This window comes from Ptychodera flava, chromosome 22 (genome assembly GCF_041260155.1).
Source record: "Ptychodera flava strain L36383 chromosome 22, AS_Pfla_20210202, whole genome shotgun sequence".
Taxonomy (NCBI): domain Eukaryota; kingdom Metazoa; phylum Hemichordata; class Enteropneusta; family Ptychoderidae; genus Ptychodera; species Ptychodera flava.
The window spans coordinates 9,384,332-9,528,510 of NC_091949.1; the positions used below are offsets into that span (position 1 = coordinate 9,384,332).

General features: G+C 36.9%; 2 protein-coding genes and 1 long non-coding RNA gene across 3 annotated transcripts; 1 reads left to right on the top strand and 2 right to left on the bottom strand.

Annotated features, from left to right (window-relative positions):
• The first annotated feature begins 36,024 nt into the window (after positions 1 to 36,024).
• LOC139123341 (RYamide receptor-like) lies at positions 36,025 to 68,104 on the top strand. The gene is made up of 3 exons (XM_070689495.1): positions 36,025 to 36,363; positions 37,042 to 37,257; positions 68,078 to 68,104. Exons 1-3 carry the CDS (start codon positions 36,025 to 36,027, stop codon positions 68,102 to 68,104), a joined length of 582 nt encoding a protein of 193 aa, XP_070545596.1.
• A 2,802-nt stretch (positions 68,105 to 70,906) lies between these two features.
• Positions 70,907 to 101,896, bottom strand: LOC139123342 (polycystin-1-like protein 2). The gene is made up of 8 exons (XM_070689496.1): positions 101,876 to 101,896; positions 100,601 to 100,691; positions 100,167 to 100,498; positions 99,008 to 99,119; positions 96,956 to 97,083; positions 96,279 to 96,507; positions 71,969 to 72,060; positions 70,907 to 71,507 (listed from the first exon to the last, which is right to left on the bottom strand). The coding sequence occupies exons 1-8, from the start codon at positions 101,894 to 101,896 to the stop codon at positions 71,433 to 71,435; spliced, it is 1,080 nt and encodes a 359-aa protein (XP_070545597.1). The 3' UTR covers positions 70,907 to 71,432.
• LOC139122628 (uncharacterized) lies at positions 94,241 to 95,392 on the bottom strand. The gene is made up of 2 exons (XR_011549506.1): positions 95,307 to 95,392; positions 94,241 to 94,844 (listed from the first exon to the last, which is right to left on the bottom strand). It is a non-coding gene; the product is annotated as an uncharacterized lncRNA (long non-coding RNA).
• Positions 101,897 to 144,179: the final 42,283 nt, after the last annotated feature.

A 144,179-nucleotide genomic window follows, 5' to 3' on the forward strand; every position in this document is an offset into this window, starting at 1 on the left:
TTTGTAATTAGCGATATAACTCCAAATAACTGCACCAAATGTGATGAAATCTGCTGCAGATACTGATCCGACAACTTATTGTAGGTGTAGAGCATTTAGTTGTGTGAAGTTAATTAAGGGTTCATTTGCATATTTAATGAATTTTGTAATTAGTGATATTACTTCAAAATTACAGCGTTAAATTGATGAAACTTGCTACAGATGTTGATCTGATAAATATCCAATTGTACTGAGAAGTATTGAGCAGTGTCAAGTTAATAAATAGCTCATTTGCATATTTCATGAAGTCTTATAATTAGTCATATAATTACGAAATAACTGCATCAGATGTGATGAAAACTGCCGCACATACCGATACGACAGATATCTATCTGTGTTGTAAAGCATTAGTAGTGTAAAGTTAATTAAGGGTTCATTTGCATATTTAATAAACTTTGTAATTAGGTATATAACACTGAAATTTCGGCACCAAAATTTTGTGAAACGTGCTACAGATATTGATTTGATAAATATTTAATTGTGCTATGAATCATTGAACAGTGTCAAGTTAATTTAGGGTTTATTTGCATATTTAATGAAATTGTAATTAGTGACATTACTCTAAAATTACAGCATTAAATTAAATAAAACGTGTTACAAATGTTGATCTGATGGATATCTAATTGTCCCATAAAGCATTGAGCAGTGTCAAGTTAATGCATATTAAATAAAGTTTTGTAATTAGTGATTAAACTCTGAGAGTACTGTGCGAAGTTGAAAAAACCTGCTACATATAGTGATAACATATATCTCATTGTTCTGTGAAGCGCACTACTATTAATGAACCTGTTGTAAAACACGTGAGCATATTCAGTTCATATCTGGTTTCTTTTGTCTTAACGGCCCGGATTACCGATCACGAATCTTGATAAACATTCAGAGGTAATGTAGGGCTTTGCGGTATAGTGCGTATTCGTTGTCAGGTACGCAATTCTGAGCGTTCTCAACTCGGCAATCACTGTGACCATGGATGTCTTGTTGTACGTCCATGCTGTGACTGTGGCCGGTACGATGCATTGGCAAACATTTCTGACAACCAGCAGACCATTTTAAGGGAGCCTTCAGTAATTACAGGGGGGTGGGCCGGGGAATTTCGCGCACACCTGTACCGTAAAATGTGACCCTCTCCCCAATCCTCCTGTCTAAAATGACCCTCTCCCTTGTCCGATATTCTAAAACTTGACCCTCCCTCAACCACTGCGGTAATCTCCCCAGGAACAACTAAACAGTATCAGCTAATTTACATAAAAATTGGATCAATTGTTATGTTAGGACAAATTACAGAGGGGAGGGCTGGTGTTTTTTGAGGGACAGTCGCAATTTATCACGCAAGAATTTTTGAAGAGATATGGTATTTCATACATTTGAGGAAGGGTCACCATATTTTGTGCAACTATAAGAAGCCAAGGTGTGGATGATTAAGTGCTTCCACCAAAAATATCAAATCATAATACATGAAGTCTATCAGGCAAATTATTGATAATTTACCCTCACAGGACATGCTATATCTGTATATTTTGTATGTTTGATAATGTATTTAAATGTGCTTTGCTTGAATAGGAAAGAAAAATGTGCATTTGTGTACGAGAAATTAATATCTGAATTTCATCTAAAACGTTGGTTCACTATCCATTGTGTATATGATGAAATCATAAATAGTTTTTTCCTATACAAAAATAGGTAAATCTTTGCATTTATGTATGCTTGATTATTCAAATTATTGTTCTTGATTAGACTAGAGTGGTTACAAGTCCATGGTTGTGCACGAAATTTGATTTTGGAATTTCACAGAAATGTCCATTTCCTATGCATGGCGGTCTTTAATGTGTACATATTTTGTTGGTGATTTCCTATTCAGGAAATATCACATGGACAATCAAAGTTTTGGCCATAAAATCAGCTTCTGTCAAAAGTGACCCTCTCCCAAAGATAGGTTTATAAAAAGTGACCCTCCCCCTTGAACTGTTTTCTAAAAAAGTGACCCTCCCCCAATTCCCCCGGCCCACCCCTTGTAATTACTGAAGGCTCCCTTAATTCATATGCAGACTAAGCTGGAAATCATGCTCAGTATTCCAGGAAAATGCAAGCGAGGGCCACGAAAGACACCCAGAATAAACCCCGAAACGTATCGACGTACTACGTCCGTGAAATAAAAAAGTCCGACCGTGGCTCACGTTGCAACAACAATCAAGAACTACGGTCAGATTTGTTGAGTGACCGTGCAAGAAACGCACTGAAGAGTCTGATTTGGTCGAGAACATATAGCCGCTAACGTCGTGCAGCTTTCGTCACGGTGTCTGCTTATATTAGCAACGACTACACAAACTTCGAGCTACACTGTATTTGGCATGACGCGACATTTTAATCATATAACAAGTTTTCCGAGGCGAGAGCGAGTGCTTGAGCTCATTCCCACATTAATCCGTAACGCAGATTCACAAGAGCAAGCTCGCAAATCTCTTAATTTTCAAAACCAAATGGAAATAAAGTTTTCATTTCTTGCCTTTTCTTTCTGTGAATGTACTCCAAGAATTAAATTACGTCAAAGCAAAGTGGATTGCGAGAGTTCAGAAATGACTACTATGGAAAGCTTTGTCATCTGAACTTGTCAATTACACCCGCACACTTTGCAGACTCCAGCTGAACCTTAAACCGCAACAAACCGGAACTTCGATAAGTGCCGAAATTAGAAATTTGGCTATATGAGGTTGATTTCACGCATGCCAAATGTATACTCAGAAAATATTAGCAAGCTTTTCAGGGCTCGAAATTAGCGCCCGCGTCCACAGACTACCAACTTTTCTCTGGGGCTACCAAAGTCCATGAAATGGCAGCCCACACGGACTAACAAACTAAAACTAGAAACTTACCATTTGCAAAAACGTAATTGTGAGCAATATACGCCGTGTTTCGTGCAAATCCCCTTAAGTTTCAGACTAAGAATTCTACTGATGTGCAGCGTGCTCGGAATGTTATATCTTACTGGTCGATTGTGACTATTCGAAGCAACTCAGGAAGTCTATTTGCAGTATACAATTATAACCGTAAGATTCAGCCAACCAGTTTGATAACAGTTTGATAAAATTGACCGACCTTTCCTTCAACTTGCTTCTAAGTAATTTGCATGAATTTGCCGATATTTTTATCGTCAAATAGAATACTTACCATGCCCAACCATGTTGGTGATATCGACTCGAGATATCTGATACACATCACCTAGATCCACTTTCCACCAAGGTTCTTCTTCAACTTCCGTGCCACTACACAAATAGTTAGAGGGATCTCTGTCTCTGTTGCGATCAATGGCCCGCGAAGCCAGCGCATCGCCTTGATAATCGGAACTTTGTGAAGCTTCTTTTCCGAGAGCAACATTTTCTCCTCCAAGTAAATAGAATCATCATCATCATTAGCATCATCATCATCATAATCATCATCAAGGATGAATATTGTAATGGTGTGCATATCGAGGAAATGCATTGACATACATACTCATACAAGCAGAACAATTCCACGAAAAGGCTAGTCTTGTGCTAAGATTTTTTTTAGCCTTGGGTAAAGCAACACAGATTCCTGTTATTATCCAGTTAGGACTTTCGTAAAATTTAGATAATTGCACTCTAGTGTTGATGGTAGTGCTCCTTTGGAGAAACTGAGATGGTAATATGCTCTCACTATTGGTCCGAGGACATTGCCTCACATAATGTGGGTAAGCCTTTGGCAAACCAGTAATGAGTTGTCCTATCACAGTCACGGTATAGGGAACGTTTGGATAGTGCGATGTTTTTGATACACACTAACCAGAACCGTAAAGACTAATGTACAGACATTTGTACTACATGCATATCCATACAAACTGTTACATGCACAGGTTATAGGTAATTTGCAAAGCAATCTGACAATTAGTAATTTAGTTTGCAATTATTTATATTAACTTCTTCATATCCTTGCATTCATTAAGTTCCCTTATGTTAGATTTACATCTTGAAATCCTGGTACGTCGGAGTTCGATTAGCTTTTGCATACATATATGTACACGATGATGTACACATGACACACATACTGACAAACGTGCAGACAGACACCTTAACTTTGATATTTATCAGATCAATATCTGTACCAGATTTCACTGACTTTGATGCCGTAATTTCAGAGTTATATACTTCGCACAGTACTCTCAGAGTTTAATCACTAATTACATAACTTAATTTAATTTGCAAATGAACTGTTAATTACTTGACTCTGCTAAATGCTTTATGAAACAATTAGATATCAATCAGATCAACATTTGTAGCACGTTTTATTTAATTTAGTGCTGTAATTTTAGAGTAATGTCACTAATTACAAAGTTCATTAAATATGCAAATAAACCCTAAATTAACTTGATACTGTTCAATGATTCATAGCAAAATTAAATATTTATCAAATCAATATCTGTAGCACGTTTCACAAAATTTTGGTGCCGAAATTTTAGAGTTATATACCTTATTACAAAGTTAATATGCAAATGAACTCTTAATTAACTTTACACTACTACATGCTTTACAACACAGTTAGATATCTATCGTATCAGTATGTGCAGCAGTTTCATCACATTTGATGCAGTTATTTTGAAGTTATATGAATAATCATAAGACTTCATGAAATATGCAAATGAGCTAATTATTAACTTGACACTGCTCAATGCTTCTCAGTACAATTGGATATATATCAGATCAACATCTGTAGCAAGTTTCATCAAATTTAACGCTGTAATTTGGAGTAATATCACTGATTACAAATTCATTAAATATACAAATGAACCCTTAATTAACTTCACACAACTAAATGCTCTACACCACTCTTAGATATCTGTCGGATCAGTATCTGCGGCAGATTTCATTACATTTGGTGCGGTATTTTGGAGCTATATCACTTATTACTAAACTTAATAAAATATGAAAATGACCTATTTGTTAACTTGACACTGCCAAATGCCTTTCAGTACAATTAGATATTTATCAAAGCAATATCTGTACCCAATTTCACTGACTTGGGTGCCATAATTTCAGAGTATATACCTAATTACAAAGTTCATTAAATATGCAAATGAACCCTTAATTAATTTCACACTACTGAATGCTTTACACTACAGTTAGATATCAGTCGGATCAGTATCTGCAGCAGATCTCATCACATTTGATGAAGTTATATTGGAGTTATATAACTAATTACAAACCTTCATAAATGTGCAAATGAGCTATTTATTAACTTGACACTGTCTAATGCTTCTGAGTATAATTAGATATATATCAGATCAATATTTGTTGCAAGTATCATCAAGTTTGGTGCAGGAATTTCAGAGTTTGGACACTAATAACAAAAGTTCATTAAATATGCAAATGAGTAGATAATTGATATGACACTCACAGTATCATCATAATGTTTTTAGATTGTCATCTTTGAAAAGTTTCATGAAATTTGTGCAGTATTTCTTGATATATGTCTACACTGTCATTACCGTCTCCATAGGGAAACCATTGTAAGGAAAAACGATATTGCATAACTTCATTAATATGCAATCCATACAAACCAAAATCTAATCAGTTCTTGCAAGTAGCATATGGTACCTGTCTACCAAATCTATCTTGAATCCGTTCAAGCGTTTTTGAGTTATCGTGTAAACAGATAGACAGACAGACAGACACACACACACCTACACACACCCTACACACACGCAACACACACACACACACACACACGGACAGACAGACAGACATCACTATAACATTAGCCCACGTGTTTACACACGTGAGCTAAAAACACAGAAACATACCGAATACAGAAACCCTATCAAATCGATCAGTTTTATGTGTAATTGATTTAATTTACACAGATAACACCAATAGCGCGCAGTTGTATACAATAAAGCTTACGTTTTCATCTATAACGTCCTTGCCGATTTCCTACATTTTTCTACACAGACTAGATATTTTAATATCAGAGTTGGCTAACTGTTTAGTAGCAATAACCAGTGCACTTTTTTGAATAACATTAATTTTGCAATCATCTTATTCCATGCAGATGTCATAAGTCTATCCCCTCTTGAAATCACTCTGGATCGTGGTGAACACAATCGACAGATTAAAAGAATTTTGGAGATTTTGTCAGATATGATTATTTCGCAACGATTTATTTACGTTTTCCTGTATTACTCTACATATCGAGTTTCCTCGTACACTGAAGCATTATTAAATCACTGTCCCTGCATCAACCTTAAAAATTGTTGTTCCTGTTGTTCAAACTACGAGCAGAGAAAACACAACAAATATACGACTCAAGATACTTTCAAATGATTAATTTTTTCCTCGGTGACAGTTCTTTGTCAATATTTCAGCTGTTCGGCATTACGTGGTACAAAGTACGTCATTATTTTACCCGATCCCACAACGGTTTTTCAATGCCCCATAATGGCTTTAACGACAGCTACGCTGCTAAAACTACAACGAACGCTTGTCATATTTCTAAATCGGTAAGACGGCTCCAATCTGTTAATAATTTCATATTGAACTTCGATTAAATTCTTCATCGGAAAATAATACATACAACGTGACCTTCAGAGATAAGCTGACCCCTATTCAAGTAGCGGACCATAACTTCATAATCGTTACCGCTGAAACATCGTGATATATGAGACCTTCAAGTCTTGGCTATCACGCATGATGCTACATACGGGCAAACCTCGGTATTTAGGGATGGTTTGTGTAGAAATGATGAGATAAAATGTTTACTTTGCGGTTTTGCTACGTTATCACTTCGAATGAACGACCTAGATTGTTTTCTTGTGATGTCGAATGAATATTGCATACCTTCTCGTGGGGCATTCTTTGCCATTTCTGTAATAATAATCTGCCTGTACCTATTTCACTTCTTTCCACAAGTTATATTAACTATTTTGTTATGTTTTATGTATTATGTCTTTTGGAATGACATTTTAAAATTTGATTGAAAGGACCAGTCCTTGATCAGAAATTTCTGTTCTCACCTCCGCCCGAGACAGGTGACTATGCTGTTTGGCTAAGAAAGTTTCAAACTTCCTTGCACGTTTGTGGGATAACTCTAATACCTCAGCCAAACTAAATAGTCTACACATAAGCTTACAGTCTGCTGCATGTCCGATATTTTCGATTGTTCGACAGTTAGAATAATTTTCGTATAAGAACATATTGCTTGCTGGCCAGTGTTTCAGCTTACGTTCCCTTTCAAGCTTGGACAATAGCTCCCACATGTCTGAAACCGAATGACCATTGCTGATGTGGTTTAAAATTCCTTCTTAGGGAATTAGAGCACCCACAAAAGAAGACAAGAACAGACTCCGGGGAAAGGATGCCGAGAAGAAATGTGGTAACACATGACAAAACAAAAAGGAAATGCTTATCTCATTTTGGAAAATGGAGTTCAACTGGTTGATTATTCAAAACACTGCTGTAAGTTTTGCTTAGCGTTTATACGGACCTTTGTTTAAAAGTAAAACTTCAGATAAAAATCTTGGTTGTAGCTGTGGGCTTTCAAACACCGAACGGACATAATACGTCTGGATCTACCAACGCTGTTATAACCCCGTTACCATAGGCTCACTTAGAGATAGAGTATCTTACTTAGGCTTAACGATGAAAGCATTTTAATTCATTGCATTCGCGATTAATACCGTCGCATCATTTTTATAATATTCGCCCCTACTTCGGCAGCTAAATAAACATGATTAAGGCGATAACAATTACCCATTAAAACGATGAATTATCAACTATTCAGTGGTCTGTTTGTTTGGTGTATGTACGAAACTTCTCTAATGTACTGTGATGGCAGTGATGATTCCATTCATCACGGTTACTTGATACATAGAGTGACAACTTGTAATTTAAAAAATGAAATGTTGTACAACTGAGAAAACGTTTTTTACAAAGGCAATTTAATAAATAGTGCATGATATACCTTAGAGAACTAATCGGCATTTGACGGTTGTTGTCAGATTCTTGAATATGCTGACAAATAAGCAGAAGAGTAAAGTTGTTCTCTTCCGGCAAAACGCTTCGGAACGGACATTGTATTCTTGTAGCTTCCAACGATTCAGGTGTTTGAATCTTGTAGAAATCAACATCGGTGACAGGAGCTTTATTTTTTATTTCATGTGTAAATATTGGAATTAGTGCTGGTGATAAAGGTATTAGAAATATCTAACGAAATAGAGAATCAAATATCAAGGAAATCGCCATCCACATTATACTAAATGCTTTTTATGTCAAGATTTGTAGATGTGCCGTCGACAACATTTTATTATATTTTCATGGCGATTTTGGTTTCACGACCTGGAACACATGCTTACATATTCCGAAAACAAGTCTTTTAAAACAGTAAACCAGCAATTTTTGGTGACGAAAGGTAACTTAACGAACAAAAAACTATTTTAGGATAATTACAGGAGGGAGACTGTAATGAGTTTTGTGGAAAAATGCGCACTTCACTGAAAAAAAGAATCGAATAATATGACCTTTATGCAATTTTTCCTGCTTTTATACAGCACAAGAAAGCCAGCTGTACAGAATCTATTAAAATGACGCCTGTGATTGTTTCAGACTAGTGTGCCTTGTTGTATTTTATTCCGGTAATAGGCGGACTATTTTATATTTGGGGAGGGCGGGCTTGGAAGATTTTGGGAGAAGCTACCTGAGAAAATTAAACTCCAGCCAAGCATGACGGAAAAAAATCGAACAAAGATGAAGTAAACATAAAATACTAACAGTTACATAACATCTTCACTTTTCATATTCAGTGTCCCCATCAGGTACCCTATGTCCTACCATCTTTAATTTTCGGCGTGCCCGTTGGTTGCACCATTTTTATAATATCAATACCGCTATGTCTTTCAGGTGCCCTTTATTATTATAAATAGTATCTTTCATTTTCGGCACACAAATAGATCACCACGTTTTCATGACATCTACATTGATTAGAAGCCTATCGTTCAATGTGAACTTTGTTCTGCTGTATATTTCTTTCGTTCGTCAGTATTGTCATGTCATATGAAGGAAATCGTCTTTACAAAAATAACATAGAATATTGGCATTCAGCGCGTGTATACGCGCGCAAAAAGAGTCCTCTGAGAGGGTAAGTGAAAACAGATGCCAGTATTCATGCAGTTAAATAAACAAATTCGGAGTGAAGCAGGGAGTAAAAAAACAATTCAGAATCAATCTTGTAAGACCCCCAGAATATCAAATAGTCCACTACTACACCTTACTTTACAGAAACATGACAGGGGCTCTGGCCTTGGCAGGAACAGAACATCATCACAGGAACTAAGTCGGTGTCTGTTCTATAAGTGAAGGCATAAACAATTCACTTAACTCGTAGAGGATTAGGACGCAGGCATATTCGACACACCAAATTAGCTAACTAGCAACTTAGCTGAGCAGTTTGACAGTATGCTTTAGCGTTTGTTTAAAAGGATGTGTTTAATTATGTGAAGACTGATAAGGAATCAGCCAAATCCAGCTCCTCCAATGAGTAGACTGATATGCCTATACTGGCATCCTATTCTTTTGAAAGCACCCCTTTCATTGAAGAGGTTTTTCAAGGGGAGGGGGAATAAAATATTGTAGAACGTAAATAAGATCTGTTGTAGTCATTTTGTATCCTGCCCCCCTTTTTTATTTGAGTCACAACTATAACAAATTGTGTTGTACACTCTTCAATATTTTATCTCTCCCCCTCCCACAAAAAAACTTCCCTGAAAAGGGTGCGTGTCGAAATTGGTTTGTTCAAGCACGAACTTCAAGGTAATAGTTAAAGTATAGGCAAATGAATTTACTCACTGGAGCTGCTGATGATTTTGATAGACTCCTTATCAGTCTTTTGACTCCAAAACATTCTTGTTTAGATAAAACGCTAGGGCATAAAAATGTTCCATGTAGTTGCTATGTAATTACATTATTTGGTGTCCCTAATATACTCGCGTCAGCTGTAACAGGCACTCCCTGAATTCTTTAAGAGTCACCTGTCTCTGCCAAGATCAGAGCCTTTGTTGTGTTTGTAACAACAAATTTAGCGTACACTGGATCGCCCATAAGAACGCATGACATATTATCGCAAAGTAGTTCCAACCTTATTGTTTAAAGTTTTATGTTATCTTTCTTTTTTATATTTTGCGATGTTTTATTCGGTTTGAATGAATTATTTACATTACATCAATTAGATTTTTCCCATACAATAACTAAATAAGTATACAGAAAGTATTAATACGGTGTAAAGTTGGTATATAATTGGCATTTTGCAGGCTACTATAAATTATATAATGGGTCGCCACTTTTTTCAAATGAAATGCAATTTGTTATTTTTCTTTGCAATCAAATACTCAATATGATATATTATCTTAATTGAACATAATCAATAAAGTTGACCAGCAACGTTTCATTTAGATCAGATAAAAATTTGGCAGAGTCTACTGTGCCTACGAGTAGGGTTCAATGCTTGTCCCCACACAAAAATTTCTCTCCATAAAACTACAGTATATATAGTTACACTGGTGAAATAAGATTTTCCAAAGTTTCTAGGGCGACACCACAAACAGTAAGTAACTCGGATGGAAATTTCTTGGTTTAAATTTGTGAAGTTTGTCATTTTCAACAAAGCGTTCTGGAGAATTTTGAACTGAAGTTTTCTAATTTACAACCAACTGACGTTTTAGCAAATTAACTGATATAATGTGTCCCCCTGTACTTTGTTGCCATTGAGGACCTCTTCTCTTTTCTTTAATTGATAGGTACACTGCAAATCCTCTGTACTAACTCATGTTTTATTTCAGATTTAGAAGGTGAATGTAACCGTTTGGATAACCAGAAAAAGAAGAACTAACGTCACAAATCACTCAATCAACAAAGCGGTTTACCGGGGACCCAGATCACACGACTAGGGTCAAAGCACTATCGATTCACCGGTGTCTCGCCATGTATTCCACATAAAATAATGCAATGACCCTTTTATTCACCATATCGTAATATTAAACAATCTTGGTAGAGCCGATGTGTGGAGTTGCCCTCATTTTCCTTTATATAAAGTCCATGAAAAATTAACACAAAAGCAAATGTTCGGATAATCGATTTTAGCGCCTAAAACAAGCTAATTGTTGTCAGATTAGTACAACATTTACTGTTAACATAACGAGCACTAGCAACGCTCTAAATATGCCCTAAAACAACACTCCTTAAAAGCGTCCAGAAACTCCGGTCTATGCTGGGTCATGTTAATTATAATATGACACCACACACCGGATCGCTCACTATAGAGTCAGTCAATAGTGGCTAACTCTCTCAATAACGAATCTGCCTTCCCTCATCGAGGACGAAGATGACTTCATCACACAACCAAGCGGAGGGGATACAAAACAAGAGAGCGACTGATGAAGGAACCCCACTTTTGGTTCCGAAACACCGTTAAGACGAATCACTCAATCAACAAACCGGTTTACCGGGGACCCAGATCATATTACTAGGGTCAAAGCACAGTTGATTCACCGGTGTCTCTCCATGTATTCCACACAAAAGAAATGCAATGATCCTTTTATTCACCATATCGTAATATTAAACAATCTCGGTAGAGCCGATGTGTGGAGTTGCCCTCATTTTCCTTTACATAGAGTATGAATACGGTGTTAAGTTTGCATAAAATTGACATTTTGCAGGTTAATATATATATAATGTAAAGGAGTTGGAAATTTCTGAGGATTAAGTTTATGAAGTTTGGCATTGTGAAGAAAATGCCGTCAGAGTTTCCCTCGCGACTTTCTCTTTACTTCCGAAAGGAAATCATGCAGAATCCTGTGAACGTTTGAGGTTATGTTGGTTTTATGTTATCTTTCTGCACTCTCAGTATCTAGTTGCGATAGGTGTACTGGTACGCGGCAAGATAAAAGTCTGTTATAGACACTATGTCTGACAAATGAAAATGACATACCAAAAAAGTCATTTCAGACAAAATACCGCGACCCAAGAAAATTAACATAATAATGTGTCCCCCATACATTGTTTACATTGCGCACCTTTTCTAATTTTCTTTCACTGATAGGCACAGTAACGATCCTCTCTGCTAACTCGAACTATATTTCAGATTTAGAAATTGAACGTAATTTTATATTTTTCAATAATTTATTTGGCGTGCATGAATAATTCACACTGAATCGATTGGAGTATTTCCTACACAATTACCGAATAATTACATAAAGTATTAATACGGTGTAAAGTTTGCACATAATTGACATTTTGCAGGTAAATATAAGTAATATAAGGAATTTGCCACTTTTCAAACGAAAATGCAATTTGTTATTTTTCTTTGCAATCAAATATTCAATATAATAGATTCTCTTAACAAAGGATAGAACACCTCCATAGTTCTGTATGGCATTCCCTCCAACTTACAATAAAATGTTTTCTCATAAGTAAACCAATAAAATTGACTTACAACGTTTCATTTGGCTCAGATAAAAATTGACACAGTCTAGTTTGCCTATAGGAGTAAGGTTCAGAGGTTCCCTCGCAAAATTATCTTACTCCTTAACGCTACAGTATAGTGACACTGGTGAAATAGATTATCCAAAGTTACTAGGGCGACACCACAAAAAGTACATAACTCGGATGGAAATTTTTGGGTTTAAATTTGTGAAGTTTGTCATTATAAACAAAATGTTCTGAAGAATTTTGAACTGAAGTTTTCTAATTTACAATCGACTGACGTTTTAGCAAATTAACTGAATAACGTGTTCTCTATACTTTGTTGATATTAAGGACCTCTTCCAGTTTTCTTTGATTGATAGGTACACTGCAAATCCTCTGTACTAACTCGTGTTTTATTTCAGATTTAGAAGGTGAATATAACCGTTTTGGATAACTAGAAAGAGAAGAACTAACTTCATAAATTGTATTGTCCTTATTCTTTAACTACGCGGGGATGGCCGTTAAAATGCCCATCCATTATTGCAATTGAATTGAGTGAAAAATGTTATTGAGCAAGGGTTGTTTAGGGCATCGCTCCAATATCATCAATGAGTCTCAAAATATTCATAATACCATACTATATTTGCAAAGTCTTTATAATACACTGGTTTGCCATCAGTAACTATATTTTCCTTATTCCTAATAGTTTGATCTATACTACTCTTGCCTTTCACAGTTTTCTCAGACCAAGTATCAAAACATTCTGTGACAAAATCTATAAACTCGACAGGTAAAATTTAGTTTTAGAATTAAAAATGAAGGTGATGAAATCCCCTATAGACTTGGGTTTATGTTCTAGAAAGTATATTAATGGATGTAAAAATTCCGAGTTTAACAAACGTTTAACCAACAAGATTCTCTCTTTGTACTTGTTTCATAATATGTAAACTGCGTATGATTGATCCGCGTGGCCCCATCTGCTGCCATAGATTTCCCCGCGACTTTCTCTTTTCCATTCCCAAAGGAAATCATACAAAATTCTATGAACGTCTGAGATCATGTTTATGTTATCTTTCTGCATACTCAATATCTAGTTGCAATTCGTGTAGCGGTACGCGGCTAGATAAAATTCCGTTATACACACCATGTCTGACAAATAGAATGACATACCAGCAAGTCCTTTCAGACAAAATAACGCGACCCAAACCAAGACAAAACAAGCCTCGTGGATCTTTCCGTGACGATCAATTTAGAGAACGAAGAACCGACATTTCGTCCAGGACGATACATCACAACATGGGCATGTTTTCTCTGTTACATTATTGTTCTTTTACGTTTTGCAATGTTTTATTGGATGTGCATTATTATGTACATTACTTCAATTGGATTTCCCCCTCGTACAATGACTAAATAGACGTGTACATAAAATATAAATACAGTGTAAAGTTTGCATATAATTGACATTTTTCAGGTTAATAGAAATAATATAAGGGGTTAATTTGCCACTTTTTCAAATGAAAATGCAATTGGTTATTTTTCTTTGCAATCAAATATTCAACATGATAGATTCTCTTAACAAAGGATGGAACACCTCAATAGTTCTGTATGTTTCCCTGCAAGTTACACTAAAATGTTTTCTAATACGTAAACCAATAAAATTGACTAACAACGTTTCATTTGGCACAGATAAAATTTGGTAGAGTCTACTTTGCCTAGGATTAAAGTTCAATGGTTGTCCCCTGACAAAAAACTATCTCTCTCCATAAAGTTACAGTATAGTAGGCCTAACACCCGTGAAATAAAAATTTCAAAAGTTCCTAGGGCGACACCACAAAAGTACATAACTCAGATTGAAAATTTATGAGGATGAAGTTTGTGAAGTTTGTCATTGTAAACAAAATATTGTAGAGAATTTTGAATGAGGGTCTTTTAATTTACAAGCATCCCGACATTTTAGAAAATTAACTTATATAATGTGTCCCCCTGTACATTGTTGACATTGAGGACCTCTTGTAGTTTTCTGTGACTGATAGGTACAGTAAAATCGTCTCTACTAACTCATGTTTTATTTCAGACGTAGAAGTTGAAAGTAGCGGTGTTGGACAACAAGGACCAGAAAGAGAAAAAGCTCACCACTTGTATTTTCGCTATTCTTAAAATCCTCGGGGATGGCCAAGAAACTGCCAAGTCACTGCAATTTATGAAATGATGAAAATTTTCTTGAGCAATTGTTGTTCGCTGAATCACTCCATTATAATCAAATAAATCTACAGTATTCATAACACCATTATCTGCAAAGTCTTTACAATACTGTACCATTGATCTGCCATCACAGATTATATTTTCATTATTCCAAATAATTCGATCTATATTACTCTAGCTCTTTTTGGTTTCCTCAGATCGGGTATCAAAACATTCTCAAACAAAATCTATAAACTGGACAGGTAAAAGCTTTGTTTTAAAATTAAAATGAAGGTGATGTAGCCTCCAATAGACTTGAGTTTATGTTCTAGATAGCTTTTTCTTCGATGTAAAAATTCTGCGTTTAACAAACTTTTAACTAAAAAAATTCTCTGTTGTTTTTTCATAATATGTAAATTGGGCGTGATTAAGCCGCCTTCGCTAACATCTACTGTCATAGTTTTCCTCACGACTTTCTCTTTCCCTTCCCGAAGGAAATCATACAGAATTATGTGAACGTCTTGGATGATGTTGGTTTTATGTTATATTTCTGCACACTCAATATCTAGTTGCAATTGGTGTACTCGTACCCGACAAGATAAAAATCTGTTATAGATACTGTCTCTGACAAATAGAAGTTGACATACCTGCAAGTCCCTTCGGACAAAATAACGCGATCCAAACCAAGACAACTGATATCATCGTTGAACTTTCTGTGACGATCAATATAGAGAACAAAGAACAGACATTTCGTCCAGGATGATGCACCTCAACATTGGCATGCTTTCTCTGTTACATCGTTGCCCCTTTGTCGCCGGTTGCCATGTGTGTGGGAGGAAATGATAACGAAATATCATGACGCTCATAAATTTTCATATGGCCGACGACACCGAAAATGATAAACTCAGGCTATGTGAATGTCTTCAGGGTGGTTTCATTGCATATATGTACAAAACTTTATAGGAGCTGGCTGAAAAAATTGCGCAGATATTTTTAACAATTCTGTAAAATTAGTGTTTGATCTAATTGGAATTAAATGATAAGTTGGCGAAGTGTCCGCCCTCATCTGTCCCTCGATGGTTAGGTTTGCTGTTTGTCTTATTTCTACACCTGATCAACTGCCATTGAATGTCCCGCTAAAATCTTGCACACCCAGAAAATGGGATCAATGTGATAGTGTCGTAACTGGCAGTGTACGCTGTGGTACCTTGTTGATTCCAAGCTAATGCAGCAGTACGGTGACTGTTTTTGCGCGATAATGGGCGTTTTGATTTGTCCTGTTGCATGTCTGTGAATGTTTCGTTAACTTTTCCGCCTGCTTTTTTATTTGCTTTGGTGTTTCAGTGTTCCTCTGATCAAATTGTCGTCCTCGTTGCATATTGTTCTGAAGAGTAAACAGGTTTTTACAATATAGTGAGTCGTTTTTCCGTCACAATGCATGTGCACCCTTAAACTTTTTCTCAATGCCACTAACAACAACAACAACAACAACAACAACAACAACAACAACAACAACAAACTCAGACCATGCAAGCGTCTCCCGGTGATTGGAGTGAAGCTCGACTCTTTGAACCTGTCAAACAAAAGTTTTACTACGTGTTAGCCAGGCAAGCTCTTCGAGCCTAGCTTTCTTGGAAGACCGTTGAGGGCCTGTCATCGTATGTTGGAAAATACAAGCTTCGAAGCGAATCAAGTGGATAAAAATTCTTTATAATAATACTACATGCAAAATTAAGTGTAATGGCTTTCTTTCTCGCAGTATTCATCTTCATAAGGGTGTGAGACAAGGGTGCCCCTTATCACCGTTACTGTATATTAGGGCAGCAGAAGTGCTAGCTGAAAATATTCGTAAAGATGACAGCATATCAGGATTCATTCTACCAGACAAACAAGAGGAAAAAATTAAGAGTTTTGCAGATGATACGAATCTTTACTTGAGAAATTTGAAAAGCATTACTCAGTCGTTGAAAATATTCAACAAATATGAAAAGCAACAGGTGCAAAACTGAACAAAAAGAAATCCAAAGGTTTATTGGCCGGGAGTTTTAAAAACTGGAAGGGATCGATTTTTCAAACAGGGTTTTACAGATCTTGGGAGTTGGGTTTGGAAACAGTAACACATCTAGAGAAACTGGAAAACAGTAATGGAAAAAATTCACGAATTGTCTTAAGATCTGGAATACTAGAAATCTGTCTTTTAAAGGCAGCGCTATAGTAGCTAATATGCTGGCTGCATCAAAATTATGGTACCTGGCATCATTTGATCACGTACCTAAAGAAATTATTAATCAAGCAAATAGTAAATTATGGAATTTTATTTGGAGAGGCAAACGAGAAGTTATAAAAAGGGGCATTTTCATTTAAAGATATGATGACTGTGGCAAAAAAGTTTTCGACATTGAAGAAAAAATTAATGCATTCCACTTAAAGTGGCTTATGAAATATTTGAGAAAAATCCAGATAAAGGGACCCCTAAATGGGCCAGCTTATCAAAACATTTCATAGCGAATTATGACGATAAACTGAATAGTGATTATCACTACCTCCATCTCAATTTCAAAGTCAACAACAAACGAACCCCAATGGTGTATGGGGATATGTTAAATACCTGGAAGTCACTTAGACTTACAAGAGCGAATATACTAACATCAATTCAGAATCTTCTTAGGGAAGTTCTGTGGTATGATGACAATATTAAGGTGAAGGGCGACGAATTCGGACGCGCACACGCTTCAGAACGTTTCTGCGCAGATTTAACTCCAGCCTGCCGCCAATGGGTTAATTTGTAGCGCATGTATTTACAACATCACCTGTCATTGTTGAAATTGCGCTTTTACCTAAATTTTTGACCCAGTGTCTTAGAAATACATGTGACCTATAACCTTGTCATATTTTGACCCCTAGGAAGCTGGTTTTTATTCAATATGAGCGAAAAATTAACATTTCTCTCCCATCTATATGGCGCAAATTACCCATTCACCTGGAGATATTGTAAAAAGTAGCGTGGTGACACCCTTTTATTAAAAGTGTAAACTAAATGGTATTATGTCAGGAGTTTATTCGCCAAGTTTGGTCAAAATGACACCATTCAAAGCGACAGGAAGAAAAGTTCGAAAATTATATAGTGACATAATTTCGATATTGTCATTTTGTAATCGATACTTATGTTAAAATTTCTTCACAAACATCATGAAAACTATACATTCAATAAATATGGATCTTAAGTCTTGGTATTTATTAAAATTAACTCATTCGCTAAGCGTTTTATGATTGCTTTCTTTAGTTTAAGTGATTTTTATCATTTTTATTTATTTCTAACGACGCCATTGTAAACGTCCGTTTCCATGGAAACAAGCGTGGTGACCCCCATTTTTTATTTCATTTTTGCACTTGCACAACTTCCAAGAATATTTGTGCAAAGTTTCAAGAAAATGACACCGCAACTTAATTTTGACGTAATTTGTAGTACTTCACCTTAAGAATGAAGGAAGTGTCCTCTTTTATGAAATATGGTAAAAATGGTCGAAGACTGGCTTCAACCATGGGAAATAATTGCAAAAATTAGAGGAGGTACAAATAAACATATGCAAGAGGAAATCAAGACAGAGTATGAATCACTCCTCAATGCTATTCCAGATTCCTGAAAACAAATCATCACTTCGAACATCCTAAACGAAGAAAACTATGATATTTTAGACATAGAGAATTATGGTCTGACAAAAAGCGATGTCAAAACCAAGTCACTTTATTGGAAATTAGTTGATAAGAAATGGCATGCAGTCAAGGTCAAATTGGTCAAAAATGGGCTGAGAATCTAAGTCTTACTGACAGTTACAAAGCTACTTTATTCAGTCGTCTTAATTCAACAGGAATTGTTAGCAATTCAGTAAATGATTTAAATTGGAAGATTTTCCATAGAGGCCTAGTCACAGGAAGCTTGGCCAAAACTTTCAATTTAAGTGATGGGAAATGCCATATTTGTGGCCACGAAGAACCACTGGAACACATCTTATTTGAATGTAAACATGTTAAAGAAATCTGGCAGAATAAAGTTTCCCTTCAATCCTATGTCATGCAATTGAAATGTTATCTCTCCTCATGGATGAATACATTGTATTTCACTTATAAGATGATGAACAAAACTGAGGTGTTTATCACAAAGTTTCCAAGCCTTGTAAGACTTGAAGGAGAAGAATGCATCCTGAATGCATTCATATGATGATCTTTGTAATTAAACAGCTAATTATTTGGTTTTTGGTTTAAGACAAGACGCATTGTAATTTTAATGCATTCACAGTTATGTAGATTTGTTTTTATTTGTGACTATGTGGAAATAAATTTATCTTTTCAAAAAAAAAGCTTCGAAGCGAACGAGGCTGTGAGAGCGTCTTTTTTAGCCTTTTCCATCTTTCAAAGTTTTAGACATTTTAGTCATATTTGTCATGGAATATTTGCACTTCCTTGCCTGTCGCTGTTGATGATCAGTCCGCATTAATTGTCGGCATGGTGTGCTTTATTTTCACAATGAAATGTACTGCTGCAATACGCGAAATTTGTCAACGAGCAGAATCTTCAACGGCAGTTTGTCGTAGAGTAGAGTGACTGTGGAGTCACTGGCAAGGATAGACACGTTGTCTTTTCTACATATCTTATTTTAATACAATTGACTGGTGATCTGAAACTACCACAAAGTTCTATGCGATGTAATGACAAAGTACAAGTTTTTCTTAGTTACCATATCAAGTGAAACGGACAACAGTTGTATTTAACGTAAGCTTTCCTAATTGTCAAGATCTAACACTAACGTGCTGAGTTTTTAGAACGACTATAATCCATAAGTCAGGATAGATCCAGAGCAGTAACACATTTGATCATGCTGAATGAAAAAAAAGATTCAGCGGCCTATCATTATATTTAACCATCTAAAACAATCAATAAAAAGTTAGGACATTCACAAATAACATTTCTGGAACTCATATTGAACCTGATGGGCGCTGCAGTGCCCTCCCTTCACTACATAGCTTTTCTCTTAGCCACCCTGTCAACACACAACATTAGACAGGTTTGGCTACACGTTTTACGTGAACGTAGAATCCACGTTGGCGTTGGCGTGCACGTTCGCGTGCAAAAATCCTGGCTACGCGTTACGCCAACCGTTCTTGTGGCACGCGCAAGAAATTATTCGGTTCGGCTTGGGTCCGCGTAGTCAGTTCCCGCATAACAGGGATAACTCAATGGATACCAGGTATGCCGCGAATCGACGAAGAAATTTCACATAAAAATAACGAAAATACATGAATATCTTTGAGGATGTCACTATCATATATCCAACTAACAATGTGCATGAATGATTCACAGTTTATATCATGTTTTGATACCTAAAGATGAGAATAAATTTACACGTTTACAAATTACGTGAAAACAGCTGTCTCCACGTAAATACGCGACGCCGGCTCCGTGTACGTGGAGAACGTACGCACAAGTCGATGACATCATCGCAGAAATTCGTGACGTTACGCGTTCACGTTCACGTAAAACGTGTAGCCAAACCTGTCTATTGTTTTCAGCCAAGAGTCTTGACATCAGTGTCTGTTCAGCATTGTACTCGACAATCTCGCAATAGCAGTGTCCTCACGAAATTTGTCCGACGATGATTCGGGCTGTACTCACTGATAAAGTGTCTGGTAGAAGTTGTGCTGCACTTTCATGATTCTTCCGACGTCTTTGACACATTTTTCATCGTCTGTTACGAACTCTTTGATTTCTGTTTTAGCACTGTTGCGTCTTTAAAGACTCAAAAAATATTTTGCGTTTCTTTTTTCAGCACGTGATCGTATTTGCGCTCCCTCGCTCAAGGGAGTGTACATTTAGTCGTGTTTCTCTTTGTATCGCTATATTTTCGTTTTCGTCTCAGTGATTGCAAACTATCCTATCCGCATTTTCTTTGAGCTGCTCTTCAAGAATATGTATTGTCTTTTTATTGTGTTTAGTCTTGTTCCTTATCAGCGTCTTGAATTCTCTTTTAGGTGATCCCATTTAACTTGATAGTTTTCGGTTTTCTGTCACAGACCTGTATCAGTTCTCTTACATTGGTCACTAATTTCTCATTCTTTAGCAGCTTCCATACAACTCGACCTCGTTTTTCAAAGTAAGTGTGAATTTCTAAATAAATCGCAATGTCATCTGTTCGAACCGATGGCCTGATGTCTGCCCTCTTCACTCTGTTCAGTAAATGTTCCGAAAGTCAAAAGAAAAATCTAGCCGACTATGAACTTGAGCCGGGTGAATTCTGCACCCACGTGAACTGACTTATTTCCAGTTGCAATATTCTCCAGACGTCAACAATATTAAATTGCTGCATAAATTTTGCGAAGTGTCTTTAAAAAGCTATCTTACATTTGGTTGTCACATTAGAAGATCAATGTGTTTATCCCCGCTAGAACTATGTTTTCATGCAAATAATGATGATCAACATAATCCTTGAATTTCACCGGGAAAATCTCCCCGCTGCCTCATGTAGTTTGGCGCGTACACGCGACAAATTGACACTTTGAAATTTTTGTGACTACCATTTGTTATGATAATTCTTCCGTTGTCTTTCCACACGCGTCAATGTCAAAGTCAAAGTTCTGGTTGACCAATATTGCAGTTCCTCTACTGTAATTACCTTTAGAGTGCAAAATTCTACCATCCATTCTTTTTTTCCACATCTTCGCTATCTCCATGGACATCTTGTAAAATGCAATGTTGCCTTTTGAAATCTGAGCAAATTGAAGATACATAGTCTTTTGCCTTTTTTCCATGAAAACCCTGACATTCATAATAATAATAATTTTATTTCTTAAAGCGCACTACAACATACGTCTCAGTGCGCTTTACAAATTAAATATTGATAAAATACTAGCAAAGCATGACAAACTAAAATGTAAAAACAATCAAATTAGGCTAAAAACATAAATGGTTAAAAATGATGAAAATTTCTGCAGAGTAAAAACAGTCAAAATACAAAAAAAAAAAAAAAAAAAAAAACATTATTAAAATTATACAGAGTAAGTAGCAGAAAACGTTAAAATAAATCAAGCATCAGCGGTTCCGGTAAAATGGTGACCTTCCAAAACATTAGTAATAGTGCTTTGCAAAAAGGTGAGTCTTTAAAACGCGCTTAAAACAGTCAACGGAGCTGGCATTACGAATATCTGGAGGCAATTTAATGAGTTCCATAGAGAAGCTGCGCAGACAGAGAAAGCTCTCTGCCCATATGCCTTGTTGAACATTCCACGCGGTGGCACTAAGAGTAACGAATTACTCGATCTGAGATCTCTGGCAGGGATGTATATCTCGATCAGATCCATGAGATAAAGTGGAGCAGCACGATGAACTATTTTAAAGGTCGTCAACAAGATTTTGAATTTAATTCTAGCTTCTACGAGCAGCCAGTGTAGATCAATGAAAACAGGTGTGATATTATCAAATTTTCGAGTACGCGAGACAAGGCGAGCTGCAGCATTCTGAAGTGATTGAAGGCGTCCGAGCTGAAATTTCCCAACACCATACAAAAGGCTGTTGCAGTAATCCAGCTGAGAAGTTACAAATGTATGGACCATTTTTTCTGTGGTGGGTCTGTCCAACAATTGACGGATCTTGCCAATTCTTCGCAATGCATAAAATCCATTCTTACAGATGTGGCTGATATGGTCTGACATCGAGCCGTCATGGGTAAGTTTCACACCGAGATTGCGAACTGTAGCAGAAGGGGCAATATCTGACTCGCCAATCCTTAGACTTGAGAGTTTCACTGCATCAGATCTGAGACGAGACGAAAACTGAACAACCTCTGTCTTCTCATCATTAAGTATAAGCATATTGGATTTCATCCAGCAGCGGATTTCGTTGGCGCATACCTCGACAGAAACTCGAACTTCATCAGGTCTGCTACACACAACATAAATCTGTGTATCATCCGCATACATCATATGATTAAAACCATGCTGGACGATGATGTCTTCAAGTGGTGATGTGTACAGAGTAAAAAGAATCGGACCCAGAACTGAGCCTTGAGGAACACCATACTTCATATGTGTACTAGCTGATACTGCAGAGCCAACTTTGACGCACTGATTGCGATGGCTGAGATAAGACTTGAACCACGATAGGGCTGTACCTGTGACACCAAAACGGAATTGAAGTCTATGTAGAAGTATCTCATGGTCAACTGTGTCGAACGTCGCCGACAAGTCCAGCATGATGAGGAGAATGTCTTTTTTTTTTCGTTGAGAGCAAGCATGACGTCATTATGGACACGCAGAAGGGCAGTCTCTGTACTGTGATGAGCGCGATATGCGCTCTGGAACTTGGAAAACAGAGAGTGATCACTGAGGTAACTGCTCAACTGCGATGCAACAATGCGCTCAAGAACTTTAGATAAGAATGGTAGATTTGATATCGGTCGATAACTCTTCAGGATGTTTGGGTTGAGGTCAGGTTTTTTGAGCAGTGGTCGGATGACGGCAGATTTAAAGTGACTGGGCACACTTCCAGATGACAGCGATTCATTGAAGAGATGAGCCAGGAATGGCGATAGAACACTGGCAAATTTCTTGATATAGTTCCCTGGCAGTACATCAAGATCACATGATTTCGGCACTGTTCGTTGAATTAGGGTATTAACTTGGTCTGCAGACACATCACTGAAAGCTTGAAATGTATAGGATGGTAAAACGCACATTCACACACATTCATGCAAATATAATTAATCCCTTTCATAACTTACTGTTCTACTTATTTGAGTTTCTATGATTGCGCCTTTTCCTTTTCTTGTTATTTTCCGCTGAGTTCCATTTCCTTGCCCGGTTGTGGTGATCGAACCGATAACTCGAAAAAGTTTACTCTCGAACTATCACATTTTTCATCAATTACCACATTTTTCATCACAACTATCACATTTTTCATCACAGCTAGTGATTTGTCCCCCCATAAAAGCAGTCAATGAAGTAGACCTTGGATGCTTTCCCCGAGAAAGTGTACAAGTCCATCAGGACCAATGTTTTCATAAAATTATTTCACAAATTTTCAGATATACAAGACCCACAATTATAGTGCTATTCAGGGACCATCATAAGTGTTGTTCACAATACAAAACCGTGCCTGTGCGACTCATAGTCATCAGTATATACCAGTACACCACCCGGTAAACACTGTAAATATGGAACAACAAATCGAAATGGTGCCTTGCTTAGTCTCTGAGTAATTTTTGTAATTATGCGAGGACTGCATTCAAAATGTCTAACCGTGAAAAGATATCACAGAATCACGGTCCCTACAGCGTGGAGGGACCGTGACAGAATTAATGTATGTATAATATATGGTACAATATACCTTGTGTAAACTATGATGCAGGTTCCGTTTGAACACAGAGAGGGCGACATAATAATGCATCCAAACTTCTGGTGTCCATAGTTCATGGTGGACAAACGTAATCCTTTCACCGTTAAGCAAAGAGTGAAAAGTCTTTCACTGGTTTGCAGTGTGTCTTTGCTTGAACTAAATGTTGACACTTGCCATTTTAATGGCCAAATCATATAGCCAAGATGATAGTATACAAGTGAACAAGTCGACTCACTGCTCAGCTTACGTTTGACGTTGTTCTTGAATGTCTTATTGTGCAAACTACATATTTTTAATGCTTAAGTCATCATCCCTAAGTCTCTTATACTTCTTTTCTACATTTTGAAGAAAAGTTGAAATTTTGAAGCAAATGACTAAACAACGTGAAACCACATTAAATATCAAAGTGTAGCTGGCAGCCTATAGGTTGCAAGCCACATACACGTCCAATTAGATCCACAATCAGTCGGTCGTTAAACTATTCTCTTTTTAGGGGTGGAGATTTGGCGGTTTTCAGTCTAATTTCTTCGCTAGGTGATTGGGTGCTGCACGTTGTTAGTTCGAATCCGACCGAAAATCTATTGAATTTTCTATCCTGGGTTGATAGCTCTGTTGGTAGACTGTACAGTAAAGCGACGTATTCATTGCTCTGATAAAGTTTGTGTGCTATGTGTGATAGCGAGTATGTTAGTGCGAGTGCTTCATGAACTCTACAGCATGTGGAGGGGGTCGCAGATAGAAAAATTGTAAAAGTTAGCTCGCTTATTGAACCGCTCTTTTTAAAGGTGGGCATTTGGCCGAGCGGTTTTGACTGTGGTGTTTTCTGTAGGTGATTGGGTGCCGTGCATTGGAGCTCAAATCCGATCGAAAATCTACTGAATACTCACTCTAATAGATAATGGCAGTTCCAACTACATTTATTCAGATATTTTGAAATTCACTGTAAGCTATTAATCTAGACACTCATTTTCATCAAAACTAAGCGCGTTTTCATAAAAGAACTGTCGAAGTTTGCGAATGTACGAGAGTCCAGCCGAGCATGTGGCTGATTTCATGGGCACTCAATCAATAACGCATGCTCATATCAGCAGACTTGATGTACTATGAGGCAGCTGGCAAAGTCAGCGTAGTGAGAACTCAACGCAGGGAAATGCAGAGTGGTCTCCATGTTCCATACGCATAACATTTGCACAGATTGGGATTTAGACGTGTCAACTTACGCTACAAACTCAAAACTCACACAGTCGCATCGACTGAGAATTTTATTATTAAGAACAGTGATTAAAACTTGAGATACCTTTATTTGTGTTTGAATAACTATGAAGCCAATGTGGTAAAACAAACGACTATAATTTGATATCAGAAGCCTGTAGCGCATGTGCAACGTGTACCGTAGTCTGCTGTCGCCCGTGATTTCACTGTCGGGAACATTTGCTCTGTTCAGCGCATCTTGTTACCTAAAATATCTCAAAATCAGATAGCAATCGATAAAAACAATTATAGTAAAATTACAAACGTAAGAAAATCAGTATTGAACATCACGTCCAAAATGAAGCGAGAGTAAAAATCGCTCTCTGAAAAGACAGTATGCAAGGCGCAGTTTCACATAGAAATCCATCGCTATACAACAAGAGAACGTGCAACATAATCAGAATATTGTACCAGCGCACAGAAAGTGTTGACTCATCCCTTCTGTTCTCATATGCAATCGTCATCTATATAGCTGCAGCAGAAAATTGCGCAAGAAGTAATGGATTAGAATCCTTCAATTGCAAGGCGTATTTTGCACTGTTATGGAAAAATCAAAAAGCTATTTTTGGTCGAAACAAAAGTAATGTCCGTTTATATTGATGGCTGTGTTTCCATGGCAACCATATTTTCAGTTTAAACTGTTAGTTTGTTAAATGCAATTGACAATTGCCTGGAATACCAAAAAAGCATTGAAACAGTTTTTCTGATAGGTTACAATATTCAAATGTCGCCTTTATACTGACGCAGCGTGTTTCCACAGGAACCATTTGGCACCCAGATATATGTTTTTTTTTGAACCCCCATCAAAAACAACTTTATTGCTATAAAAATAAAAGAACAAGAGCATCTTTGCTTTCAATCAAATCTAATGTTCACTGTTATGCCACTTGTTTCCATAAAATCAATTAAGGGTTCAAATGCCATTGGATATGGCTTCGAAAGCAACAAAACTTTCAGGAATTAGGGTTTGATAAGTTTGGTTTTGATTTGTTGCAATAAACAAGACTGGTTCATGCAGTTTGTTTCAATGGTAACCATTTGGTTGCCAGATATATTAGTTATCTAAACTTCACAAAAAAAGGATTAAAACATTTCATAACAATAAGAGAATGTAGAATTGAAATAATGCCCGCGACAACGCCATTGGTTTCCATGGCGACCATGACAATCTTCAGCACGGTTAAAATGGAAAGAAATTGCATTGCGGTGGATATTGTATTTGATTTGTGAACCCTAGATGCTATTATTGTTGATTTTTAGAGCTCCTTGTTATCTGTCACTGATTCGTAGAGGTCATGAAATATGCAAATTAGTAATACACTACTGTAGACATGCAAAATAGCTGAAATGGCTATCAGAAATCGCATTTAGGATAGCGTTCTATAGTGTACTATAAAGACGAAGAAAAACTGCTGACATTGCAAGAAATTTAGCACTATTATAAAGTTTATAATATGCACATAGTTAATGATGTTCATTACACATTTGAGAAATAATTTCCACAAAGTGTTTGATGCCACTTACTACCGAAAGTTTACTTCTGTCACTTCAAGAAATATCTAAAAGTTAGGACGGGGAAATGTTTTGCCGTACTAGTCGATATCAAAACATTTTTTAGTTCAATTGCTGTAACATCCTTCTAACTTTATCATTATAATTATGATACAGGTACACAATCCTACTGCGAGCCAATTTCAATGAATAATTTCTTTTGGCTTGCACGACAAGGTTTGTGTATCGAAACATGGACTTTCCTACTTGAGCACTGCTGTTGTCGTTATGCCTTCACATCTTTGCCTCAGTAGTGAAATGCCTTTCACGGGTATATCGTATGAGTGGAGGGACAAAGTATACATAATTGATTCCGAGTACACAGGCGACTTTCAATAATGTTGATAAAACGTATGTCTTGGCAGTACGGGTCAACTAGTGACATCGATGGATTGCGTTAGGAGCTCTGTTTGCCGCCTCTACTGAGATGTCTTAGCTACGTCAGATCTTTCATTAATAATCGTGTTATTCATCATAGACACATCAAAACTTTGCAGTGAAGTCATGCGAGATTAAATTGAGGAGTAGTGGTCCAGGAGCAGTCTGTTGAATACAACACTTTTACATGAAAATCAAGTACGAAAAATGTTATTCGTTGTTATTGGGTGGCCTAAGCGTAGATAAAATTACTTCACACAACTACCACTGAATCAGACGTATCTTACGTTGATTTGCTTGCAGGCATTGTTTCGGTGACGACATGATGCGCAGTGCCGAGTTATAGTTGTGTTGAATGCCTGTATTGATTCTGTTAACTCCGAGACGGCAGAGTTGCATATCTAACCGCTGACATTTACCTTCTAAGGTTTCATAGACGCCGCAAAATAAGCTATGGCCAGTGAAATTTATCGAAATTCATCAGATTTCTTGATCGATTTTGAAGCTTGGCTGCGAGATTATATACGAAATAAGACCCTACGTAAAGAGCAAGAGCAAGAGGAATACCAATCAGGTCTACCAGATCAAAACCTTGAGAACACCCAATACGAAGAAATGGCTCTTTCCTTTGAATGGAGAACGACCTTAATTTGTGCATTCAGTGTTAATATCGCACTGTCTATCATAGGAAACATCGGAGTCATCATTGTACTACTCTTGGGTCGATCTAAAACGGTTTTAAACAGGTTTCTGATAAACCTTGCTTTGGCTGATTTGACGATGGCCATATTCTGTATGCCGTTTACTTTTCCTACTATTATGTACGGTCATTGGATATTCAGCGCTGGTATGTGCCCGACAGTCATATTCCTACAACACGTAAGTAAAATTCCCCATTTGTTGCTTTATAACGTTAAGTTTATATCACATATGATAAAGGCGTCTAACGCTAATACATATTATAAGCAACCTGTCTTAGATCTATGCCATAACAAAAATGTTGATTATTCAGGGTTTTTTTTTTTTGCGATTTGCCAGTTCCTCTGACAAACCAGTTTTCGTACTGCAATTATATGGCACAATTCTCATGGTATGTAAAATGATTTACCGATTTCATACAATTGAGCATTCGCTTTACCATTTCCGAACAAATGGACTTCTCGAGTGAACACGATTGAATTACAGAGGGATAGAGATCGATGATACGTGAATCAGTAGTCTGTTGTAGCGTCACGTTGTGTAATTAATGAATTACCGGGCTGGTCGCTATATCATAAGATTTTCATATTAGTTTCATGCATTATTAAACTTGCTTTTCATTGTCTGCGTTTGGTGTTTTGTGTAAATGCAGACGAAATACGATTTCGAGCATATAAGTGAAGCCATCGTTCGGAGGCTAACTGAACTGTTATGTCGTGAATCTTGCTACGTTAGGCTTGAATTGACTGTGAAAGATCATTTGCATTACGAATGCTAGCATGCTGGATTTACATTCATAAGTCACGTTGGTCTACATCGACATGTCTAGTCTAGACGGAGTATTTTACAAATGGTGTTTTCCTTCAAATGTTTTCATCGATGGCGAGCACGTCATTTTTCCTTTGCTATGTCTGGCAGGTTAATGAACATTACTCGCTTGAGATTATTGAACTTTCATTTCGCCTTTGTCTCATTTAACATGGTTGGGTCATACCGTACCATTGTCCAATAGTCTTAGGGTACATTTTAAGTTTTGAAAAATAAAATTTGCTCATATTTTGATGACGGCATTATGAACTCGGCTTAGAACGTTCATTTAACACCAAAGATTTTATCAGCGTTACTTCTAGCTTTCATGACAGGTCAATTCTGCTATGACATGTATAATTTCAGAGTTAGACTCGATGCTCCCGCAATAATCAACCATGTCAGATCAGTTTGGTCCTTGTTCTTAAACGACTAAATAATTTTTTTATAATTTAATACCATTTTCATATGTCTTGTTATAGAAATATTGCGTATAATTAGCAAAGAGAATCTTGGAGGCGTTATCAGTGAAACCTGTGTAAACCAAATTCGTACCTGATTCTTGCTGAACCACTGGCCACGTAAATGACTCGTCTAGACTGAAAGTCAACGTTCAACATTTATGTATACTTATCCTGGCAGTAATATACAGCGATCATCGATCCCAATGCCTGTTCCCTGCTATCATTCTCCTGTTATGCAATCTAAATCGTATTTCCAATACAGCTGTAGCTCACCTTTTTTTGATAGGTGATAAAATTGATGAAATTGAAAAATCCCATTCAATGAGAAATATAGATTAGCTCTGTCTGTTACGGTGAATCACCCTTGCCTTCAAGTCAGTTGTCGTCATAAGAAAAAAGGATGAGACAATTTCTTCTTCAAGTTTTAGTGATATGGCATTAGAATTCTACACGACTGGAGTATGTCAGACTTTGAAGGGGAAGAAAGGTAAATAGTATGAAAAGGAGATGCCATTAAATTGACAAAAATTGCGTGAACGTAAACTCTTCCATCACTTTGAAAACTTTACAGACATTAAACTTGCAGGCAATCGCAATATAGAAGAGTTTAATTAACTATCCAATCATGACAAACTGACTGGATAAAAGACCCTGATCTTTAGAGTCTTTAGAGGATATGGCAAACGGTGATGATCAACAGATTGCTGAGATTTCACCTAGACATTTGCAGCGTAACGTTAAATGCATTATCATACACACCATGAGCAATGCCAAAGCCAAAAATATGCAAAACATGTCCTGATTATGTCAACTAATCTCCAAAGATGTAACTATTGCCGTTTCTTTCGATAAGGGAAAATGCTCATAAATATATTGCAGGTCATGCTAAGAGTTATCTAATATGTAAATCTTAACGCATACATTCAGTTCTAAGTTAAAATGAATTGTACGGTTGCAATTCAATTGTTGATTACAAAGATGACGCTTGGTTGTGGATTTCTAAGACTGCAAGACGCGATGATCTCTACAAATACATTTTACAGCAAAGAAATGTTTCATCTGATGTCAAATCAGAGTCACCAGTCTAGTATATTAAGTTCCCACGGTTTTCGAAGTAAAGTCGTGTTTATGGAACACAGGTAGTGGATTTGTCTTTCATTTTATGTGGGTATTGTATTTTGCATTTCGCAGTCAAAACTCAACTTAAAGCAAAGCGTTTCCTATCAGACTAATGAATTCTTTACCAATACTTTGGAACATTTAATTCCTGCCGTAAAATTTATCTTCAACACAGAGAGTAATTATGCTTCAGTTAATGAAGTAGCATTTGCTTATTGTCAGACTAAAGACACTTGAGAAATAGATATAGTAGGATTACAGTTTATCCTTAGGTATGGCCCGCCGGTTTTTTTCAAAGCTACTGGGCTCTGAAGGAAACAAGTGGCATCTTCTCTAATAAAATATTGAACAAACCCAAAAATATTTCAGTGTCAGAACAATAGAGATAAACAAAACTTCAAAAGCCTACGTGTCTCTTTAAAATAACAAGAAGGGCATCCTTTAAAACTTCGAGGTAATTGCAAAAAGCGAGAGAAAGGAAGGTTACAGTAGTAGTTTTTGCTTTGACGGGAAGTAGAGAGAAAATGAATAACCTCTCTAAAGAGAAAGAAAACAATATGATAAAAGCTTTCCTAGTAATCCAAGAAAACAAAATGGCAAGTCGTTGCAAAATATATATGTGATAGTGACCTTAAGATAGATATAACAGTCTGTGCACGGATTGTTAGATGCTGATTGGTGATTCTCTAACTGATAAGACTCTTTTGATTTTTTTTTTGAAATGTCAATTATTCTTTTTACTCTTACGCAAAAACTGTGCTAAATGCAGGATAGTAGAGCATTGTAACGATATAAATGAGAAAATTTAAAGTATTTTAGGTGTCCGTGTAGTCGAAAAGGGTTGTCGTCGACGATGTAACAGCAATGAACTAAAGACTGAGTTGAAATGAAAATTCCAGTCACGTCGTAAGACGGCAAAGCTGAAGAATATGGCCGTGTAAAATCAAATCTGAAACCACGCGGGATTTTAAATATATCAGGAGTCAATTCAAATGCTCAGTGTTCGAATATTAAAATTTGAATTTGTGCTCGGAGAGATAAACAAATCAAAAGGGGTAGCATGAAATAATACATTAAAGTGAAATGCGCGGTTTGTGAGAACGGCTGGTACATCTGCGTTATACAATTTAAATGGGCAGCAAGCTCCTTCAGAGTAAATCTAATTCCCATGGTGGCAAAATCCGCCCGACTCAGTCTTCATTCGATCAATTTATACTTCTTTAGCTGCATGCAGCATTTGAATTTTAAGGACGTTGCTTTGCTCTAAGAATATATGCACAATAACGTATGCGGTATACGACGGCGAGTTATCATTGTACAGACATCATAGAGACACTTGCAGTCGCATATTTTTCTGTTGGAATTACAATTTCAATGATATTGCCATACAGCTATATCCTAACGTTGACATCCTCTTTCTAGAAAGTTGCAGATCATAGTATGCTAAATCTAGTAAAATAAGGCTGCGTTCACAAACATCACTGAAGGGGGGCGGGAGATTTCACGGGGGACTTGAAAAAAATTACAACATGCCAGGGAGAATCTTAAAAAAATTGACGTTGCAAAGGGCGACTTGAAAATTTATTGAATATTAAATTCCTTTTCAATACCTTCTGGCACTTTCATTTCCTGCCTTTTCCATTTTCGGCGCGCCCTTTGGGCGCATGTTTTAGTGTATAATAAACAATTTATTGATGATCTAAGCAGTCACATTGAGGTAAAAGATTTAGGTTGTCATGATTTCTACTTACCCACCCCTCTGTTGTGCAAAACTGTTCCCTATAATGATTAAAAGTTTCAACTCAACCTTTCAATAACAGTTTGGGAGATAACTTATTTGATAACATTCTCCCATTGACAATACATTGGGTCTAGGTCAGTGCGAAACATTCATGTCGCCATATGTACATTTTCATCTTTTGAGGACTTTGACAAATTACAGACTATTGAGAATAGTGCATGGTGTCAACAATGACAATTAATAGCTTCAGGTCAAACAACCTTTGAAAAACAATTTCGAAGCTGATAACCTTTGCGTTATTTGTAGTTTCCTCATAGCCTACAATGTATATAGTGAATCAACATTTTCAGTGAAATTCCAAAATAAAATTTCTTTCACATACATGCACCTGTATCTACCTTAGTCTAATCAAGTACATTATTATTAATAATCAAGAATACATAAATGCACAGATTTTGCTAGTTTTTTGTTTTAAAAAATATTATTCATAGTTTCCTAATAGACTACAATGTATAGTGGATCAACATTTTCGGCGAAATTCCAAATCAAATTTCTTTTACAGATATGCTCATGTAACCACCCTCTTCTAATCAAGTACAATTTTGTCAATTATTCAGGATCCATATATGCACAATAGTTGTGGGTTTTTAATTGGGAAAAAATTATTCACAGTTCATAGTGGATCAACATTGTCGGTGAAATTCCAAAATAAAATTTCTTTTACACATGTGCATTTATAAACAGCCCCCCTGCTAATCAAGCTCATTTCTATCACTTTATCAAACGTTTATAGATGAACATATATTGCTAGTTTTTTATTGGAAAAAAACGTGTTCATAGTTTTCTTATAGACGACAATGTATAGTGAATCGACATTATCGATGAAATCTAAAAATTATGGGTTTTTTGTACACACATACACTTTTTTACCTGCCATTTCAAGCAAAATACATTAACATGAATTATCAAGCACATATAAAAGTAAGGATTTAGTTTGTTTGTATGAGAAAATTGTTAACAGTTTACCCAATAGACTCCCGTGTACTTTGATTTGATATTATTGGACGAAGAACTATATCGGCCACATTTTGTCATCCTTTGAGGGGGGGGACTTCAAAATTATAGCACGTCAGCAGGAGGGAGGGGGGACTTGAACACATCGCGAGTTTGTTAGGGGGTATTTGAAAAAAAAATGAGAACTTTAATGGAATCTCCTACCCCCTCCAGAGATGTTTGTGAATGCAGCCTAAGCATTAAAAATGGCGAGATCGTTAACCATAGCTTTAGTTGCCCGAGCATTTAAAGATTTTGTTATTTCATTGATCCGTCATGATATGCAGCTGCTTTTGCTTTCAACATTCCTGTATTTGCCGCCAGCTTATTAGAATATAGATGAGGAAAACTATCTTTACAAACGAAATTGACTTTTCAAGTGATGCAGGTGTTCTTTACGACAAGAGAATTTTGGATACGTGTGCTTTATTTTCCTGCATTCATTGCTCAAAGTGAAAACTTATAAGCCCGATCTTCTTATGATTATTCCCGATAGTCGTAATATTTTTTTTGAGAAATTATTTAAATTAGCGGAAATTTGTAAGACATATCATGATGTTATTGTCTAAGTTAAACTTACACAAATGTCCAACACCAGCTGCACAACCAGCACCAGCACAACCAACACCAGCATCCATCACCACAACCACAACCACCACCACCACCACCACCATCATCATCATCATCATCATCATCATCATCATCATCATCATCATCATTCAACTGTCTGACAGAGTCGATTATCAAATCAAAATAATGTTTAAGAAGATTATATTTGCCCAAACCTGTTACGAGAACATTCCTGTCGGCCGATAAGTAGAGATAAGGTTCAAAGTAAAGTTGCTTGCTCGAGTACACCTGATATTTCAAAATTGTTAGATATCGTGATTAGTAGTAATATACATGTACATTTTTTCTCGGCTATACGAGCAAAATTAAAAAGGAGATATATCAAATCATAATGTGTTGAAGTATCTGTATAAAGAGCAAGGCGTCAGTAGGGAAGTATATATAAAATTACAACGACAACCGTGAAAGGATTTATATTTATAAGATTATCTTATCATTACCAATTCATACATAATCTTTATAAACACAGAAGTAGTATACAAACAGCTGTTATGTCTTTGGTATCCAGTTGTAATTCGTTTTCTTTTAATAAAAGTTTTCATTTCATCTTGAATTAAATAATTTTCATTACAAGTTTCCTATTTCTTGTTGGTGTTAGGCACGCACGTTTTTTCAGCTGTTTTATTTCTCCTTTCTCATTAATTAATCAGTTAATTCATTCCAATAATGTACTTGATGAAAGATCCTACTGATTATCGAAACTTACCCTTAATATTGCAAATTTATCTAAATTGCCATCAAATTTCCTAGATTATTTACCCGCATACCATCAAATGCCTCATAAATGAATGATCGCATGCGTATCATCTACGTCGAACTTGCGTATGTATGTAACTGCAAGGATGCTGTAGTAGCCATAGTTACCAGTATATCCACCGCGAATCGATAGAAACGATATGACAAGCCCAAGATATCACAGTCTCATATGTAATGAGTTGCTATTTTTATGGCTTGTTAAACTTTCACCCTATTACGAATTGAAGTAATTGTTTTCATTACTTAGCATATATCATTTTGCGACTATGTGTATGTTATATTTATCTATCTATCTATCTATCTATCTATCTATCTATCTATCTATCTATCTATCTATATATATACGGCTAGTTTTCAATCGGGTTCGAACCCACAATATATATATATATAATATATATATATATATATATATATATATATATAATTTTAAGTAACTGATGCGGGTGAGTATTTGTATGTGTATTTTATACGTCTACATGTATTTCTCCCTGAGTCGAACAAAAGTTTTTCGAATGCGGTTTCCAAAGAAAATGTAGCATTTGAGATATATAACTCCTGATGACAAAATTCGTGTTTTTGATATTCAGAAAAAAAATACAAAATGTCTTTAAAAGTATGAATGATCTTTTGATGGAAATCGTTGTGCACACGCGTTACGACAAGGACACTTTAAATTTGGGAAACAGAATGTAATTGTAATTTTGAGACATTATGAAAAAACAACATATCTCTTTATTTCATACCTGGCATGTGCCATAGTCACACATGTAAAGAGTTGCGACTTAATGGTTTGTTAATTCTCACTCAATTAAGTACGGAAGTAATTGTTTGATATTAATGGTGTGTAGATAACAGTATAAATATTCTCAAAATGTTATCTGTTATATTTTGATGGAAAAGTTCTGAAAATGACAAGAACACTTTCAATATGGTTAATCATGGAGGTATAGGATGTAAAGACTGTAAAGCAACAAGAGTAAATGAAAATATGTTGAAAAAATCATTTTTGAAAAACGATACTGAGTTTTAAACTATGGCTGAATTTCAAAATTTTGTAGGAATTGAAATAATATTAAAAATAGGTGAATTAATAAATTTCATTATTTTAATTGAAAAATTGGCGATATTTAATGCAACATTTGAAATTTAAATACTCCATTCCGTCCACAATAGCTATAGAATGTGAGCTTTTATTGAGATCTAAAGCAAAAAATATAAAGTTTAAAGTGATGTGTTACATTAAATCTTCAATGTTGCAAATTGTAACTGCCATTTTTGTCCTATAAAAGAACTGTTACTGAAGACATTTAAATTAAACAAAGAACGAAATGCTATCCATACACGTGATTAACTGCATGTTTTGAATGACAGGTCTGGAATTAGTCAACTTAATTCAATGGTATAGGTTGATCAAAATTTATACTTTTGCAATTTTTCTACCCCGAAGGTATCTGTTTTTGTGAGTGTCTACACATTGGCCGTCATTGGCATCGATCGATACTTGGCCATAATGTGGCCCCTGAAGGCAAGAGTGACCAAAAACAGAGTGAAACTCCTGGTAGCATCCATATGGCTAGCTTCAGTACCCATGGCATCAGTACAAGCCGCTTTTGCTAAAGCAAAACCATTCAGCTACGGAGAGGAAGTGGTCTACCTGTGTACCGAATGGTGGCCTTCAGTTGTCGCTGAAACAGCACATGAAATATGCATGGTTTTGATAATATACTGCTTGCCACTGTCAGCTCTGCTTTCTGCATACTTCAGTATTGGGAGGAAGTTGTGGGGAAGGAAACCTCCTGGTAATCCAGACAAACAAAGGGACAAGATATATTCGCATAAGAAGAAGAAGGTAGGGAAACGCAGGTATTTTTCTTACCTTAAAACATTACATGATCATCAACCTACCTGCCCCCTACCTGCCTTTGTATATACGACTATACAACTATACATCTATCTATACACTCATCTATCTGTACACCTATATGCATACATCTATACTGCATCCGTCAATCAATCCATCGATCCATCCATCCGTAAATAGATAGATAGATAGATAGATAGATAGATAGATAGATAGATAGATAGATAGATAGATAGATACTATAGATAGATAGATAGATAGAAAGAAAGATAGATAGATAGATAGATAGATAGATAGATAGATAGATAGATAGATAGATACATACGCACATACATACATACATACATACATACATACATACATACATACATACATACATACATACATACATACATACATACATACATACATGCTAATACATATGTTTTTGTCATTGGCATGACTTATTGATATAGCATTACGGAGATCTAGATTGATAGAAAGTTAATTAAATGAGGGCAAATGTTTTGTTCTGTCGATCGTTTCGAGATTTGTAGGCTTTGCATTTATAGGATATGTGTCAGTCCCATGGCGACAGGATATCTATTCACGTGGTACTTCGAACGTTCATAAACGATTAATTGAAAGATATTCACGAACGGTAATTTCTATTGAATCGACTAACAGGTGATCAAGATGTTGATCGTAGTTGTTCTAATGTTCACTGTGTGCTGGCTGCCTCTTCAAGTGTTCAACTTAATTGAGACGTTCTCACCATACATGTTTGATGACCCAGATCGGCAGAATACGCTGAGGAAAGTCAATGCCTGTGTCCTATGGCTTGCGATGTCGAACAGTTTTATGAATCCCATCATCTATACGTTTTTAAACGACACTTTTAGGGTAGGTACATTTCTTTGTTATTTCATCGTACCATAGACCATCTTGTAGAGGGGGAAAAGTACAAAGTTAGGTTGCTCAGGGTTACTATTGAAATATTTGAATACTAGTATCCATTTTTAAAATCTGTTCAATCTTGCACTTTTTGGTTACATAAACGCACATCGTACATATTCGTAGTATTCGGCTTACGGGCAACTTGCACTCGCAGATCAACGCTATGTAGAAACTTCGAATTACAGCATAGCACTCGGTTTTGACGAGTTGAAGGATATACACACTCACTGTCGCGTGTTCGTATATGTGTTGAACTTAAAAGGCGTAAAGCCCGTTTTACCTCGTTTTAATCCTATCGCTAGCTCAGGTTCATTGCCAAAGCGAGGTATGATTATACGTTAATTTTTGAATACGTCTTTCACCTAATTGCTTGTTGTCCCAAGTGTTTTGTGAGGTTTCAAGAAAATATTAATATAAACATGAAATATGCCTTGTATTTCGATTCAAATCAGTGAAATTGGCTGACACTGCACTACCAAAGTGTGATTATCTACCCTTGCATGCAGGGATAGGTAAAACACGTACTCCAGTTGACGATGTAAGTGAAGCGGCCGATAAAAGTCACAACACTGATACGGCAAAGCGCCAGGGAAAGGTCGTTAAATTACAAGTATGCTCCGATAACAAGATTTCAAAACGGCCGATACATGATTGAGTAAAGATACCTCAACGGATTACTAATCGAAAGATTTGTCGGAGGTTACATGTTTATTGTTAATTCAGGTTAAACTCGAGTGGCCAGATAAGATCTGTGGGGTTTATGCGTGTACAAAGCTAATTCCCTCCTAATACCTACATCTGAAACTTGCAAGCTTCATCAATGGAAGCGACCGATAACGACCGTATTAACTCCTCATGGTTGAGACGATATAATTTCATAAGATCGCAATCTTGTCTGGAAATGATCATTTAGTAATTCCCATGTGCGCTTTAGTCGAGACATTATCTAATTCCTTTCATCGAGTCATACGGTTATCAAGCTTTCAGTACATCCTGTACGCTCTAATCATGTTGCAATATCATATGCAGCGTGCACTTCATCTTTAAGTCTCTTTTGATATTGCCGAGGTTGTTCATCAGAAAGGGATGGAACCGTCGCGATGATCGCTTTTGATCAGCGAAAGTGTATAATTAGGGAAACGGCCTTCACATTTGTGCAAAAAGGATTGTTGCCATTACACAATATCGCAAGTCCAGGCAAAGAGTAAGACGGACTATTTTTCAAAAGAAGGGAATGATATTAAAGAAAGTGATCATATGCCAATTCGAATCGACAAACCATGCTTTCCAATTTTGAGACTAGTCTTTTGAGACCATGCATCTATTTAGATAACTATTTACGTAAAGGGTAATGTGAAAAGGTTGCTGATTGAATGCCAAAGGTGGTAAAAAGTTTTGAAATTTATACACTATTGAGTACAGCAGTCAAACTGTTATCATTGAGATATGATTTGTAAATCCACTCAGGGATATTATTTCTATGAAAAGTTTCAAGTGCAAAATGCAGGAATACGAACACAGCTATAAAGGTGTTGACACTACTTCAATTATCTTCGAGGCGTGAGACTTGAATCAACTCAGAGATGTTATTTTTATCAAGAATTTCAAGTGGAATATGCACGAACGCGAACACGTTACTATATGTATGTCCTTACACGAAACATCTTACCCATAAGATACAATTATCCGATAAAGTTGCAACAAAAAGTCAAGATCATTGTGTTTACTTCGAAGTATGCATTAAAAATAGAAAATTTCATTCTTTTACACATTATCAAAAAATACTCACGCCACTCACCGTTTTTAGCTCACGTGTTCACACGTGGGCTAATGTCATAGCGATGTCTGTCTATCTGTCCGTGTGTGTGTTTGTGTTAGTGTGTGTGTGTATGTGTGTCTGTCTCTCTGTCTGTTTTCACGATAACTCAAAAACGCCTGGACAGATTCAAGTCAGATTTAATACAAAGGTAACATATGCTACTTGCAAGAACTGATTAGATTTTGGTTAGTGTGGCTTGCATATTAATGAAGTTATGACATATTATTTTTTTTCCGTACAATGGTTTCCCTTAGGAGACGGTAATGACAGTGTAGACATATATCAAGAAATACTGCACCAAATTTCATGAAACTTTTCACAGATGACAATCTCAGAACATTATAATGATACTGTGAGTGTCATGTCAATTATCTGCTCATTTGCATATTTAATGAATTTTTGTTATTAGTGACATAACTCTGAAATTCCTGCACCAAACTTAATGATATGTGCAACAAAGATTGATCTGATATATATCTAATTATACTTAGAAGCATCGGGCAGTTTCAGGTTAATAAATAGCTCATTTGCATGTTTTATGATGTTTTATAATTAGTCATATAACTCTGATATAACTGCACCAAATTTGATGAATTCTGCTGCAGATACTGACCTGATTGACATCTAACGGTGGTGTGAAGCACTTAGTAGTATCAAGTTAATTAAGGGTTCATTTGCATATTTAATGAACTTTGTAATTAGGTATATAACTCTGAAATTACGGCACCCAAGTCAGTGTAATTTGGTACAGATATTGATCTGATAAATATCTTACTGTACTGACAAGCTTTTGGCAGTGTCAAGTTAACAAATAGCTCATTTGCATATTTTATTAAGTTATATAATTAGTAAATGCACCAAATATGATGAAATGTGCTGCAGATACTGATCCGACAGATATCTAATTGTGGTATAAAGCATTTAGATGTGTGGAGTTAATTAAGGGCTAATTTGCATATTTAATGAACTTTTTAATTAGTTTTATTACTCAAAAATTACAGCATTACATTTGATGAAACTTGCTACAGATATTGATCTGATAAATATTGAATTGTACTGAGAAGCATTGGGCGTGTCAAGTTAATAATTAGCTCATTTACATATTCAATAAAGTTTTGTAATTAGTGATTTAACTCTGAGAGTACTGTGCGAAAGTTGATGAAACCTGCTACATATAATGTTATAACAGATATCTGATTGTTCTTATTACCGCCTTACACGAGTGTCGATTTTATTGGTATGAATTTGGTTTATTGACAGGAATATTGAAAAACATAATACAATAAATCCTCGTCAGAGATGCTTACTCTCGCAGTGTACCGTTTACACGTCTAGTCTTATCAGAAGTCTGTCTTCTACTCCGCGTCGTGTGTTCAATTGAACTGCTGTCAGAATGTCTGTCTTTGTTCTTTTGTTTTGGAGAAAGACAAATGCACGTACACCTACACACACACTCACTCTGTCTGTCTGTCTGCCTGTCTCTGTCTCTTTTTCTCTGTCTCTGTCTCTCCCCAAACAAACGATAAAACTATATCTTTTTCCAGGTTGGTATCAAGGATATAGTTATGCGCAGTGGGTTTTGTCGTGGTCCCGAAAAATCACCATGTGCTTGCAAGCGATCACGGAAGCGTTTGTCTTCACTCTCCACTCCGTATTCTAATGGGAATGGCATATCGACTGACACAACGCGAAAGGTCTTAGACTAGCGTCGGCTGAGGCTGCCACTGGTTACCAGAGCAAAGTCGGACACTTTAGCTGCATAACAACGCACTGGCACCTTTAAAGGGATTCAGCTGCTTATTTACTGAATAAAACAAGAAGTCAGATGTGCCTCGAACTGTGCAGCAAGTGTTTCCAAAGATAGCTCTGCGCTCCATGTGTTCGATATATACTACGTCTGTCTTTCAGCTTTGACTGTCAAAATACCTGGGTCTTAGTTTGAGCTACACCTTGTAGGGCTGTTAATGTAAGGTGCAACTGCTTCTCTGGTTTGTTTAATTTAATAGCTTACATCGAAAAATGCAAGTCATCCCAAGCAGAATCGTCAATTATCAGTAACTAGATTGCAGACAAAAAAATACAATGATTCTACCATTGAATGTCCGGGATGATGATCTCTTTGTACCTTGAAGTCCATTTCTGTCGTTCAACGGCCATGTTATATCTTTGATAGCAGGAGGTATTAAACTAGTCTCGTCGCTTTTGAAACCGTCTGTAGTCGTTTTTTGCATCACGAGGTAGAGTCGAATTTATAGTAAAACCGGATTGCCCATAAGAATATTGCAATCGCTAAGAAAATATGCCCACCAAAACGACATGATCATGTTATCAGTCATGTAGTAATCGCAACGTGGTGTCACTTCAACTACCAAATTTCTCATGGTTAGTTTTGAAAACATAAAAAATAAAGATGTTACCCCGTGTACTGCGGTATTTTGTAATACGACGCATTATGTAACAACTTACGCAAAATGTAATAAGGGTATCAGCATTTTGTAATAAAATGGTCTACGCATTTTGTAATAAGGGTATCAGCATTTTGTAATAAAATATTGTTTACGCGATTTGTAATAAGGGTATCAGCGTTTTGTAATAAAACGCGTTTTGTAACATAAGTTAACGCATTTTGTAATAATTATAAACATCCGCTGATATTGTATGTATTTCAAAATGCTTTGTGGTTTCTGAATACGTAAAAATGTAATAGCATATAATGATGTCGATATTATATTTCACTACCGAGGCTAGGTTATCATAATAACGCCATATATGGGGGTCTGAGTTGATACTCAAAATGCAATTGAAGACAGAATGAGATTTCTTGCATGCGATTTATAATTGAGAAAACAAACCGAGAAAGTTTTAGTAGGTTTTACATACAGTACTGTACTTTGAAAAGACAATATACTGCGAACCGTTCTGCATTTTTTTCTCTTCAATGTTACTGTTGGTGGATGGAAAGAGAAAGGCTTGGAGATGACATGCAGAGCTCAGAATATGATAAAAGACAGCGACATCATCAATATTGACAGTGTTGTTTTCTAAGACCTAATTTTATTATACTAATGATGGACATGCCACAAAACCCACTTTATCCAGAAATGGTTCCCTTGAGACATTTTGAGGGTTTTGGTCTGGTTTTTAGGGCGTTGCTACATTATTTTTACTTTTTTTACTAAAGATAAACAATAAATATTGTTTTTTGGGTACAATAAAATTGTGTATTCTTATGTTTTTGCATGTATATTGGATAAAGTTTGCAAAACTCGAATAATCAAATTCTGAGTTTTGCAAAATGATTGTATTGTTAGTGTACACTGTGATTTGAACGAGGCTTTTATTGAGTTCATAAAAATGATGTTACAAACATTTCCTGGAACCATCAGTTGTAGACAACAGAATCTAGTGTACATTTAGACATAATTGAGAAATTGGAAGTGATAACTTCTTTAGAATGTCGTCAGAAAGAGAAGCAATATGTGAAATTGTAAATTTAGAATACTGGTGGCAATTCTTATATTTAATGAGGTCATGTGACCAGTATTCGCATATTTTGGGGGCTATTGTAATACTACAATTCAAAAAATATCTTGTAATTGTGGACAAAGTTTGATAAATTCAATAGTCAGAAGGTATAAAATAGGATACCTTGACCTGTCTGACCCCTATTCAAGGGCGCTGTGTGTAATTCTTGACTTATGAGTGAAGACAAGAAAATCTGTGCACGGTTTATCAAATCTGTGTAAAGTTTATCATAATGTATAAAGTTTACATCAAAGTCCATGGTAATGGGACTACAAAATGTGATTTAGCATTGGGATATGATAAAATATCGATTATCTTTTACTGGAAAACTGGAAAACATGTAAAGATAATGATAAATTTATATTGTTTGCGGCCATTTTGAATACCTAATTAGGTCACATGACCAGTATTAGCATATTTTGGGACAAGTGTGTCATTGTCATTCAAAATATACATACTTACTGTGGGAAATATTTCATAATATTAGGTGCTGGATGTTATGTTACATTATGCTTTGACAGACCTAACACTTATACAGAGCCTTTGTTTACATTACACTTAGCAGGTCAAAATGATACAAAATATCAGTGTTTTTTCAAAATTTTTGTCACAATTTCATTTCAGTCCATGCTGACGTGATAGAAAACAGGTTTGGTGATGAAAAATGATGAATTAATGAGGAATTCCCATGAAAATAAAGAAATATGTTAGAAAAATACAAGATTTTATATATTGGCGGCCATTTTGAATACTTAATGAGGTCACGTGACCATAATTTGCATATTTTTGGGACAAAATATTTTTTGGTGATTCCAAAAATATAATGGTGTGGTGTACAGTCTTTGTTAATTTAAGAAGTCAGACGTCATGCTAGACGGTATTCCAAATGTCAACTCCACCCCAGGGCCTTAGGGTGCAAAGGGTTAAAGTGCAAAATAAATGTACGAAAGGTTGCAGTATTCTAAGCAACTTCTATACGTATGATATGTGTTTCTCTAAAGTTGATTGTCGATAATTTACGGTAATAAGAAGGGAGGGGCACGTTAATATGTCAATGCTGACAGCTGATATTTATCAAAATATACTGATAAACACTGACGTTATGCAGTCAATTAAAATACTGAATGATAATTTATTTTAATCATCCCATAGACAAGGACAAAATAAAGCTCTATCGACAGACCAGCCACTTTTCCTTGTATATAAAAGGTGACAATTCATATCTACTGAGCCATGGTTTTGTTTTCTCAAATTTATTTCTTTCCTGTTGTGTTGCTCCTTTAAATCTACGCTATCGCCCAATGGTGACATTTGTCTAGCCAGCGAGCTAGGATAAGCTGCCCTGCAATACTATGATTCAGGTACATTTGATTCGCTATCCTACTGGTTATACCTGCCAAATATCTGCTATTATCATTAAATGATAACAGCCATAGAAAGATAGACAGACAGACAGACAGACAGACAGACAGATAGATAGATAGATAGATAGATAGATAGATAGATAGATAGATACATAGAGACATACATACATACATACATACATACATACATACATACATACATACATACATACATACTCAACAGGTCAGATATACTTCCGTTTTAGTAGCTAAATAAGTCAAATCACTAAAACATCAGATTATTCTGACTATTTTAGTTTCGTTTAGTTTAGTTTAGTTTAGTTTAGTTTAGTTTTAGTTTTGCTTACGTTAGATTACTTCAGTATAGTTAAGGTTATTACGAAAATAACGCAAAGGATGTATAAAGACACATACATGTAGTCATTAGCGCGTCGGGCGATGCGTTGCACTAATGTCTAAGTGCTTACTTTGCGATATTTTCGTAATAAATATTATCATACATCTCCCTTTTTATGAAGAATATATGCACCCGTCGTTTCCGATGCATTAGTCCATACACTTTAGAGGCATATTCTGCATCGCCCTCTTAACTGCGAGCGGGTTAAGGGTAAGCGTCATCTTTGTTTACATCGCGCGCTCATCCAACATTCGATGTACGAGCCGAGCAGCGATGTCGTGCCATATTTGTACAGTGCGGTCTTGGTGAAATTTCGTTATTACCTCATAATATTTTTCACCTTCAAACAGTCGTAATACATTTACTTCTGTTTCTTTTATCAGAAGTTATTTTTTAAGTACAGTATGGAGTTTCAGTATGAAGCCATTCAATGACGTAATGTTTATCATCAAATATAAAAGTAAAGGGGTTATTGCATGCCCGTTACGTGCCCGTTTTTACGGAAGCTCGATTGTATTGTTTGCGAAGGCAGATGTATAATAATTTATTTTATGTTATTATAGTTCATTCTATCTGTGTATCTACCTGTTGATTGCTGGTTGTCTGCAATACATCAGAAAGAATGTCGTTATCCTCTATTTAATAAATCAACTGACTGTGTATATCAATGATTCTCTCAAATATATGATAATAAACTAGTCAAGTTACCTGCCTCAATGATCAGTTGGTAAAAATACTGATTGACAGCTATCTAAAATTAAGTCTTTCTAATTTGAAATTGAAGTCAGGGAGCGATCAATTTTTGTACTTACTTAACGAGTAAACACACACTTTGTAATACCATTCCAAAGTCAATAACATATCTATTAATACTTTAAAACTGGGAAAAGTTTTTAAAATTATTACAAAATGCGTTAACTGTTATTACAAAGTGCGAATTATTACAAAATGCTGATACCCTTGTTACATTTTGTGTAGACAATTTTTTATTACAAAATGCTGATACCCTTGTTACAAAACGCGTAGACTGGTTTATTACAAAATACTGCAGACGTTATTACAAAATGCGTCAGTTATTACAAAATGCTGATACCCCTTATTACATTTTGCGTAATTTATTACAAAACACGTCAGTATTACAAAATGCCGCAGCACACCCCGCGAAGATTTGAATACACAAGAAAATGTTATTTCGGTATTAAAATTGAATTAAATATTTTCAGTGCCCATACACTCAAGTAAAGACCCTAAAAGAACATGTATGAGGAAACCTTGAAAGCAAAACAGCCTAATTTGCTATCATTAAATGTGAATAGTCGTGAAAATGTTTACGACACTAATGTCCCATAGGACGTAATGGGGAGGAGACGCCATATTTTTCATGTGTTTCCTGAAGTGGGTTTTCACCGAACAATGGGACAATTATTTTCTTCTTATCAAATAGTGTTGGCTGACTTACCATAATGTCCGCTGTTGTATGTCCATGATTGTACAGTGTAGCATGGATGTGAACTTTTTAATGAACTGTAAGTATCGTTGGTGCCCAATGGTATCTAGTCCCGTTCACTGGTTGAAGAACATAGGGAGTCCAGGATGATAGAAACAAGCCGTCTCGGAACCTTCAGAGGAACACACATGCCCAAATACCAACTTGATTTGTATTATTACTCGCTTCCTTGACGTCAGATCAGAAAAATGTATGGCCGACCCAATCATATACCTACAGAAATTTATGATGTATGGAAAGGGATTTTGTACCCGTTATCTTCACACATAGAAAGTCACCACACGTTTTAAAATTTTCGAAAATGATTTGTATCATCATAGACCCTAACAGTGTGGTATGATAAAGGCATGCTGACATAAGTTCTCAAACTAAAGCAGTCCTTCGTTATTCTAAAGAACGTTGTGCATCAAAATAAATGAAGAAAGACGTCATAAAAATTATGCTTTTAAATACCCAAGCCCTAGAATTAGACCTTATTTTATTATCAATCCTACCAAAGTTGGAGTTTATCTGGTCGTTTCTCCTTGGAAAGTCATCCATTGATATAACACACAGTGCGTGGAAGTTGGGATAAAAGTTTTGTCTATAATGATATGACTTAAGTTCCTATTTTAAAACAAGGGATACTCTTGCGGTTGGATGTATATTTAAGGTGTGTCATGTATATTTCGGTTGTAACCATACAATCATTTGTAGAATGTGGTATTTTTGACCTCAAATAGTGCTGTAGCTTTTCTGAAAAAGTCCTTTGAGTGTGTTTGAATTTTCAGTGACTTTGAGTACATTGTACGTCGTCAAATATTTCAAAATACCTATCATTAAAGTAAAAATTGTCAAGTATTCTCTCAAATACAATTCGGATAAAAGAATGCCAAAAAATCAGCCAGAAAAGTAGTTTTTCTTCCCAAATTATATTGTTGAAATTTATAATTGAATGTTTCATCTAAAATATACTTTGATTTAAAATATTCGGGAGTATTATGTAGTAAAGAAATGTAAAGTTGACATAATTATAACTATTTTTGAAGCATTTGGCGCTCTGTAGTAGAGACAATATGTTATGTTATAATACAATATTTATACTATAAACTGATTTAGTATGTGCCTTTTAAGCGGCCTGTTGTCAATATGATGAGTGCCTGAGATATCAACAGTGTGATATCCGTCTGACCTTTATGGATTCACCCACATTCACCAGATTAGGGGGATGTCAACTGTAGTACTAAATACAGATTTGAAGGAAAACGAGATGCATTTTTTTATTTCTCTTGTACTTTTCTCATTCAGCTTGTACACACGCTATTTCTAATTTAATAAAATGTGCACAATAAGTGTGAAATGTTTGCCGAAATCAAACGAAGAATCCAATCAAAGTAAATCCATGTTCGTTTTGTCACTGTACTTGCTGTACCAATTTGAATACGCATTCCGCCGAACAGAAATTAGTCTGAGAGTAACTACAAATCTTACTCAAAAGGTTCAGTGGCTATGTGTTTTGGTAATATTAGCTATTTTCGAATCGTATGTAAACATTTATTTCTCGTATGACTGGACAAAACCCATTGGAATATATATAACTCGGCTCGTTAGCATTGTGTGAAATCGTAAAATAGTACAGTAACTGTTAAAAATTGAACTGCACTCCGGTCTAGAATTCACATGTCAACTATAACAGTGGACCCTATACATTAAGTGGCTTAGTTGACAAGCTATACAGTGAGTATATCTTTACATACCGTAATAGAGGACAAGTAAAGTCGCAATTGCCATGTAAAAAATAGTGAAAACTCAATTTACAGCTCCTTGCCTTCTATTTTCACTCTGACTTGGGACGGAACTGACATTGCACTGATCTCCTTATCTTTTGTATGTTCTGGTTTTTTTTATCTTTCGTGTGACATGTAATATAACAGTCATGCAATCATATTGTAATATCCACCGCGAGAACATGTTGACCGGATGATTTCACATGTTTTTTGCCTCAATATAATGATGATATGCTAGTTTTTCAACTTACAAGATAATCAAATTTCCACCAGTTATAGGGAAAACTTTCAACGTTGCTTGTCTATTGAATAAACGATATAGTACGAATATGCCGTCAGCTTCGGATAACCAGGGTTTGACTCGATAATTACTGGCGTAGCATATTTCTTTTGCGGCTTTCAGGTTTAAACTTTTGTATGGAAATTCTAGGTTTCACAGTAATTATGTTTCTTACAAATAGTTCTTGTAAAATTTTCAACCTTAGATAGCTGAATTTTACGTAGTGAGGGATAAATGCCAGCCTAACATAATAGTGCCATTACTTTAAGAGCCTACATGTCATTTGAAAAGAAACGCTTCGACAGCTCCATTGCATGCTTCAGGCGAACAGATATACCAGTAACTTATGCTGTAGGAATGAAAAAAACTGTTTTTACAATCACAGTCCTGAATGTAAACCTTCACATTTGTCACGTAAGCAAATATATGAAACGTCATGTGTTTTTAAGCCTGGATTGTTATCAAAATGAAAATAGAACTGTTTGCACAATGGGTGACCTCACTATATAGTAACAGTTTGAACATCAGCACACAATTTTTTGTCTTTATTCAAGCTGAAGCAGACATGTGATATACAATGATTATCAGGGGCACGCAGACCCTGGATGATCTAAAACTTTCATGACTGTCACGTCGACAATTTCAATTCAAAGCTTAACGAGGTGTTGGAAATTTTCGCGATATTTGATAACCCTAGTAAAAGCTACAAAGTATCTAGGTATTTTCCTATGTTTTGCCATGCCTCCGGGCAGGTTGATTTGATGCACTTATATTACCCTCGCTGTTGAAGGATAATTGGTAAAAATAAGTTTCCATACAATATTATTCCTTCACTTCTTATTCGTTGCCGCGCTCTGGGATATTCCGTTGCAACTGAGTGACTGAAGATTCACTGCAGGATAATTTCATGAGTGCCGGGAAACATGCTGTCACATAGACCAGATCACCTTGGAAGCATCGAACTTAGCTATACGTTCAAGAAGTAGCCGAGACACCAACCTGGGCCACAGGCGCACGACGTCTTTTGAAATCACTTGTCTGTAATTTTAATGTTGAAACATGCATTTTATTAAAATCTGTGCAAACGGAAATCGTGCGGGCAGCTATTGAGACATACAGTGAACGGTGGCCGTGCACGGCTGTGGCCGCTCAGCTCTACTGTTAACGTCACTAACTTTATAGAAACGGCGAATTTTAAAATCACTTGTCTACAATTTTAATGTTGAAACATGCATTTTATTGATAACTGTACGAACGGAAATCATGCAGGCAGCTTTTGAGACATACAGTGAGCAGCGCCCAAAACACGGCTGTGGCCGCTCGGCTGTCTTGTACACATTACTCTGAAGGTACGAAGTATTTGAAAAATAAATTTGGAAAATAATATTTAAATTAGACGAAATTATTGGTTATTGGCCATCCTCGAGATTCAAACTTCAATTTAATCAAGGGAATACTTACAAAAATCGATCGATCGGCTTCCTAACTTGTAAAGTCAACATCGGTCCTATCTACGGCTGATAATTAGCGCAATGTTTTTTTACGGACAAGTCCCATGCCAGCGCCATTTTCAAAGTGTGCAGCTTGAAGTTGACGCATGCGCATACTTTCCTTTTAAACCAATACGTCATTGTTATTCGTACTGATACATGTGATATGGGAGCCTTCAAAATGGCGGTGTCACGGGAGTTGTCCGGAGGTAAAATTTAGCGACTTACCAGCAATTACATGGCCCGGTGCAGTTTTTGTGTTTCAAGAACCCAGTCGATCGATTTAGTACCACGCATGCGACAACACAGAGAAGTTTGAATCCCCAGGGTTGCCAACAACGTTTTATAAATTATTTTCCTAATAGTTTCGTTCCTTTAGAGTAATGTGTACAAGATAGCCGAGCGGCCACAGCCGTGTAGTGGGCGCCGCTCACAGTATGTCTCAAAAGCTGTCCGCATGATTTCTGTTTGCACAGTTGTTAATAAAATGCAAGTTTCACCATTCAATTACAGACAAGTTATTTTAAAATTCGTCGTGCGCCTATGCCTGGGCAAGTAAATTTTCGCTAGAAGGAATTGCAGATTTCCGCGTGAATACTATTTTCCCGTTGATACTCAGTAATATATCAAGGCAACTTCACTCGGGCAAAAAAGCAGGAGTGGGTGTATTTTCACCGTGTTCTTAGAAAGAAATATGCCTTGGTGTCACGGTTTTTTAAATACTTCGAGCAACCTAAATCAATATTTCGATGATATCTGCCGATTTTATCACTATATAATCCAGGAAGACAAGGAGATTGACATTAGTTAAGGGGTGGTGGGAAAAAAGGAAATGAATTGATGGAGATTAAGTCATGGTAACCAGTTGTAGAAAATAAAAGACAATGTCTCCTAGTTATCTTAAAATCGTTGACATTATTTATATAGCTAAAATAGACGATGGCAATGTATAAAAACTGTATCTTCATAATTTAAATAGCTTGGAGTGATTTCCTTTTCTGATTTATGAAAATTTACTCGTGAGAAGTAATCAAGAGCGAACAGGTCTCTAAGTCACAAAATATGTTTTTTCCTAATTCACAATACCTTACAGAAACTCGTTTTAAGCTCACACTTGGTTTGTGTCTGAATACCAAAGAGAGCTTATATGGTGAGTCGGTGGCGTATGTATGTATGTATGTATGTATGTATGTATGTATGTATGTATGTATGTATGTATGTATGTATGTATGTATGCATGCATGCATGCATGCATGCATGCATGCATGCATGTATGTATGTATGTATGTATGTAATACTGAGTGTATGTAATATTGTGTGTATGTAATACTGATACTCAACGAGTCGAAGACGTTAAGTTTCTTGTTCGTATGTGTACAAGATTAACACCTGATATTCAGTGATATGTAGTGACGTGTCATTTTTATACCTCCTTTGTTTTCTAACTATAATTTATACTGATGCAGCTTAATATCCTTGACACAAGAGACCCTTGAATCTCTTTGCCTTTTAATGCCTAGATTAATAGCGGAATGTCATTTGCCGGAGATATATGTTGCTGCATGCTACAGTATACACTTTTATCACACTAGGTACAGTTGTATTGCATATATTGATGGAAGACTTTGAGTTTATACGTCACTAATATCGGAAGTGCTTGGACTTTTAAGGGTCAGCACAAATTTATTTCATTTTATGGAGAACAATTTTGTGCCCTGGGGCTAACAAATTGATCTTCCCGTCGTCGTGGCTTTCAATATAATCAGGAATCGCTCGAAGATTAGTGGTTAACTTACAGACATATTTGTAACGATGTTTATGACTAATGATGTCGAAACCACATTTAGAGGAAACGCCAACTGTTAGATCATGACCTTATGCGTTGGATCAGAGTACCAGCGAAGTAATTATGATGATAAATTGGTATGATCTTATATCCAGTAGGCTGGAAATACGTGAAGACCTTTGGATGCAATCTCATTTCAGCGATGAATTAGTAGCCTCTGTATGAGTTCACAAACGAACCCAACATCAATCAATCCTATGTAACAGTGTAATACTGAGAATCTTCAGTAGTGAATTTAGCGAATTTAGTGAATTTTAGTTGGGAAAAGTCAGAGCGTTTTGTTGACACTCTTGGGAAATGGCCGTATCAGAACGTAACGTCAGGGAAAGTCAAGTTAAACTGGAAACAAGCTGCATTCCTGCATGCCCATTGGCCTCTTTCTTGTTATATCAGTAAAAACTTAAGAGTGGATAATGAATGACTCATTAATTGATTTTTGTAAATATATATTAAAAGTAGTCACATTTGAAAGTAGTCACAGTGTTTATATACAGGTCATATGATCGACGAATGATCGGGAAATTTTCATTTAGACCAATGCCTTTGTCTGTGAATTGACGTCTGTGTGAATCAGAACATTCAGTAAATTGTCTCAGGAAGTACGTTTAAAGTTTGGAATTTTCGAAATTGTACGTTCACATAATAAGGTTCTGTAAGAAAACTCTCGGAAAAAACCCTTTATAGTGCGCATCGTGACGAACAAATCCTCAACTTGACAGGCCAACCTTACCAGAGGTACGGGACTAACAAATCATAAGCCGAAAAGAAGAGCCGAAATAACAAGTATTTTCAACATTTGTAGTTCGACGGCCGTCAAATACTGTTAGAATCTACAGTCGACGGGTTTTCAGACCTCGCTAAGTATTCCCCTCGTATTATTCAAGCTAATTTTAAGCACATCTCCATGCCAATTGTTATGATTCGTCGGTTGTCCGTTGGTGAAAGGCAGTAATTCGACAAGAGCAAAAATTCCTTCCTTCCATGCCAGAATTTCAATAAACTGTAATATAATAGCACTAAATTGGAGGTTTGCTTGAGGAAATGTGATGATATAAGCATGCTCTCCCTACGGAACAGGACACTTTTGAAACACGTGATCAAATGAAACAAACAGAGACTTGTTAAAGGAAAATACTAGGGGATCTGCGATGTTCCCTTTTTATCGCAGATAGGAAGTTACAGTCCTTTTTACATTATCTCCACAAATCCCAGTGCGAGACAAACACGTACGCTGCGTGACACTTGCGACATAGGCGTTATCACATCACGTTTCAAAGTCAATGGCTCGTTATCTGATTGGAGTAAAGCGGCGTGGGTAAGTGCGCTTGACTTGATGGCATGCCGTGAACCTTAAAGTTGATATTTTAACCACGACAAAATTAGGGAAATGCCGACTTCTTTGTTTTGAACAGAATTGGGCGAACGAATGTTCGTGACATTTGTGTGACTGACTACATTTACGATGAGGATAATGTGACAGTCAGATGTACGAGAACGAAGACCGCAAGAATTACTGTGAGCTCCCGGCGTTATAGGAATATGCTGACTTTCAAGAACCGTGCGAGTCTTTTGTAAATCGAGTTGCGTCATTTAGGATTCGACAAAAACAATCAATTTTGAGCAAACACTTACTAATGGCATATTTCAAATATAAAGGTAGGAAAGGTACCAAGAATGACCCTTTCAAAACAAGAGAAAAGACGCAATCATTCAAAGTAGAATCCAATGACATTGATTGACTGTTTTCGTCAGTCAAACCAGCTTCTTGGCGAGTCAATGACTCATAATGGCCTTTCAAAGATCCGAAATCTTGAAATGACGCATAGAGAAGACTCTGTCAATTTAGGAAAACCTTGACAGTTTTTACTACCTTTGATTGGACCGCAAAAGGTAAAGTAATAGAGGAGGGACGATTTCATTGAAAAGAATTGAAATGAAGCAAAATTATATTTTAAAAAACATAAAGTGTAAATAGCTATTTATAATATCTCGTTGCGTACACATTATAACGATACTGATCACTAACTTTGAACTCAACTTTCTCCACGCCTTTTGTTGATCTCAGACTTGTATATATGTTGAAGAGCTGTCGCTCAAATGCCATCAGGATCGATATTTTTAACGTCAACGCTACTTAGAACTAACAAGTTGTATTCACTGCCTTCTGATGAGCCTTTTACGTCTTGAACATTGTTAAACGTTATCATCGTATAAGTTTACACACAGAATACAAAGTATAGTTGAATGATTTGTCTTCGCCTCTATTGTAGATGCTTGCTGAATAAAATTGAAACGACGAAATAAACCTATGATATGTTAAAAGTAACAAAATTATTCCCTGCTTGACTGTTAACTCCATTTTCAAAAGTTACGAGACCATCAGCGTTCTACTAAAGTCTGGCAGTCATTATATTGTAGGACGCTGTGAACGCTACTAGGTGTCCTGTAGGTTTTTCAAAGCTAATTTTGGCATTTCTGCGACAGATGGAATACTGCTAAACTTTAATTAGATGACCTTTAGCAAAAGCAAAAGCTTGGAGAAAAAGCAATGACATCCCTGCTCCTTCAGCTGTCTATCAAGAGTCAAAAGAAGGGGATTTACGTTTCTCCTACATAACTAGATCTTCACTGTAGGAAACTTAGTTAAGAGGATATACGTTGAGGAGCATTGTGTTGACGACTTTGAAATCAGATAGTCGAGAACTAAAACACACTGTGCAATGCTATGTTCACTCTTTTCCATGTCGTCAATTAAAAGACTGTTTGCAATGCACTGATTGTGACTCACTACTAAATCGTCTTGAAAGTCTTGAATATTTCAAGGGAAGTTAATTTGAATTGTAATGAATTTTGACTGCTCGAGGAAAATTAAATTTGAACGTTCATGAATTCTGACTGCTCCCAGAAAGACGCAATCATGTGTGTCATGAAAATAATGAAATATAATGATGGAATTCGGACATTGATGATTTTTACGGGGCAAGTCGAAACCTATTGACGTAAACTAAACTTTGTAAATATAACAACCGAGAAAGGGCTTCTGTGTCGCTTCGCACAGAAATATCACTTTTTAAAGATACATTGTGAAACCCCTGTTTTTTGTTATACGTACTGAATTTGAAGTTACAATTTTTTAAAATTATGCCTTTTACATTCTGACAAGTGTAGCTCGCATGATATGTTCATCACTCGCAAATATCACGTGGCGTCTGTTAAGACCTCAGAGGCTATTTCCTGGCCTCAAAGAAGTCTCGATGTTCTCAGCTGGACTTCCATGCAGTCCAATGAAATTTTTATTTATTTTTTAGTATGAAGTTATAGAACTTTGTAATGTCCTCAATACCGATTTCTTGTTTGAGTCCTTTATGACAAATACATTCACTTTTGTCATATCCTTTATTCCCGATGCAATTTATCTTGCAAAACCCGACCAAACTGCGTCCATTTTTCACTGGCTAAGAGAGAGATTGCATGCAAGCACAGTGCAAGCTTCGGCCGTTGATAGAAGCGGAATCAATAACGTTAAGCCATGTCCAAATCGTAAGAACTGCTTACGCTGTTATACCTATTTTGGCCAACTTAGAGTTATTTGGTTTACAGTCTATTGGATTTGGGAGGCAGGGCATTGAACACAGTCTCTCAGAATTTTATGAGGTTAGTGAAAACAGTTATCTCTGCAAATATCTGGGGTGGCCCCTGCAAGCCCCAGTGGCATGCGATACGGAGGCAAAATTGTTGCAAGGGAGCTGTCATTCTTTTCAGCCTGAGGGTCAGAGGAATGACCTTGAAAATTCGAAATCTTTGTTTAGGCCACTATTTGTGGACAACGGTGACTGGAGACCCCAAAATTGTCAAAAGTAGCTACGGTATCTGTCCGTTTATGTGTGTCCGTCCGTCTGTCCGTCTGTCCAAAGAAAGACTTTGTTCAAGTCACAACTGAAAACCAGAGGTCATGCAATTTGCGCCTTAGGCTATATCTCCATCAGAAGAATTGCTCAACCAATCTTGTAACCATACTGGTACTCAAATTGTTCTGTGGTTGTAGTATGCAAAATGTTTGATGTGTGTGTCTTACACATTATAAGTTCATTTGCATATTTAATGAATTTCTGTGACTGGCTGTATATCAATACTGAATGCACCGATTATGACAAGACCCATGATGCCATATATCGATAATACTGAGGTCTACTTATGAATTGTCAAACTGGAGAATAACCCTATCTTACTTCACATTTAGCACTGGGACATCCTTGAGGCCAGAGACACCTTTGAGGTTTTAACAACCTGTAAATCAATCAGGCAAACAAATCAGTAAGTTTTCTGAAAGCAAATGTCCACATCTTATTTACTTTCTGCAAAAGTCGGTATTAATTAATGTCCCATGAGTCTATTCCTCTTTCGTATTAGTGTTCATAGTGAATTAGCGTGGATTTGGCAAATTTGTGAGCATGATTTTATGAAAAGCCTATCTGAAACTATAGGCTGAATTAAAATCTTCGGGCTGAGTGATTATAGAATACCGTCTCACAGTTATACTACTGACTGTACTTTGATTTCCTCGAAGGGAATTGTTAGAGTCGATCAGCATGTCTGAGACACAAGATACTGTAACATCGAATAGCTAATAATGTTGCGGAAAATCTATCAGCGTTACGACAGTTTTGGATCCCCTATCTTCAACCATATTACCTTACTTTTTGTTAGCATGTGTAGATTACTGTAAAATTCAGACTTAGTTTTATGATAAATTAAAATGATCACCATGACGGTTTCAATCCCCACGGACACCGTCCGCGTAAACTTATAGGTTTGGTCACGTCCATGCGTGAGTGCGTGTGTGCGTCCGTCCCTCCATTCACGCAAATTTCTCGGAGATGCCTGGAGCGATTTCATTCAAACTTGGTAAAAGGATTACTCCTCATGTCATGCACATGCAAGTCGATATGTTTTGTGATACTATCCAATATGGTTGCATGGTAGCCATGTTGTTACGATATTTTCATTTCCAGAGCCAAAACACAGACACGTCTCAACCTATTTTATTCAAAGTTTGTACAAGGACATTGACCTTTGTCATGCATATCCACGTCAGTTGATTTCACAATACAAATATGACTGCATGGTTGCCATTTTATTACGATTTCTTTTATTACCGGAGCCATAACTCAGACATTACTCAACCGATTTTATTCAAAGTTGGTATAAGGACATTGACCTATATCATACATATACGTCTCATTTGGTTTCACAATGTGATGCAATATTGCTGCCTGGTAGCCATTTTGTCACGATTTTTCGCATGTACAGTTTTAAAAAATAAGTTCTGTCTTCAGCTGTGGTGCACAATTTATTCGGAGTCCTTGAGCAGCAATTGAAAGGTAGGGACGCCTCCTTAAATCAAATCCAGCAAAGTGCAGTTTTGTTATCTAGTATACATAATCATGCAAAATTTAACTTTTCTACGGATTACAGTGGCTATTATCTACAGCTTTCTGGTATATAACAACCTGTAACATTTTATATAGCAAAAGTGAAGTTACGGGGTAATGTCCTTAACATGAACAATGTGATTCTATGATAAATGGTGGAGAGAGAGAGAGAGAGAGAGAGAGAGAGAGAGAGAGAGAGAGAGAGAGAGAGAGAGAGAGAGAGAACACCTTTGTTCCTTAATCTCTATTGCCACGAAGACGAGCATATAGTTTTCCTCACACTCCATCGGCCGCTCGGAAAATGATGACGTCAGTGTGAGATAATTTCAAAGTCTGTGAATCTTAAGCATTATCTTACACGAGTGTGATTGAGTAACCGACCTTCTTTTACAATTACTCGTTATTGTGTAATGTCAATGTGTAATGGGTTGAGGTGGAGTGTTTCACTTCGACATTGAAAATTCCTTGCCTCTGGCGCATGTCATACAGACCAAGACAACCCATTAAGGCGTTGGATTTCATTAAAGCTCACCGCTCTGCGTTCGCCTCGTAACACAAAAAACACATTGACGTATTAAGTACGATTACTAAAATAGAATGTTGCATTTGAAGGCCATAAGTTGAATAGAAAATAGAATTGTCCGGAAAAGAATAAAAAATGCTACTTTGCTATCAATGAGAAGGTTAGGATGAGGAACCGACAGCCTGAAAGGACAATTATTTATTTTACTCTGGCACGCAAAAAATTACATCTTGATTCAAGGGTCTATTGTGTAGTTCGAGCATTCCTTTGGCAAAAGCAATGTGCATACATGTGTGTAGTGGGGGAACGTTGACTGGTTTCATGTCGTCATGGATTTCCTTGCTTCCTCTCAATTTCCAACTCGTGATGTCGCTAAAGAGAGGGCGTTGAAAGAAGTGAGATAGACACTATGCGAACTGACGATTACACACTTTGGTTATTTGACGGTCATCGGTCACAGAGCTACCTTCAAAGCTAGAACACGAGGACGCTTCTGTATTTAGTTTTCCTTTTCCAGTGTTTAATGGAAAGATAAAATTGATTCAAGCATTGAAATCCATCGGTGCAAAATGTTATTTTAATGTCTACAACGTAAGTTAAAAGACGATAGATGTCACTTACTGAGAAACTTTATCCAAGGTGTAAGAAAAAGAGAGCGTCAGACCAAAAAACCCCAAAACTTGCTAGGGGCAACAAGAGAGTAAAAATGTTTTATCAAGGTAATCAAATTGAGTGCATTTGGCGCCGTTACTATCGGTACATTCGCATTAACGTCAACTCTCAATTTGTTTATTTATTTTCTCATTGAACTTCTTCACATGGAAGCAGGATTAGGGTCGAGCTCGAAAGAAATAACATTCTTTTATTATGTGCCAGTAATACCTTTTGCGAATCGTCCTAGTATGAGTTACTGACGGATTTTACTTTGGCGAAATTCGAACAATAGAATGATGTTAAACCTTCTGGTAACTTACAAATTTGCTGAACTTTGCTGAACTTTCAAATTTACTTATTTACTTTCAAATATTACAGAAATTAATCTAAATTTTCAATCTTGAAAGCGCAATAATGGAAGTTGCATTGTGCTACTATGTCCAATCTTATCTGTAATAAAAAAACAACAACATAATCTCAACATAGTCATGTCCTATAGTGAAAACTCAATATGGCATACACAAACAGCAGAGCACAGATAAAAACAAAAATTACCGGTACATACAGCAAAATCAAATCCGCAGAAGAAAATATACATGGGTCGCCAGTAAAGACAACTGTGAAGTAATATCATGTGCTTGGAAAATTGTAAAGTGAAGCCGAGAATAGTATCCACTGCGTATCCCATAATGTTATACATGCAATCATGTCAAGTATATCACAGGGTCTGGCGAGCAATATTCTATGAATATGATCAATAAATGTCTTGTATTAAACTTTTTTTTCATTATACAAGCCTTACCTGTGTCTAGTGTGTGCCTATTACTTTACTCTAGCTATCTGTGTATAGTATTTCAAAGAAAACAATCTATATCTGTTAATTGCCCTCCCTAATCCCCTTCATTAATTTGTTCTGCCGATCACCGACGCGGGGGCTTATCGCCCTGACCAAATACCTCATTAGCAGCTCATACGCTACTACCTTATGAGCTGCTAACGAGGTATTTGGTCAGGGCGATAAGCCTCCGCGTCGGTGATCGGCAGAACAATGAAGGGGAATAGGGAGGACAATTAATAGATATGGACTGTTTTCTTTGAAACACTATACACGGATAGCTAGGAATAGGCACACACTAGTCACAGGTAAGGCTGGTATAATGAAAAAAAAAGTTTAATGCAAGACATTTATTGATCATATTCATAACTTCTAGACGAATATTGCTCTCCAGACCCTGTGGTATCATAGTGCGTGTGAATCTGTAAAGCCATTGAATTCAGGTCAAATATAAAGTTCAATTGTTTTTTGGTCAAACATTTTCACGAGTGGATTCTCGAAATAGACGCAGAAAACAAATCGAAATGTGTATTGGGGTCAAGTGAGAGAAATGGACGGATAAATTAAGATCCGTTAATGATATGTAAAACTTATTAAGCAGTGCCCAGGCAATGCAAATACAACCATCGAGTGGAAGATACAGAATATCGTTGACTTACATCAATCAACGACTGACAGTCCCGGCAACGAATTTACTGTTTTGATCCTGACGACATACAGAAGTGTTGTCCGGCTATTGTAAAATAATGACTTGAAAAAGTATGTTAAAATGCGAGAAGACGCATTTCACAGGCTTGCAAAAGTCACCAGCAACCTCAGAACAGGTACACTAGTCTCTCGACATCGTAATTGAGTTCCACTAGTAATAACAAACTGACGCGGCAATAATGATCATGGTAGTCAATGATGGCAAAAGCAATGAGAGAATTTGCTATGCATGTACTGAGATACAGTAATACTATACATCTATTCAAACTTTTAATATGGACTTTAAATTGTTTTTTAAAAGTCCACAAATACTCCCAATCGCGATGCTATACCTGCAATCTGACACCGACTAGTTAGTGCACACGTCCAAAGAATCAGATATGCTCTAGTCGTGGTTTATTGGAGTTCTGAATCCACTTTAACTAAATTCAACTGTGATACTCTAAGCATACACGATTGAACAGCGTTCATCTTGAAGTATATCATCAGTAATCGTTATTCGCACATCATTCTACAAAGGTTCTAAACTCTAATTAATTGAATGTTATGTTTTCTCCAAAATACATCAAACCCTGTACCCGGGTTGATAAGACAACGAAGTACATCAGATTCCATGAGGCTGGAACCCGCAAAGCGCCATCCGCTCTAAAGCAATGTACTATGAGCTTGTTTTACCGTCAAAAAGAATGAAAAAATTATGAACTTCATAAACAAACGAAGTCATATATATTTTTATCATAAGCTTCTACACACTGCCTTACAGAGGAGTCTCTGACGTACAATTACGCTTAAGTTTATTGATAGTCGCGATAAAACAAGGCCATTTTCTGCAAATCATGTCTCCAGTCTGTTAAGGTGCCAGGCGCCTCGAACTTGAAAGGCTTAAACTTTTTCTCAAACTTTCCGAAAAGAAACTTAACTCACTTTCCAAATGAATGATTAAAATCAAGGTCCATAATGCAAGTTTAATATTGATACAAGATTAACTAATTACCCAAAATTTTCAGAGAGTCAGAATGGCCGCTCCCCCTTTGTTAAGGAAAATTCATTTCAACGATTTTCACAGAAATAAACCACGATAAAGATTTGAGTTACTCAATGATCTTCAAATATTATTTTAAGTGTCTAAGAGTCCGAATATTTTCCCCGAAGCACATTCTACCTAAATTAAAACAAAGTATGTTTATGACTCAGCAGGTTAAGACTGTAACAACTCTTCAGTGACAAAGATAGTGCATCATATTCCCTAAAGAAAAGAGTCGGGAGCCTGCACGCGTTGTCCATTAAAAGCGCTATACTATACCATACTGCATTAAGATGACGCCAACACTTACAAAATGCCTGGATGTGATAGTGGTATTACTCTTATCTTGGTGTTCCTTCATATATGAGTAGCAATGGCTTTGGGTTGTTTTGTATGATATCGATCTTTTGTGCAAGAGAATGTCACTTTCAATTTAGTAGTAAGATGTTCTCGGCTAATGTCCATCGGCATCTGATATTTCGCAATTTGTCTTTTTATTGAAGTCATGATTTAACAGCATTATTAAGTTCCAACACAAGCGCAATTATCTATTTTTGTATCATAAGCTTCTACATACCATGTTACAGAGAAGTCGCTCATATACAGACATATTTAAGTTCAAAGATCGCTAGGTTTGAGAAACTATTGCTTGGTGTAGCAAGACTGAAGCAAACTCCGATTATGATAGATGTCATATTTGCTTAGAAAATAATTTTATACCCGCAAACCACAATCCCATAAATGTAAAAAGCATTGCACAATACTACGTCGATAAAATATTTATAGCCAAAACAATAGCTTGATCCACGTCCGTGATAAAAAATAATCTGTCCATTTTTTTGACACTCTTGTTACTCCGTAGACGACTTGATTTTCCCTTGAACCTTGCCAACTCAGTTAACAACAATAATTCTTGGAGATATCGTTTGCGTTCTATCTTCTTGTCTGAGTGGAATATTGTTTTTTTTTCTTTCTCGGATGTACTGCACATCGATTTTGACTTAGACAAAGTAAATTAACACTTAACAGACTGGTGTTCGTCAACAGTATTTGGCTTTGAATTTCAACACACGTGACGTAGATAACTTAGAGTGTTCAGGGTATAATTTGTTGTGTAAGGCTTAATCATTATCATTTCCAGCACATAATTATCATTATATTTTACTACACTTCAGTATTTTTTTGGTTTGCAGCGATTAATACAAAATGTTAAATTTGGAAGAGGTACAGTTATATTTTGCAATCATAAGCTTATGTATACGTATGCTTTGTTACAGAAAAGTCACTCATTGGAGACATTTGCAGCTACATAAAATAGCAAGGAAGCGATATCTATACATTTGATTGGCTTAAAAGCATCACACGATGAATTGCTAAAGAGCTCGTCGAGTGTTCTTACTCAATAAATATTTAATCAAAATTTATTCCTAAGGAGAAAAATGGATATCAAACTGAGAGGATCATTGTCACAATTTCTTTCTGAAGTCAGCCAAATTTTTATTTGATCCTCCGGTACTAAATGACCCATGGTTTCATTCCAGATTCCTAAAGGGAAAATTTGAGGAAAACTTTCAGTTTTCCCACTTTCTTCAGCGATACTTTCGATTGAGTCACGAGAAAAATTAAATAACTGCTCTCTCAGTAATCAAAAACATTGTTGCAGTATATCAATATCAATTTTGCCATTTCGTTCCTTAGTGGTTGCTCGTAGAGAAGTTGTTAGACTCAGAGTAGCGTGCCTTGCCTTCATTTCACAACTGGGGTGGATTGGAATGCAGGAGGTTTACAGAAACCTTTTGGCTCAGTCATCTAGAACAGCTTTACTCAATAATCGATCAGTTAGAGTCTATGCTAGGTCACCGTCTAGGTTGTTTTCAACGTTGATTGCATGTGAAAGGGCTTCCTTTGATCTCAAATGAAACGTATTTTAGATTGCTCGACAGACACATCCGTCAACAGCAATGCGCATTACTGATCTTATTTTGAGATCAGCGCAGTCAGCAGTAATATTAGAATATGACCATCCTGACTGTATGAACATACACTTACAGAGTCACCTACAAGGTGCTGTACAGCAAGGAAATGTAATAGTTCGACAAACATGCCAATTTTTATAAGCGTTGTCCGCAAATACAGTCACTTAGTCGAGGTTCAGGAAATGCATTTTTTATATTCATTGCTTCATGAACATCAGTAGCATTTATCAAGCATATCATTCAATATAATGATAGTGTGTAAGACTGACTTCAGAATTGAAGACACTGAGCTACAACGTGCACTGATCAAAGTACACCGTGTTTAACAATTTATAGGAATTTAACTTTGCCATTAACGATGCTTTTTAGAGGCAATTGAAGATCAAATAAGTCGGTATTGTTTTTGAGATTAGTTTTTCAGGTAAGTCTACTCCCGACAACTTTACGTAGGTCGTCTAGGCTTGTCGATATTTTGTCTTTGTTTGCTTTGTTTGTTTAGTGTTTTTCCTAAGCAACATCAGCACTTCAATGCACGTCAATTGAACGTGATTAGAATCTTGATTCATGAATTGATTGGTTAATTTTTTCTGTGGAAACACATTCTAAGTTTAAATGTGTGATAACAATTTTTATTTAATGCATCCTTTACTTCTCTCCAGAATATTAGCAAAAGGCAAATGCACAAGTTTGTTCGATTGGTTCCACTGATTGAACAGCCAAATAAAGAGTACGTATGGAAGGGCGCTTGCGATCGATTTGTATATCAACGCAGAATAAAGGGTTGGTGCACAAGGCGTTTGTACTGTCTATGCGACTATGTGCACCCTCATGTACCCATAAAGGAGAAATCAATTGCCGTTTGCTTATTTGTACAAGGGGCTCCAAAAACTTTGTAAATGACACTGCAATTTAATAAACAAATTATACAATGTACATTAGCAATTCATTTTAATTGACAGCGACACGAGTCACGGTAGTTGTATTTCAAAGTTGTACTTTTTCTTTTATGCACTGTTTGACTGACAACGTTAAGGATATGGTACACTGAGGAATACCTTGACTAAATTAAACACTGGAATTACGTCATATTGAGATTTCCCATGGTAAGTTGTTACTTAGGGAGCATTAGTTTTTTTTCATGACAACTTTTCCCCACACAGACTTAGACGTGGTGGCAGTGTCCAATCTGGCTGAAATTGATCATAGCCACCACGTCTATTAAAATTCATGAGTTTACTTTTCTTGTTTACGTACATACTTATATCAGATGGAAATATGAGGATTTGCGATTACATCAGGTTGACAACCCCCTACACAAGAGCAATGAATTAAAATTACTCTTTACAAAGCATGCGGACAAATTTGTTGGTTCCACACATGTCACTTACTCTTTACAAAGCATGGCAAATTAGTTGGTTCCACACATGTAATACAAATACAACACTAACGTTCATTGGAAAGGGACAATTTGAAGCCGCCTATTAAAGCTCGTGCCCGTGTGCAGTGATATGTTCGTCGGTAACGCTGTGAATAAAACATGCACACAGGCCCACACAACATCGTAAGCTTACTATCGTGGTATTTGTACGTGCGTGGTACGTCCGTGATCGTATTTGAGTGCATAAGTTACCGCAGGCTACCACTACCAGTAACTCGCGGTTGCTGGAAAAGCCGAGGGTAGCCTAAACTGAATTGTAATAAAGGGAAAGCGGCTGCACACATTACCTACACTATTTTTTCGTTCTCTGTGTTTGTGTTTGATTTTGTGTGTTTGGCTATTGGTGTAGATATAAGCCATGGCGAGACGTAGCCGTAATCTGGCTGTCGAATGACAGGGTGATCCTTTGACGCTACGTTTCGAAACCAGTGTGTGGTTTCTTCCTCAGTCGCTTTTCTTTCGAGATTGCTCTCCTTAGATTTATGTTTCACTGTTCCGTTTAATTATTGTCAGTGTTTTGTTCGTCTAGCAAGGAGGCTAGAATACTTATGTTTGGGTCCGTTTGTTTTGTTGCATTTTGTTCGGTCGTTTCTCTAAGATTGTGTACTTGTGCATTTATGAGTGTGTCGCCAATGTTTGGATTTCTTTTGTAAGCGATGATCGGTTTCATCGTTAATAAATTATTTAGTGTTTGGTCTTTTTCTATTTCTTCCCAGTTTTTCAGGAGTGCTTGTTTGATGTCTTTTGTTTTGATGTGTGGACTATATTTGGTAGCAAATATCAATTTATTTGTGTTGTTGTTGTTGTGCGTTTGTTTGTGATTTAAATGTGTTCTTCGTATAGCGTAATTTGTTTCCGCATTGATGTTTGATATTTCTTGTTGTGGATATTCTCGCAGTAATAGCTTTTCATTAAACGTTTTGACTTTGTTGTTGAAGTCTTCTTCATTGTTACATGTCCTCATGTACCTTAATGTTTCGCCTTTGATTAGGCCCTTGAAGGTTGATTTTGGATGACATGATTTTCTATATAGGAACTGGAATGTATCTGTTGGTTTTGTGTGTGTTCTGGTGTCTAGTATGTTTTTCTTGTTGTATCGTTGACCTTTGTAAACGACTAGGTCAAGATATGTTATTTCGTGTGAGGAACTTTCATATGAAAATTTGAAAGTGGGATGCATTTTGTTGATTAGTGTAATGAATTCGTGGAGTTCGTGTTCAGTTCCAAGGAAGATTAGGAATGTAATAAAGGGAAAGCGGCTGCACACATCACCTACACTATTTTTTCGTTCTCTGTGTTTGTGTTTGATTTTGTGTGTTTGGCTATTGGTGTTTGTGTTTGATTTTGTGTGTTTGGCTATTCACTGCACCCTTTGTCCACCAGTAACAGTCATCGAAGGCCTCAACTTTTTCACCTACTGAGAACGCGTAATGAGCCATGTTTTCTGTGTTTTCCGGTGTTTGGCTTAATTGCTAATGGAACTTTTAATTTTAATTGTTTTCCAAGTCAACTATCCAAGCAATTTAAGAGGGGTGATCAAAAGGCCAGAACAGCCAATTTTGACCAACCAGGTTCAAGAACCCGGGAAAGGTGTTAAAAGTGTGCGATAGATGTGTTTACGACATAAACATTACGAACAGTAGGATTAAGATAGGTATGAATAATCCAAACTGCCCAGTTTCTGTGTGGGGAAAAGTTGGAATGTTACAAGAGGGGGGGGGGAGGGCGGTGGAAATCAGGGGGTTGACTTTTACGAAACCGTTTTTGGGGGAGGTCAAATTTTACAATCAATGATTGGAAGGGGGTTTAATTTTTCAAAGGTTTGTATTCAGTTGTGGAAAATCTTTGACTTTGGAATTTCAACGAAATGTTGCTTGGTCCTCCGTATATAAGCCATGAGTAGTCTATGAGAAGCTATGGATAATTTCTTTTAAATACAAAACTAGCTGTGTATTTATGTACTCTTGATTATTGATATTAGTGTACTTGATTAGACTAGGACGATTACAAGTTCATGTGTGTGCAAGAAATTTGATTTTCAATTTCACCAAAAATGTTGATTCTCTATACACAGTGGTATGTGAGGAAACTTTGAATATTTTTTTTACAATACAAAACTAGCTATTAAAATCAGTGCTTTAAAAAAGTTTGACGATTGATATAAATGTACGTGACAAGAATATTATATTTGAAAGAGCAGATCTGAAAAACCAATAAGATATTGTAATTTTACCCAGTGATTACTTATAAAGTTCAAAAAGGATTCTTTGAAAGTCCAAAGGTCAAATGGGAAATTATAATTCAATTAAATTATTATTGATACGGACTGTGACATCGGGGGGAGGGTCGCTGATTTTTTGCATGAAAATTCAAGGGTTGGGTAACTCTTTTCCTTGTAAACACTTTTGAAGGGCCTAATTTTTCAGCCCAGGGCAATAGGGGGGTCAAATTTAAAAATTTGATTTGGAGGGGGGTCGCTTTTTACATTTCATTTGTCGCTCAAATTCCCCCCCCCACCCGTAAAAAACTAATGCTCCCTTAGCAGGAAAACGTGTCGCGCTACGGGATGGTCATTTATCATTGGCTGCGCTGTGTTCAAGAAAGCGATCACTGATTCCCATTGCTGCTCAGTCAGCTATTTAACTGCCATATAATCTGTGTTGAAGAATGTACGCGATATATATCCAAACATAGAATAAAAGGCTAGAATATGTTTGTACTGTCTATGCAACTATATGCACCCCACTTTTGCAAAGAGGAACCACCGATCGCTGTTTGCTTATGTGTACCATAGACCCTCGAGAAATCTCGAGGGTCCATGTTTGTACGAGTGACTGGGAAAACTTTAGAAATTGATGTCGTAATGCAACAAACAAACTGTACAATGAATGCCTCGTACTCACTGCTATAAACTATCTCACGGCCCCTCGAAAACAACACGAACTTAGACCATGTAAGCGTATTCAGTTGACTATAGTCAAGCTAAGCTTACCGAGCCGGCTCAGCAAAGATTCGCTAAGTGTTGCCCCGGCTGGCTGCCAGCCAAGCTTTCTTGGAAGACCGTTGAGGGCGCGCCATCACATGGTAGAAAATCAGAGCTGCGTATTTGTGAGAGCGTCTAATGAAGCCTTTGCGATATTTCTAAACTTTCACGCGTTTGAGTGCTATTCATCGTGTAACATTTGTACTCGCGTACTCGCTTGCCTGTCGATATAAGATATAAAGTGGACATAAACAACTAACAGGATCAGCAAAACACAAGCAAATATTAACGCTTCATCATTTCTTCAGCTGAGTTTAATGCAATTCGCTGCTAATCTGAAACTGAAAGATTCAAGACAGTAATAGATTTGATGATGGTAAATATGAAAAAAATATTCAGCGGCCTATTGCTATATTTAACTGTTTCAAACGGGCAATAAAACCCAAGAGATCAACAATATCATTTAACGAATAATTGAAATGACGGGTGTCACAGTTCACTTCGTTCTAAGCGTTTTTCTTTCTCTTGTTCACCTTGTCTAGCACGAGCACTTCACTTTATGGTGTCAGGCCATGATTCTGACATCCCTCTGTTCAGTGTGAGCTTATTCAAAGGTAAGCATGTACTGTGATTTTTCAAGTTATCCATGAAAAGACAGAGACACAATGACCCCACATAGAACGTAGCATCTTAACGATATTCAAAACTGACCGGAAACTACGAAGACAATCGTCATCAGAAATATGCGTCGAAATTGGGATCAAAACTGTTTGTGAAAGATTGAAACTCAAAGATTCGGTATCTGATAATAGTGAGATGAGGGTGTTGGGGGGCAAGGAATCTTTCATATCAACTATAACTTTATGGAGGAACGGGAGAAAAGGTCATCGCTGCGACAGAGAAACTCAAGTAAAGAACAGGTGACTGTCATTTTATAACTGACAACTTTGCTGATACACAACTACAACGAGAACGCCATCCCACCATACCAGACCCATACCAACCCCATCCCCATCACATCATAAACAAAATTACCAAAGACTTGGTCAGCTTGAACATCCCGAGAACAGTGAACAGTTTAAGCAGTCTGAGAATTAATAAAAATGGTAGGGGTGAATTTTTCAAATATTGCTGTGTATGCTGGTCTGTATACGTAGTTTCTTCCTAAACCTCTTTCTCTTGGCTCTTCTCATCATCAGTTTGTCGCCCCTCAGGCGAGGGAATGAGGGTTACATTTGTACTTATAGACATATTGCTTCTTGCTGTGACTGTCGATGACTTTTGCCCTCCCCCCAATAATGATGGGCATTCTAAACATCCGTCACTTAAATGCTTGTCATTAAATAAATTTAATTAACCTAGTGAAATGGATGCAGGAAAATGGCATCTAGTAGTGCTTGAGGTGACTATTAAGTACAGGAAAACAGGATAAACACTCCTCAGAAACAACCAACCAACCAATAGAATTGCCTAGGCACACACTGAAAACTGATAATGTTTGTAGACGCTGACTTAGGGGTCAAAGAGCAGTTTAATTATGAATGAACATCAATTTTCAAAGTGCGAATCATATCTCTCTAAAACATAAACGTATTTATGCATTTAATATATTCAGTGACTTTGCCTTATGCTTCTGCCAAGTGCAGTCTTCAACAACGATCTTTATAACGATGACACTTGTGAATGAATGAATGAATGACATAATATATGAGTTAAATAATGAATGAATCAATCAATCAATAAATCTACAGCTCCGAATTAATGTTTGCAAGAGTAATTTGTAAATGGAAACTACTACAGCAGTGGTGCAGTAGTCACATCTTGTACGACTAATTTAAAATTATATCTCAGCAAGTAATTCAGTGCATAATTGTAACAACAGCCTTTTGTTGTCATTCGATGTAAAGTGAAATATTAAGTACATAAAATTCTTATAATTGCACTAATATCTACCTATTGAGAAACCAATAATGTCACCACAGTAAGAGCGCTTGTTCTTTCACCTTCAAATCCCAGACAATGATCTTTTCAAGGCTGTTACCCCTTTTTCAGAATCGTTTAATAGCAAAAGATATCAACTTGAAAACATTCACAAAAGTAACAAGTATACATGTTTTTTGGTTTCCCAGTACACAAACGTAGTGACAAAAATCCTAATGATAGCATTCTGTGGTGCTTAATATATATTCAATAATAATCAAACGTGATGATTTTCATCATCCGACCGTAACCTGATTCAAAAAAGAGTCCTATCCGTAAAATGTCCCAAGCACTGTAAATTCCTAAAATACTTAAAGTAATTCCAAACAATATGTCAACGCTTAACAAGAATTAACAAATTGTTAATTTTTGTTAAGCACTGATATAGGAATAAAGTATTTTAAGTATTTTTGGGAATCCATAATCATTGATAAAGTGAGATTCAAATTTTAATAGCATATGTTTTTAAAAATTGTAAAGTGCATACATTACTGTAATGAATAAACATTATGCACGACAAAAAAAGCTTAAAAGTAAAGCTACCTATCAGATGCTAAATCTTTACACATTGTAAAAATGACTTTAAATTTTGAAATTATTTATTTCGATTCATGCATAAACAGATTAGTAGAATTTGGTGTAGCAGTAGCAGCTGTTTGACAGTAAGCGGGTGGTTTAATTTATTTACACTTTAATGTATCATGATAACATAATGTTCACGTTCCTGGTACGCTGGGTTCGCACGAGAACACCAGTGTGCATTGGCATGTTCTCAAACACTTTACCGTTGTTGCGAGAGCGAAATGTATATTTCCGTTCGATAAATGTTCATTGTCCTCTGAGTCTCCGCGCTCAAGCAGCGTGTATTATTTGACCAATGGGCGGCCATATCATTTCAAAATGAAGTGGTGTGTGCACTTCCCAGTCAGTGACAACCATATATGAAGATTAACTAAAGTATGATGCAATATATAATAGTAAGTGTTACAAAACAATAAAATTAATTTGATTAAATCCCACTCATTAAGTTTGACTAAATAGCGAACACAACAGAGTTTTTAACGAGTTTAATACAAAAATGTTGAAAGCAATCATTCAGCCCGAATCATCTTTAAAATAACATAGGCTCATCGGTGTTTACTACTCGTAGAGACATTACCACCAGTATGTCCGCTTAGAGCTTTGAGACTTTGTTTATTAAATTCGCATATCAATAATCTCATTTGCATGTGGTCTGGTTCACTGGTTCACAATATGCAGTATTAATCCGATATGTTACGAATTTGATGGCTTTATAAGTAAATATTGATAAAATTTAGTATCAGACGTACCCAACACAGAATTCAGCAATACGTTATGTACTAATGCGTGGTCCGTAAATTTTGTGGAATCGTGAATTTAAAGGTAAAATACGTCTTTCTGACCAGCTTTCTAAGATTTTATAATGAACTCATTATTATGCTACAGCATGGATGTAAAAATAGAAGGGTACTGGACAGCCCTATAATCCCTTTCACACCTATTGTTATATCTTTGTCTACGTTGGTCTTTGAAGCTGTGGCATGGTTGTCGCGATCGGAACGGCTGAGACACAACCACCCACTTCACTCATAATATCGTGTACATTAAATTATTGTTGCCAAATTTGAAGCGACTTGGATAAAGTCCTCTGATTGTAAAATTACTCTCACTTACAAAGAATCTGACCACAGAGTCTGGTTTTTTCTTAATTTGGAGGTTCAAGGTATGAACTCTTAAAAAAAGTTTGTCCTAAGTACTGGTTCGCCAGGACGTTGAAGTTATCGTATTCTAAAGTTGGGCTATATTTGCGGTACGCCGATAGTTCGTCCCGATAGGATTGCGTGCAAATGCGTTCGTCGTTCATGCCATGGTTCACCCGTTTGAAGTCACGTTTCCAGACGTTCAAAGACACTGCTGATAGAACTGTTACGCCAAAACTAAAGTCGTATATAAAGACTTTCGTGTCTGGTCATGTTTGGCGATCTGAGTACCTGGCCGAAAATTACCTGGTGATTTTTTCGCCGAAGTTCATTGCGTCGCGTCACCATTCTGCTCGGGTTGAGGTATTATTCAAGAAGGGGAAAGGTTATTACACATGCGCAGTTCTTGTTCTACTGTGTTTACGTGAGACAGAAGGTGAGCCAGGAGCTATGTAGTGGATTGTTTCCTCCTCGATGAGCCACATATTAAGGTCGTAGTATTGCGACAACAACATTACTGGCACGAAAGACGCTATTTTTATGCTGTCTGTGGTAATGCACAGAAAGACTCGACGTTTACCGACGACAACCCGAAGGCACGCTATGAATAAAATAACACGCTAATCCCGTTACGGGATTACGAGATAACGAATTGGCGGCAACTATCCCTTGAACAAAGGATCAAAGGAGTGTCCTGTATCCTTCTATTTTTAACATCCATGGCTACAGTTACAGAATCCTGACGACAGATTCAAGGAGCTTTACGAACGAAGTAGTGGTGACCTGTTGTCAATGATTAACGTTAGCGTTGGCCGTTCAGTACATAGACATGGATGTACCGGTCTACACGTTGTTAGTTGGTGATCGTGAACGTACTCAGATGATTGCACAGGCACACGGTATGGGTGATGTTTGAGTCCTTTGACACCTAACCATTGAAAAGACATAATTCCTATCACAGTTCTTATCAACCAACAAGGAGAATTTAATCGTTTCTGTCTTTGTTGCAATTTACGGTTATCATTTTTCATGTTTTACGCCCTTAAGGTAGAAAGCGCCTCTTGAAAGCACGTAAGAAAAAGTTCTGGTTTTCAAAGTAACATATCTTAAAAAATCGAAAGTTCTCCTTTCTATAGAGCACAAACGAAGAATAGCGGCCATTTCAAATAACAATATTGGCACATATGAGGCGATTTGTTTTTCTGACCAAAAAATTTGTTCTGGACTGTTAAAAAGTATTGCAATTCCTGGAGCAAAGTAAGAATCAACTTGAAAACTTATTTCTTGATGTAGTACTACCACAAGACCCATCTCATTCAATGTGAACGGCCATTCAGCATTAATGTACCTAGTTGTATTACAATACACAGTAGCGAATTTATTAATTACCTGGCAACCTTCATCATCCCATATACCAATATCTTCCTTCAAAAAAGCACATCGGGCTTGTTTGACACTCATTAGGAACTTGATATCAACATCTAAAGAATACAGAACGGAAAAGTTCTATTGAAAAAAGAGTGAGTATGTAAGTCATAATTCGCTTGGAATTACACCCATGTGTCATTACTAAGTCCGTCCTAGAATAAACGTTGTAGTATATCGGTCATTCCAGTGCGCAATTCCGATTGGATGAGAGCATATCGTGGTAAAAACTGTTACCCATGCAAAAATAGGTCCCTCAATTAGCGTGGAAACTTAATAGGGAGACGTATACCATTTTGATAGCAAAACCAAATTGGCTATATCACTGAACAAATGATAAACAAATGCATGGCGAACATTACAAAAGTAACATTTTGGAGTAATATTTCATCAGTACCTTATTAAGACCTCATTGAGCCACTTCACTTAATCAGCGGCACCACTTTTTGTCATCTGCATTACTTCGACTGCCTTTGTTCAGTACGAGCACAGGCGGCCCAAAAACTATTACTGAGTTTTTCTCACCGTTTTCTCTATGATTTTCTCTCCTTTTCATCATGCTTTGACTGATCGGAGTAAATAAAATAAATGGTTATATAGCCTTACCTAGCCTCTGTGACTCTTCATTTACTTTACACCCCATGACAAGGACGTATATCTCTCATATACACATGTTGTAATTCATGGAAAATATATTGTTCATGGTTCCAAGAGTCAAAGGAGATAGTGAAATATAGTCACTTTGGAACGGTCTTTTTGAAACAGTTGCGACGTTTCGATCCGACTACAACGGAGCTTGATCACGCAATGATGTTATTCAGCGTTAATATGTCTCTGTAACTGGCGGACCAGTGGCGTTGCAGTGCTCCCCAATTCCAGTAGTCTTTTCCCTGTTGGTGTGTTCTTTAAAGCAGGCACACCATGGACGTTTTTGCGATAACACTAACCAAGGTGCCAGTTGCTGAGATCATCGCTGGTACAGAGTCAGCATGTAGTAAACTCTCAGAAACCAAAGCGGCTGAGTTAAGAGGTGAAGTGGTACGAGTTGTAAAGCGGGCTAAAATACCCAAATCTAACATCACGAAAGAAGAGCGTCAAGCCTTGCAAACCTTACGTAAAGACGAGTCCATCATTGTACTACCAGCTGACAAAGGCAGGGCAACAGTGTTAATGAACATAGCTGACTATAAAAGAAAAATCAATACACTATTGTCTGATAATAACACCTATAAGACACTGAAGAAAGACCCCACTTCCAAATACAAGACCGGATTAGTAAACATCTTGAGAGACATAAGGAAAGAAGGAAACATTAGCGACAAACTTTACTGGCAATTGTATCCCGGTTCTGAAGAAGCACCCAAACTATACGGAACACCAAAAATACACAAACAAAATGCACCACTCCGACCCATTGTGTCCACCTGTGGCAGCATTACCTACAACGTTGCCCGCCACCTAGCCAAAATCCTTACACCACTTGTCGGCAACACAGTACACAGTGTTAAAAATAGTAAAGAACTGGTGGACAAACTACAAGATCTACGAATTTCACCCGGTCAAAAACTGGTTTCTTATGATGTCACGGCCTTGTTCACTAGTGTCCCAGTCGAACAAGCACTAGAAGTTACTAAAAACAAGAAGGAGGCAGACAACGCCCTCGCCGACAGATCAGAACTCACCGTAGAACAAATAATCAAGCTATTGGAGTTCTGTCTGAAAACCACGTATTTTGTGTACGATGGGACATTCTACCAACAAACCCATGGAGCTGCCATGGGGTCACCTGTGTCGCCTATTGTAGCGAATTTATATATGGAGTATTTTGAAGACCGTGCTATCTCTACAGCTCCCTACCCTCCATCATTGTGGCTGCGATACGTGGACGACACATTTGTTAACACAGAAGAAACAGCTGTAGACTTACTGACACAACATATAAACATCATAGATCCACATATTCAATTCACCATAGAGCCGGAATCAGACCACAAACTTCCTTTCCTCGACCTCTGTATTAATGTAAATGATGACACTTCCACCAAAATTACGATATACAGAAAATCAACCCACATCGACCAATATTTGAACTTTCAGTCCCATCATCCCCTGATCCACAAGAGATCTGTGGTCTGCACGCTGACCAACCGCGCACTCCAGTACGTCATTACATCTGACGATAAAAGAGCTGAACTGCAACATATCCATGACGCTCTGAGAGCCAATGGTTACGAGGAGCGGACACTTGACATACCTACTAATGAGAACAGAACTCCAGCTAAGAATTCAAATATAAACCGTGATGGCAATCCAGCTACCCGCATCTCAGTTGGCCTACCATACCTAAGTGGGTTATCGGAACAGCTGTTCAGAGTATTCCAGTCATATGGCGTTAACTTGTACCACCAACCTAGCAATACCATGCGCAGTATCCTGGTGCATCCCAAAGACAAAACACTGAAGGAAAAACTATGTGGTACAATATACCACATCACTTGTGACCAGGACAGTAGTCACACATACATTGGAGAGTCAAAACGTCCATTGTGTGTCCGCTTTAAAGAACACACCAACAGGGAAAAGACTACTGGAATTGGGGAGCACTGCAACGCCACTGGTCATAGCGTTTCCTGGCATAATACCGAGGTCCTAGCCAGGGAACAGGACTGGTTGAAAGGTAAAGTAAAAGAAGCCATCTACATAAAACAACGGAGGCCAATCATGAATAGAGACCAAGGATATCAATTACCATCAATTTACGTACATATTATTCCGCCAGTTACAGAGACATATTAACGCTGAATAACATCATTGCGTGATCAAGCTCCGTTGTAGTCGGATCGAAACGTCGCAACTGTTTCAAAAAGACCGTTCCAAAGTGACTATATTTCACTATCTCCTATGTTGTAATTAGTTAGTCAACACAACTAATTATGCAAATCCGTGGACTTATCAGGGGTTTTAGGGGTTGGTCAACATCGCGAAAGATAGGAAAGGTTACTTTTTCATTAAAATCTCTATCTTTGCAATGTTGACCAACCCGTGATAAGCCCACGGATTAGCATAATTAGTTGTGTGACTAAATTACAAGATGTGTATATGAGAGATAAACGTCCTTGCAATGGGGTGTAAAATAAACAAGCGACCTAGCGGCCGATATAGCTCCGCTGTGTTTATGTAGAGAATAACTATTTTTGACACATGTTGATGAAGAAGGTGGAAATCTTTGATAACTCAATGCAGTGGCCAGAAAAAAGTGGCTAAAATAAGCTGCAAAAATACAAAATTGAAGATTTCATCATACTTTGAATATATCACATCCGATCATCCCTAAGAACATGTCAACCAAAGCTATCTGATGAGTAGTTTTTTGAGAATAAAATATTCTGACCAAAAATGGCAACAATTGCCCCCAAAAATAAAAATTGCAGATTTCATCATAATTTCAAAATATCACACTTAGTTCATATATAGAAACCTGTATACAAAATTTCAAAGCTGTTAGACCAGTACTTTTTGAGAAACGCATTTTTTGACCAAAAATGGGAAAAATTGCCCCCAAAATTCAAAATTGCAGATGTCATCATTATTTCAATAAATCTCATTTAGTTCATCTATGGAAACCTGTATACCAAATTTCAAAGCTATCAGATAAGTAGTTTTGGAAATACACATTTTTTGACCAAAAATGGCAAAAAATTGCCCAAAAAATACAAAATTACAGATTTCATCAGAAATTCAATATATATTACTAAGCTTATCTGTAGAAACCTGTAAACCAAATTTCAAAGCTATCAGACCAGTACTTTATGAGAAACACATTTTTTGACCAAAAATGGCAAAAATTGCCCCAAAATTACAAAATTGCAGATTTCATCATTATTTCCATAAATATCGTTTAGTTCATCTGTAGAAACCTCTATACCAAATTTCAAAGCTATCAGATGAGTAGTTTTGGAAATACACATTTTTTGACCCAAAATGGCAAAAATTGCCCCAAAAATACAAAAATACAGATTTCATCAGAAATTCAATGTATATTACTTAGTTCATCTATAGAAACCTGTATACCAAATTTCAAAACTATCAGACCAGTACTTTTTGAGAAATACATTTTTTGACCAAAAATGGCAAAAATTGCCTTAAAAATGCAAATTTGCATATTTCTGCACAATTTGAAGAAATCTGAAAAAGATTATCCCTAGGGACATATGTACCAAATATAAAAGCTATCTGACCAGTAGTTTTGAAGAAGAAGATTTTTAAAGATTTTTTTACCAAAAATGAAAAAAATTGCCTTAAAAATACAAATATGCAAATTTCACTACCATTTGAACAAATCTGATTTAAGTCACCCTAAGCAAACTGCATATCAAATTTCAAAGCAATCAGACGAGCGGTTTCAGAGAAGAAGATTTTTTTACCAAAAACACCAAAAAATGCCCCAAAAATACAAATATGCAAATTTCACCATGCTTTGAACAAACTGAAGTGAGGTCATCCCAAGTGAACTGCATATAAAATTTCAAAGCAATTGGACTCGTGGTTTCAGAGGAGAAGGCAATTGTTGACGGACGACAGACGACGACGGACGACGGACGCCGGACGCCGGACGACGACGGATAATCAACCTATTTGATAAGCTCCGCGTCGCTGACAGCGGAGCTAATAAAGAGACAAGAGGCTATAGGTTAGGCTATATATGGGGGGTTTACACGTGTGAGTTAAGTCCGGAGTTGACACCGGAATAAATTTAAACCTGTGTCAGTAGGACGTGTGAACAGACAACACCGAACTAACAAAGAACTAAATTAATTCGGTGTCAGAGGGCTGGTCCAGGTTCGGTGCTCCGTACAAAACAATGGCCAATTTACACGTGTGACCAGAACACTGAACTAAACGCCGAACTATATCCTGTCTTCGATTCAGTCATTACCACAATGGACGGTGTTCAAGTAAGAAGCTCTCGCGATCGCGGCAACAATTGGTCACAGGAAGAGATCAGGCTATTAATTGCAATCTGGAGAGACGAAAACGTCATCCGTATGATGGACGGCACGTCGAGGGATCGGCAAGTGTATGAAGACGTCGCTACCAAGGCCAGGGAGAAGGGACTCCAGAGGACAGCGGAACAATGCTACAAAAAAAATCAAACGGTTGCGAGCTCAGTTCAAGTCCGTGTCCGACAACAACCGTCGTGGTGGCAGAGCTAGAAAAACGATGCCATTTTACTGTCATAACGTAAAGGAAAGAAGCGGGATCTGACTACGAGTGTTGATGTATAACTTGAACTTCTTTATTGAATACGGAACCATGACTACGCCTGACGACGCAGTCAACGATACATGAACCTGCCAGTGTGTCAGTCGGACCAAGTTAGTTTGTCCTCTGTTGAGTCTTGGTCACTCCACAGAGGAGTGACCGTGGTCCAAGATCTCCGTAGTTCTCCTCTGAGTTAGTGTGTCTATTTATACAATATCTTGGCTATGTCGGATGCCGACGCCATAAAGAATATAATAAGAAAATGCTTTGATTTACCGACATTAGAAAGGATTACAAAAGTAGAAATTATCACTTGCCCGTGCGTGGCTTGCTACAATTCTTTTGTTTCAAAACCACGCCATGAATAAATTAAAATGATAACAACGGCTCAATATTACGATTGGTTGAAACACATCAGAACATGGGGGTGGTCACGCGGGAGAGGTTTTGAGCGGGGGAATATAATGGGGGAATTTCACTCACTTGGTAGGGCTAACTCGCTTGGCTAAGACTGGGCTGGGAGGTACCTTTACAGAATCGTGCTGACATCCGAATAGACCGACACGAACACTGGAAATTTATGATGCAAAATGAAATGTGAAAAATTTAATAAAATAAGCTAACTCGAGCACTTACGTAAACTACTGCCTAAAATTGCCTAGTTAACAAGATAGTGCGGGGGTAGCGGAAAGCAAGATGTCAGGAGGAGAATCCTGACGACCTGAAGACCACGCAGAACAAGACAACTGCTGGACGCTCCTCTCCTCCATGATTTAGACATCTTGCTTTCCGCTACCCCCGCACTATCTTGTTAACTAGGCAATTTTAGGCAGTAGTTTACGTAAGTGCTCGAGTTAGCTTATTTTATTAAATTTTTCACATTTCATTTTGCATCATAAATTTCCAGTGTTCGTGTCGGTCTATTCGGATGTCAGCACGATTCTGTAAAGGTACCTCCCAGCCCAGTCTTAGCCAAGCGAGTTAGCCCTACCAAGTGAGTGAAATTCCCCCATTATATTCCCCCGCTCAAAACCTCTCCCATTCCACTGCCTTCAAAAATTCAAATACCTCTTGGCATGTCTTCTACATGTCGGAAAATCTTAGATACGGGATGTACTATTCGTTTATTAATCGGGAATAAACCCGTTTTTGTCGAGATTCCACTCTTCAACACTCTCGACCCTTCGATTGCGGATCTTTTGACTTAAAACATGACGTTGGCACTTTCTGTATATTCGCTTTCAAAGATCTTTTTACTTAAAGAACCATGTCACTCTCTGTATTCGATTTTAAAGACATTTTTTTTTACGAACAATTTACAATGTATTCTCAATGTATATACTTCTACTAATGTAATTTCTGTCTTCTCAAAGCTACACGAGAAGAGGATTTCTATCATTTTTTAGTACAGGCAACAAAAAAAAAAAAAAATAGCTAGCACCAGTCCAGTGATACAATCGATCCGCGACCACGCACGAGACGACTCCAGAAACCACCATCTCTGTATCCTGGACTGCACTTCATGTATAGTTAGATTTGTTGCCTTGACATGTAAACTTACAGATTTTTTTTCTCGAGCACTTACTTCTTTCATGGAGTGAGGTCACTCCATTAGCTGAGGAACGCCCATGTTATGATATCAATCTGACGTTGCATAAGGGCTGTGGGTATTTCAAAATTCAAGCTAAATTCTAACTTCCACATACATAAGATTCCCCATGACGGTGATAAACTATGCTGACGCCACAGCCCACACCAATTAAGTATTCATAACATGACTGGCGCAAACGTGCGGGTGTAAACAATAGGTTAAAATAAGAATAAAAGGGACTAAAAAGTTACGTTTGAGAGGATCGACGGAGGAGCATCGACGGAGGAGCATCGACGGAGGAGCATCGACGCAGGAGGAGAATCCTGACGACCTGAAGACCACGCAGAACAAGACAACTGCTGGACGCTCCTCTCCTCCATGATTTAGACATCTTGCTTTCCGCTACCCCCGCACTATCTTGTTAACTAGGCAATTTTAGGCAGTAGTTTACGTAAGTGCTCGAGTTAGCTTATTTTATTAAATTTTTCACATTTCATTTTGCATCATAAATTTCCAGTGTTCGTGTCGGTCTATTCGGATGTCAGCACGATTCTGTAAAGGTACCTCCCAGCCCAGTCTTAGCCAAGCGAGTTAGCCCTACCAAGTGAGTGAAATTCCCCCATTATATTCCCCCGCTCAAAACCTCTCCCGCGTGACAAATTAACCAACCTCGGTAACTCTACAAACCAACCAGTTTTGACAGAACAACGACCAATTGAAACGAACTATACAAGCGCCAGAAAAAGAACCTGAACTCAAGATACCTCAAGAAGTTTAAGATTACCTTACGGACAAAAACGTAAAGACATTTTCTTTGTGCGCTAAGAACAAATAACCATGAGAATAAAATAACTGACTAAAGAAACAAGGACTCAAAATGAACGAACAAAAAATACAAAAACATTTACTTTACTGTTTTTTTTTTAAAAGAACGTACTTTACAAAACGTTTTTACCTGCATTTTCTTATAACTGTGACTTTTCTTAAGTGTTTTTATCACCTGTTGAGTGACACATTGACATTTGCTGTGATTTTATTGTGCGAGATCTCGTAGTGTGTGGGGTAACGGCCGGCTCCATCATACTGCCTGATGTCACACCCTCAGAAGCAAAATTCTTTGTTTCACGATTCAGTATGCTATTGCAATGTGAATTTTATCTACATCATGTAGTATTGTATATTTTTTCTTTCACTTTTAGTTACCGTTGTGTATTTTTTTTAATGTTGCATGTCAATGTTAACTCGTGCCTTTAGTTATGCAAATTACCCTTTGTATGAAATTCCATCGTTTTACTTTCGCTGAATGCCCGGATTCTCCACCATATCAAATCGTAAAAGATGTTCTTGGTGTTCGGAATCACGATTAAGGGGAACTTCATACCACAGTACGCGTAGATGGAGTAAATACATAGATCAGGTGACACAGGAATTAACGTTGCGCTCGAAACTTTATTTCCCCAGGTCAGCCTGATGGCTGCCTGGGGCAACTCTTAGCTCCGAGAGCCTGGAGATATGCTCACTCCAAGGCCCCCAAAGTCCGACTCCCAAAGTTACAATACTTTGTCGACAAGAAAACTTGCCAACGCTTGTTTCACAATGATTAATACATAGTATGCATGAGACATGTCACAACACCATCGTTTTAAATCCAAGCTGTGAAAATATGAAAAGCGATACTTAACAGCTACAGTTCTGATAAAAGTTCGACTACATTGTCTTTCTATTGTCCAACCTTGCGTGAGACATTTCATGCATAATCATAGGAATTCACGAGACATGCGGGTGCCTGGAATGGCGTTGCCATTGAATTTGAACACAGGAGAGACTTGCAAATGTAAATTTGCCGCCAATTTTGAAGAATTACACCTCCGGCAAATCGTGGAAATTCAAGCCCAAGTGGCGAAATGTTGAAATTTGGCGAATTACTAGAATGAAGATTTACAGTAACCGGTACAAATTATAGAAACATGACATCGTTCTTTCTCCCACAAAGGCTTGCCCTCAAGCCTTATAAAAGGTGTCTCAAATATGGATAGAATACAAAAATATTACATTTACACAAAATACACAAGGAAAGTACAGAATTTCAGAAGAACATAAAGTGGAAAGTACAATTTTTTGTTTGTAATTAGAAACATGACATCATTATTCGAAAATAATCATAATCTTCCAAATTGGCGCACAGAATAGTAATATTTCACGCTCAAAATATATTAGCGTTCTTGGACGCGAGTGATCAAGCTGACGTTTCTTTGTTTGGACTCTAACAATGCTGGCGCCACGAAATACCAGCACAGTATCGACGACATGATCTCACTCATTTACACATTTACAAGAATTACCCAGTAACATATTTTCTCATGGAGGTATTCTGCGTACTACCCCCATGTTCTGATGTGTTTCAACCAATCGTAATATTGAGCCGTTGTTATCATTTTAATTTATTCATGGCGTGGTTTTGAAACAAAAGAATTGTAGCAAGCCACGCACGGGCAAGTGATAATTTCTACTTTTGTAATCCTTTCTAATGTCGGTAAATCAAAGCATTTTCTTATTATATTCTTTATGGCGTCGGCATCCGACATAGCCAAGATATTGTATAAATAGACACACTAACTCAGAGGACTTAACTTGGACCACGGTCACTCTCTAGTGGAGTGACCGACACGAGGATCGATAACCACGGTCACTCTCTTGTGGAGTGACCGAGACAGGACATTCACAGTTATGGTTCCGTATTCAATAAATAAGTTCCAGTTGTACATCGGCACTCGTCGTCAGATCCCGCTTCTTTTCCTTTATGTTATGACATGGTGGAGATACCAAACCCGGTGCGAAGACTGAGTTTGGGTCGTCAGTCACCTCTCGTCGCCAAGCGAGAAGCTCTACGATCAATTCCCCGAAGCACGAAAGTCACCATTGCCAAGCCGACCACTTTGCCGACAAGCGAGTCCCCCGTGTGAGTAAATCCTCTACGATCCGCTCTCAAGACACAATCAACTTGAAGATTCACATCGAACAATTCCCCGATGAAGGACGTCTTGAAGACGAGGAACTCTTCCTGTGACGAGGAAACGGGCCACCCATAATCAACGATCAACAACAACCATGCAGTAATTCTATGATGCGATCAGTAAGTTTAAAATTTAGAATGATAGGTTTGTTTAAATGATTGTATTTTCGATTAATGTGAGGACTAGAATATGCTCTCTGATTTCTTTTTAATTTTTAAAAGGGCTCGTTAATCGCATATCTACGACAAAGTAACACAAAGCAAATCTTCGAGCCTACTACACACGCGGGATGGAATACTGAAATATTATAAAGCAAATACAAGCGGGTTGGGAAATAAGAAAATTTTTGAGTACGATTCTTGGCTTTCAATTTTTCGATTATATTGCCATTTCGAAACTTGCGTTTGTATGTAATCACTGTGAGAAAATTTTCAAACGACGAGATCGCTGACTAGAATTACTGAAAGGAAATTAACCAACCTCGGTAACTCTACAAACCAACCAGTTTTGACAGAACAACGACCAATTGAAACGAACTATACAAGCGCCAGAAAAAGAACCTGAACTCAAGATACCTCAAGAAGTTTAAGATTACCTTACGGACAAAAACGTAAAGACATTTTCTTTGTGCGCTAAGAACAAATAACCATGAGAATAAAATAACTGACTAAAGAAACAAGGACTCAAAATGAACGAACAAAAAATACAAAAACATTTACTTTACTGTTTTTTTTTAAAAGAACGTACTTTACAAAACGTTTTTACCTGCATTTTTCTTATAACTGTGACTTTTCTTAAGTGTTTTTATCACCTGTTGAGTGACACATTGACATTTGCTGTGATTTTATTGTGCGAGATCTCGTAGTGTGTGGGGTAACGGCCGGCTCCATCATACTGCCTGATGTCACACCCTCAGAAGCAAAATTCTTTGTTTCACGATTCAGTATGCTATTGCAATGTGAATTTTATCTACATCATGTAGTATTGTATATTTTTTCTTTCACTTTTAGTTACCGTTGTGTATTTTTTTTAATGTTGCATGTCAATGTTAACTCGTGCCTTTAGTTATGCAAATTACCCTTTGTATGAAATTCCATCGTTCTACTTTCGCTGAATGCCCGGATTCTCCACCATGTCATAACGTAAAGGAAAGAAGCGGGATCTGACTACGAGTGTTGATGTATAACTTGAACTTCTTTATTGAATACGGAACCATGACTACGCCTGACGACGCAGTCAACGATACATGAACCTGCCAGAGTGTCAGTCGGACCAAGTTAGTTTGTCCTCTGTTGAGTCTTGGTCACTCCACAGAGGAGTGACCGTGGTCCAAGATCTCCGTAGTTTCTGAGTGAATGTCCTGTCTCGGTCACTCCACAAGAGAGTGTCCGTGGTTATCGGTCCTTGCTTTCTGCCTTTTTTTCTCTGAGTTATTGTGTCTATTTATACAGTATCTTGGCTATGTCGGATGCCGACGCCATAAAGAATATAATAAGAAAATGCTTTGATTTACCGACATTGGAAAAGATTACAAAAGTAGAAATTATCACTTGCCCGTGCGTGGCTTGCTACAATTCTTTTGTTTCAAACCCACGCTATGAATAAATGAAAATGATAACAACGGCTCAATATTACGATTGGTTTAAACACAATAGAACATGGGGGTAGTACGCAGAATACCTCCATGAGAAATATAAGTTACTGGGTAATTCTTGTAAATGTGTAAATGAGTGAGATCATGTCGTCGATACTGTGCTGGTATTTCGTGGCGCCAGCATTGTTAGAGTCCAAACAAAGAAACGTCAGCTTGATCACTCGCGTCCCAGAACGCTAATGTATTTTGAGCGTGAAATATTACTATTCTGTGCGCCAATTTGGAAGATTATGACATGGGCCAATTTCGAAATACCCACAGCCCTTATGCAACGTCAGATTGATATCATAACAATCTGACTACGAGTGTTGATGTATAACTTGAACTTCTTTATTGAATACGGAACCATGACTACGCCTGACGACGCAGTCAACGATACATGAACCTGCCAGTGTGTCAGTCGGACCAAGTTAGTTTGTCCTCTGTTGAGTCTTGGTCACTCCACAGAGGAGTGACCGTGGTCCAAGATCTCCGTAGTTTCTGAGTGAATGTCCTGTCTCGGTCACTCCACAAGAGAGTGTCCGTGGTTATCGGTCCTTGCTTTCTGCCTTTTTTTCTCTGAGTTATTGTGTCTATTTATACAGTATCTTGGCTATGTCGGATGCCGACGCCATAAAGAATATAATAAGAAAATGCTTTGATTTACCGACATTGGAAAAGATTACAAAAGTAGAAATTATCACTTGCCCGTGCGTGGCTTGCTACAATTCTTTTGTTTCAAACCCACGCTATGAATAAATGAAAATGATAACAACGGCTCAATATTACGATTGGTTTAAACACAATAGAACATGGGGGTAGTACGCAGAATACCTCCATGAGAAATATAAGTTACTGGGTAATTCTTGTAAATGTGTAAATGAGTGAGATCATGTCGTCGATACTGTGCTGGTATTTCGTGGCGCCAGCATTGTTAGAGTCCAAACAAAGAAACGTCAGCTTGATCACTCGCGTCCCAGAACGCTAATGTATTTTGAGCGTGAAATATTACTATTCTGTGCGCCAATTTGGAAGATTATGACATGGGCCAATTTCAATATAGAAAATGACCTCATTTTCAAAATAATAGGTCCGTTCCCTCTGAGTTGAGAATATGGCAAAAGTACATTTCTTTAAAAGAAAATCTGAAACACGTGTGATTTATGATCATTAAATGCATGATCGCTATCAACCTTAAAAATAATCCTCGCGTCTTTGGCGGGTAATAATTGGGCTCGTCTGGCCTCGAAGAATAATAGTAAAGAGCGTGTAGGCATTCGGATGGCGGACTTTGTGCGTCTTCTTGTGACCATCTCTTTGTTTGCCGTCAGAATTATAATAAATAAAGCCTGTTCGTAAATCTTACTTACAAGAAAAACACGCTGGCTTAGCGTAAAACGGAAATAGAGACCATTGCAAGCATTGGTGTTCCAAAAATCTTTGCAAAAATGGCTTTCAAATAGATCCTCATTTGTACGGAAACGTGTGATTTAAAGTGTATGAATTGATATTTGTTGGCCTAAACACTGTTAAAGTTTTGAGAGAAGCAAAAAATGAACATTAATTTTCTGATTCGGGCATTCAGCGAAAGTAAAACAATTGAATTTCATACAAAGGGAAATGGAAATTTGCGTAACTAAAGGCACGACTTGACAATGAGAGGCAACGTAAAAATACACAACGGTAACTAAAAAATTAAAGAAAAAATATACAATACATGATGTAGATAAAATTCACATTGCAATTGCATACTGAATCGTGAAACAAAGAATTCTGCTTCTGAGGGTGTGACATCAGGCAGTATGATGGAGCCGGCCGTTACCCCGCACACTGCGAGATCTCACACGATAAAATCACAGCAAATGTCAATGTGTCACTCAACAGCTGATAAAATAATTAAGAAAAGTAACAGTTATAACAAATGCAGGTAAAAATGTTTTTGTAAAGTACGTTCTTTAAAAAAACAGTAAAGTCAAATGTTTTTTGTATTTTTTGTTCTTTCATTTTGAGTCCTAGTTTCTTTAGTCAGTTATTTTATTCTCATGGTTATTTGTTCTTAGCGCACAAAGAAAATGTCTTTACGTTTTTGTCCGTAAGGTAATCTTTTACTTCTTTTGGTATAGCTTGAGTTCAGTTTCTTTTCCTGGCGCTTGTATAGTTCGTTTCAATTGGTCGTTGTTCTGTCAAAACTGGTTGGTTTGTAGAGTTACCGAGGTTGGTTAATTTCCTTTCAGTAATTCTATTCAGCGATCTCGTCGTTTGAAAATTTTCCCACAGTGATTACATACAAACGCAAGTTTCGAAATGACAATAATCGAAAAATTGAAAGCCAAGAATCGTACACAAAAATTTCCTTCTTTCCCAACCCGCTTGTATTTGCGTTATAATATTTAAGTATTCCATCCCGCGTGTGTATTAGGCTCGAAGATTTGCCATGTGTTACTTTGTCGTAGATATGCGATTAACGAGCCTTTTAAAAAATTAAAAAGAAATCAGAGAGCATATTCTAGTCTTCACATTAATCGAAAATACAATCATTAAAACGAACCTATCGTTCTAAATTTCAAACTTACTGGTCGCGTCATAGATTTACTGCATTGACGTTCATGGTTGATTATGGGTGGCCCGTTTCCTCGTCACTGGAAGAGTGGATTCCTCGTCTTCAAGATGTCTTTCATCGGGGAATTGCTCGATGTGCGGATCGTAGATGATTTACTCACACGGGGAACTCGCTCCTCGGCAAAGTGTTCGGCGCTTGGCAATGGTGACTGTCGTGCTTCGGGGAATTAATCGTAGAGCTTCTCACTTGGCGACGAGAGGTGACTGACGACCCAAAGTCAGTCTTCACACCGGGTTTGGTATCTCCACCATGTCATAACGTAAAGGAAAGAAGCGGGATCTGACTACGAGTGTTGATGTATAACTTGAACTTCTTTATTGAATACGGAACCATGACTACGCCTGACGACGCAGTCAACGATACATGAACCTGCCAGTGTGTCAGTCGGACCAAGTTAGTTTGTCCTCTGTTGAGTCTTGGTCACTCCACAGAGGAGTGACCGTGGTCCAAGATCTCCGTAGTTTCTGAGTGAATGTCCTGTCTCGGTCACTCCACAAGAGAGTGTCCGTGGTTATCGGTCCTTGCTTTCTGCCTTTTTTTCTCTGAGTTATTGTGTCTATTTATACAGTATCTTGGCTATGTCGGATGCCGACGCCATAAAGAATATAATAAGAAAATGCTTTGATTTACCGACATTGGAAAAGATTACAAAAGTAGAAATTATCACTTGCCCGTGCGTGGCTTGCTACAATTCTTTTGTTTCAAACCCACGCTATGAATAAATGAAAATGATAACAACGGCTCAATATTACGATTGGTTTAAACACAATAGAACATGGGGGTAGTACGCAGAATACCTCCATGAGAAATATAAGTTACTGGGTAATTCTTGTAAATGTGTAAATGAGTGAGATCATGTCGTCGATACTGTGCTGGTATTTTGTGGCGCCAGCATTGTTAGAGTCCAAACAAAGAAACGTCAGCTTGATCACTCGCGTCCCAGAACGCTAATGTATTTTGAGCGTGAAATATTACTATTCTGTGCGCCAATTTGGAAGATTATGACACTTACTTGGGGCAACTTTTATCATCTCTTATTTACCCATGGAATTTTTCATGACAAACTATTTGTTTTCATATTGATAGTTAACTTAATGCATCAGATGCACCAATAGCGTTAAGTTTTTTTATTATTAATTCATCTTCCTGTGGGGAAGCTCTCTGTTGAAAGGACAATAAAGCTCCTACGATAAATCGTTCAGTGCTGACAGAAATTGATGTCTTTACTCCAAAATTCCTAACCGTGGATTTGTGGCTGTGGCGTACATGAATTGATACGATCAAATATCTGCGCTGTTGCATCAAACGCCAGCCTTTACAAAATTGCAGGGCTTGTCATTTGAATTTGAAGTTTTGGTGTTTAGCACACACGCATTTCTTGACTGTGAAGTACAGGTGAGCGTTGTTTTACTGTAACATCACAAGATTTTCCGATCGCCAGACATTTTCTTATCATACAGAATGTTACAAAATAAAGACAATGTGGAAGAACTTTTACCTCTAAATATTATATTTTCCTATTTAGGCCTATAATTGGCTCAAAACCCTTTCCCTGCATATTTTCGGGCGTTTCATTATGTCGAATAAGTCTACGTGAAGATTTTAATTGAATAAAATATTCCTCTTATTTCTGGTTGACATATAAGTGCCAGATGTTGCTTCCTGGAAAGAATAATTCAGTAGATTTTCGATCGGATTTGAAGTCATAACGTAAAGGCACCAAGTCACCTGGTGAACACATCACAGTCAAAACCGCGTGGGCTTATCCCCATCCTTAAAAAGGGTGGTCCAATAGCCGATCCACTGATTTCGGCAATTGTTCATGTGATCAAAGCAAATTAGTGATAGCATACACAAGACCAGAATCTGGCGATAGCTTTACATACCTGTTGGTGCTTCTTCTACCCAACAAAACAACGCCATGACGAAAATGAATTGTGTTTTCATTGATGAAGGCTAAGAATCGACCTTGCGGGAAAAACAACCATAAATTAGTCTTGTGAGTAATGTGTGCCAGAGATATCCATTCTAATTTATGAAAAATTCGATGGCACTATTTTGTTTCAAGGATTATGAGTTAGACTTGGAATTCAATTTCCGTATGTTTAACACGCCAAAAGAGAAAGATGTTGTTTGTATCAGAGCTCGTGATGAATATTTGAAATACTGTTTTTAGAAAGAATGTATGGAATTAACTTTCACATGAGGCATTGTGATCGATGCCATATGTGAAGTTCAATGAGTGAGAAAACACCAGTTCCACTTTGATTTCGCAACACAGTTCCATTTGCGTTTCGATTGTGGATAGTAAACGTGGCATATCGTCATTCATATTCCGTGCTGCCCCTAGGTAACCAAGTTTATCTTCCGCCGTTTGCCAGTTATTGACAGATACAAAAATTAAAATATAAATTTTCTTACCTGTTCCTCGGCAGAGTGTAAGGTGCGAGACAAACGCCCATTAAGTGATTTTCAATATACGGGCAAACAATTCTGTTTGCTAGGCAACAGAGCGTGCGCATTTAAAGCATTTAAATGTGAAGGGCTCCGCATGCGATAAGGCCGAACAAAACAATTGTGCTATTACGATAACCCGACCTACCCTATTTTATACCTGCCGACCCTAAACTTTTTAGAGCTACGTAAACTCGGATGTAAAAAAAAGAAAAAGAAAAACCCATAAAATCACGCGCTCGTTACTTGGCATTTTATTTTTGCTTGAACGAGGATGTCTTTCATGTTTTTCCTTTTATATGTATGATGCATTTTTCTGGAAATGTTGTGGCCATTGTTTGATCGCCCTCAACTCTCGAAAAATGCATATTTAAAAATAAAAATACTTTGCGAAAAAATCCCTGCCGACCTACTTACATACCCTATTTTTGGAAACCATATTATAGGAACTGAAAAATTTATTTTTTGGCGTAATGAGTATAGAAAACGAGGCTTTACGTTTGACTGCTGCTGACCTCTCTTTTGAAGTTTATCTTGAGTTTCTTCTTTGAATTCCATGAGGGAATTGGCCGGCACAAACCATGTAGGAAGACTAATCCCCTGAGAGCGGAAAAATTCCGCATTTCCGAATTAACGGCTTATGACTCCCCAGGGAGTAAATAAACTACCGATCAAGTAGAACAAAAGATCACTATGTTCATGAATATGATATCACCCGTGATATTTGTAGAGTAATCACCGATTGACAGTCAGTTCACACCTCAAGTAAAATATCTTTTCATATGGAAATGATTTCGAACGTACAGCGTTTGTGCCAGGGAATCTTGGCATGTTCCTTCCTCGATATTCCCTCATTACTTAGACTGATATACCAAGGAAAAGTCTACAGAGATGGAAACTAATTTGCGGCCCTGCTTATAATATCCCAAATATTTCGATTAGAATAAACCCTTGTTCTTCATCGGGTCTAGTGCAACCAATGATCACGAACTGTCCACTGTAAGGTTTGGAGCTCCCAACATCCTTCAATAACAAAATAATGATTAATATGTCACTGTTATCAGATATCCCTCGCTTCATCCTGGTGACGTTTATCTTAAAATATCAGCCGTGATATTTCACGGTAAACGTCGAGATGTGCACAATAAACGTCGTCAGTTTTGGAGTAGAACCAAACTACAATTGCAATTTGATGGTAAACAACGTAGACAAACAAAACGTCTGCCGCTCTCAGTGCCGTGCTCCGTCTACGACGCGATATTGCCGACGTTAAAATTTACAGGGCTTTCAGGAACAAGGATATATTTCTGGTTGCTAACAACGGAAATAACATGTTGAGTCTTGTAATGGTTTTCATTTGAAGTTCTTGTATTTTTTGACAAGCTCTAGCAAAAATTTCGCCGTCCGAACAGGTAGTGAGCACGTGGCGTGACAGCAGTGTTGCGCGTGACATATGTTGATATCACAACTCTCAGTGTAAACAAACAAATGGCTCTCTCTCTCTCTCTCTCTCTCTCTCTCTCTCTCTCTCTCTCTCTCTCTCCATCGCACGACGATTGCGCTTGATCGAAATTTAAAGTAGAGGACAGTGTTTGATTGGTAAATATTTTAATGGCATAGTTAAAATGTTCCTCGAGATTTTTGAATCCCGGTGTCATTCCTCAGATTTCATTGAGATATGGAAGATTCGTCGTGATATCGCGTGTGATGTTGACTTCTTCGTTTATGGATGTAGCATGTTCTTACCAATAATTCGATATTCATGCGCAAGGCGTAATAAAAGTAAAGCCTCAAAATTAAAGGTTTTATCTATTATTTGTACAATTCTGAGAATGGGAATATGAAAAAAATCGGTAATTACCCAACATCACGTATTCCTTGTGTCGTATCAGCATTTGTGTCATTTGTGCTCGATTCCTTAATTTCGTCTCGTGCTTGACCCAACACAATGGCATTCATGCTGTTATGACACAGGAACAGACGGTATTTGGTAATAACCTCTAATTAATCGTGCGGTATTTTAGATAACGTACAATAGCCCATTACTCAAAGTACCCGCAATCCTCGCTAGCAATTTACACATCCTTTATAAATTAGAAAGATGTAAAAAGGTTTTTCCACAGCCGCCAATGGTAGCCTTGAGAAAAGGGAAGGACATGGCATCAATACTGACACACACGCACCCATGTGAGGAAAACAACGAAGAGAGAAAAATCTATGGACACCCCTAGCTGTCCTTAGTGAAGTATTATGACGATTCTATGCGATGTCCTTATATTGTGATTTGCATCTGTTATATTTTGATTGGCAATTGTTTGTATTGGGATTTTGCATCCTCGTATTTCGATAGGTATTTATAATATTTTTGTAATGTACATTTGTCGATCGGCGATGTGCATTTTGTACATGATACGGTGCATTTCTTATCTTGTCATTGACATTTGTTATAATGTGCTGTGTATTCCTCGTATTTTAATGTACATTTATTTTGCTGTGACGATGATTTTATATAAATTGTTAAGTGAATTTGGTTTATCGTGATGTGCATTGTTTATACTACGATGTGCATTCCTCATACTGTGTAGTACTCATGCAGTATTTGTACAGTATTTTGATGCTCATTCCTTATAATACTACGTGGTAGTTTTTATATTGCGATTGACTTTCGTAATATATGTGTATTCCTCATATCCTGATGTGTAATTGTTTTAATTTGATGGCATCATTTATCTTGTGATGGGCATTATTTGTATTCTGACGAGCATTTGTTATACGGTGATACGCATTTCTTATACGGTGATTATCACTTATCATATGGTGGTGCGTATTTGCTTTATTGTGATGTTCATTCGTTATATTATAATGAACAGTTTTCATATTGCGATTGGCATTTGCTATATTGTGATGTGTGTTCCTCGTGTTATGGAGTGCATTTGTTTTAATGTTTAATCATCATCTTATGATGTAGATTTTATACGGTGATTTGCAATCATTGTTTTGTGATATGGATATATAATTTTGTGATTTGTTTTGTTAAATTGCGATGTGGATCCATTATACTATGATATGAAATCCTAGAAATAATGGTGACCATAAAACTACCTGTTCGGAGGTAGACCGTGTCGCGCGAACGGCCGAATTTTCGCTAGAGCTTGTCAATGGAATAACAACGGGAAACATTACAAACTTATTTATGTGTTTACTGTATTTAGCTACCCGGAAATATCCTTGTTCGCAATATCGTATCGAAGACAGAGAGCGGTAGCCATTTTGTTTATATATGTTGTTTTACTATCAAAATGCAGATGCTGTACGGGAGCCCTCTGAAACTGATAAGGGAGCGTTCAGTTATTATGGCCGGGGGTGGGCCGGCAAATTCTTCCTGTGCATCAGTCAAAATAAGTGAACCCCCTACCCATTGTACCAAAAAATTAATGACCCCCCCCCCTTTCAAGATGACAAAAATGTAATGACCCCTCCCACATTGCTTGTGTAAAGCTGCACACACAACACCTTGGGGGATGGTGTGATAGAATCCAAAAAAAAGAGCTTAGATTTTTTCAGATGACCCTCCTTACAATCTCACAAGGTGTTAATGCTCAGATTTCCCCTTATGACTTGCTATAATTTTGAAATTACATCTTGAGCAGGTGAATAGTTTTAGCTGTCTGAGAATGAATAAAAATGGGGGAGGGGGTTGGTTGAATTTTTCAAATATTGCTGTATATGCTGGTCTGTATACGTAATCTTTTCCTAAACCTTTCTCTTTGCTCTTCTCGTTATCAGTTTGTCGCCCCCAGGCGAGGGAGGGAGGTTTACATTTGTATTTATAAACAAATTGCTTCTTGCTATGACTGTCGATAAGTTTTCGCCCCAAAATAATGATGGGCATTCTACACATCCGTCACATAAATGCTTGTCATTCAAATAAATTTAATTAACCTAATGAAATGGATGCAGGAAAATGGCCTCTTCTAATAGTGCTTGAGGTAACCATTAAGTACACAAAAACAGTACAAACACTCCTCAGAAACAACCAACCAACCAATAGAATTGCCTAGGCACACACCGAATACTGAAAATGTCTGTAGACGCTGACTTAGGAGTCAAAGAGCAGTTTAATGAATGAACATCAATTTTCAAAGTGAGAATTATACCTCTCTAAAACATAAACGTATCATTCTGTACATTTAATATATTCAGTGAATTTGCCTTATGCTTCTGCCTAGTGCAATCATCAACAATGATCGTTACGACGGCGGCACTTGTGAATAAATGAATGAAAGAATGAATGACTGAATAAATGAATGAATGAAATGATGAATTAATGAATGAAAGAATGAATGAATGAATGAATGAATCAATAAATAAATCTACAGCTCAAAATTACTGTTTGGAAGAGTAATTCGTAAATGGAAACTACTGCAGCAGAGGTGCAGTAATCACAGCCTGTACACAGACAAATATGTATTTCCATTTGTCTGTGGCCAGTACGACAAATTTCAAAATTTATCTCAACAAGTAATTCAATGTATAATTGTCTCAACAGTTTTTTGTTGTCATTTACATGTTAAGTGAAATATTAAATACATAAATAATTGCACTCATATCTACCTATTGAGAAACCAATAATGTAACCACAGTAAGAGCGCTTGTTGTTTCACCTTCAAAACCCTTGACAATGTCTTTTCAATGCTGTTACCGCTTTTTCAGAAACACCCTCTGGCAAAAGATATCAAAACATCCACAAAAGTAATAAGTACATGTTTCTGGGTTCCCCAGCACACGAACTTAGTGACAAAAATCTTCATAGTAGCATTTTGTGCCGTATATCGATATCACTGTGCATAATATATATTCAATAATTAAACGTGATGATTTTTTTAAATCCAACAGTAACCGGATTCAAAGAGAGGCCTATCCGTAAAAATGTCCCAATCACTATGAATTCCTAAAATAATTTAAAATACTACATGTCAACGCTTAACAAGAATAGACAAACTGTTAATATTTATTAAGCAATGATATAGGAATAAAGCATTTTAAATATTTTTAGGAACTCATAATCATTGATAAAGAAATTCTCTTCAAAGTGACAATTTTTAATAGCATATGTTTTTAAAAAAACTGTAAAGTGCATACATGACTGTAATAAATAAACGTTATGCGAAACAAAACACAGCTTAACAGTAAAGCTACCAATCAGATACTAAATTTTACACATTGTAAAATGAGTTTAAATTTTGAAATTATTATTTCAATACATGCATAAACAGATTGGTTGCATTTGGTGTAACGGTAGCAGCTCTTTGGCAGTAAGCGGGTGGTTTAATTTATATTGAAATGTATCATGGTAACAAAATGCTCACGTCCCTAGTACGCAGGTATCGATTTATTCTTACACTCTGCTGTTGTTGCGAGAGCGAAATATATTTCGTTCGATAAATATTCATTGTGCTCTACTGTCTCCACACCCAAGCAGCGCGTATTATTTGACAAATAGGCGGTCATATCATTTCAAAATGAAGTGGTGGGTGCACTTCCCGTCGGTGACATATGACAAAAGTATGATGCAATATATAATGATAAGTGTGACAAAAACATCACAAAAATTAATTTAATTAAATCCCGTACATTAAGTTTGACTAAATAGCGCACAGAATAGAGTTTTTAACGAGTTTAATACAAAATTGTTGAAATAATCATTCAGTACGAATAATCTTTATAAATAACATAGGCTCATCTGCGTTTTATACTCGTACAGACATTTACCATCGGTACTTCCCCATGGAGGCCTTGTTATTGAATTTGCATATCAGTAATCCCATTTGCATTTGACCTGGTTCAAAATATCAGTTTGCAATGCGCGGTACTAATCGATATGTTTTACGACTTTATAGGTGAATATAGATGAATTTAGTACCAGACGTATCCAACACAGAATACAACAATGCGTTATGTACTAATGCGTGGTCCGTAAAATTTGTGGAATCGTGAATTTAAAGGTGAAATACGTCATTCTGACCAGCTTTCTGAGATTTTATAATGAATTCATTATTATGCTCCAGGTACAGAATCCTGACGACAGATTCAAGGATCTTGACGAACGAAATAGTGGTGACCCGTTGTCAATGATTATCGTTAGCGTCGTCGTTCAGTACATAGACATGAATGTACCGGTCTACACGTTGCTAGTTGGTGATTGTGAACGTACTCAGATGATTGCACAGGCACTTGGCTTGGGTGATGTTTGAGTCCTTGGACACCTAAACATTGAAAAGACATAATTCCAATCACAGTTCTTATCAACGAACTTGGCGAATTTAATCTTTCTGAGTCTGTCTTTGTTGCAGTTTGCCGTTATTTTTCATGTTTTACGCTCTTCAGGTAGAAAGCGCCTCTTGAAAGAATGCAAGAAAAAGTTCTCGTTTTCACAGCAACACATCTTTAAAAATCGAAAGTCTCCCTTTCTATAGAGCACAAACAAAGAATAGCGGCCATGTCAAATTGCAATAGTGTCACATATGAGGCGATTTTTTCTCTGACCAATAAATTTGTTTTGAACTGTTAAAACGTATTGCAATTCCTTGAGCAAAGTATGAATAAACATGCAAACTCATTTCTGGGTGTATTACCACTACAAGACTTATCTCATTCAATGTGAACGGCAATTCAGTGTTAATGTACCTAGTTGTATTACAATACACAGTAGCGAGTTTATTAATTACCTGGCAACCTTCGTCATCCCACATACCAGTATCTTCCTTCAAAAATACACATCGGGCTTGTTTGACACTCATTAAGAAGTTGATATCAACATCTAAAGAATACACAACGGAAAAGTTCTATTGAAAAATAGAGCGAATATGGAAGTCATAATTTGCTTGGAATTACACGTGGCATTACTAAGTCCGTCCTAGAATAAACGTTTTATATCCATCATTCCAGTGCGCAATTCTGATTGGATGAGAGCATATCGTGGTAAAAACTGTTACCCGTGCAAAATTAAATCCTCAAATAGCGAGGAAGCTTAATAGGGAAACATACACCATTTTGATAGCAAAAACAAATTGACCATATCACTGAACAAATGATGAACAAATGCATGGCGATCATTACACAAATAAAATTTTTGGAGTAATGTTTTTACCACTGCCTTATTAAGACCTCATTGAGCCACTTCCCTAAATCAGCGGCGCCACCTTTTTATCATATGCGTCGCTTCGACTGCCTTTGTCAAGTACGAGGTCGAGTGCTATGCATCCTTCCTTCAACATGTTAACAACGCTCAGTACCTTCAACATGTATCAATGCTCAGTGCTGGGCGCAAACTTTCCATACGACGACGATAGCTCAATATTTGATATCATAATGCTTTACCCCATTTTTGCACTAGAGTTACGAAGGAAACAATTTTTAATGCCATAATCACAAGTATTGTTAACGCCCTCGCAGGTTGGTATATACTGGATCTAGGCACAATTCGCCTCATCAACCACTCGCGCTACATGTCGCACTCTTTAACATTGAACCAAAACCCGTGTATTAATGCATTCGGCGCAGATTATCAATTAATTAGTCGCCAATACCACTGCGTTCGACATAGCTAAAAGATCCAAGTTACGAGAGCACCTTGGATAGACCCTGAAGTATGAAAAGGTGGTGTAAACAATCAGGTTAGAAAGACAAAGTGTACTCACTCTTTGGAATCGTAAAAGTCAAATAATAATGTCCAGTCCTTAAAAAGTAGTGTTCTGGTATGAAGATTGTTGAAAATTCACCAAAAAAGTTGACGTGAATAGAAAATTGGTAGCGGCGGTAATCATCAGTATAACTGACCACCTCACTGAAAACATAGGCTGTAGCATTTCCATATATGGCATAGGAATTTTCAAACCAGACGATAACTGCGTGGAACAACGTGGATATCTGTGAAACATGATTGTGGCGAATTAAACCAAGGCGCATTATTTGTAAAAATAGAAGTTTTGTAAAGAAGATAAGCAATGTCAATACATGAGTACTCGGACAGATATTTACGTTGAAAATTCGAATGCAAAATGTTACTATAATGATCAATATAATAGATTATTCTCTTTTTCGATGTTTTAGTTAGGCAGACTTGGGTAACAGTTTGATGAGTCCACTGATATTGCTATGGCATATACCGCACCTTTGGAGAGGAGTTCAAAGGGTAACTGACCTGCAGTGCATGGGTTACCACAAGGATTTGATCATGCTACGTATGCAGCGCGACACCAAAGATATATTACTCTTCTATGTATATTCAACCACTCAGCTGGCATTGACACCCTATCTTAGTCTATAAGAATGTATACATGCTAAATATACGTAATCTTGTTTTGTGTCTACCAACCTTAATGTTGAATCCGAAGTATGTAACATCATCAACTTCAAGGTAGTCACCTTCTATTTTGATCTGGTCTTCAAGTTGTGGTGGGTCTGTAGCCAACGTTATTAAGATGGCCTCCCCAGTGTGATTTACTTTTAAGAATGAAAAAGACAGACCGTCGATATTACAGAAGAAGATACAACAAAGGCACTGTAGTAAACGTGTTGACAATATTAAAGCCAGTAGATTGTGAGATGAATGAATGAATGAATGAATGAATGAATGAATGAATGAATGAATGAATAAATGAATGAATGAATGAAAAAATCAATAAAAGATAAATAAGACAATCTCAAGAACAAATAATACACGCAACACAAACTCAAAAACGAGAGAAACAAAAAAGATCTCGTCAAATAACAAGATTAATAAATAAATAATAACTAAATAGATAACTATATACATAAGTAAAGAAACTAAACAGATAATACACACATACAGACATTGAAATACAGAAGAGAATCAAAACCGCAAATAACAAGACAAGTAAAAGATATCAAGTAAATTAAATGACTAAATAAATAAATAAATAAATAAATAAATAAATTAATTAATTAATAAATTAATAAATAAATAAATAAATAAATAAATAAGCTGTCCGTAGTCACTGGCCATTTTATTTCAGTAAAGGTTAGTGTCTGACACGACACTGGGACCCAAATATAGGTATCAACATAATGATATACTTTCATCAAGATCAATTTGAAAGTCAGTGAAGGAACAAGTCTAAAGTACAGCAAAAATGGAGTCAGCTAGGACGCTCTGTTGTGCCGAGCAACAAAACTAATGCAGCCACTGGCGTTTTTTTACAGACAGAACACCCAAACTAAACGTCATCAAAAGCACGCCGCCTATTCAATGAATCCCACAAAACAAACAACAGATTAAATTTGTATTCTTATTGTAACAAAAAGTTCCTCATGACAAGTTGAGAATAAAACAAAAATACGGTAAATCCTGTACAGAAAGAGCTTCAACGCCGCGGTATTACGTTTCCTGAGTCTGCATCTACACAAACGTCCTTGGTCAATCGAGGTGGTAGCTTCAGCGAAACTGGGACGGTATCAACCTAACAAACATCTCAGCAAGCGGCTCAATATAGCTTATTGCCATCGTATTGCCAGTAGTATATGCCTTATCCACATTATTCGATGCCACCTACTGCCATCGTATTGCAAGTATTATATGCCTTATCCATATTATTCGATGTCACCTACTGCTATCGTATTGCCAGTATTATATGCCTTGCCCATATTATTCGATGCCATCTTCATCACCATACGTCTATTAAAAACGTCCAGATGAAATTCTGATAACAGCGAGCACACCATCATCGACTGTGTGACAGACTCCTCTGCTCCCCCCCCCCATACACGCAGCGACTATCCGTATAGTGTTTTTCTATCGACACTACCCATGTTTAAGCGTCAGTTGTTTTCCCCAAAGACGGACAATCCTCGGTTCAGTTTCTGAGTCGGATAAAATCATTGATAATATTTAAATTTATAACCTCAGTCTTTCTTTTCCTTTTTTATTCAAGACATGGATATTTGTCCAACACATCCATGATGAAATCAACACGTTCAAAAAAAGGAAGTCCTGGTAACGACAGCACGCCTTTTCAATATCATCATGACATTTGCTACATTGCTTGTGTGTTTTGTCTGTAAATAACGTCAGTGACTGCGTTTATTTTGTTACGCGGCACAACAGAGAGTCCACACTGACTCCGTTTTTTTGCTGTAAAAACAACGTGTGTTTTACAGTCATTGTCAGTATTTCATAGTTATTGATTAGAAATTGATGAGTATCGGGTAATTCTAACTAAAATTAGGGTGGGGTTTTTTAATTTTTCTGTATGCATCATGGAGTGTCATATGCGGTAACATTGTAAACATTACCCTCCATTCTGTCATATCGAAGAAGCAGAAGAAGAATATCATTTCTTCCACCGACTATAAGGAGGTTGCAGCCACGCCTACATTACCCATTCTGATACATATGTTAAACTATTACCTTTTAGCTCATTGCCATCTCTGTCGGTGAAGGTCAAACTCAACACATCAGTCGTTGCATGGCTTCTGCCGTTGGTCCTCGGTTGAAACAAACTTCCCTTCAAACGTTGGCACTGTTGCGACAGAAATGAACATCATACATTTTCGCTATGACACATGAACATAAGTGTAATAAACACAACATTTTTTAAAAAGTCAAGCATAGTCAAAACTCAAATTCTAAAACATGTGTCAATACAACGGTTTTGCTGAGATAATACGAGTGATGTAGTTACAATTTCCTTGCTGAATTGGCAAAGACGATTTTTATGTACTGTCGTTACACTTGCTGTAAATATTACTCAAATGCAGATTAAAAAGAACATTTGATTGCATCTATAAAGCGCTTGCCATATTTTTTAAACAATCTACTTGGTGGCATTAAATCAAGATTTGATAATTCTTAGCCGTCACTGACACACATCTTGCAGAGAAAAACTATTCAATTTGAGAGCAACTTTACAGGACTGTCTTAAACAGTACCTTAAACAATCACTAAAATTAAAAACATGAAAGTGACAAACGGTATCTTCTTAACTTAGAGCTTTGAGAGTAAAACAAGCATCAAAATCACCAAATCAAAAGCTCCACTGGACAAATGACAACAAAAGCAATACAGTTTCAATAGTTGCATTTTACGACAACTTACAAGAAATTCTTTTGCCCATAGCTTTGAGGTAGAGCAAAGTGTACGCATTTCCGCGTAATCATGTTATAGATGCAAATTCATAAGGGTTTCCTTCTAAACATATTTAGAGCAAATCTTGTGACCATACATTATTCTGACAATTACCTAATACAATTACCATTTTAACGTAACTTTCATATTTGAAAGTTTTGTCTTGAAAATCCTAAACTGACTAAGATACCGCGAATTATACACTATTATACTATTTTTTAGGACAGAACTATAGATCTGATATATGCCTATCATACTTTGAAATATTAGGATATTTTTGATAATTCGACATTCTACCTACAACGTCGATGTAATGCTGTTATAAAGGGACACGTAGCCACCGCAAGAGAATATGCTTGATGGTTGTAACTTGCACTTTCAGCGAGGATATAATCCGTTTTCAAAAGAACAGTTTTGAATCCATGATATAAAATATACTTACAATCCTGTTCACTTCATGAATCGACGTATCATTGGCAAACAACTTGACCGCTGCTGGTAGCTCAAGGCCATTACCATTCCCCAGTTCTACAGATGTATTTGTAAGCCTGTCTACAGAGTCACATTCTAAATTCAATAGAATAGAATGTGTGGCCAACTCAATAGGGCCAGTACCAGGCTCCGTGTTGCTCAGAACAAACTTTGACAACTTGTCGGCTACACTGAGTAAGGAGTTTGTTACTGAAATCCAGTTGCTGTCCCTGTCGCTCGTTTCGCTTGCTGGCGTCGAATAAACCTCTGTCGATATGCTTCTATCCATAACCTGTAAAATATCTGTGAAACAAAGGTCAATGTTGTGAAATGTCCATGATCTGTGTCGGCCCGGTTTCAGATTCACATTTAAATAATTCATTAATTTGTATTAATTTAACTCACCTTGGGCGATTGACTGACTTTCTTTTGACGATACAACGACACTACTGAGTCCCGTGATCGCATTTGATAGTTCGTCAAAGTAATCTGTAATCTACAAGACAAAAATATGACATGTCTAAAGAGAAGTGCAACTTTTTAAACAATCACGTCTGAATTTAGACAACGACCAAGTAACATAGTTACATCTATTATAGATTGATTGCTTTTGAACGAACAGGTCATGTGACATAAACGCATGCAAAATCTAGATTATTTGGCACATCTTATAATAAATTTTCAATTCTTCTTGTCTTCTTAAAAGTATGATGATAGATTTCTTTGTTTCATCAATTTTATGTTTATATATTTACCCTCCTTTTATAGAGACTAAAGTTACTATGCAGCGTTGTTGCTTAGTCGATCATCATTTCCATTACGTACCTTTACAGTTGACACATTCGACCACGTGACATTGGCATCAGTAATCATTGGTTTGACTCGGGCTATGATGGTACAAAAACAATAAATGCACACGGGGAAGCGAAAAAGAAAAGTTTTTTTTTAAGATTGAGTGATCAAATGTAGATTTGACATTGTCAAATAATTTACTAGGCCTAAACAAAGCGTGTTCGCTTCTTTAATATAGAGAATAATGTCGTAGCAACAGAATTAGAACAAAGGTTGAGAATATTTCTATAGAAGACACTGCTATCCATACATCCATACAAACATACATACATACATACATACATACATACACACACACACACACACACACACACACACACACATACATACATACATACATACATACATACATACATACATACATACATACATACATACATACATACATACATACAGTGAGAGACTTGTTTTATTTTTAGCGAAGTGCATTCATTATATTTTACATTTCGCCGGTCTTGGAAGCGAGGCGTTAATCTAGTATAAAACATTCCAAGAGTTCGGATACCAAAATAGAATGATGAAAGTAATTTCTAAGACCTGTTCACATTTAAAGTGGCCATTTTGTTATTCAATGTTAAGTATATGACAACAGCAACCCTCTCTTTATCTAAAACAAGTAAAGAAATGGGGCTACTTAAATCGTCGTTTTAAAAATACTGCCAAAGTGAGTCAACACTCATGCCCATCGTTTATTCTGTTGAGGTTGTATAAAATTGAAAGTCGTGAATAAATAATGTAAAAGTATAAAGATTTTATGTGCTACTCTTATATAGCAAGATCGAGTCATTAATGATGTCTTGTCAAATTATTTTCGACTAGTCGACTCACCACAGCTGTAAAACCTTGCATAGTGAACAGAACAAAGAGTACACATTGTTATAAACAGCGATACTTGCTATAGCATTTAAAATGTTATGTACATGTTGATCTAATGAAAAATGCAAGTGAATTGAGAGTAGCAGGATTATCATGAGAGATATGACAGTATTTATTCGGATGAATTTCAAAAGAACCATACCTTTCACTATCACAATAAAGGAACATGACTCATTATTCCCAGATGGGTCTGTAGCTACATAAGACACGATCGTCGTTCCGATGGTAAAGTTACTTCCAGGATGGTGGCTACCAGAAAGAGTCACACACCCTGAATTATCAGTAGCATTTGGAAGTGACCACAGCACGGCAACTGAAGGAGTTTCAATGTTTGCAGTTGTTTTCACATCTACTGGGCAGCTGATTGATGGGTGTTCTATATCTGTCATCAAGTACATAAATATTATAAAATAACAGCTGAAGCAACCTGAGTCGAGCAGAAAAATGTCGACTCTCCTTTAAAGGTGAGTACAGGGAGAAAAATAAAAACATATTGATGATTTCGTCTTAAAAATGATCAAATTACTATTAATCAATATTAGAGTTTTAATAATTGCTTGTATACAAAATGATGCACATAATTTAAATAAGTAATATAATTTATTATGTCTACTTTTAGAAAGGATTGCCATAACTGAGGTTAAGAATCGATTGAAATGGTTTTGGGATGGAATTTCTGAGGCTGTGATTTACCTTTATGTCCAAAAACCTCGACTTCACAAAGTGTCAGGTAGTTAGATAATCCTTCAAGCTGCACACTCACAAAGTGACCTGCACATCCGTCGCAATCAACAATTATCGGGTTTACAAATACTTGTTGCAACGTGAGTGCAACGCCACACATCCTGTTTTGTGTGATATTCCATTTATTGCCCACGCGCACAACAGCGCCCTCTAGCCGTTCAGCTGAAATCGAATTAATAAATCTCATGTGATATGTTGATCGTTAGAAGTTTTCTTCAATCAGTGTGATTGAAGGCTTATGACTTTGATAAGCTGTCAATAAAGAGTTAGGCATGGATGACCATAACATAGGGCTATTTAATAGTGCAATGCAAATCTTTTTTTTTCAGTACTCGGTTTGCCAAAATTACCAATCAATTAAGGACGGCCAATGAATGTATGATATTGAAACCATTCAACCATATTGGCACACTCCATATTAAAATCGAAGAATTTCTGGCAAAACTCATAATAAATTGATAAAACTAACCATGACATTTATTATTATTATTATTATTATTATTATTATTATTATTATTACAGGTTTAGGGGCTATAAGTATTATATAGAAATCTAATAACAGTCCATTGAAGCTGTGGGAATTCTGAAAAAGAGGTGTTCGAATGCAGGCCCATCGTGGCAGTCGTGGGCGCGCACAAAACAAGGCACAGCGACTGTGGAGAGTGTATGCCAGTGTATTTGCTGCAAATATACCTTCACGCATGCGCACTCGTTTGCCAGTGTAGTCTGCCAATATGAGCATGCGCAATTGAGTTTACCTGCGCGTGAATGTGTAGTCTGTACACTACGTCTCGTGCTATAATCTTGTCGTTGAGCTTTGCATGTTGACAGAAACTTGAATTACTGCAGAGAATACTTTTCAGGACGTCACAAGTGAGTCCCTATGGTAACAAGTAGGACGTTCAGGAAATCCTTTCAGAGAGTTCACGCCGCCTGGGGGCCATTTTGTGGAGTATAAGCTTATACGTACCTGGAGCGACGGTATACAGTATTTCTACTGTACATATTGCTAGATAATATGCGATGGAATTTTGCGTTTCAAGTCGTTCAATCATTCTGATGGAAATGCCGGCCTTCTCCAAACTTTGAAAAAAATCAGGGTGACAGACTTTGGAATGCTAACTCTTGTATAACAATGACGTAGTTTAATGAGAAGACATTTGTATTCGAGCTCGGCAAGATTTTTTGATTTGAGAACTCTCATCATGGCGGAGTCACTGAAACAGTGAGTATTCAACAATTTTTTTCCTGTGTCCATGTAGTATTTGTGCAAAAATAAGCAAGTCTACAGGCCTTTGGCCAGTCAATACATGCGTTTTTCACCAAGCTGAAAGGTTGAAAGATGCGTCCGTCACTTTGGAACGAGCTAGATATGCAGTCAAACCCAGCTGGGCATAGAACTTTGCCATAGTATGACTTTGCTTTGGAGACGACCGGCCGTGCGGTGGAACTTTGCAACAAAGTTTCCATATCTGAACTGACGTACTTGAATGACAGGCACAGGAAACGATGGCCAATAAAAACGCATTCTCGTTGCATTTTGATAATAATGTATCAATCACAATGAAACGGAAATTATGCCTCCTCCCAACAGAAGGGCCATGGTCTATTTTTAGCCCTGCTACAGTATGTTTCAGTGCTGAAAAGGCCATATTGTTGTCATGGCGACTTTTAAAATTTGCATACAACTGTGAGAGTGAAATGGGTTGTTTATAGGTCACAAAACTTTTGAGTCCCACTGTCGTCCTTTATACCTGTTTCCTTGGGTATTGAAGGTGTGCAAGTATGCACATCAAAAGACTAGAAAATTCACTTGATGGGCAGAACCTTGTAAAATAGCCCTTTTTTGTCTGGTTAACGAAAAAACATACTCCTGATCTAAAATATGCATGGGCTACCAGCCAGTGTCACCGGGCTACCAACTTCAGAATATGGTTGCCCAAGTGGACTACCAGGGGAAAAAAGTTAATTTTGAGCCCTGGGCAATATTAAACAAATATTAAACATGAAACATTTAACTTGTAATATTTCCCCTTGTCTTGGCCTGCTGGGTTTAAAAATGTTTAAAGGTATACAGGGACCATGCTCAAATTTAGCCATTGCTATCATGGAAAGGGGAGATCTAGCTAATTATCAGAATCATAGAGTTTATGGGGTCAAGCCAGGTCACACAAAAAATAATGCACCACTACATGGCCATAATTTTGCTTTATTTAAACAATCAGAAATAATTTGTGTTCATTATTCTTCCTGGAATGAGGCAAAGGAATCAAGATAAATTATTACAAAATGAACATTATTATACCACGTTAATTATAAATCCATAAAATAAATAAGTACCAGTGAATTATGTTTTAAATAAAACAAAAAAACTGTGCGCTACTGTTACTGCTTGTGATAAATATAATGGTACATTGGGTGATTAGGATGATTGGGTTCGATACTAGTAGAATTAATTTCAGCAAATAAAATTAATTTGAAGCCTTAAACATAATTCGATAAATGCATTATTAGTTAGTAATATACTATGTAACACTTCTTTGGGATGACTGCATGAAACACAATTAAAAATACTTGAAAAATTATTATTTCTGGTCTATGTAAAATTAATTCTAACACACTAAAATTAACGGAAAACATGATTTTGACCAAAATGGCCCCAATATGCATTATCTTTATTATTCTTTCTACAATTAAGGCAAAGAAATTACAATTATTATTATTGTTATTGTACTTGGGCCTCAGCCCAAGTACATTTGTTTTCATTCCGTGGGAAAAAACTCTGTAAGGTATGACCATTCCTGGCTGAGACCAGGGAGGGCAAAATGTCTTGGCTTCATCTTTCTTGGCATAATGAATGGCGTAATGATGTTAACTGAATGGAAGTGCCGCTCTCAGCCAGTCTTGAATAAGTGAGATGTGAATATTAATGCTTCTCTATCTGAGTTTTTGCCACAAAATCTTCTGAATATAATCAAAATGTGCATCGAAATGCAACAATTAATGCACCCTCCGTTTCCTAGGCGATGGCACGACCCTTGCTACACCCACTGGACGAGCCAAAGTGGGAGGGGTAATTTCAGTTTGGTCGAACAAGAGGGCTCGAGACCAGAATTTAACATTTAAACTTGAAACATGTTTAATCGCTGACAAGATGTGGACTAGTGTTTATCGAAGTAAAATTGTGAAAAGGAAAGGTTTTATATCCCGGACACAATGAAAAACATTACGACTGGAAACTGTACCCCCAGTTGAGAATAGTAATGCCCACAGCGATGGAGAACACTTATCCTTGAGCTGAGAAAACAAGACCATCATTTCGAAATAGAGCTGCAGATTCGAGAAGCTCGTTCAAAATAGCTAGGTACACCCCATAAAGGGGGGTTTCGAGTTTTGAGGGCAAATTTCGCCTCCTTCATATAGAAATCGTACGTTTGTTTTTCCAGGAGAACACACCATTTGACAGAAAATTTGCATGTAAAGGGGTCGCCAGTAAGCACGTGGTCAAATCTGGCATAAGAAACAATATTAAATGTTGGGTAAAGCCAGTCCAAAATAAACTGATTTGAACTTTTGTGTTTTGTAATTTATACCACTGCAGTAACATTACCTTTTTTTGACAACATCACACAATGTAATATGTTTTGAAACTGAATACTCCGACGTATTCTGTGTCTCCTTTGCTAAAAAATACGGTATGCCGATTACCATGTAAGGAGATGATGACGTCAAGACAGATTGTAGTGTGTTTGGTCCTGGATGGTGCACGAAGTTTTGTCAAGGTAGCTTGTGTATTTATTTCCTAAATGGGAGAGATTAGGGTCGATCTAAACGAAGGCCGAAGAATGTTATGATCCTCTAAGCGAGCTGAACTCTAACGCGAATGGTTGGATAATTTGGAGGATGTCTAGAATGATCTCGTCTCATTAAGATTATTTGGCGGTCAGTATTGAATTTCAACTGCGTCACAAGTTTGTGAAATGAGTATTCCGTCGAACGGTCAAGGAACGATATTTTAGAAATCTGGAGACATGGCACATCGCATTTTTATTTTAATATTTTATATTTTACAAAAGATGTAAGCAGCAATGATTTTGTCGAAAATTCTGAAAAAAATATAGGAAGATTTGATCGCGAACACATTTTCACTTGGGGTCAACTAGCTCTGCGTACGATGCTGTGTGTTCCGCTACAGCTAATCGCCCCGCTCACCACAGCCCTGCAAAGACCCGTACGCGTACGTAGGGTCGATGACTTCAAATCCATTTTGGGACTTGACGTAAAAAGCCAAATTACTGCCGAAATTCAGCGTTCTTGGGCCCAAGTCGTATCCCAGCCTACCTCAGCTACTCGATCGCTTCCAAAAATGACAGTCTTTTATTCACTTCTCGTAAATAACCGTCGATGTCGGCAACTCTCTCGCTAGCCCTGCGTACAATGCTGTGTGTTAGCTGTAGCACATAGCATCATAAGCAGGGCTAGGGGTCAACATGGGGTCGCAGCCATGTTGCCTCAAAACTTATTTCTGTCTGCACTCAAAACTCAAAAATGTCGGATATGAACCTGAAAAATCGATGCAATTTTGTCAAACTTCGGCGAAATTTCAGCATATGGACAAAATTTCATCTAGGTAAGGTAAATTTACTGAAATTTGATCGACAAATAATCCTGAGCTTGAACGTGACAGCTCGCCTTCTCCGGGAAGTCAAGCATCCAGCTGCTCATACACAGCTGCCCATATGGCCAGGTTTATGAGATTGTTTTCAAGCGATGGCGGCAGACCGTACGGGCTCTGGATATGAACCTACCGCCGGTGTAGCTGTAATAACTGTGCGTTGTTTTTAGTGCCCACGGACGAAGTCCTGGGGGAGTTATAGGTTTGGTCATGTCAGTCCGTCCGTCCGTCTGTTCACGCAGATATCTCAGACATGCCCTGGTCAATTTCTTTCAAACTTTGCACAAGAATAGTACCCAACCCCATACAGATGCACGTCGATTTGTTTCACAATGCGATCGAATTTGGCCATGTTAGTGGACTTTTTAGTTTACACCTCCATAGACTCCCATGTATAAGGTAGTTCTCCATAGACTTTCATGTATAAGGCCAAGAAAAATAAAAATTTAGTTTCTCATCGTATTCATATTTCCTAAAGGATGCAGTGACACAGTTTTTTGTCCCCACGGATAAAGTCCAGGGGGCTTATAGATTGGGTCATATCCGTCCGTGAGTCCATCAGTGAGTCCATCGGTTCACGCAGATATCTCACACATTTTGACAAAATATCATGTGACCTTGGTGACCTTTGACCTCAAATATACATTATTGTCCATAACTCAGTAACCACAAGTGCTAAACCTTTCATATTTGGTATGATGGGACACCTTATGACGCCACATAATGTACCTCATTAATTATGCGCATATCTAATTTTGAGCGAGCCAATAGAGCTAGAGGTCTGATTTTTGGTATATAGGGATAAGTTAACAATATAATTTTTTTGACAAAACGTCACGTGACCTCAATGACCTTTGACCTCAAATATACATATTTGTCCACAACTCAGTAACCACAAGTGCTACACCCTTCATATTTGGTATGATAGGACACCTTATGACACCATATATTGTACCTCATTAATTATGCGCATATCTTATTTTGAGCGAGCCAATAGAGCTAGAGGTCTGATTTTTGGTATATAGGAATAACTTAGCAATACAATTATTATGACAAAATGTGACGTGACCTCAATGACCTTTGACCTCAAATATATATATTTGTCCACAACTCAGTAACTACAAGTGCTACACCCGTCATATTTGGTATGATGGGACACCTTATGACACCACATATTGTACCTGATTAATTATTTGCATATCTAATTCTGAGCAAGCCAATAGAGCTAGATGTCCGATTTTTGGTATATAGGGATAACTATAGGGTAGCAATCTAAATATGCCCATCTAAATATTAGACATCTACCATCGAGAACAAAAGAAATTTGCTGTAATTTGAATATTTAAGGAGTTTAAGCAATTTCACTATAAATAAAGAACCCCTGCCTCAAACTCCACAAAAGTGGCTAGACATATTTTGCCGTTGTCATGCGATTGCTTCGTTTAATAACCAGTTAATCAAATGCCTAATTGACAGGAGGAAATTCAAGACCATATTTGAATAGTAGTATATATTGTCCTCAAAATTACTCTATCTCGGCCCAAGTACTCATTGCCTTCAGCAATACTGCCTTGTTATTATTATTATTATTATTATTATTACAAGTTTAGGGGCTATAAGTATTATATAGAAATCTAATAACAGTTCATTGAAGCTGTGTAGGAATTCTGAAAAAGAAGTGTTGTATATTTTAATTTTGTCAAAAGGGGTGACTTCCAATTGTTTTACGTGCAGCGCAGAATTATGCATTATACTGTACGGAGAGAGGGGGATATCATTAAGCCAAGGGGTAATTAAATGCTTGTCGGAAAAGTGACACTAAGCAGTTTACGTGATACCAGCAGGCCTAGACTTTTAACTTTTGTGCGAACTTTACGGATACACGTTCAATCGGTTCAATTTAATTTTGTTTTTAGTTTTCTTCCATCAAAAGTGACGACTATGAAAAAGATTTCCGATATAAATTAACGATCTCTCTCTCTCTCTCTCTCTCTCTCTCTCTCTCTCTCTCTCTCTCTCTCTCTCTGCAGTGCTATGCTGCGACCACCGAACGAATATTCCCCATCCCCACCCCAACTCAAACATAACGTATCCTGTACTAATTCTTTCATAAACGTATCAATGTACCAATGTACGATGGATCCATTCTGTTGTATAATTTAAAACTTATTCAGACTTACTTCGTAAGCGTCATATTGGCATTGCAGAATAAACATTTTTCTGCATTTCGCATGTTTCGCCCTGGCAGTGTAATCTGGCAGAGACCCTGCGATTCGCATTCTTCTCTGTCGGAACATGCGCGCGCCCTTCAGAGACGCGACGCGAATCCCAGAGCATGCGCTATTGGGAGTGCGTGGCGTGACATTAGAACGTCTCCGATCTCGCGCTATCGTGTCGTTGGAATGTTGACAGAAACTGGAATTACTGCAGAGAATACATTTCAGGATATCACATGTGAGTGTCTAAGGTACCGAGAAGGACGTTTAGGAAATCCTTTCAGAAAGTTCACGCCGCCTGTAGCCATTTTGTGGAGTATGAGCTTATAAGCTTACGTAACTCAGCACTGCAGCGTATACAGAATTTCTACTGACGGTACTGTACATATTGCCGGAAGATATGCGATAGAATTTTGCGTTTCACGTCGTTCAATCATTCAAATGGAAATGCCGCCCTTCTCCAAACTTTGAAAAAAAACAGGGTGAAAGACTTTGGAATGCTACACTACAGTTTTCGAGAACTCATGGACCGTGGTTTTATTCAACAATCGAGAGGGCTAGGGTGAGTCGAACTTTTTCCTATGTCCATGTAGCACTTGTGCAAAAATATGCGAATCCACAGGCCTTTGGCGAATCAATAAATGCGTTTTTCACCAAGCTGAAAGGTTGAAAGATACGTCCGTCACTTTGGGACGAGCTAGATAAATGCAGTCAAACCAGGCTGGGCACAAACATTTGCCATAATATGATTTTGTTCTGGAAATTACGAAGACAACCGGCCGTGCGGTGGAAAAATAATATCGCAATCATACCAATCCATAATCCAATGACAGTAGGTCAGAATTCGCAAGACAATAGTTGTAAACATAGACACAAGACAGCACAGAACAGACAGTAAATAGACGGTACACAAACAAAGTCATATTCATGTAAGAAAGATATATGGACCTCTGGCCAGAAGACCAAGAAGTGATGTCAGGTGTTTCAAAAATAGAAAGCGCATCCTGCCCCACATGTGGCACCCGCCATATATCAATCTATAAGTCAGATAGGTAGTGGTCACTAACTAAGGCCCAATGTCACCGATGCCATCAGTGATCATTTGTCGAAGAGAGATATTGTATTTATCTACCAGCTTGCGATACCTGCCAAAAAAGCGTTTGAATGTAGAGACAAGTCTTGCTCTGGTGTAACCTTGATTTAATAGTTTGTAAGAGAGATGGCCATGTCTCTCTACAAAATCACCATATGAACTGCATGCTCTAGCATATCGAATAAGCTGGGAAATGTATACCCCATAAGCAGGTGAGAGTGGAATATTACTTATGAGGTGTGGAAAATTGATTATACTAAAGTTGAAATCATCTCTCTTGTCATATAGCCTAGTAGAGAGGTGACCATTAGAGTCAAATTCAAGTAAAATGTCCAGATATGAAGCAGAAAAGGCTGTTTCTGTAGTTTCTTTAATCTCCAATTCTGGAGGATAAATCATAGCGAGATATTTACTGAATTCAGAGTTATTCATAGAAATAACATCGTCTATGTATCTATATGTTAGATTGAAAGTTCGAGCTACAGAGACCTTTTTCTGTTTAATTAAGTTCTGGATAAATTCTGCCTCATATGAGAACAGAAATAAGTCTGCAAGCAAGGGAGCACAGTTAGTGCCCATAGGAATTCCTATACACTGTTGGAAAATGTGCCCTCCAAATTCTACAAATATGTTGTCGATGAGGAAATCAAGCATACTGATAATGTCTTTCTCGGTATAAAACACTTTAGCGTTAGTAGTTTTTTTAACAAAATATGTAGAATTATAACCCAATACCACATATTTGTAACGGCGTGAACCGTTTTTGTAGAAAAATGCTTGGTTGATGATGTTTTTCAAGCGTTCTTTTAATTTATTATGTGGTATTGTGGTATACAATGTGGAAAAATCGAAAGTTTTAATAGATGTTATATTTGAAACAGATCTTGATTTCAAATTTTCCAAGAGTTCCTTCGAATTTTTTAATATCCACATTTGATTTATACCACTCCGAGAAAAGACAACATCACAGTATGCTTGAAGTCCCCGTTTAACAGTACAAAGAACAGAAGTCAGTATCTTCGATAACTCTGTAGTTGAACATTTTGAAGATCCCGCGATAAACCTAGCTTTGTAAGGTGTTTTGTGAAGCTTTGGTATCCAGTAACAACAAAGTTTCAATATCTGAAGTGGCATACTTGAATGACAGACACAGGAAACGATGGCCAATAAAAACACATTCTCGTAGCATTTTGATAATAATGTATCAATCACAATGACACAGAAATTATGCCTCCTCCTGACAGAAGGGCCATGGCCTATTTGTAGCCCTGCTACACTATGTCTTAGTGCTGAAAAGGCCATGTTGTTGTCAGGTTGTCATGGCGACTTTTAAAATTTGCATACAACTCTGAGGGTTGAACGGGTTGTTAATGGTCACAAAACTTTGGAGTCCCACTGTCGTCCATTATACCTGTTTCCTTGGGTATTAAAGGTGATCAAGTATACACATCAAAAGACTAGAAAATTCACTTCATAGGTAGAATCTTGAAAAATAGCCTTTTTTTTGTCTGGTTAACGAAAAAAATACCCCTGATCTAAAATATGCATGGGCTACAATCCACTGTCACTGGGCTACCAACTTCAGAAAATGGTAGCCCAAGTGGACTACCGGGGAAAAAGTTAATTTCGAGCCCTGGGCAGTATTAAACATGAAACATTTAACTTGTAATATTTCCCCTTGTCTTTGCCTGCTGGGTTTAAAAAAATGTTTAAAGGTATACAGGCACCATGTTCAAATTTAGCCGTTGCTACCATGGAAAGGGGAGATCTAGCTAATCATAAAGTTTATGGCCAGGCCAGGTCACACAAAAAATAATGCATCACTACATGGTCATAATTGTACTTTAGTTAAACAATCAGAAATAATTTGTCTTCATTATTCTTCCTGGAATGAGGCAAAGAAATCAAAATAAATTATTACAACATGAATATTAATACGTTGTTCATTATAATATATAAAATAAATAAGCACCAGTGAATTATGTTTTAAATAAAAAAACTGTGCGCTACTGTAACTGCCTGTGATAAATAATGGTACACTGGGTGATAAGGGGAATTGGGTTCATAAAATTAATTGAGATACTAGTAGAATTAATTTTAAGCACATAAAATTAATTTGAAGACATAAACATAATTCGATACATAATGAGTTAGTACTGTACTATATAACACTTAGCCTATTTGGGATGACTGCATTAAACAAAATAAAAAATACTTCAAAAATTATTTCTGGTCTATATAAAATTAATTCTAACACACTAAAATTAACGGAAAATATAATTTTGACCAGAATGGCCCCAATATACATTATGTTTACTATTCATCCTAGAATGAAGGCAAAGAAATTACAATTATTATTATTATAGAACAAATTTCTTAGTTGTTACTTAGAAATCCATTAAATAAATAAAAAACAGTGAATAATGTTTTAGCATCGATCCTCTCGAGGGTCTATGGTTTTAAAAAAAAACTGTAGTTCCAAAATGGTTACCAAGGCAACATAAAACAAAAATGAACATGGAGTTCATGCTGTGATAAATACACTAAGTAGAGCATTTGCATAGTAACTGGGATTACTTTTAATGGAATTTGGAAAAAAATTTGAAATTTTAAAATGCAAATAGGTTACTATGGAAACACAGGGCAGTAAAAATTGATATCATAGTTTGTCTTTCTAACCCAAAATAACCCTTTGGTATAATATTTCTGTTGATTACTGGATTTTTACACTGGATATTTGGTCTTTCTAACCCAAAATATCACTTTGATATTACACATTCTGTTGATTACTGGATTTTAGGTGAAATCTTTAAAAAACTAGTAATTTTTACTCCTGAATGGTTGCCATGGAAACATCTCACATTAAAATGAGTGTGATATTTTTTGGTGTGCAAACCAGAACAACCCTTATGATCAAATTTTTACATCAATCGATCGTTCTTTAATAGGAATTAGGGAAAAAGGAACATTTTCAATCCCAAAATAGTTACCATGGCAACTCGAAACATTAAAATAATTCTGGTTTTTGTGTTCTCTGACCCGAACTCCCCCACTAGATAATTTTCATATAAAATCAAAGTAACTTTTCATGGGATATTAGAAAAACTGAAATTTTCAACCCCTAAAATGGTTACCATGGAAACATGGGGGCAGTGAAATCGTTATCATATTTGGTCTTTTCGACCCAAAATACCCTTATGGTGAAAATTTCACGGAAATTGAACCTATTATTATTCGCGTAATTATTTCTATATAATACTTATATTAATTATTATTATTATTACAAGTTTAGGGGCTATAAGTATTATATACAAATCTAATAATAGTTCATTGAAGCTGTGGGAATTCTGAAAAAGAGGCGTTGTTTATATTAAATTTGTCAATGGGGTGACTTCTAATTGTCGTACGTATATTCTCTCCGCCCAATTAGGTGTTCCTTTTGACATCACTACCCTTATGAATATTCATGAATATTCACATGGCGACTTTAAAATTTGCATACAACTCTGAGAGTGAAATGGGTTGTTAATAGGTCACAAAACTTTTGAGTCCCACTGTCGTCCATTATACCTGTTACCTTGGGTATTAAAGGTATGCAAGTATACACATCAAAAGACTAGAAAATTCACTTCATGGGCAGAATCTCGTAAAATAGCCTTTTCTTGTCTGGTTAACGAAAAAAGATACTCCTGATCTAAAATATGCATGGTTTTAAATAAAAAAAAAACCTGTGGTTACCTAAAAGGTCACCATGGCAACATGAAACAAAAATGATCATGGAATTCATGCTGTGATAAATACACTTAGGAGAGCATTTGCGTACTAACTGTGATTACTTTTAATGGAATTTGGAAAAAACTTAAATTTTAAAACGCAAATAGGTTACTATGGAAACATAGGGCAGTAAAAATGGATATCATGTTTTGTCTTTCTAACCCAAAATTCTGTATTATATTTCTGTTGATTACTGGATTTTTACACTGGATATTTGGTCTTTCTAACCCAAAATATCCCTTTGATATAACATATTCTGTTGGTTACTGGACTTTAGGTGGAATCTTTGAAAAACTGGTAATTTTTACTCCTGGATGGTTACCATGGAAACATCTCACATTAAAATGAGTGTGATTCTTTTGTTGTGCTAACAAGAAAAAACCTTATTGTCAATTTTTTAAAGTCAATCAAGTTCTTTAATAGGAATTAGGGAAAAAGTAACATTTTCAATCCAAAAATAGTTACAATGGCAACTCGAATCATTAAACTAAGTCTTGTTTTTGTATTCTCTGACCCGAACTCCCCACTAGGTAATTTTCATATCAATCAAAGTAACTTTCATGGGATATTAGAAACACTGAAATTTTCAACCCCTTAAATGGTTACCATGGAAACATGGGGCAGTGAAATCGATATCATGTTTGGTCTTTTCGAACCAAAATACCCTTACGGTGAAATTTTCACGGAAATTGAACCTATTATTATTCGCATTATTATTTCTATATAATACTTATATTAATTATTATTATTATTATTATTATTATTATTATTATTATTATAGAACAAATGTTAAAAGTTGTTACTTTGAAATCCATAAAAAAATAAAAACTAGTGAATTTTGATTTTTAGATAGACCCTCTCGAGGGTCTATGATTTTAAATAAAACAACTGTGGTTACCGAAATGGTTACTATGGCAACATAAAACCAAAATGAACATGGAGTTCATGGTGTTATAATTACACTTAGGAGAGCATTTGCATAGTAGCTGGGATTACTTTAAATGGACTTAGGAAAAACATTGAAATTTTAAAACGCAAATAGGTCACTATGGAAACACAGGGCAGTAAAAATGGATATCATATTTTGTTTTTCTAAACCGAAATAAGCATTTGGTATAATATTTCTGTTGATTACTGGATTTTTACACAGGATATTTGGTCTTTTTAACCCAAAATATCCCTTTCATATAACACATTCTGTCGATTCCTGGATTTTAGGTGAAATCTTTAAAAAACTGGTAATTTTTACTCCTGAATGTTTGCCATGGAAACGTCTCACATTAAAATGAGTTTAATTTTTTGGTGTGCTAACCAGAAAAACCCTTATTATCAATTTTTACATCAATCAATAGTTCTTTAATAGGAATTAGGGAAAAAGTAACATTTTCAATCCCAGAAGTTACCATGGCAACTCAAAACATTAAAATAAGTCTGGTTTTTGTGTTCTCTGACCCGAACTCCCCCGCTAGATAATTTTCATATCAATCAAAGTAACTTTTCATTGGATATTAGAAAAATTGAAATTTTCAACCCCTAAAATGGTTACCATGAAAACATGGGGCAGTGAAATCGATACCATATTTGGTCTTTTCGACCCAAAATACCCTTATGATGGAAATTGAACCTATTATTATTCGTGTTATTATTTCTATATAATACTTAAGTTAATTATATCTTGATTTCGGACTTGAACGTCCATATAAAAGTCAAATAAGGCAATAGTATGAAAATTCAGTTACAAAATTAAATTATTGTTGGAAAGATAGAAACATTGATTATATCTACACACATAATCCAATGGGTTTCTTTTTAAACAGACATTTAAACAAAGAGTAACTTATTCCAGTGTTTTACCATCTCTGAGTTGAAATACAATGATTTACATACATTTCGTACAATTGCATTGCTACTTTTCAAAAGTCTTTGTCTCAGGCTGTTAATCTGATTTCTCAGAAGAGCATCAAAGTTGCTTATTCTGTTAGATACAAACATTAGACTCGCGCTGCTCCGTTTCTCATAACCCAATAACAGTCGTGCAGCATTATTGTAAGCAACTTTCAATTTTCTCAAGACATTTGCAGAATAGCTATTCCATATTGGTCCCTCATACAACTGATAACAATAGACTTTAAATAGAATGCATTTAACATGAAAAGTGCACATGTGGAATTTTCCCATTAGCATATTCGCTACTACGTAAAAATATCTCGTCTGCCGCTCAATGTCATCATCATCTCTGAAATGGTCAGTTAACACGAATCCTAGATGTTTTTTCTTAACAACAAAGGTTAATTTAACCCCGTTCAGATACACACATGGAATGCGCCGAATCTTACTGTGATTCGCAAAAACGCACATACAGTTAGTTTTTTTAATGTTGAAAATGATGTCATTTATATTACTATAATGAATACAGAGATCTATTAACTTTTGTGTACCTTTGACAGAAGGACTAATCAAGCAGATATCATCCTCGTACATTAAGTGATTAACAAAAATGTCACCAATATTACAGCCAGTATTCAAGTTTGATAAGAGAACACTCAAATTATCAGTACAGATATAAAAGAGATTTGGTGATAAAATACCACCTTGCTTTACACCGTTAGAGACAGTAAAACCCTCAGATAAACATGTACCCAAACGAATAACAATAATTTGAGTTCGATACCATTTGACAAGAAATCTGACAAGGTAAATGGGAATTTTACGTTGAATTAATTTCTTGAAAAGCGTCCAATGGTTCACTCTGTCAAAAGCCTTAGAGGCGTCCATAAATGTAATAAATACATTACTACCATGTTGGCTATAATAATTGATAATTTCCTTCAAAATAAAGACGCACATATCAGTGAAATGCCCTGACTTAAAACCAAATTGGTTATCAGGCGTTCCCAGATAAGAATCAATGTGACGCAATAAAACAAGTTCAATTATTTTAGAAGCAATAGTGGAAAGTGCAACAGGACGATAATTGTTTTTATCTGTAATATCACTATTTTTGTCTTTGATAAAAATTGGAACTAGGATAGTGTTAGAAAGTCGTCTAGGGCAAACTACATGGACAAGCATAGCTGTTAAGCACATACTTAGCAAAAAAGAAACTTTCTGACTAGCAAATATAAAGTGCTCAGCAGCAAGATAATCTGAACCAGACGTTTTTCCAGTCTGTAGCTTACTAACTTCATCACTTATGTCACCTTGTAATACAGTGAAATTGTCTTGCAGTGAACAACTGTTCATAGCATCTAAAACAAATCCCTGATCCCTAATATTGTTTACAGAATTATAAATATCATGATAATGGTTACGCCACATTTCAACAATATTTGCATCACCTGTACAACCATTAACATAATTTGGCCTACTCAAATTTTTAGTATTGTTGTTAACAGACTTCCAAAATTTGTCATAATTGCTAGAAGACAGATTTTTCTCCATAGCATCGGCTTTCATCTTTTCCTCAGTACGGCGACACAGACGCAGAGAATACTTAAACTGCGCATGCGTGCGGCGTTTAAGGTCATACAATGGACATGTCCTTGGTTTACTAGAATCACGCCAGAGCTTAAACGAATCACGTGCAATAGAATGAATCTGTCTCACATTGTCATTCCACCCTGGAATATTAGAATTCGTACTTTTGGTGGGTGGTGTAATTTTAGTGCCAGTAACATATAAACTATCAATAATATTGTCATAAAACTTCAAGATACAATCAACATGATTGTAATTATTACAATGAATATCTTTACAACATAATGCTTCCGTTGGAATATCAACTTCAGAATAATACTCATTGCGTTGATTAGTACTAACCTTGGACCAGTTTGAGCGTACCTCTGTATCATTCTTAACCGAGTCATTACTTTCACATGAAGGTATGGTACCAATGTCACACTTAATACTAAGTGGAAAATGGTCAGAAACGATTACATCATACAGAATTTCTACAGACGCTACTTGTTATACTGAAATGATCTTTTCGTTTGTATCATATTAATGCAATTTTGTAAACTTAATTGCCTTCCATTAGCATATATTTCGCTAAGTAATGATTCTGTGTATCTACAATACTGCAGCGCTATCTACATAAAACTTCGGAAGATAGTACATGCCCGAAAGTGAAAGATTTTAAACATTTGAAACTGTGACGGCTTTCCCCACTGAAACTTTAAATCATCAATTCCCTATCGAAATCAATCTAGGGTTACCGAGCAAAGTGTTTTACTACAAACACTAATTACCCAACATTAACAAACGCCTGACATTCAAAATATCCGTCATCCCTGTGTTAACTTTGCTGTGAAAAAATAAAATTTTCGATAAATTTATTTAAATTGTTTGCTTCAAAATGAGTCCCCACCGGGTAAGGCTACACATAGACCCTCGAGGGTCTATGGGCTACAAGAGTACAGATAAAGTTTTCGAAACGGCATGTCTGTCGCCGAGCATTCTCCTTTAATAGAACTATTTACACTATATCTCACCTACTGACAATACAATGTAATAATCTAATAAACCCATGCACAGGGGTAATGAGGCTACACAGGAACTAGAGCATAGCCAATCTAATTTTAAAGAAAAATATTGAAAAACATTCATTTTTAATAGCAAGTGTAAAGTGCAGCTATTACATCGAACGACGGGATAGACATATTCTTGTATTTAACATGCAAATGACCTACGGCAGCATTCTTCTCTGTTTATGATGATCACTCTAGATATCTGGTATACATCACCCAGGTTCACTTTCCACCAAGCATCATTCTGCAACTCAGTGTGTGTGCACCAATAATAATCAGTGTTCTTCAAGCCATCGACGGCTTCAGAGGCTTTTCGATCGTCATAGATGCTACTTTGAGAGGCCTCTCTGTTTAAAGCAACATTCTCAACCTCTGGCCAACGAATAACACAAAGAAAATAATGAATGAGGTGAAAAAGTATAAAACGTCAAAGGGACCTGAGAGTGCAGATACTGTATCGTTCGATATTTGCTTATATACTATTGAAACTATACTCTTTGAGCTTCTCTGTGAGAAATAATGGTTATAATTAATCGACCTTACTTGGGTCAACTTTAATCATCTCTTATGTACCCATTGAATTTTTCATGAGAAACTATTTGTTTTCATATTGATAGTAGCTTAATGCATCAGATGCACCAATAGCGTTAGGTGTTTATTATTCATTCATCTTCCTGTCGGGAAGCTCTCTGTTGAAAGGACAATAAAGCTCCAACGACAAATCGTTCAGTGCTGACAGAAATTGATGTCTTTACTCCACATTCCTAAGTGTGGATTCGTTGCTGTGGCGTACATATGAATTGACACAATAAAATATCTGCGCTGTTGCATCAAACGCCAGCCTTTACGAAATGGCAGCGCTTGTCATTTGAATTTGAAATATTGGTGATTAGCACAAACACATTTCTTGACTGTGAAGTACAAGTGAGCGTTGTTTTACTGTAACATCACAAGATTGTTCGATTGCCGGACGTTTTCTTATCATACAGAATGTTACAAAATAAATTTACTGTAGAAGAACTTTTACCTCTAAAATTTATATTTCATGAATTAATGCTATAATTGGCTCAAAACCTTTTCCCTGAATATTTTCGGGTGTTTCATTATGTCGAATAAGTCAACGTGAAGATTTTAACTGAATAAAATATTCCTCTTATTTGTGGTTGACATATAATTGTCAGACGTGGCTTCCTGGTAAGAATAATTCACTAGATTTTCGATCGGATTTGAAGTCATAACGTAAAGGCACCAAGTCACCTGGTGAAGACATTACAGTCAAAACCGCTTTGGCTAATCACCACCCTTAAAAAGGGTGGTCCAATAACCGATCCATTCCGGCCATTGTTCATGTGATCAAAGCAAATTAGTGATAGCATACACAAGATCAGAATCTGGCGATAGCTTAACATACCTGTTGGTGCTACTTCTGCCCAACAAAACAACGCCATGACGAAAATGAATTGTATTTTCATTGATGAAGGCTAAGAATCGACCTTTCGGGAAAAACAACCATAAATTAGTCTTGTGAGTAATGTGTGCCAGAGATATCCATTCTAATTTATGAAAAATTCAATGGCACTATTTTGTTTCAAGGATTATGAGTTAGACTTGGAATTAAATTTCCGTATTTTTAACACGCCAAAAGAGAAAGACGTTGTTTGTATCAGAGCTCGTGATGAATATTTGAAATACTGTTTTTAGAAAGAATGTATGGAATTAACTTTCACATGAGGCATTGTGATCGATGCCATATGTGAAGTTCAATGCGTCAGAAAACACCAGTTCCACTTTGATTTCGCAACACAGTTCCATTTGCGTTTCGATTGTGGATAGTAAACGTGGCATATCGTCATTCATATTCCGTGCTGCCCCTAGGTAACCAAGTTAATGTTCCGCCAGTTGCCAGTTATTGACAGATACAAAAATTAAAATATAAATGCTTTCTTACCTGTTCCTCGGTAGAGTATAAGGTGCGAGACAAACGCCCATTAAGTGATTTTCAATATACGGGCAAACAATTCTGTTTGCTAGGCAACAGAGCGTGCGCGCATTTAAATTTGAGGGCTCCGCATGCGATAAGGCCGAACAAAACAATTGTGCTGTTACGATAACCCGACCTACCCTATTTTATACCAAATATTTCGAATAGAATAAACCCTTGTTCTTCATCGGGCCTACTGCAACCAATGATCACGAACTGTCCACTGTAAGGTTTGAAGCTCCCAACATCCTTCAATGACAAAACAATGATTAATATGTAACTGTTATCACACATCCCTCGCTTCAAACCGGTGACGTTTATCTTAAAATATCAGCCGTGATATTTCACGGTAAACGTCGAGATGTGCACAATAAACGTCGTCAGTTTTGGAGTATTCCCGAACTATATTTGCAATTTGATGGTAAACAACGTAAACAAACAAAACGTCTACCGCTCTCAGTGCCGTGCTCCGTCTACGACGCGATATTGCCGACGTTAAAATTTACAGGGCTTTCAGGAACAAGGATATATTTCTGGTTGCTAACTACGGAAATAACATGTTGAGACTTGTAATGGTTTTCATTTGAAGTTCTTGTATTTTTTATACAAGCTCTAGCAAAAATTTCGCCGTCCGAATAGGGAGTGAGCGCGTGGCGTGACAGCAGTGTTGCGCGTGACATCTGTTGACATAGCAACTCTCAGTGTAAACAAACAAATGGCGGTCTCTCTCTCTCTCTCTCTCTCTCTCTCTCTCTCTCTCTCTCTCTCTCCCCATCGCACGACGATTGCGCGTGATCGAAATTTAAAGCAGAGGACAGTGTTTAATTGGTAAATATTTTAATGGCATAGTTAAAATGTTCCTCGAGATTTTTGAATCCCGGTGTCATTCCTCAGATTTCATTGAGATATGGAAGATTCGTCGTGATATCGCGTGTGATGTTGACTTCTTCGTTTATGGATGTAGCATGTTCGTACAAATAATTCGATATTCATGCGCAAGGCGTAATAAAGGTTAAGCCTCAAAATTAAAGGTTTTATCTATCTTTTGTACAATTCTGATAATGGGTATATGAAAAATCGGTAATTACCCAACATCACCTATTCCTTGTGTCGTATCAGCATTTGTGTCATTTGTGCTCGATTCCTCGATTTCGTCTCGTGCTTGACCCAACACAATGACAGTCATGCTGATACGACACAGAAACAGACGGTATTTGGTAATAACCTCTAATTAATCGTGTGGTATTTCAGATAACGTACAATAGCCCATTACTCAAAGTACCCGCAATCCTCGCCAGGAACTTACACATCCTTTATAAATTAGAAAGATGTAAAAAGGTTTTTTCCACAGCCGCCAATGGTAGCCTGGAGAAAAGGGAAGGACATGGCATCAACACTGACACACACGCACCCATGTGAGGAAAACAACGAAGAGAGAAAAATCTATGGACACCCCTAGCTGTCCTTAGTGAAGTATCATGACGATTCTATGCGATTTCCTTATATTGTGATTTGCATCTGTTATATTTTGATTGGCAATTGTTTGTATTGGGATTTTGCATCCTCGTATTTCGGTAGGTATTTATAATATTTTTGTAATGTACATTTGTCGATCGGCGATGTGCATTTTGCACGAGATACGGTGCATTTCTTATCTTGTCATTGACATTTGTTATATTGTGCTGTGTATTCATCGTATTTTAATGTACATTTATTTTGCTGTGATGATATTTTTTATATTTTCATGTGAATTTGGTTTATCGTGATGTGCATTGTTTATACTACGATGTACATTCCTCATACTGTGTCATACTTTTGCAGTATTTTTACCGTATATCATGCTCATTCCTTATAATACTATGTGGTTGTTTTTATATTTCGATTGACATTCGTAATATATGTGTATTCCTCATATCGTGATGTGTATTTGTTTTATTGTGATGGTATCATTTATCTAGTGATGGGCATTCTTTGTATTCTGATGAGCATTTATCATACATGCTATGCCTGTATTGCCATTCTCCTATTGTTCAGACGGTAGTGAAAATACGAATTATATTTTCACTGTAACCGAACTACTTACAGCTACGCGTACGCGTGACTTTCGCTGGGATGTTCACATACATGTAAAACTGCTGAGCAAATAGACTTGTGACACTCCGAAACGTCATTGTGAATGTGATTATGGTCACAATTTTGTTGTTTGCAGTCAGTTCATGGGCATTGCACTTAGGTACAAGTGCAGTTGTACCAAAAACATACAAACGAACGCATTGAAAATATGTATGTTTTGCCGATCCGACACCTGTCATCGTTCACGGCCAGTCCCATACGGTGGTGTTTTCATGTCGTCTACTCTGCGCTGCCGAAGATAACAATCTCGGTTGACAGAACCGCTATATGAAAAGTTACCTGTTGACGAGTTTAAGTATCTGAGTGGTGAATTATAGCGTTTGCTGCCATAAATGAGCCACAAAAATCCAACCGCACTGAAAATACTCGCGACAGACGATGTGCACATATTATATTCCCGATTTTTACAGGTCTGTCACTGAAATTCACAGGTCGTGATTGTGCCCGGTGACACCGGTGTGGATTTCGGAGACAATGTAAGATACTAGGGAAAGTTAAACATTCGTTTACGTTGTCGTTAAAGAAAATTAGTTCTATTTAGGCAAGCCAGTAACGAGAATATACGAGCAGACGATGAAAATACCTTTAAAATGTTTTATTCGTACAGCAACATCACGAACGAGTTACGACGCTACAGCTTACAGTGTACTAACTTCACGTTTTCCCTAATCCGCTCACAAATTCCTTTCTAAGATGTAAATTCGGCATATTTGACGACTGAGAACATGTATAATTCTTGGAGATAACTGACTGGTACGGCTATTATATCCACTGTGCATTCATAGATGTCGCAGAGCTGCTCGCTTTATGCTGATCAGCTGCTCGATCGAGTTTGAAATCGAACGTCGCGGCGCGAGTATTTTGACCCGATTTTGGCCGGCCTCATAACTTTCGCGAAGGGATGAGTGTATGTTTCAAAACACGAAAACACACTCATTTTACACACTCCAGCCTATTTTTTACTTCCACCGCCATTTCAAGCTAAAAATAAATCTTCTTTAAAGTGTGAAAACCTGTGTCGACATCTTAATATTTAAATTGTTCGCTTCAAAAGTGTGCCATAAACCCTCCTTTTGAAGTGGAATGGCCTAACAGCGGAATAATATCAAGAAGTGATACGGTTGTCATCACTCCTTAGCAACCAACTTTTTATCAGTACAGCGATGAGTAAGCAAGGTCGATTTCAGTGGATTTCGTCGTTAATTTCGGAACGTCCGTAGGAAATCAGTCATAACCAAAGCATGCATGTATGATAAAGGGGTTATTACACGAAGTTTGGGCGATACCGCGTCGTATTCTCGTGATGTGTCCGCATTTTTACTCGTTGCTGCGCAACTCGTCAAAATACGGACACACTCGAATACGACGCGGTATCGCCCAAACTTCGTGTAATAACCCCTAAATATTATACGGTGATACGCATTTCTTATACGGTGATTATCACTTATCATATGGTGGTGCGTATTTGATTTATTATGATGTTCATTTATTATATTATAATGAACAGTTTTCATATTGCGATTGGCATTTGTTGTATTGTGATGTGTGTTACTCATGTTATGAAGTGCATTTGTTTTAATGTTCATTCATCATCTTATGATGTAGATTTTTATATGGTGATTTGCATCATTGTTTTGTGATGTGGATGTGTAATTGTGTGATGTGTTTTTGTTAAATTGCGATGTGGATTCATTATATTGTGATATGAAATCCTAGTAATATAATGGTGACCATAAAACTACCTGTTCGGAGGTAGACCGTGTCGTGCGAAGGGGCGGATGTTTGCTAGAGCTTGTATATGAATAATTTCAAGAACTTCAATGGAATAACAACGGGAAACATTACAAACTTATGTGTTTACTGTATTTAGCTACCGGAAATATCCTTGTTCGCCAAAGCCCTTAAAGTTTTAATGTCGGCAATATCGTATCGAAGACAGAGAGTGGTAGCCATTTTGTTTATATATGTTGTTTTACTATCAAAATGAAAATGTAGTTCGGGAATCCTCTGAAACTGATGATGTTTATAGTGCACATCTCGAACTTGACCGTGAAATTCCACGGCTGATATTTTAAGGTAAAAAGCATCGACGTGGCATCAGTATATAATAATAAAAGGTTATAGTCCAACATCGCCAGTTCCTGCGTCCTATCAGCATAAGTGTCATTTGTGATGCAGAAGACACAGCACAAATGAGGAATAACGAATGACGAATGCTGATGCGACGCAAGCAACAGGCGATATTGGGTCATAACCGATTTATCATAAGCATGCCCATAATTTTGCTAATGAAAATAAAAACCTTGATGTTTCAGGCTTTAATTTATTCCGCCATGCGCATAAATGTGGAACGTATTTGTGTAAACAGGCTTTATTTATAAGTCAACAAAACGTTTGACAGATCCTCAGTCTATATCTCAATGATATCAAGACTCAAAAATAGTCACACGGGAAGAACGCAGTGTTTATGAAACTACATATTATTACAATCGAAAGCCCTTAAAACTTTCCTCTGCTTTATATCTGTCCCAAATTCGATCGCCGTACGTACACCGGAGAGAGGCGGCCATTTAGTTTGTTTACACTGAGAGTTACCATGGCCAGAGGTGTCGTGTGCTCGACATTGCTGTCAAGCCACAAACTCACGAGGTAGATGGGCCTGGATAAATAACCGTGCAACACTATAAGCCACGATTTAACTGCAAATGCATCGACCTCGTGTACGCAATTTCATACAGCTCGTTAAAAATAATCTATATAGGACAAATATAATGTAACTTGGTCGAGGAAATGATATTTTTTTCTTCAGCAAGCACTTTTGAAACTCAGCGGACGGATGTGAAATTTCGGTTGGTTGAGAGTGTGAGCTTAAGTAACGGAGAGAAGGTTAGTGCGATATTTGTTTTCTGTTTGCCACGTCAGAATGGAGTGAAGGGGCGTTTTCAATTTATAGCCAGAGAGAAGTTGTACAGTACACAGCTTTTGATTTTTCACTCCCGCTTGTAATTTGTTTGCAGAATGCAGCAGAAGTTACATTTAAAAATAATTTAACTCGAAATCGGCTGAGTGATACAACGCCTCCAATCTTTCATACAATCTGACACCCTCTTCACATTTTATGGCTTCAATCAATTGACGACATGAAGTCGGTTGATTTCATTGGTCATTTAATATAGCCGCTGAGAGCGCGACAGTTTTTCCTCTGGCGCTGCAAAACATCTAAGACGCAAACAAAGCCGTACAATTCAAGGTTTCTGGATATTCAATAAAATGGGCAAGAGAAAATATAATTTTTTCCTGAAGTGTCTCGCAAACTGACTAAACTCGCTCCTCATCGTCTATAAAACACAACTCACAAGTACTGTATTCAGTTTCTTGTTTGTAAATTCAATGAACTCTTTCATTTTATAGAGAAAAGCCACATTTTATAAATGTGTAATTAATGATATTAGGAGTATTTGTGAAAATTAGAACCTTTGCATTGGATTGAGAAAATCACATATTGGGAATTGTAATTGACTGAATTACATAAATTATCTATAAGCTTTGTACGAAAGCAGTGAATGGAACCTGTTAGTCTTGTCATGGAGGCATAACGGTGCATGTTCGCTTGTAGTGATATGAGTGATTGGTTGAAATGCCTTATGTTCCAAAAAGGTCATTATATCACTAAGGATTGCTATGTCTAACATTATTGACAGCTGAATGTCAGTTCAGACAAGAATTGATTTGAGAGAAATATTGTATATTTGATACAATGAATTACTCCGACAAGGCTATCAAGATGTTTTTAGTTACATTTTTAGTAAATAGGTATCTTGTATTCGTGTCTGAGAACAAAAGTAATGAAAATGTTATCAAAAATAGAGCCATTATTCCTCATCTGCTTAATTTTTGGTTGCAATTCACATGTTTTATGGGTAATTTGTAATACTGCAACTTTAGTATTGCAGTAGTGTTGGTTTAGCAGCAATTATAAGCTAATCTACTTTTCTTTTTATTGCAATTCACGTGTTTAATGGATAATTTGTAATATTGCAACTTTCAGCTAAAGAGCGCTGAACACTTTTGATTAAATTTGAACGGGTAAAAGATCCAGCTATTTTCCCAAATTAGTTCCAGTCGTGTTTAAACAAAAATGTGCAACATTGACTGACTTAACAAAGTGACCAGGGAAGGGAGATGCAACATGATGAAATATGACAGCAACTTTTGACCGTAGTCAAGAACAACATTAAAGTAGATGAAGGAAAGTAAATGACAAAATTGGTCTATGTCATTCGGATTTGTTGTCTCACGGTACTATATTTGCCTAGTGATATTGCATTTCTAGTTGTCTAATTGTCTAACACGTATTACTTATACACATGGCTCAAGATGGTTCTTTCTGAAATTGTCATTTTTGTGTTCATGCAACCTGGTTAATATTTGTATTATTGGGTTTGTTCTGACGTCATATAAGCATATCAGTCAATTGACGTGGAGTAAGAATGACTTTAGATTTGGAGGCATAAACATGCAACGAGCACTGACCAAAGTACGCACTTTCAACAATTTATAGGAACGAGAATTTACCGATGCATTGCCTTAGTCGCAGCTTAAGATCCAATAAGTTGATGCGGTTCTTGATACACAAACAGATTTTACCGAACGAAGCCTTCAAATATACTCCCGGAAATAATGAGTTTTCTAACCTAACAATTTTGTTTGTTCAACTGTTTGTTTGTATGTTTATTTTTTGGTTTTTATCTTTCAGATCAACCTTCGCACTTTTATTTAGATCAGCTGACCGTGATTTGAATCGAGATTAAAGATCGGATTTCTTTATTCTATTTTTAAATGAAAGATGTTTTTTAGTTTAAAATGTATCATAACAAATTTACCACGCCATATATTTTGTCATCAGTACATTCTCACAAGAAAGTGTAGGACCCGGCCTAAAAATCTCAGTCTACTGTTTAACTGTCACATAATGTGTGTTGAAGAATGTTGATGATATTGATGTATCCAAACAGAATGACAGGGTTAGTGCAAAATACGTTTGTACTGTCCATACAACTATATGGGCACCCCACTTTTGCAAAGAGGGGACATCAATCGCTGTTTGCTTATTTGTACGATACAGCTTCAAGAAACCTCGAGGGTCAATGTTTGTACAAGCGACTCCAAAAACTTTAGAAATTGACGTTGTAATGTAACAAACAAACTCTACAACGGATGCCTAGTACTCACTGCTTCAAACACTCCCACGGCTTTTTGACAATGACACCAATTCAGACCATGCAAGCGTATTCAGTTGACTGTCAGCTCACAGAGCCGGCGAAGCAAAGATTCGCTATAAGTGTTGGCCCGGCTGGTTCGGGCGTGTCATTATATCGTAGACAGAGCTGCGTAGCGAAGGAGTTGTGAGAGCGTTTAATAAGGCCTTTGCGATTTTTCTAAACTTTCACGCGTTTGATTCCTATTCATCGCATAACATTTGTACCCGCTTGTCTGTCGTTATTAGTCCCTGCTAATTATCTGCATAATGCGCTTGACTCCCCAGCGCAGGTACAAAGTGAATTGGCTGCTGCAAATAGCGAGAATCTAGTAGCAGTTGGTCAGATGTAGAGCGGAGACAAACAGCTGACAGGATCAGCAAAACAGAAGCAAATATTAACACGTCATCATTTCTACATGTGAGTCTAATGCATTTCGCAGCTATAATCTGAATATGTCTAAAGGTATGTGCGATGTACGGACAAAGTATTTAAAGTTTTCTTCGTTTAAACATCAAAGAGAGATTCTTGCAAGTGAAACAGCCGTCTTTGGCGTCAGCTTATCAATTGCCAAGATCGAACAATAATTTGCTGATTTTGAGAACGATGATTATCTAGAGTTCATGAAAGATCCAAGACAGTAAGACATTTGATCATGGAATATACAAAAAAATTATTCAGCCTCCTATTGCTATATTTAATTATTTCAAACGGGCAATGAAACCTTAGAGATCCACAATATCCTTTCACGAAATGTTGAAATGATGGATGTTACAGTTCCCTTCGTTCCCAGCGTTTATCTTTCTCATGGTCACCTTGTCAAGCTCAAGCACTCCACATTATGGTGTCAGGCCATGATTCTTTAAATCTCTCTGTTCAGTGTGAGCCAATTCAAATGTAAGCATCTACTGTAATTTTTCAAATTATCCATAAAAAGACTGAGACACAATGACCCCACATAAAACGTAACACCTTTACGATTTTCAAAACGGACCGGAAACTACGAAGACAATTGTCATCAGAAATTTCTGTCTAAATTGGGATCAAAACTAATTTTTGAAAGATTTAAACTCAAAAACTTGGAATCGGATAACAGTGAGATGGGGCGCTAGGGTGGGGGGAGGGGCGGGCTAGGAATCTTTCATATCAACTATAACTTTATGGAAGAACGGAAGAAAGGTTCATTGCTGCGACAGAGAAAATCAAGTAAAGACACGGAACAGAAGACTGTCTTTCCATAACTGACAACTTTACTGATACACTACTACAACGAGAACGTCATCCAACCATACCAAACCCATACCGACCCCATCCCCAACACTAATTAAACAACATTATCAAAGTGTTGGTTAGCTTGAACATCCCGAGAACGGTGAACAGTCTGAGAATGAACAAAAATGGCGGAAGGGAATGAATTTTTCAGATATTGCTACGTTTGCTGGTCTGTATACGTAGTTTCTCCCTAAACCTTTGTCTTTGCTCTTCTCATTTTAAGTTTGTCGCCCAAGGCTAGGGGGGAGGTTTACATTTGCACTTATAAACAGATTGCTTCTTGCTGTGACTGTCGATGGCTTTTCGCCCCCAAAATAATGATGGGCATTCTATACATCCGTCACATAAATGCGTGTCATTAAAATAAATTTACTTATAGCCTAATGAAATGGATATTTTCACTTATTCTTTCGGCTTCTTCTAGTAGTGCTCGAGCTAACCATTAAGTACACAAAAACAGGACAAACACGCCTCAGAAACAACAAACTAACCAAAAGATTTGCTTATGCACACACTAGTATGTCTGTAAACGCTGACTTGGGTGTCAAAGAGGACTTTAATTATGAATGAATATCGATTTTCAAAGTGCAAATCATATCTCTCTAAAACATAAACGTATTTATACAATCGATATATTAAAGAGGCACTCCCATTTGGTAACATTTTTAAAACACATTTTTTTAATGCCAACGGTCGTTATTTGACGTGGCGACTGCGCGCGGATCGCGAGATATCGATAAAAACATGTCATTTCTCGAGCGTATTTTTCACATCCCGAAGTTTTACGATCGTTTCTGATTATGACGCGAAATCCACCGAAGGTTTGTTGTTGTGCTGATTGACGATATTCTAGGGAGCCATAATAAGTTCGAACGACGCAATTTTACCTCCCACTGCGAAGACTTTATACACAGCATTATGCCTTTACCACAGGTCAGTTTTTGAAACTTCTTCTTAGCTTTGTCGTTTTCATTATTCAAATCAGTTGTATTTTATTTTAAACCAATACCACATAAACATAAGTTTTTACGTGTTAAATATTAGCCGCCTCCGATGACTACATTTTGTCGTCTGCCACACAGTACGTGTGGTTCGCCACGCGCGTGGTATGCGTCTATGCATACACGCGGTGGCCGCTATGTATCAACCGCACGTAACTGGGCTAGTCACCTATGCGAATTCTGGTTGAATTAGCAAAGAGTGTTTTTCGTTTTATCACCAAGTCAGTAAGACTCAGCTTTCTCCCAGGGGCATGACCGATCACCGAGGCAAGTGGTACTGTGGCGTACAGCAGGGTCAGTGTAGACTCGTACTCCATAGCTTAGTTGACAATGGCCCCAGTGCCGAACGTTCGATGTTCGGAAGCTGAATTTAGGTGGGCCACCGGAATTCAAACTTTTACTTTTTTGAAGACATGTTTTTATCGATATCTCGAGATCCGCGCGCAGTCGCCACGTCAAATATCGACCGTTGGCACTAAAAAAATGTGTTTTAAAAATGTTACCAAATGGGAGTGCCACTTTAAATGATACCCTATGCTAATACTAGAGCAGTCATCAACAACGATCTTTACAACGATGATACTTGTGAATGAATGAATGAATGAATGAATGAATGAATGAATGAATGAATGAATGAATGAATGAATAATGAATGAAGCAATCAATCAATAAATCTACAGCTCCTAATCAATGTTTTAAAGAGTAATTTGTAAATTGAAACTACTACAGCAGAGGTGCAGTAGTCACATTTTGTACGACAAATTTCAAATTATATCTCACTAAGTATAATTGTCATAACAGCCTTTTGTTGTAATTTCTATGTAAAGTGACATATTAAATACATAAAATTATTATAATTGCACTCATATCTACCTATTGAGAAACAAATAATGTAACCACAGTAAGAGAGTTTGTTGTTTCACCTTTAAAACCGTAGACAATGATCTTTTCAATGCTGTTACCGCTTTTTCAGAAACATTCGCGGGCAAAAGATATCAAAACATTCACAGAAGATCATAACCGGATTCAAAAAAGAGTAATATCAGTAAAATGTCCAAATCCCTATGAATTCCTAAAGTTCAAGTTACACAAAATTCAAAACAATGTGTCAGCGCTTAACAGGAATTAATAAATTGTTAATTTGTGTTAAGAACTGATATAGGAATAAAGTATTTTAACAATTTTAAGGATTTCATAATCATTGATAAAGAAATTCTCTTCAATTGATAATTTTGTAATAGCATATGTTTTCAAAAAAACTGTTAAGTGCATACATGCCTGTAATAAATAAACTTTATGCAAGACAAAACACAGCTTAACAGTAAAGCTACTAATCAGATACTAAATCTATACACATTGTAAAAAATCAGTTTACATTTTGAAATAATTATTTCAATACATGCATAAACAGATCGGTTGCATTTGGTTTAGCAGTAGCGGCCCTTTGTGGTTTAATTTATATTTTAATGTATCATGGTAACATAATGCTCACGTCCATAGTACGCAGGCATCGACATGTTCTCACACTCTACTGTTGTTGCTAGAGCGAAATATATTTCGTTCGATAAATGTTCATTGTGCTCTGCTGTCTCCGCGCCCAAGCAGCGCGTATTATTTGAAAAATAGGCGGTCATATCATTTCAAAATGAAGTGGTGGGTGCACTTCCCGTCGGTCACATATATTTATATATGAAGAATGACCAAAGTATGATGCAATATATAATGATAAGTATGACCAAAAAACATAAAAAATTAATTTGATTAAATCCCGTACATTAAGTTTGACTAAATAGCGCACAAAATAAAGTTTTTAACGAGTTTAATACAAAAATGTTGAAATCAATCATTCAGTACGAATAATCTTCATAAATAACATAGGCTCATCTGCGCTTTATACTCGTAGAGATATTTACCATCGGTACTTCACCAAAGAGGCCTTGTTTATTGAATTTGCATATCAATAATCTCATTTTGCATTTGACCTGGTTCAAAATATCAGTTTGCAATGCGCGGTACTAATCGACATGTTACGAATTTGATGGCTTTATAGGTGAATATAGATGAATTTAGTACCAGACGTATCCAACACGGAATACAGCACTGCGTTTTGTACTACTGCGTGGTCCGTAAAATTTGTGAAAACATTAATTTGAAGGTGAAATACGTCATTCTGACCAGCTTTCTAAGATTTTATAATGAATGCATTTTTATGCTCGAGGTACAGAATCCTGACGACAGATTCAAACATCTTTACGAACGAAATAGTGGGGACCCATTGTCCATGATTATCGTTAGCGTTGGTCGTTCAGTACATAGTCATGGATATACCGGTCTACACGTTGTTAGTTGGTGATCATGAACGTACTCAGATGATTGCACAGGCACACGGTTTGGGTGATGTTTGAGTCCTTGGACACCTAAACATTGAAAAGACATAATTCCGATCAGAGTTCTTATCAACCAACAAGGAGAATTTAATCGTTTCTGATTATGTATTTGTTGCAGTTTGCCGATATCATTTTTCATGTTTTACTCCCTTCAGGTAGAAATCGCCTCTTGAACGAACGTAAGAAAACGTTCAGGTTTTTACAGTGACATATCTTCAAAAAGCGATAGGCCCCTTTCTATAGAGCAAAAAAAAAAAAAAAAAAAAAAAATAACGGCCATTCCACATTGTAATATTGGCACATATGAGGCGATTTGTTTCTCTGGCCAAAAAAAATTTGTTCTCGACTTTGAAAAAGTATTGCAATTTCATCGGGCAAAACTTTGAATAAACTTCGACACTTATTTCTGAGAGCGTATTACCACTACAAAACCCATCTTATTCTATATGTGAACGGCCATCCGGTGTTAATGTAACTAGTTGTATTACAATACACAGTTGCGACTTTATTAATTACCTGGCAACCTTCGTCATCCCACATACCAGTATCTTCCTTCAAAAATGCACATCGAACTTGTTTGACACTCATTAAGAACTTGATATCAACATCTAAAAAATACAGAACGGAAAAGTTTTATTGAAAAATAGAGCGAGTATTGAAGTCATAATTCGCTTGGAATTACACATGGCATTACTAAGTCCGTCCTAGAATAAACGTTGTATTATTATATCAGTCATTCCAGCGCGCAATTCTGATTGGATGAAAGCATATCATGGTAAAAACTGTTACCAGTGCGGAAATAGGTACCTCAATTAGCGTGGAAGCTTAATAGCGAGACATATACCATTGTGATATCAAAGACAAATTGATCATATCACTAAACAAAAGATTAACAAATGCATGGCGACCATTACAAAAGTAATATTTTGGTGTAATGTTTTTATCACACCCTTATTAAGACCTTTTTGAGCAACTTCTCTAAATCAGCGGCGCCACTTTTTTGTTATCTGCGTCTCTTCGACTGCCTTTGTCAAGTACGAGCTCGATTGCTATGCATCCTTCCCTTCAACATGTTAACAATGCTAAGAGCCGGGCGCTAACTTTCCATACGACGACGATAGCTTAATATTTCATCTGATTTATCCCATTTTCGTACTAAAGCTACGAAGGAAACAATTTTAACGCCATAAACACCAGTATTGTTAACGCCCTCGCAGGTAGGTATACACTAGATCAATTCGCTTCATAAACCACTCGCGCTACATGTCGCACTCCCTAACATTGTACCAAAAACTCGTGTATTAACGCATTCGGCGAAGATTATCAATTAATAAGTCGTCAATACCACTGCGTTCGACATAGTTTCAAGAGCCAAGTTATGAGAGCACCTTACATAGACCCTGAAGTATTAAAAGGTGGTGTAAACAATCAGGTTAGAAAGACCAACTGTACTCACTCTTTGGAATCGTAAAAGTCAAATAATAATGTCCAGTCCTTAAAAAGTAGTGTTCTGGTATGAAGATTGTTGAATATTCACCAAAAAAGCTGACGTCAATAGAAAATCGGTAGCCGCGATATTTATCAGTATAACCCACCACCTCACTGAAAACATAGGCTGTAGCATTTCCATATATGGCATAGGAATTCTCAAATCAGACGATAAATGCGTGGAACAACGTGGATATCTGTAAAACATGGAATACGGTAAATTAAAACCAGGCCCATTATTAGTAAAAATAAGCGTTTTGTAAAGAAGATAAACAATATCAATACATGAATACTCGGACAGATATTTACGTTGAAAATTCGAATGCAAAATATAACTATAATGATCAATAAAATGGATTATTCTTTTTTTTCGGTTTTTTTGTTAAACAGACTTAGGAAACATTTTGATGAGTCCATTCATATTGCTATGGCATATACCGCTCCTAAGGAGAGGAGTTCAAAGGGTACCTGACTTGTAGTGCATGGGTTACCACAAGGATTTGATCATGTTACGTATGCAGTGCGACACCAAGGATGTATTACTCTTCTCTGATATTCAACCACTCAGCTGGCATTAACACCCTATCTTAGTCTATAAGAATGTATGCATGCTAAATATACGTAATCTTGTTTTGTGTCTACCAACCTTAATGTTGAATCCGAAGTATGTAACATCATCAACTTCAAGGTAGTCACCTTCTATTGGGATCTGGTCTTCAAGTTGTGGTGGGTCTGTAGCAAACGTTATTACGATGGCCTCCCCAGTGCGATTTACTTTTAAGAATGAAAAGAGACAGACAGTCGATATTACAGAAGAAGATACAACAAAGGCACGTGACAGTAGAATTGTATGAGATTAATAGATAAATGGCTGAATGAATAATGAATGAAAGGATGAATAAAGTAAGAAATCAATAAAAAGATAAATAAATAAGACAATCTAAAGAACAAATAATACACGCAACACAAACTCAAATACGAAAGGAAACAAAGAGTATAACAAGATTAAAAAATAAATAATAACTAAATAGATAAATATATACATAAGTAAAAAAAACTAAACAGGTAATACACACATACAGACATTGAAATACAAAAGGAGAATCAACAGAACAAAACAGATGAATAAAAGATATTGAGTAATTTTTTACACTACATACATAAATAAATAAATAAATAAATAAATAAATAAATAAATAAATAAATAAATAAATAAATAAATAAATAAATAAGCTGTTCGTAGTCACTGGCCATTTTAATTCAGTAAAGGTAAGTACCTGACACGTCACTGAGACTCAAATATAGGTATCAACATAATTATACACATTCATCAAGATACATATGAAAGTAAGTAAAGGAACAAGTCGAAAGTAGCTGAAAGGAAAAGCAACCCGTGCTTTACAGTTATTGTCAGTATTTCATAGCTATTGATTATAAACTGATGAGAGTCAGGAATTCTAACTGAAACAAAGGTGTTTTTTCCTTTTTATCTGGATGCATCATGGAGTCTCACATGCGGTAACATTGTAAACATTACCCTCCATTCAGTCTTCTCCAAGCAGAAGAATAATATCATTTCTTCCACCGACTAAAGGAGGATTGCAGCCATGCCTACATTAACCCATTCTGATGCATATTTTAGACGATTACCTTTTAGCTCATTGCCATCTCTGTCGGTGAAGGTCAAACTCAACACATCAGTAGTTTCATGGCTTCTGCCTTTGGTCCTCGGTTGAAACAAAGTTCCCTTCAAACGTTGGCACTGTAGCGACAGAAATGAACACCATACATTGGTGTATGACACATCAACATACGTGTGATTAACAAATCACTTTTAAAAAGTCAAACGTAGTCAAAACTCAAATTCTATATAACAGTACGAGTGATATAGTTACAATTGCATTTCTGAATTGGCAACACCATTTTTTATGTACGGTCGTTACTTTTGGTGTAAATGTTGCTCACATGCCGATTATTTTGCCAGTTTCAACAATATGTCGCAAGTTTGAGTGTAAAAAATATTCCTGAAATGACCTTTTCAATTGTTGTATTTAACATGACGAAGTCAGAATACTTAGTGATGATTTATAACGACAATGTCTTGACCTGATCCGATGTTGCCCAAAATTGTGAACTTTTTTGGCCAATAATCAAACGACTTTCAGAACACCTTTCAGTTAATCGTTATATATACTTCACTCCCGTATTTAATCCCTGTGATAATTCAAATCGTGACAAGTGACGATATAGTTAAGCTTGTAGAGTTTGACAACAGACATGGACAGAAGCGCCCTCGAACGGCAGGTGTAGATAAGATCTATTCCTAGTTGTACTTGTAGTTAAGCCACTCGCTTTGTGAAGAGAAACGAAAGCTTGGACCCCTGTGAGCCACAACATTGTAGACACCAGACAGCTTCCAGGCATTAAAAAGGGAGATAGTATATGAACTTGATAAACCGATGTTGATCACAAGGGATCGTAAAAATTCCGATTCAAGGGTCTCTCATACTTTAATTTACGCAACACTTCAATAGCCTGAATTCGAATGAACCAGGTACAAACAAACTCATGCCCGCGAATTCGCATAGAAATGCGTGTATTTTCGTTTTTTATTCTGGAGTATTACAATCCTTGGTATATTGCCCGTACCACATTCGGGCTTTAAGAAAATCGACTTTATAAATTGGCAATGTTCCTTTTCTATTTACTCGTGCATAAGTCACCAGTTCGCTTCCACTCGCTTTACGGACGTCCCTTTGTACACGGGATGACGACATATCATCCCTCGTCTCTTTTCTCTTTGATTTAATCTTCTGATAAGGTCAATACGTCCATGATCCATCCTTTAGGGATTGGCCCTTAAAACTTGTGACGGAGTGGTCCAGAAATTTGTTAAAATTTGTAAAGTGAAAGTCACAAAATAGAATGATATTTTTACACGCCACTTTGGCGCAGTATTTAGAAAGCAATGCCTCATATCAGGCATGGAAGTTCACAGGAGAATTGAGGACCCTTTAAGAATTAAAGAAAACAAAATGATTGCATCTATAAAGTGCTTGCAATATTTTGTGATAGGGATTACTTTAAAGTGTAAACAATCCGCTCGGTAGCACTCGATCAATATATCCCTTGTCTTCACTGACACGCATCTTGTACAGAAGCCATGCAATTTTTGAGCGATTTTATTGTCTTAAACAGCACCTTAAAAATAACTACAAATAAATATGAACTGCATCAAACAGTGTCTTCTTTAATCGAAGCTATAAGATAAAAACAAACATAAAAGTCACCAAACCACAAGCTCCAATGCACAAATGACCACCAAAGCAATACAGTTGCAATATTGGCATTTTACTACAACTTACAATAAATTTTTCGCACATAGGAAGCTTTGAGATAGAGCAAAATGTATGTATTTCCGCGTAATCATGTTTATGGAGCAAATTCACAAAGTTTTTCTCATAACATATTCAGAACAAATCTTTAGACAATACAATATTCTGGAAATCACCTAACAAAATTACCCTTTCAAGGTGACTTTCATATTTGAAGGTTTTGTCTTGAAATTCGCTACCACACCACAAACTATACACTATTATATTATTTTTACGACAGAACGATAGCTGTGATACATATGTATCATATTATGAAAGATAGGACATTTTTGACAATAGCATATTCCATCTCCAACGTCGATGTAATGCTATTTACAAGGAATCCGTTAATACCCTCTGCAAATTAATAACTTGAATCGTCGTAACCTGCACTTTCAGCGAAGATATATATAATCTCTTGTCAAGTGAATAGTTTTGAATCCATAATGAAATATACTTACAATCCTGCTAACTTCATGAATCGACGTAACGTTGGCAAACAACTTGTCTGCTGCTGGTATCTCAAAGCCATTGCCATTCCCCAGTACTACAGATGAGTTTGTAAGACTGTCCACTGAGTCACATTCCAGAATCAATAGAATAGATGATGTGGCCAACTGAATAGGGCCAGTGCCAGGCTCAGTGATATTCAGAACAAACTTAGAGAGCTTGTTTGCAAGATGGAGTAACGAGTTTGCTACGCCATTCCAGTTGCTATAACCATCGCGCCTTTCGCTTACTGGCGTCGAATACACCACTGTCGATATGCTTCTATCCATGATCTGTAAAACGTCTGTGAGACACGTAGGGTCAATGTGATGAAATGTCCATGGTCTCTGTCGGCCCGGTCTCAGATTTACATTAAAATTATTCAGTGTTTTGTATGTATTAACTCACCTTGGGCTATTGACTGACTTTCTTTTGACGATACAACAATACTACTAAGTCCTGTGATCGCCTTGGATAGCTCTTCGAAGTAATCAATTATCTACAAGACAAAAGTAAGACATTCCTCAAGACAAGTGCACTTTTTAAACAATCAAGTCTGAATTTAGACAACGACCCAGCAACATAGTTGCATCAACCAGAGATTGATTGCTTTTTAACGAACAGATGATGCGACATAAGCGCATGTAAAATCTTGATTATTTGACATATTTACGCCTTGTCTTACAATAAAGTTTTCATCTCGTCTTTTTAAAAGTATCATAGTAGATTTCTTTGTTTTATCAATTTTATGTTTATATAATTACTTCCTTGTATGGAGAGTAAGGTTACTACTTTGCAGTGTTGTTGTCTGGTCGATCACCATTTCCATTACGTACCTTCGCAGCTGACACATTCGACCACGTGACATTGGCATCAGTTATCATTTGTTTGAATCGGGCTAGGATGATACCAAAACAATGAAAGCACACGTGGAAGAGAAAAAGAAATATTGTTTTTAACATTGGATGATAAAATGTAGATTTGGCATTGTCAAATAATGTACTGGGCCAAGATATAGTATGTTGGCTTCTTTATAGAAAATAAGGCGCCGTAAAATAAATTCTTTGTTTGCCGTCCACGAGCTGGTAAGTTTTTTGAAGAAATCTGGAAAACAAACACTGATCGTCTGTTCGAAAATACGACGCGTTGTAACCTTCCTTTGCCTGCAATAACACATTCAGAGTGCCATCACTGAGCAGTTTACTTAAATGGCGCATAAACGCGAGTGTCGTATGATCGTCTCAACATCTTCGTACAGTGGTAAATCAACGGCTGTACGTAAAGTTTACATGTGCAGATCATTTTGTAGTGGACTGCAGTGTACCGTAAGATCGAACGACCGTACGTTTCAGAAGTTAATTTCTCCCTCAAAGTTTTCAAGTCGGCGGAAGTGCATGAAATTGTTTCGGTCTCCATGTAAGACGGACAGAAAACAAGTATTGACTGGTTTAGCTTCGAATGAGGAACGAAACTGAATTTCCATCGGCTTCTCCGCGATTGGTCACGATATAGGAGCTGAACAGGGGCAAGCAGGTATAGCCGGTGGAATGTTCCTTGTTGAATACTTTAAACAGTTCGTACGCAGTAGAAGTTGCTCTTACTTTGAACATTTTTGCTGCTACCAAACGATTGGGTCATTTTATAAGTCCGGATTAGAATTCAGTTTTTAAAAATAGAAATCGCCGTTTGGCATTGGCTGTCGACAAGCAGAATATTTAGCATTTTAGTACGCTATAGCGCTGATCACTGGACGTCATTTTTCTTTCATTAATATATAATATTTGTCCTTATTTTCCGCAAGAACTATAAAAATAAAACCTGCTATTGTTATAATGCATATTTAAAGTCACACTAATTCATATGAATGTATAGCTCAGGCTTCAAGCGAAAATGTTGACAACTAGGGTGACAACTACATACTTTGTTACACTCAGTAACTTTTGCAGTTTAATATTTGGAATTTTCAAGTTTTAAAAGAACACCTTTTTGTTGTACTCTAATATTTTGAAATTCATAGTGTACAGGTTATCAAAACAGCTATTAGCCTACTTTTTCGTTTTTTCTCGTGTTGTTTAAATCTCGTTATCTCGTCCTGGCCTGCTTTTACTCATGGGCTCGTCTTAGCTTGCTGAGAGGTACTGGTAATCTTTAATTGACTACACGAGATGTTCAGAGTTGGTTGGTACAACATAGACTTTGTTTCTCGGTAGACAAGCTTGATAGATGGTCCAAGATACGCTTCTCCAATTCTCTAAATGCCTTGGACTATTTTCTTTAAACAACTGAACTTCGTGAATTTTCTTTAAACGGTCTAATTTCGTAGCAGGAGAATTAGAGCAGAATCGAAGCAAAAGGTTGAGAATATTTCTATCGAAGAAACATGCACCCATACATACATACATACATACATACATACATACATACATACATACATACATACATACACACACACACACACACACACACACACACACACACATACATACATACATACATACATACATACATACATACATACATACATACATACATACATACATACATACATACATACATATATACATACATACATACATACATACATACATACATAACATTGTCAAAATGCATAATGTAAAAGTATAAATATTGTTAGTGTTATCGTTTCGTGGCTGCAGTGAGTCTTTAACGATTTCTTGTCAAATTATTTACATGAAATAGACTACTCATCACAGCTGTGAACCCTTGCATAATGAGGAAGAAAAAATAGTTCATATTGCAATAAACAGCGATAATTGCTGCAGCATTTTAAAGGTTACGTACGTGTTGAAAATTTAAAATGCAAGTAAATTGAGAGAAACAGATTTCTAATTAGATACATTGATAAAATTCAATATCTATTGGGATGAAAAAAGAGTCATACCTTTCACTCTTACAATAAAGGAACATGACTCATTATTCCCAGATGGGTCCGTCGCTACATAAGACACGATCGTCGTTCCGATGGTAAAGTTACTTCCAGGATAATGACTACCAGAGAGACTCACATACCCTGAATTATCGGTTGCATTTGGAAGTGACCACCACACAACGACTGAAGGATCCGGACTGTCAATGTTTGCAGTTGTGTTAACATCTACTGGGCAGCTTATTGATGGCTTTTCTAAATCTGTCATAAAATTCATAAATATTATAAAATTACAGCTGTAGCAACCTGAGTCAAGCAGAAACACGCCGACTTGCTTTTATAGGTAAGTACAGGCTAAAAACATATTTGATAATTTCGTCTAAAAAATGATCAAATTGCTATTTTTCAATTTAGAGCTTTAATTGTTTGTATATAAAGGGATACACAGGTTTCAAATTAGTAATGCAGTTTATTTTGTATACATTTGGAAAGAATAGACACAATTGTGGCTCAGAATCGATTGAAATGGTTTGGGGATGGAATTTCTGAGGCTGTGATTTACCTTTATATCCAAACACCTCGACTTCACAAAGCGTCAGGTAGTTAGATAATCCTTCAAGCTGCACACTTGCAAAGTGACCTGCACATTCGTCGCAATCAACAACTATTGGGTTTGAAAGTACTTGTTGCAATGTGAGCGCAGAACCACATATCCGGTTTTGTGTGATATTCCCTTTATTGCCAATACGCACAACAGCCCCCTCTAACCGTTCAGCTGAAATTGAATTAATAAAGGTCATGTAATATGTTGATCGTTAGAAGTTTTCTTCAATCAGTGTGGATTGAAGGCTTATAATTTGAGAAAATGCCAGTTGAAAGTTAGGCATTGTTGGCATAAAAGCTTCTGCGCTACTACATGTTTTTGCATTTTTATATGGCCCTCTTGCGTTGGGCATTTCTTTAGACTAGTTGTTTGGTGCATGCGTTTTTCCCCTCTCTCATAGCCATGTTGTTGTTGTGTTAGTCTTACACAAGTCGTAATAAAGTTTGACGTTTATCTCCGACATCTCGTGTTTGGTTGTGGTCTTGACCTGATGTTTAAACAGGTATTGTTTCCCAATTGGCGCTGAACTTCGTGTCTTTTCAACAATTTTTTAAAGGCAGTGAAAGAAATAAACCTTTGCAACAACTTCACTCCCTGAAGATTGAAATCATTCTCTATCGAAATCAAGAGAACAATCTAGGGTAAAGTGCTTTACTAAAAAACTAATTACCCAACATTAACGGACGCCTCACATTCAAAATACCCGCATCCCTGTGTTAACTTTGCTATGAAAAACAAAATTCGATAACTTTAGTTCAATTATGTGCTTCAAACTGAACGCTTACCGGTCACTGTGGTAGGTTACAGTACCTGAAAGGTTTCTTTGGAATCGGCATATCTCTCCCCGAGGCGCTTTCTCTCGTAACAAAACTATTTACAAAATTTCTCACCTACTGGCAATGCAATGTATAAAGCCCACTGGGCTAATGAGGCAACAAAATATTAGAGCAGACCTAATCTAAAATAGAGAATTGACAAAATATTCATTTAAATACCAAGTGTAAATGGTAGCTATAACCTCGAACGATGGGATAGACATATTCTTGTATTTAACATGCAAATGACCTACGGCAGCAGTCTCCTCTGTTTATGATGATGACTCGAGATATCTGGTATATATCACCAAGGTTCACTTTCCACCAAGCATCATTCTGCAACTCAGTATGAGTGCACCAATTACCAGCAGTGTTCTTCAAGCCATCGACGGCTAGAGCGGATTTTAGACTATGGTCATCATCATACATGCTACTTTGAGAGGCCCCTCTGTTTAAAGCAACATTCTCAACCTCTGGCCAACGAATAACACAAAGAAAATAATGAATGAGGTGAAAAAGTATAAAACGTTAAAGGGACTTTTCGTACAGAAAGAGTGTACTGTACTAATGGACGAGTTTACATACTGTTGAAAGTATGCTCTTTGAGCTTCTGTGTGAGGAACGGGTATACGAAGAACTATAAAAGCATATTGTATGCACCATCTTATCATAAATAATCTTTACTGCCCTGATACGGCTTTTGCGGACCAGCGGACCGAGGTCGTACGGCGGAAGGGCCCGAGCGTGCGTGGGGCCCGTAAGCTTACAACGTACGACCAAGGTCCGCAAAAGCCGTATCAGGGCAGTAAAGGTTTTATCATACACCTTATGGAATGATAAATATGTAGTACCTAATATTCAGCAGTGTTTTGGAGATACAAATGCGTGCGCTATCAAAAATTCATTGCCGTTTTTGTCTATTTTTCAAAAAGCGATGGCCGCTTCCCGTTGCAGATTGACATACATAAAATATTTGTTTACATGCCGATTTCTAGAACACGCAAAGCAACATACTTGTAAGCTTAATATGTAACAGTGATCCAGGCTGAAATCGAGGTGTAAGGAGAACAAATGCGTGATGTGAATTATTGTTATTTACACTGAACAGCCATGCACTTAGTATACATAGGATTTCACTAGAATTGAGAAATATCAACCGATTTCACCGACGCGGCTCCACTGTCACGGTTGCCGCGCGCCACAACGATCTGAGCGAGCAAAAAACGTTTTCTTAAAGCTATACTGTCACCTGTTCCAATTTTGCGACAGTTACCATGGAAAGAGAAAATCTAACCAATCACAGATTTTAAGCGGATGGCAGCTTTTTGAAAACAGCGCCATCACATGTGCATTATATATAGAAAGGAACGCTCCTTTGACCATATATGGGCATATTTAGATTACCTTTAATCTAGCGTTGGCTGTGTACGAATGGAACGTTTGTGGATAGCAACGCGCGTAACCAGAATCGAGGTACTTCAGAAATGCACACGATTGTCCATATATGGATGCAGTGTGCCTGTCTACAACTTTTGAATC

Excerpts from the sequence above, each read along its gene's own strand:
- LOC139123342 (XM_070689496.1), bottom strand. The coding sequence starts at position 101,896 with ATGCAAGGTTTTACAGCTGTG. Across the intron at positions 97,084-99,007 it reads AGATGGCAATGAGCTAAAAG|TAAATCACACTGGGGAGGCC; the intron begins GTAATAGTTTAA and ends CATTCTTAAAAG. Across the intron at positions 96,508-96,955 it reads ACTTCGGATTCAACATTAAG|ATATCCACGTTGTTCCACGC; the intron begins GTTGGTAGACAC and ends CATGTTTCACAG.
- LOC139123341 (XM_070689495.1), top strand. The coding sequence starts at position 36,025 with ATGTGGCCCCTGAAGGCAAGAGTGACCAAAAACAGAGTGAAACTCCTG. Across the intron at positions 36,364-37,041 it reads ATTCGCATAAGAAGAAGAAG|GTGATCAAGATGTTGATCGT; the intron begins GTAGGGAAACGC and ends ATCGACTAACAG. Across the intron at positions 37,258-68,077 it reads TTTTAAACGACACTTTTAGG|TTTGTCGCCCCTCAGGCGAG; the intron begins GTAGGTACATTT and ends TCTCATCATCAG.